Source organism: Corylus avellana, chromosome 7 (assembly GCF_965113065.1).
Source record: "Corylus avellana chromosome 7, dhCorAvel1.hap1.2, whole genome shotgun sequence".
Lineage (NCBI taxonomy): Eukaryota > Viridiplantae > Streptophyta > Magnoliopsida > Fagales > Betulaceae > Corylus > Corylus avellana.
This window is the reverse complement of record NC_142496.1, coordinates 12970499-13100797: the sequence shown is the minus strand read 5'-3', so window position 1 is coordinate 13100797 and position 130299 is coordinate 12970499. Positions and strand designations below refer to the sequence as shown.

The window sequence follows — 130299 nt, the reverse complement described above, 5'->3', positions numbered from 1 at the left end:
ATTTCTGCAATATACATGGCTATATATACACAACGTGTGTGTGACTTTACAAGGGAATGGCAATGAATGATAAATTTCCTTATATAACTGATTGACTATTTTCCTTCAACAACCAAATTGTCTTTACTGCTTGATTATCCTTTCCTTGTATAGTTGTCTTCCAGTATGGTAGGAGTATGGTAAGAATTGATATTTGTGGATCCTTCCTTATTGTAGCTTGATGTCACTGCAGTCATGGGATGATATCCATGATCTTCGGCAGACTTAGTGTTGTCTTGTTCTGGATGGAAAGTTGCATCTTGATGAGGTGTAATCATGTCGACAGGTGGAGATGGGCTAACAGCCCCCCTCAAGCAAATGGGAGGGGTACAGACCATAAGCTTGTCACGTAGGAGCAAGAAACGGGCAGAGGTAAGGCCCTTGGTGAAAATATCAGCCGGTTGGTCACAGGTGGAAATAAAATTGAGAGTGATGTCTTTGTTCAAGACCTTCTCACGGATAAAGTGGTAATCCACCTCAATGTGTTTAGTTCGGGCATGGTAGATAGGATTAGATGCAGGGGCCATAGCACCAAGGTTGTCACACCGAATTACAGGCAGATGAAGAAGAGGAAGGTGGAGGTCCTTCAGTAACATATGCAGCCAATAAAGTTCCGTAGTAACCATAGCCATAGCCCAATATTCGGCTTCAGTGCTGGATTTTGAGACGACGGACTGTTTCTTAGCACACCAAGAAATCAAGCAAGGACCAAGGAATACTCCAAAACCAGTTGTAGACCGCCTATCATCAAGGTCCCCCGCCCAATCGGAATCACAGTAGGCCTGCAAAGAGAGAGTACCCTTAGAGTAAAAGAGACCATAATCCACAAAGCCCTTAAGATAGCGAAGAACACGTTTGAGGGCTGTCCAATGACTGGAGGTTGGAGAGTGTAGGTGCTGGCATAGCTGATTCACGGAGTAGGCTATTTCAAGGCGAGTTAATGTGCAATATTGAAGTCCTCCCACAAGCTGCTGATATTCAGTGACATTATCAAGTGGATTACCATCCAAGGAGGAGAGTTTGGATCCTGAGACACAAGGTGGACGACATGCTTTTGCTCCTACCATTCTGGCTTTGTGCAGTAAGTCCACAATATACTTGGAATGCCGTAGGTGAATGCTTGAAGTGTCACGCTGCACTTGAATGCCCAAAAAATAATTTTAACTCTCCAAGGTCTTTCAAGGCAAAGTCTGTTCGAAGCTTGTCAAGAACGGAAGAAATAACAGAGCCATGAGTCCCTGTAACTAAAATATCATCAATATAAATTAAAATAAATAAGTGAGTTGTGCCTTGATGATATAAAAATAAGGAGCTATCAACCAAAGACTGGACAAACCCAAACTCAAGGAGGGAATCAGACAGTTTGTTAAACCAAGCACGTGGGGCTTGCTTCAAGCCATAGATGGCTTTGTGTAATTTACAAACATGACCAGGGAACTCAGGATGCACGAAACCTTGAGGTTGGGTCATATAAACATCTTCTTGCAGTTTTCTATGAAGGAAGGCATTCAAAATATCCAATTGACGAATGGGCCAATTATAGTGGACAGCAATGGCAAGAACGACCAGGACAGTAGATGGCTTGATGACGGGGCTGAATGTTTCGGTGTAATCAATACCTCTCCTTTGATCAAATCCTTTGGCCACCAAGCGTGCTTTGTAGCGGTCAATGGAACCATCGGGCTTGTGTTTGAGTTTGTAGACCCACTTGGTCCGAACTGGATGACGACCGGGCGGTAGGGGGCATAACGAACATGTATGGTTAGCCAAGAGTGCATCAAATTCTTGGTTCATTGCTTCACGCCAAGATGGTGATTTAAAAGCATCAGAGAAACATGAAGGTTCAGCCACAGTAAGGGAGCTTTGCAACGCCCGTAGGGGGTGTTTGGTGGAGTAAAAAAGCTTGTAATCACCAAAAGGTTTGGGCTTGAGTGACCCGGTCTTGGAACGTGTAACCATCTGATGAGGTTCCTGCAAGGAAGCAATTTCCTGATTTTGAACATTGGGTAAGGTCGCCACCTGCAAGGGAGATACTTGAGCAGTAGGTGCTAAGTCAGAAAATCCAGATTCAAACGTAGGTGTAGGGAAAGATAATGTAGGGGAGAGGGTTGGAGGGTCATGGGGAGTGGACGAGTGGGATGGGAGAGGAGTGGGCTGTGTCGGTGATGGTAGTGTGGTCGTGGAGATGTTGGGAGAAGTAGGGGGCAGTAGGTGTACTAGGGGGTCAGTAAAGGGATGGGTTGGTGATGACACATAAGGGACAGCTGTAACTTGATTGAGGGCTGGTAGGGGTGACGTGGGAGGAGCAGGTAAAGGGAAAGAAATATTAGGCAATTGAATTACAACAGGACTCACAGTGGGCATAGGTATTTGTGGAGACGTGGGGCTGAGAGAACGGTGTTGAGCAGGAAACAAAGTCTCGTCAAAGACTACATGACGAGAGAGATATACACGTTGAGAGACCGGATCAAAACACTTGTAGCCTCTATGGTTAGAACTAAACCCAATAAAAATACATTGCTTGCTTTTAAATGATAATTTGTTGGGGAGATAAGGTCGTAAAGCAGATAACAAGCACATCCAAAAATACGAAGTAACGAGTAATCTGGAGAGCGATGAAATAATTTAAAAAATGGGGAGTCATTGGACAACAGGGGAGTGGGCAACTGGTTGATAATATATGCAGAATGTAAAAAAGCATCAACCCAAAACGTAGTTGGCAAATGAGACTGAGCAAGGAGGGAGAGACCCATCTCCATTAAGTGGCGATGTTTTCTCTCGGCCAAGCCGTTTTGCTGTGCTGTGTGTGGGCAAGAACAGCGATGAACAATTCCATTGAGAGCAAGAAAGTCAGAAAAGGATTTAGAAACAAATTCACCTCCATTATCTGTTTGAAATTGTTTTATTCGACTACAAAGTTGATTCTCAACAAGCGCTTTAAATTTTACAAAGGAAGGAAATACATCAGATTTTTGAGCAAGAGGATAAACCCAAGAGAAGAGACTGAAATCATCAATAAACACGACATAGTAGCGAAAGCCACCGAGGGAGATGGAAGGAGACGTCTAGACATCGGAGTGAACCAACTCCAAAGGTGACAATGATACTCGAAAGGAGGAAGCAAAGGGTAGCTTCTTGGATTTCCCATATTGGCAGAATTCACATACGGAATTTTTATTTGTAGAAGACGAAACTGGAAGATTATTGGAGCTGAGGACACGAGAGACGACTGGAGAGGAAGCATGGCCCAACCGAGCATGCCAGGTATCAAATGATGCACACATGCCAAGAAAGGCAATGCAGGAACGAGCTTTGTTGAGAGAACAATTTTGTAATTTTATTGGGTAGAGGCCGTTGATACTAGGACCATCAAGGAGTGTTTTGCCCGTCAGATTGTCCTTTATAAAAAATTTGGAGCCAGTTAGTATAAAAAAGCAATCATTGTCTATACAAAATCTATTAATAGAGAGGAGGTTGGCTGCAACATTAGGACAATGAAGAACATGGGTTAAGAGAAATTTGGATTGAGGAGTGCGAAGAAGAGTGGAACCTGTGTTTTGAATCTGGAGTCTAGACCCATTACCTACTGCCACCATATCTTTGCCGGTGAATGGGTGCTGTATTGCCAAGTTCTCCAAATTAGCCGTGAGATGAGCATTTGCTCCACTGTCAGCATACCAGTCATCATCCACAAGAGCATTGTTCTGAGCGACCATGGCTGCTAACTGGGGCGGTGGGTGGCGTACCTGATATGTGTAGTCCATACGATGGAAACAATCCAGTGCCTGATGACTGGATTTGCCACATATCTGGCAAGCAGCACATGGAGTAGCGGAGTTCGACTGAGGAGCTCCAGATGGTGGTGATCTAGAGGAAAATGATTTATCATTTGCGGGGCTGCTGCATGTGATGTGGGGGACGAGTATGTCTTCTTGGGGAAGAGGAGAGTGAGCCACGTGATTTTCTGATGAAAAATGGAGGAGATTGCCTTTTGTTAGAAAAAAGAGGAAATGAAGTGTTACTTGTTGGAATAGAACTGTGTTGATTTTCTAAGAAAATCTCATGGGATAGCAGTTCAGCTTGGAATTCTTCAAAGGAGATCTTATCTTTTCGAGTGGCAAATGAGAGAGATATGACAAATGGGCCGTATGAGACATTGAGACCATTAATCACATACGAGATCAGGTCTTGGTCGTCAATAGGCTTGCCTGAAATGGCAAGTTGGTCAGCATACTCCTTGGCAGACTGGAGATATTTAGAGCAGGACTTCGACCCTTGATGAAGGTGTTGAAGTTGCCGTTTGAGTTGAGCAACCCGACATGGGGATTGTAAAGCAAATTTTGTGGCAAGGGAGACCCAAGCTTAGCGGGAGGTATTTACACCATACACAGTCGCCAGAACTTTCTCAGTAAGAGTGGCATTAATCCAACTCAAGAGGCTTTGGTCCTTCTTTGTCCATATGACAAAGGCAGGATTAACAGTAGTTGTATCTTTCCTTGATCATCAGGAAGAAACTGGTTGGGGCACGGTTCAGAACCATCCACGATGCCCAAAAGATCATTGCTTCGTAAAACAGGGAGAAATTGGTTGAGCCACATAAGGTAATTGGGCCCATCAAGTTTGACAGAGACAAACACAGTGATATTGGGAAAGGTAGAGGCAGCAGTGTTTGAGGCCATTGAGAAAAGGGAATGAAGAGGAAAAGAAAAAAAAAAAAAAAAGAGTAAGAAACATGACAGGAAATAGAGACAAGTGTGAACTTGATTCAGGGCTTTGATACCATGATAGAATTGTATTTTCAATGATATATTCCCGCAATATACATGACTATATATACACCAACGTGTGTGTGACTTTACAAGGGAATGGCAATGAATGATAAATTTCCTTATAGAATTTTCCTGGATAGCACGATTGGGAACAAAGGCTGCTTGCAATTTAAAATAAACCAAGTTGTAATTTTTTAATAGATTAAAATAATGGAGGGATTTTCTTTAAACAAATTTAAAGGAAAACATTATTCTTTATTATTTTTTCTAGGTTTTTATGTAAAGATAGTGATGATATAAATACTACATGGTCCAACATGTATGGACCTCTATAGAAAGATTGCTAATTGATGGAACCTCGACCGATGGATACCCCCACCCCGCGCACACTAGGAAGTGGATTGAGTAGCCCCTAAAGGGATGAACTGACCTATAGACCTCTAATTGACTGTTGATCCTCTAGCTGATTCATGAATCGACAGTCTCCTGGTCATCAGTTACTTGCCCAACAGATTTATGATAAAAAGACTATAGAAGGAAAGGTATCCCGACTTAACCTTATAAAGGAAGAATTGACTCTATAAGGAAACGACTCGCTTGATCATTCATGAGAATTTACTACCTTCCATGCCGGATCTTGACATAGCCTTATCACTGACAATCCTATTAAAAGATTGCGAACCTTAGATATGTGTTCTCTTCTCTTCTCATTCTCTTGTTTCATCAAAGATCACCTTACTAGCTTAGACATCGAAGTGCCACTACAGTCCCTGTAAGTCACTTATGTTTATCTTTGTTTTTTCAAGTATTCTTAACTAGACTACTGATACGCGATCAACTGTATCCTGGGATGGAATTAGGAAAAAAGAAAATGAAGGAAATTAAAAAAACAAAAGAGATGGATACATAATGATATGTCTGCTCTCCACCCTTCCTTTCCATCATGTCGTGGAAGGAAAAAGCACTCAACTTTAAGTCATCAGAAAGCAAAGGTGCTCTACCATCCCCATAATGATGATCGGAATATCATGTAAACAGACTCGACTTAACAGCTCGATGAAATTGACACAGTTCTTTTTATTAACTTAAGTTTTTAAGACAAGTGATAATTTAACATGATATCAGAGTTAAATGTCTTGAATTCAACCAAGATAATATAGGGGCAATGAGACATTGTGGACCCAACAAGGAGCTCTATTATATGAGAAGTGTATTGTTTTCATTTTTACCGATCTCTTATCCATCTTCGTATAAGAGATGGACAAATCCATATTTAAGTGTGTGAATTTAAATATGATCATATGAAAACGTTCATACATATAAGTGCATGTGTTGTTAATGCTGTGGAGTAATGTTCAACTGCGTATATATATTTGGACTCATTCAATCATCCATACATATTTAACAATGAAAAGCTGTAACAACCAAAAGCTTGGCAAGACTTGTACTACTAGATATATATCATGCAATTGAAGGGTTTTCACATGCCACATCTTTAGTAATGAAGCAATGCAAATGTTATGGACTTTTGTTGTATTTTCCACACAACAGTCGATATGATTAATTTACAATATGCAAGCTATGACTATAATTTATCGTAGACCATATCATTTATTGTGCATGCATCATCATCAAATGCCTCTTGCACAGTGATGCACACGTCATGGAATTGCCGAACGATTATTAATACGTATAATACTCTTTATTGACATGTACTCTATGATAGTTTTAAGGTGTTACCTTATTGAGGATGAAACTCCACCAAATGCCACTTTCTCTCCCTCTAAGTTTAGGAGTACTTGTTGGAATGCAAAAATGAAAGAATGACTCATATGGCTTAAAAAGAAAAAAAAAAAAAAAAACTCTTTGGGCATGATCAGATGTTCAGGGTATACTTCGAACGTTCCAATGGGATGTCGGACGTTCAATTAGGCAAACATCAAACATTCAAGTGGGATGTCGAACGTTTGGCTAGAGCGACATTAAACGTTCCATTTTTTTTTTTTTTTTTTTTTTTATATATGTCCATAACCAAGGGGAGGGGAAAATAGGATGGTGATTCGAACTAGTGACATTCACAGCTCCATTTCATGAGACATAGTCTCCAACCGATCGAACTACCCATTGGGTATACATTAAACATTCGATCGGGATACTTGAACATTTGGAATTCGGAAGGTGGGTATAATATCAAAGTTATTTATGGGGAAATCAGTTTATTTATTTTATGAGATTACAATATATAATGTTAGTTATAATTTGGTGTTGGTTTATAACACACGATTTATTGAATAAATGTATTTATTTCGGTGCATTATAAAGGAGTAACTCAATCAGTTGGGGACCATGGCTTATAAAGCGAAAGTCACAAGTTTGAATATCCTTTCTCTTGTGCGGACATGTGGCAAAAAAAAAAAAAAAATTCCAAATGTTTGGCCTGTTCAACACGCCTTTCCCCTCATGTACGCCTTTGCATTGATAAGCTCGCTAATAGAAACTGATGAGTCATGAGTTGAAGACAAAATTTCAGTTGAAAATTCATCATTCAATTCAAGTGTCGTTATATAAGCTGTAGTTTGGTCAAAATCATTTTTTATTTTAACAATCAATAGCTCATTTCATCATCAAAATATTAAAGCTCTTACGCAAACATACATTATCTTACAGACATAAATTAGTGTACAAAATTTGATTGTAGGGAGTAAATTTTTTTTTTTTTTTTTTTGGCATATCTCATGGATCTCTAAGTTCATTTTCATATCACAAAGAGCCAATTGTAAATCTTGTAAACTGAAGGGAGTGATTTTGCATTTTTCCTAAAAATTTACTCGGTTTGTAACTTTTAGGCCCCCCAAATAGCCAAGAGGTGCCGTAGACTCAAATATCTTGGATTCGATTATGAACTAAGAGTTTTAATTTCTTAAATATTTTATATTATATTCTTAGTTCTTTCTTGTCATTTTGTATTATCATACTAGCTCTCCATTGGTCTTTCCATATATTTAAGCTTCAATTAATTTAACTTATTAGAATTGTTAGGGTTATAGCTAGTATTGTGCTCCTTGAATCTTATTAGATAAATTAACTACTCATGTGATCCACTTTTAGGGTTGAATACTATCCAAAAGAATGTTGTTAGATGTACTATAACTTTTGCTACAAGTTCCTTACAAACTGACATGATAGTCCATGTGACACTTATCACGTGATCAGCCACCAAATAATTAAATTTTGTTATTTAATTTTTTACCATTAAAATATTGCCACATGAGTTTGTAAGGTCGGAATTGTAATAAAAGTTGTAGTACTTCTTGCATTTTCCTAATCTATATCAATCTTGTATGAAATCAAGATGTGTATGATTGTTTTAATAATTAAGTAGCTAGCTTTTCTTATTATTTGACTATTTTTATAGTTCATGTAATATTAAATTAATTCAGATGCAATCGTTTAATTAGTTAGAGATGATAATACAATAAGTATTTTAAGTGGTTTTTCATGTCAGACACTTATCCACCTAAAATATATCACGTCGTGTAATAAATGAGTATGAATAGTAACATTACTAGCTCTAATACAATACTAGCAATTTGAATGGGGAAAAATAATTTTGTTTTTAGTTTGAAATTTCTTTTATTAGTGACGCTAAGTTCTCTACTTTATATTGGACTTATCAATGCATCATGCCTTTAATAATCAGAAGCTCCTAATTATCATGCAGTAGTATTTGTACGGAATGTGATTTCTTCATTTCATTTGAACTGTAAAGTATCTAATTAATTATATTCTATGAGTATTTTTGTCTTTTTCACTTCTTAAAATGGTAAAAATACTCATCAAATATAACTAACCGAATATCAAAATGATCTAATTTGTACCTCTTGAAGGGAGGAATTAAGATGTTTGAAAGCATTAATTGTAAATCATACAGAAGTTTGGTCTATTGTTCACACAGGAGTTGATATCATTGACAATATTGCGTCACAGTCTAAAGACCCTACTATTTCCTCTCATGCACACCATGGAAGCGTGACGCTAGCCACAGATTCTTAATTCCCGACCCTACAATGGCGGCGATTAATGGAGCAACCAACATTAATCAATCAAATACTTTATTAGCTAGTAAGCAAGTAAATTACTCCAAGAGGGAAAAAAGGGAGGGGGTAAAAGCTAGGAAAGCCTTCTGCCTATATATATATATATAGGCTTGCATTCTCTTCTTAAAACTCCAAGCAACCTATATATGTATAGGCTTGCATTCTTTGCTGAAAACTCCGAGCAATATCTCATTCTCATAGCTATTAGCCTAGAGCAAGCTGCAGAGATGGTGGGTAGATGGTGGGGAAAATGCATTATAGCATTTCTCATCACCTTCCCTTCATTGGCTCGCTCTAATATTGCTTTTGCGGCTATTCTCCCAGTGAAAGCCGAATACTGGTATTGCCACAGTGACTTCCCAATCCCGGTGCCTAGCATACCTTCCTAGCTTTTCACCCATCTTTTTGCTGCCTTTGCGGATGTCAAACCCAACACCTATGAAGTCACCTTTCCTGACGAATATAGGGAGCGGTTCTCAACCTTCACCCAATCCGTGTAAAAAACAAACAAAAACGTCAAAACCCTTTTATCCATCGGTGGATTCTCTAGCCCTACCTTTGCTTTAATGGCTAGCTAGCTCAGTACCTACAAATCATTCATAGATTTCTCAATAAAGCTAGCAAGGTCTAACGACTTCCATGGCCTTAGCCTCCACTGGTTGTACCCCTCAACGGCGGCCGACATGACCAACCTTGGTTCTCTCCTCGATGAATGGCGTGCAGCCGTTCACAAAGAGTCCGAGCTGATCGGAAATGACCGGTTGCTTCTAGCTGCAGCGGCCAATTACATGTCGTCCATGTTGCCCACAGTCACATATCCCGTTAATCAGATTGCAAGGAAGTTGGACTGGATCAACATAGTGGCGTACGACTTCTATAACCCCGCTCTGGCTAGGAATAGAACTGGACCTTTTGCAGCATTGCAAAGTCCACAAATCAATGCAGAAACCCCACCTTGTGGGCATAACGGCATCAGTGCTTGGCTTGCAACAACTATGCCCGCCAATAAAATAGTCCTTGGCCTTCCATTTTATGGCGCCACGTGGCGCCTAGTAAATAAAAATAACTGAGAAATATTTGTGCCGGCTGCTGGACGGGCTCAAAGTGATATAATATATATTAATGACTCAGATGGGACCTTACCTTATAACCAAATCAAGTATTTCATAGAGAAACACCCAGGTCGCAGACAGGATCACAGTGACGAATATGTTGTAGACTATCTCAGTGCTGGGAATACTTGGATTGGTTATAATGACATTCAGAGTATTAGAGCTAAGGTTGAATATACTAGGGGAAAGGGATTGCTCGGTTACTATGCATGGCATGTGGGCAGCGACAGAGATGGGACTCTTTCAGGAGCAGGTTAGAATATTTATATCTTTCCTAAATCATGCATCTACAATTTGCCTTTGAAGCATATATATATATATATATATATATATATATATATAAGGTTTTTTTTTTTTTTTTTTTTTTTTGTCACATACAAGTGTCTCTGTTTTGATTTGTGCATGCATCGTCCATATTAATTCTCACTTGTTATGTATGTGTAATTCTAATTACTTCTAAGGTTTATATGAGTCTGTGATGCAAAGTTAGCTCAATCACCTCCAAAGATCTCTTGACCGAGGGTGGTCGAATCGCCCTAATAACTTTCGGGTAGCTCATCCCCACCCCTTCAATTCTAACCTGTTTATAGTGTGGCGGTAAGTGTTTTAAGATAATTATTAGGTGTGCTAGAGTATATTTGCTACTTGTTAAATGTTGCTAGTACGTGTCAACATGTAATTTGAAGGTATAAATCAAGGGTTTTACTTTTACCTCATTCTTATTGAACTCAAACTCTTCCAATTTGAATTTGTAAGTCTTTATTGATCATTCTAACTTGTAACTTGTAATTCTTATTGCTATTCCAACTTCTGGTGCATGGCGAATTCTTGAACAAGCTGACACTAGCGACGGCACCAGCCCCGGCATTAACAACGGCACCGCAGCCGTCAACGCCACAGGCACCAGCAATGGTACCCACACCAGCACTGGCACCGCTACCTCCACTGCCACCAGCGTCGGCACCATCACCAACACCATCACTAGCACCAACACCAACACCAACACTTTCATCTGTGTCAACACTTGTCTGGCTCCAGCACTAGCTAGCTCGGTGTGAACATTCAGGCTACTTATAATATATGTCGTAATCGTTTGATCAAAAGCTTGTGTTATCAACAATAAGGCCTCTTAATTAAGATACATGTCCATTGTGTTAAGAGGCATGTATTGGTCTCCAAGGAGTAGCTCAATCGGCTGTGAACCACGCCTTGTAAAGTAGAGGTCAATAATTCGAATCCTTCCTCCCCCTCTTATGCAGACATGTCATAAAAAAAAAAAAAAAAGCTTGTATTGTGTACAATAAGGCCAATTATCAAATATGGTGTGTTGTAAGGCCATTAATCAAATATTGTTATGGAAGTAAAATAGGGATAAAGTAGACATTATATTATAGTACATTTATATTTAAAATGAAGTAGATTTCATTTAGATTAGTTTTGTTATCAGTATTTTTAGATTAGAGATAGACATGTGTCTATTTGTATTTCAATTATCAAGTTATTTATTTTAGAGTGAGGATTGCATTAGTTATCTTTCTAGGTTTATTTCCAGTGTAGGAGTTTTACTCCAAGTCTAAGTCATTGTAATCTTCCTATTTAAAGGATGATATTTTAATAAAAAGGGATCGGAAAATTAATTCCAAACCTTGAGTTTAAAAAGGGTTTTTTAGGTTTCCTCAAAATCTAAAAGGTCTAGGTTCCCTCAGAACCTATAATCTATTCCCGTTATGTATTCACGTAACATTTAGTATCAGAGCCAAGATCTTGTCAATGGCGAATCCAAGGCTGGATAGACTTGAGCAACAGCTAGGAAACCTCATGACTATGGTTGAAGGCTTTATGAAGAATATGGAAGAAAATAATGAGATGATTCAAGAAAAATTGTCTGCATTGATTGCCAAATTCGATGATGGCTTAGCTGATAACAACGATGAATTTCATTGCTATGAGCAGCCACAAATGGTGCTACCACCGTATCCCATGCCATCACTGGATTTCCAACCAACCGAAGACATCAACAACCTTGTTAAACCACAGGATCCATTTCACCATGTTGAAATCTCACCACCAACAATAAAGTCCTCATGTCGCAACCACCTAAAACGAGCAGAACGACTTCCATGGATGCAAACAAAGATGATGGATCAAAAAGACAAGACCTGTGTGTTGAGAATCGATACACACCGGTTACAGTTCTGGTTGTGTTTGATGACCACCATGCTTGCAAAAATGGAAGTGCATCAGCCCAGAGAACGACCACCTAGGAAAAGGATGAAAGGCCAAAGACAAAAAAAAATGCAAAAATGCAAAAATGGGGGGCGACATTGGAAGAAAAGAATTTCTAGACCTTGAGGACAAGGTCTCCTTAAGGGGGAAGGATTGTTATGGAAGTAACATAGGGATAAAGTAGACATTATATTACAGTAGATTTATATTTAAAATGAATTAGATTTCATTTAGATTAGTTTTGTTATCAGCATTTTTAGATTAGAGATATGTGTCTATTTATATTTCAATTATCTAGTTATTTATTTTAGAGTCAGGATTGCATTAGTTATCTTTCTAGGTTTATCTCCAGTGTAGGAGTTTTACTCCAAGTCTAAGTCATTGTAATCTTCTTATTTAAATGATGATATTTTAATAAAAATGGATCAAAAAATTAATTCCAAACCTTGAGTTTGAAAAGGGTTTTTTAAGTTTCCTCAAAATCTAAAAGGTCTGGGTTCCCTTTGAATCTAAGGTATAGGTTCCCTCAGAACCTATAATCTATTCTCGTTACGTATTCACGTAACATTTGGTATCAGAGCCAAGATCTTGTCAATGGCGAATCCAGGGCTGGATCGACTTGAGCAGCAGCTAGGAAACGTCATGACTATGGTTGAAGGCTTTATGAAGAAGATGGAAGAAAATAATGAGATGATTCAAGAAAAATTGTCTGCATTGATTGCCAAATTCGATGATGGTTTAGCTGATAACAACGATGAATTTCATTGCTATGAGCAGCCACAAATGGTGCTACCACCGTATCCCATGCCATCACTGGATTTCCAACCAACCGAAGACATCAACAAACTTGTTAAACCACAGGATCCATTTCACCATGTTGAAATCTCACCACCAACAATAAAGTCCTCATACCACAACCACCTGAAACCAGCAGAACGACTTCCATGGATGCAAACAAAGATGATGGATCAAAAAGACAAGACCTGTGTTGAGAATCGATACACACCGGTTACAATTCTGGTTGTGTTTGATGACCACCATGCTTGCAAAAATGGAAGTGCATCAGCCGAGAGAACGACCACCTAGGAAAAGGATGAAAGGCCAAAGACAAAAAAAAAGAAAAAAGAAAAAATGGGGGGCGACATTGGAAGAAAAGAATTTCTAGACCTTGAGGACAAGGTCTCCTTAAGGGAGAAGGATTGTTATGGAAGTAACATAGGGATAAAGTAGACATTATATTACAGTAGATTTATATTTAAAATGAATTAGATTTCATTTAGATTAGTTTTGTTATCAGCATTTTTAGATTAGAGATATGTGTCTATTTATATTTCAATTATCTAGTTATTTATTTTAGAGTCAGGATTGCATTAGTTATCTTTCTAGGTTTATCTCCAGTGTAGGAGTTTTACTCCAAGTCTAAGTCATTGTAATCTTCTTATTTAAATGATGATATTTTAATAAAAATGGATCAAAAAATTAATTCCAAACCTTGAGTTTGAAAAGGGTTTTTTAAGTTTCCTCAAAATCTAAAAGGTCTGGGTTCCCTTTGAATCTAAGGTATAGGTTCCCTCAGAACCTATAATCTATTCTCGTTACGTATTCACGTAACATTTGGTATCAGAGCCAAGATCTTGTCAATGGCGAATCCAGGGCTGGATCGACTTGAGCAGCAGCTAGGAAACGTCATGACTATGGTTGAAGGCTTTATGAAGAAGATGGAAGAAAATAATGAGATGATTCAAGAAAAATTGTCTGCATTGATTGCCAAATTCGATGATGGTTTAGCTGATAACAACGATGAATTTCATTGCTATGAGCAGCCACAAATGGTGCTACCACCGTATCCCATGCCATCACTGGATTTCCAACCAACCGAAGACATCAACAAACTTGTTAAACCACAGGATCCATTTCACCATGTTGAAATCTCACCACCAACAATAAAGTCCTCATACCACAACCACCTGAAACCAGCAGAACGACTTCCATGGATGCAAACAAAGATGATGGATCAAAAAGACAAGACCTGTGTTGAGAATCGATACACATCGGTTACAATTCTGGTTGTGTTTGATGACCACCGTGCTTGCAAAAATGGAAGTGCATCAGCCGAGAGAACGACCACCTAGGAAAAGGATGAAAGGCCAAAGACAAAAAAAAAAAAAAAAAAAAAAAAACAAAAATGGGGGGCGACATTGGAAGAAAAGAATTTCTAGACCTTGAGGACAAGGTCTCCTTAAGGGAGAAGGATTGTTATGGAAGTAACATAGGGATAAAGTAGACATTATATTACAGTAGATTTATATTTAAAATGAATTAGATTTCATTTAGATTAGTTTTGTTATCAGCATTTTTAGATTAGAGATATGTGTCTATTTATATTTCAATTATCTAGTTATTTATTTTAGAGTCAGGATTGCATTAGTTATCTTTCTAGGTTTATCTCCAGTGTAGGAGTTTTACTCTAAGTCTAAGTCATTGTAATCTTCCTATTTAAATGATGATATTTTAATAAAAATGGATCAAAAAATTAATTCCAAACCTTGAGTTTGAAAAGGGTTTTTTAAGTTTCCTCAAAATCTAAAAGGTCTGGGTTCCCTTTGAATCTAAGGTGTAGGTTCCCTCAGAACCTATAATCTATTCTCGTTACGTATTCACGTAACATTTGGTATCAGAGCCAAGATCTTGTCAATGGCGAATCCAGGGCTGGATCGACTTGAGCAGCAACTAGGAAACCTCATGACTATGGTTGAAGGCTTTATGAAGAAGATGGAAGAAAATAATGAGATGATTCAAGAAAAATTGTCTGCATTGATTGCCAAATTCGATGATGGTTTAGCTGATAACAATGATGAATTTCATTACTATGAGCAGCCACAAATGGTGCTACCACCGTATCCCATGCCATCACTGGATTTCCAACCAACCGAAAACATCAACAACCTTGTTAAACCACAGGATCCATTTCACCATGTTGAAATCTCACCACCAACAATAAAGTCCTCATGCCGCAACCACTTGAAACCAGCAGAACGACTTCCATGGATGCAAACAAAGATGATGGATCAAAAAGACAAGACCTGTGTGTTGAGAATCGATACACACCGCTTACAGTTCTGGTTGTGTTTGATGACCACCATGCTTGCAAAAATGGAAGTGCATCAGCCGAGAGAACGACCACCTAGGAAAAGGATGAAAGGCCAAAGACAAAAAAAAAAAAAAAAAAAAAAAAATGGGGGGCGACATTGGAAGAAAAGAATTTCTAGACCTTGAGGAGAAGGTCTCCTTAAGGGGGAAGGGTTGTTATGGAAGTAACATAGGGATAAAGTAGACATTATATTACAGTAGATTTATATTTAAAATGAATTAGATTTCATTTAGATTAGTTTTGTTATCAGCATTTTTAGATTAGAGATATGTGTCTATTTATATTTCAATTATCTAGTTATTTATTTTAGAGTCAGGATTGCATTAGTTATCTTTCTAGGTTTATCTCCAGTGTAGGAGTTTTACTCCAAGTCTAAGTCATTGTAATCTTCCTATTTAAATGATGATATTTTAATAAAAAGGGATCAGAAAATTAATTCCAAACCTTGAGTTTGAAAATAGTTTTTTAAGTTTCCTAAAAATCTAAAAGGTCTGGGTTCCCTTTGAATCTAAGGTATAGGTTCCCTCAGAACCTATAATCTATCCTCGTTACGTATTCATGTAACAAATATGTTGTATTATTTGGAGCATATATATATATATATATATAAAGAAGCTTGTATTATTGATAACTAGCTCATAATCAATGCTTTACACGGGATTCTTCATTATAATTTAATTTTAAAACTTTTTTTTTACTTGGATTTTCTATTATACATTTCATTATAGGTAGTAAAAAAATATATCATTTGTCTGTTAATAAAGAGACATACTTAAGGTTATACATCATTATATTACTCAATATAGTGACACACAATTACAATTTACACACAGAACATTGTATAGATGTATAAATCGGATAAAATTTTACTATCACAAGGCCCTTAATTTTAGTTTAATCCATATAAATTAAAACATGTTAAAATCTTTATTCCTACCCCCCCCCCCCCCCCCCCCAAAAAAAAAAGGAGACAGAAAACTTGGATTGCATGTGATTATAAAAGTATTAATAGAAAGTTAGGAAGGATCTTTAATATTATAGAGGTGATACCTATCCATAAAATTTTGAGCCATTAGAAAATATGCACAAAAAAATAAAAGAAAAAAAAAATCTTTCAATCAATGCAATCAAATAATCCTCCCAGTGACTCGCATCACATTCAATGCTTAATTATCTCTTTAGTGTTTCCAAAGCATTTAGGGAATGTTAGGTGCTCTCCAAGCGTTTATATTCATTTTCTGCATAACAAACAAATATATTTTAATCTTCTTTTCTTTCAAAAGCATAAAAAGCACTTTGAAAAAATACCTGAAAATATGAGTAAATCTTACAAAAGGAAAAAACCCATAAAACGATCAAATGAATTAAAACATAAGACCCTTAATTTTAGTTTAATATACATAAATTAAAACATGTTAAAATTGAGTTATGATATGATTAATTTAAAATCAAAATAAGTATAAAGGGAAAAAAAAATAGTAAGAAAAAAACATTGATTTTGATTATTAAAGCTTTAATATAAGAAAATTAGTATGAATGTCTGATAAATAAATTTTTGGCTTCTTTTTCTTTAAAAAAAACAAAAAAAATCCCTTAAATCATTCGAATGAATAAAAACATAAAACCCTTTATTCTAGTTTAATCCATATAAAGTAAATCATGTTAAAATCTATGTTCCCAGACAAGTAGTTTAAAATGAAAAGAAGTATAAAAAAAGAAAGAAAAAAAATAGCAAGAAAACGTGGATTCTAATTATTAAATCATTAATAGAAAATTAATAGGAATCTCTAATATTGTTGTTGTAATACTTATTTTTAATACAAATAAATCCCACATAATTTTCAATAAGAATATTTTTTATGAATACAAAATTAGAAAAAAATATATATTTTATTTTACACCATTTCTAATAGCTAGTAAAGCCAACGAAGGCATGCTTGATACCAAACAAATTAAAACATTAATTGATGAAAAAAAAAAAAAAAAAAAAAAACGGCAGCCTTTGGCATATTTTATCCGTAGGTGAGGATCGTTCAATCTTCACTGAAATAGCTAGCTACTAACAAAGCAACCTTTCAACAGCGAGAAATGCTAGGCTTCATTTGTCTAACCATATATATATATATATTTTCTTCAAATGGATTCAAATCCACCATTGGATTTTTAGTCCTACATGTGAGCCCTACGTATTCAATGGTGGATTTAAAAAAGATTTCCAAAATACACCTATATTTTTTTTTAAAAAAAAATAATAATTATAATTTAGGAGTAATTTTTTAATTTCATAAAGTTTACATGAACAGTCATTTCACTTTTTAACCGTCAAATTTAACCCCAAACCTTAATGGGAGGAGTGAGCTTGCAGATTTTTTGAAGTTCAATACACTAAATCGACAATATTTAAACTTTTGAGGCAGATTACAAAAGTGATGAAAGTCCTGGAGGATTAATTGAAGTTTTCCTCAAAAAAAAAAAAAAAAAAAAATCGTTTGATTAACTATATAAGAAAAATTCAACATACCCATCTTAAACCTCAATTAACAATGTCTCCTCAAACTACTAAAAACAATTTAATATTCTCCCAATGAAAAAAAAAAAAAAAAAAAAAAAAAAAAAAACCCTTAATAAAAAATTTTTAAAAAAAAATCTAAAAATATTAATTAAAAATAAAAGGGAAAAAACTTAGAGGGTTGCCTTGGGGGACATTGATAAGTACTTTTTGATAATTTAAGTAAACATTGTCCCAAATCTAAAATTTAGGAGTGGTAGCTTGTAAGGGATACAAGAATTTCCCAACTAATTATTTTGATAGGTCCCCAAGAGGTAGCTCAAACAGCTTGTAAGGAATACAAGAACTTTTACCAACTAATTATTTCGATAAGTCCCCAAGAGGTAGCTCAATTAACTAGGGACCACGCCTCATGAAGCAGAGATCACTAGTTTGAATCCCCCTCTCCTCCTCTTGTATGCACATGTCACCAAAAAAAAAAAAAAAAACACACTAATTATTTAGATAGGAACTTGGAATATTTACTGTGAATGCTGATAATAGCTTAAATGTGCTTATTTTTTGTATTAAAATAAGTATTATCATACTATGTTTTGCTTTTAATTAATGCTTGCATTTTATATTTAATTGTGGGATATTGTTTAATTATTAATTTTGAACTTAATTTGATATATTAATGCAAGAAATTACATTTTGTAGGGATTGGCAAAATCGCAGAAATGAAAAAAATAAAAAATAAAAAGAAAAAGAAAATAAAAAGAAAAAGAAAAAGAAAAAAAGCCAAGTTTTCAATGCAATGCAGTTAGAGGAAAATGTTGGAGGACAAGTGAGCAACGTGGGACCAGCCAAAGAAAAATAAAAGAAAAGAAAAACAAATTAAGAATCAAGAGTGTTAGAATAATGGAGAGAAGAGAAGAGTGGAAGAGAGCGGAAACACACTTAAGGACTACATTGTATTGAGTAATAGAAGAGTGTGGAGAGGTGTGTATTACATGAGGTGGTAGAGGCCTCCTTATATAGGAGGCTAGAGAGGGAGCAAGGCTCCCTCTCTTATCAATGTGGGACTAAAGTCCCATATACACTAACCTCCCCCCTCAAACTCAATGTATTTATACATTGAGGTTAGGAAAAATACAGGGAAATAAATACAAGAAAAACAAAATACATGATTTTTTTTTTTTCTTTCGCCGGAAAAGTTGCCGGAGGTGTCCGGAGGCGGTGGACGGCGGCAGGCGGCGGAGCAGAAGGCGGCAGAACCCGGTTCTAATCCGTTGGGCTGAAAATCATAGATCTGGGTGATTTCTCAAGTACTCCAATATCTCCCCTAAAACTCAAGGTTTGGGAAAAAGAAGGGATATATATATATATATATATATATATTTTTTTTTTTTGAGGTCCATCGGAAAAGTCGCCGAAGTTGACTGAACTTGGGCGGCCAGAGGTGGTAGACGTCGGATTGCAGCGGCAGCTAGTGGCTGAGGGTGGCTGCTGGTTGGGCTGAAGCCTTGGATCCATTGGGTTGGATTCCAAAATTTGGGCTTAAAGCCTTGAAGAAATTAGGCCGGTAAAATGGGCCAAAGATGGCCAAAACCCATGGACCATTAAAATGGTTGACCCGAAAATTATATGAACCGAGTCTAACCTGATGGATCGGGTTGACAAATTTGGATCGGATTGAAGAGCTTGACCCGGTAACCCGGTTTAGGAACCCATATTGGACCGAGTTGAAGAGATCCAATTTGAGCCCGATGACCCGGTTGGAACCGGTTTTGGATCGGGTTTGATGCTTGTATGGATCCAGTCCAGGCTGATGGATTGGTCCGAACCAGATTTGAAACCCGCTCGGTTGGGTTGAAGAGTGGGCCGGTTTAATTTTGGCCAAAAATATCCGAAAGCCCATGGACCAATTGTGGATGGTTTGACCCGAAAAGATGATCCGGTTCTAACCCGTTGGATTGGGTCAAAAATCTTGGATCAGATGATAATTTTTTCGGCAACTGACACGTGGCAAAGGGCTAAGGCTGATGTGGGGGCACCTCTGAAGGACACATGGCAGTAGGGAAGGAGAAAGGGATGTCTCGCACGTGTGGTGCACGCCCTAGGGGTGCAGCCGCGTGGGGTGCATGCATCTCACACGCCAGTAGGGTTGCTGGCGCGTGCAGCGTGTGGGTGCGTGAAGCCCACGCGCAGACCCTTTGGACGGAGCGTGGCGGTGTAGCAAAGCTCCAATGGCAGCGATCTAGACAGATTTGAGACCACTGGAGACGAATCTACCAAACAGAGCAAAAACCACGATGATCCAACAAAGGTTGTGGCGCGTGGAGGAGCGGCAGCCGCGTGTGGAGGCGCGTTTAAGAGACGACAGTTTCTGAGGGCGGAGCGTGGAGGCACGTGCAATGCCGAAATAGGCTGAGATTGCACAGATCCACCATTCTGGAGCCGAGACACCACTTTTGGTGGTTATTTGGCCGAGAGGAGTCACGGTGGCGACGCGATTGGCTCGGACAAAAACTGCCGGAGTGTAACATCCCCAGCCTATTAGGGCTAGGTTTGTTAATCATTTTTCTTACTCGCAAAGATCCATAAGGTTTGTCAAACATATGCCTCACAACGATAATAGTGATCCTTATTAAAATAAATTCGTCAATCTCTGAAAGAAAACTGTGCCAATGCACTTATTAACTTGGCTAATATGGAACCACAAGGAATCCTAAATACACCTGCCCCCATTCCGGCCTCCTAATGCGACCTGATCACCACGTGAAACAAGAAATAAAACTGATGAGCCCAAATGGGCTTAGTAAGTAAAATTCACAACCATAAGTAGTTTTACTCCTTGTCCCGTTTTGAAAATTGGAACTCATAACTACATATGTTCTCAGTATATTTTTAAGAAAACAGAAAGCACATAAAATATATTATCATCAATAAAATTGTTGATAGTCTTTGTCTCATACTATGGCCATGTATACTGTTATCCCCATATACTAGGGTTGCGCAGTCCTTGCAACTTGGGATGAGATATTGTGGCCGCAGTCCCGTCCCCTTGGCCAGTCGATTAACTCTGGGTGCACTCAACATGGCAAAAAAACTATGATGGAACCACCTTCTGGCAAAGCTTCTTTCAGCGGTCACGCTTCCATCCTTAGCATCCTTACTGAGCTTCTCTCTTGTTTCTCTTGGGGCAAAAAATACATTCCTCCCTACATGTGCCCTCATTTTAAAACATTCGTTCCTCATTTCTTGTATTTTCTTTGTACATCTCTAGATACATCGTAGGACATCATGCATGAGGGTTTATTATCATTTTTAAAAAATTCTCTTTATAAACATCACTATTTTCACAATGTTTTTTTTTTTTCTCAAACTTGTCATGCATCCAGCATAATTCTAGAATATAAATAAAATAATCATTTACAGTTTGAAACAAAATTGCATAAATAGCATGACATGAAAATTTTTCTAGAAGGGATAGTAAAATCACTTACCTCTTGACTGCAGTAAAAATTTCCTCTGACTGCTAACTAATTTCCTGAAGGAAATACATACACGTCAGAGCAAAGGATTCTATTACTATTATGAGTTGGCTTGCTAATCAATTAAGAATGAACTTACGTAGGCATTTAGGTATGCTTTCCCATAAAATTTGGGGAAATTATTTTATTCCTTGGGATTCATATACATATATTTATATAATATATCTTAATGTACTTTAAATTATTTTGTTTATAAAAATTACTCTCATTTATTCTATATATTTATAAGTATACTTCAAACCTTGTTGTGCCTATATAGAACCTGTTAAAACGACAACCAAGAGGGCTGGTTTTAAAAATGTAAGTTTTGCACATACTCATAACTTTATTTTCTCTAAGGACAAGTAGGTGTGAGATATGGCAATGGCATCATGTGTAGAGTAAAAAGAAAACAATCCCTCTTTCCCACTACAAGACAACACGCTAACCAAGGCTATAATACAAACAATAACTTTGACCCTGCTCTCAAAATAAGTATCTATAAGAAGAAGAGAATGAAAATTGTGAGGCAAGAGAAAGCATACCTGACACGCACACTGAGGAGGAGAGAGCACTAAGAAAATTTTGGTGTGCTGTAAGAGTATGAGAGCGGCTAACTCTTCTAGGGTTTGTCTTATACAGTTAAATAAGGTGGGAAAGAAGAGAAAATGTAAAGGGTTTTCAAAGGATAGGCGACGAGCTTAGGGTTTTCATTCATTTTTTTTTTTCTTTCCTTTTCTTTATTATTATTATTATATTCTTTTTTTATTCGGTGGTCCATTCTCATTGTTAACTTAAGCCAACCCCTTTTAAAACCTATGAGTCAACTAAAAATACCCTAAAGGGACTTAGGATTATCACACAGAGGAGCATAGAGGAGCTCGGAGGGCCGTTGGTGGCGGAGCTTCCACAAATCTGTAGATTTGAAGGAGTGGAAGAGATTTTGAGCTGAACACTGCTTGGCGGCGTGCAGACGACCAGAGTTGGTGGGTCGTCAGAGGGAGCACCGGATTGTGAGCAGAAAACCGCTTAGTAGCGCGCCAATGACCTGATTTGGAGGTTGCCAGATGGAGCGCCAGATTATGAGCAGAAAACCGCTTGGCGGCGAGCCGACAATCAGATTTGGGAGGTCACCAGAAGGAGCGCCTAAAAACGTCAAAGGCGTTTATTGGAGGCCATATGAAAATGGCTCTGATATCATGTTAGAATAATGGAGAGAATAGAAGAGTGGAAGAGAGCGGAAGCACACTTAAAGACTACATTGTATTGAATAGTAGAAGAGTGTGGAGAGGTGTGTATTACAAGAGGTGGTAAAGGCCTCCTTATATAGGAGGCTAGAGGGGAGCAAGGCTCCCTCTCTTATTAATGTGGGACTAAAGTCCCATATACACTAACAAAGAGAAAAGAAAGCCTATGCGTGAAGAGGAGTTGCACAAAAAGACAAACTTCTTGATTCCCTGACTTTTTCTTTTTCTTTTTCTTTTTCATTTATTTATTTATTTATTATTTTTATCTCCGCTACTAGCTATTGCTTTATCAATTGCAATCCTCTTCGATGTCTTTACCATAGAGAAAATTCTTCTTTATGCTTGATAACTCTTCCATCATTGGTCTATGGTTTACTCCCAGAAAAAGAACCATAAGAAAACAAAAGACCGACCGGAAACCAATTTCGTTATTTTTAAGGATTCGTGAAAACAAAATCTAAGAAAACGAATAAAAATTCACCCCATAGATCGCTACTAAAAGCAGATCTAAAGAAAATACATTCTTGTTTAAAAACAACGAAAATACAATAACAAAAACCCAACACACCCTCACGCGTTCCACGCTCTACCGCTGGCCAGCCACACGCAGCTAAAAATTACCTTGAGGACCATGCATTGATACATGCGCTCTGATCGATCTATGATGTTGGCGGGAAAAGTGAGGGGGAAGGGGGGAAAGAGAAAGGGGGTGGGGAGGAGGGATTCGTACGTAACTCCCTTCTCCCACTCTGCAATGCGAGAGGCTAGGGTCTATTTCGTAGTCCAGGTTTTACTTTGACATGTCTAACAGTAATTTTAAATGACGTAGCAATATCATATTGAAATGAAATGGAAATGATCTAGTTCATTGTTAAGATTTTGTTTTAGAGGCTAGTTTAATATTTAAAAGCTATCATGTCTATTGGAATAGAACAAAATTATCATCACTAATTTTGAGTAAGATATCTATTTCATATGTTAGAATATGATATGCCTACCAGTGATGACTATGGAAGTTTATTGATTATTGAAAATGTAAGGAGGGAGAGAGGAAGAAACACTGCGAAATATTAAGGACTACATTTTTCCTTGATGCATTTCATTTCATTGGTGGTTTATTTATACAAGTGATTTACTAGCCGTTATATTGTAGCCGTTGGTTTAATTCCTTTTGTAGCCTTGTTTCCTTTCCCTGCAAATATCAAATACATTAAAAAGTAACCGCAAGACTAGTAAAAATGAAACACATTGCGAGAAAGCACCTCCAACGAATTTTTTTTTTTTTTTTTGGACACCCATCATCACTTCTCACTTTTATTTTCTTCTCTCAATTTTTCACTCCTGCCTCCCCCACCCTTTGTTTTTGTTTTTTTTTTTTTATGGTTTTTTTTGTTTTGTTTTTGTTTTGTTTTTTTTATTTTTCCATTTATTTTTCTTTCTTTTCTCCTTCTCCCAGGCTGCTTGTCAGCCTTGTGACCTTGTCCCCTCCCCCTCACCCTTTTTTTTTTTTTTTTTGGTTGCTGCACAACCTGGTTTGGGCTGTGCTCTTATTTATTTATTTATTTTTTCAGAACTTCAATACTTTAACAATAAATAATCACTTAATCAATACTTTAATAATGACAGTATGATACGCTTAGCTACAAGTGATGACATTATTCTTCGTTAATATAAAGATATTTTGGTATAAAAGGCTTTTTATTTGCCAATATATATTGATCGACCATATTATGTAGATCTTCCACAATTGTGGCCATTTGGTGTTTTTTTGTTTCCGCATGGGGTTCCGGTATTTATTTTATCAATAGAAAAGGCATATGAATTATGTACTTGAGTTCTTTAATTAAATGTATTTTTGTTTCAAATTCGATCAATAAGGATGTGAGGAACTTTGGGTTTATGTATTTTATTCATAAAAAAAAATAAATAAAAAGAAAAGGCAAAAATCTTCCGGTGGGTTGAAGACATTTATTTAAGTTAAGAATTTACTGTCAAAGATCTAAAAATTTTTCTCAAAACTATAGAGTCTTTCTATGGTTTGAAGGAAAATAGAAACAAAGCTCAATTCTGGGACTTCTTATTGTATAAAACTCAAATAATATCAAAAGCTGCTTCTCACATATTAGGTCCCGGGAGAGGCCCATTGGGTCCTACGTAGATTCCAGTGGTGTCCCGGATGGGTCCCGGTCAAGTCTCAGGCCGGTCCCGGGCGGGTCCCGGGTGAGTCTTTACGCAAATCCTAGTCAAGTCGCGGGCGAGTCTCGGTCATGTCCCGGTGGAGTCATGGGCGAGTCTTGGCAGGGTAAGTCAGTTTGAGAATGATATACTTAGTTAGAAAATGGTTTATGATTTTCAAAATCGTAAACATTTTCCAAAAATTAAAAAAGAATTTTTGGTAAAAGAAAAAATATTTTTTGTTAACTATTATTTTATGTCGCACTAAACACCGTAAAATGCGAAAATAATTTCTTGGAAACCACAAAAGAAACCGAACCTTAATTTATTAATTTGGATTCCATCAACTCAATTTATTAATTAATTCGGCTGGTCCATCAAGATGATTACTAAATATGTGACAATATATATAATATTGCAGACCTGACCTTTCATGTACGTGAAAATGCATTCGATCTAAATGAGATTCTTATAAATTTTTCTTTATACCCATATCTACCCATTAAAACAGCAGCCTTTCTCGTCGTTTTTCGGCAAATTAACGTCAAAATTGACATCCATCAAATCTTTAAAAGCAGAGAATACACACTTGTAACACGTTTCATTACATAACTTTTAATTAATGTATATATATGCTTACCAAAACCGTATTTTGTGGCTTTTTCTTCCCATCTTTTGCCAATCTTACGTGTATCATGTGGAATGCGATTGAGCTAAATTTTTCTACGGTCAGTAACTACGCGCGGCTTAATTCTCCTATTGCCAATCATTTCAATTTTGATGGCTCTAGTTTTCAAAAATCATGATGAGTTTCTCAGAACCCCTAGGGAAGGCTTAGAGCGCCCCTGATGACATGTTTGTAGGCGTTGAAGGGTCTAGTTGAGTGTGTGTCCAGATCGGATGATCATATACGTGTGCATTTCACTCATCAACCATCTGATTTAACGTTGAATTTTATAAACTCTCCGTGTCATTACGCATTTTGCATTTTATGTACAAGGCTATTGTAGACACACTTCAAAGTCTCAATATGTGTTCTTCTTGAGCATTTTCCATGTGTAGGCCGTGGGAGGATACCGATTCCTATATTGAATCGTGTTTACACCTAACATGTGCATTTTAAAGGAATTAGTCTATGAATAGAAAAATAATAATAATAATAAAATAAAATAAAAAACAAAAACAAAAAGGTAAATAGTGTATGCATCTTAATTTCTGTTTACAGGTGTACGTACAGATAAATACTTATCTCCAAACCGTTATTTCTATCTATATCTCTACCATATATAATGGGAAAGTTGATTACTAAAATGATATGAGAAGATTATTATTATTTAGCTCTTGTATTTGCTTTGGAAAGTGTTAGATTCTTCAAATTAACCAAAATTTATCCACTTAACTACACTTAACGCTTAACTACATTTGAAAAGTGTTTTGAATAGTGCAATTTTTCCAAGCGCTAAACTACGTTTTTAAAATTGCATTTTTATTATATAACCCCTCTTACCTACCTAAAACCTCATTTAGCCCCATTAAAATTTTATTGGTAGCTCACGTTGCCCACCCTCAAATCTGCATGCTTCCAGAGGCATATTGGGGTTGTTTGTCAAACAACACCTCCCCCCAAATACTATTCACTTTATTTTTTTCAAAAAATAAAAATAAAAACATTCTCACTTTTTTTATCGTATAATTTACTTTTTACTGATTTTCAAAAAAAAAAAAAAAATCAATACAAAACAAAATATTTCAACTTTTAAAGGCTTTTTGCCTAAAAAGTGTGAAGAAAAACGTAAGAATTTTTTTTTTTTTAGAAAAGTAAAAAAGTAAGAATGTGTAGTACGGAAAGTGAAAATTTTTGTTTTGTAGTAATTTTTTTTATTTAAATAGTAATAAAAAATGATTGATATGATATAAAAAGTTAAAACGTTGAGAAAATAAAAAAGCTTGAGGAATAGTTTTGGCCCTTTGCCAAACGTGTACACACTTAGAGCTCGCGTGATGACATGTCATGTCAAATAGTTAGCATAAAGATCTATATCTAACAATATATAGCTTTACCTCTGTGTGTGTACATGCATAATTTAGTAATATACCTCCTGTACGTTGTGCTGCATATGCTTCTGCTTATTTCTTGAAATAATGACATTTACTAAGCATTAAAAAAATATTAGAGGTAGAGAAAGGATTGTGATTGATTGGGTTTGTATATGGTAGGTTTTTTGAATTTGGACTTGTTTTGGTCTTGTTCGGCATTGGCTAGCAATTTAAACATGGACAGTTGCTATTTATTAAAAAAAAAAATTAAATTTTCAACGTTCTGACTTTTTGCTGTTTATTTTTTTTCTGTTCATATTTTTTGGTCAATCCCTTTTCTTCCCTTCCTAACGTGGGATAGGATGGTAAATTTAATTAATACAGTTTTGTTCATGCTGCAGCTCAGCAATGTTTCTAGCTACCTTGTGGTTTCCGTTTGCCCTAATTTAATTTGTATATTTGCAGTACTGCCTATATATAGGCTTGCATTCTCTTCTTAAAACTCCAAGCAACCTATATATATATATAGGCTTGCATTCTCTGCTGAAAACTCCAAGCAATATCTCATTCTCATAGCTATTAGCCTAGAGCAAGCTGCAGAGATGGTGGGCAGATGGTGGGGAAAATGCATTATAGCATTTCTCATCACCTTCCCTTCAATGGCTCGCTTTAATACTGCTATTGCGGCTACTCCCCCAGTGAAAGCCGGATACTGGTATTGCCACAGTGACTTCCCAATCCCGGTGCCTAGCATACCTTCCCAGCTTTTCACCCATCTTTTTGCTGCCTTTGCGGATATCAAACCCAACACCTATGAAGTCACCTTTCCTGACGAATATAGGGAACGGTTCTCAACCTTCACCCAATCCGTGCAAAAAACAAACAAAAAGGTCAAAACCCTTTTATCCATCGGTGGATTCTCTGGCCCTACCTTTGCTTTAATGGCTAGCCAGCTCAATACCCGCAAATCATTCATAGATTCCTCAATAAAGCTAGCAAGGTCTAACGACTTCCATGGCCTTAGCCTCCACTGGCTATACCCCTCAACGGCGGCCGACATGACCAACTTTGGCTCTCTCCTCGATGAATGGCGTGCAGCCGTTGACAAAGAGTCCAAACTAACCGGAAATGACCGATTGCTTCTAGTCGCAGCGGTCAATTACACATTGTCGATGTCGTCCACAGTCACATATCCCGTTAATCTGATTGCAAGGAAGTTGGACTGGATCAACGTAGTAGCGTACGACTTCTATAACCCCACTCTGTCTGGGAATAGAACTGGACCTTTTGCTGCATTGCACAGTCCACAAATCAATGCAAAAACCCCACCTTGTGGGCATAACGGCGTCAGTGCTTGGCTTGCAACAACTATGCCCGCCAATAAAATAGTCCTTGGCTTTCCATTTTATGGCGTCGCATGGCGCCTGGTAAATGAAAATAACCGAGAAATATTTTCAGCGGCTGCTGGACGGGCTCAAAGTGATAAAGTATATATTAATGACTCAGATGGGACCTTACCTTATAACCAAATCAAGTATTTCATAGAGAAACACCCAGGTGGCAGACAGGATCACAGTGACGAATATGTTGTAGACTATTTCAGTGTTGGGAATACTTGGATTGGTTATAATGATATTCAGAGTATCATAGCTAAGGTTGAATATGCTAGGGGAAGGGGATTGCTCGGTTACTATGCCTGGCATGTGGGTGGCGACAGAGATGGGACTCTTTCTGGAGTAGGTTAGGATGTTTATATCTTTCCTAAATCCTGCATCTACATGCAATTTGCCTTAGAAGCATATATATGAGGGTTTTTTTTTCTTTTTTTTGTCACATACACGTGTCTCTGTTTTGATATGTGCATGCATCATCCATATTAATTCTCACTTGTTATGTATGTGTAATTCTAATTACTTGTAAGGTGTATATGAGTGTGATGCAAAGTTAGCTCAATCACCTCCAAAGGTCTCCTGATCGAGGGTGGTCGAATCACCCTAATGACTTTGGGCCGGGTAGCTCCTCCCCACCCCTTCTAACTTGTTTATAGTGTGGCAATAAGTGTTTTAAGATAATTATTAGGTGTGCTAGAGTATATTTCCTATTTGTTAAATGTTGCGTACGTGTCAACATGTAATTTGAAGGTGTAAATCAAGGGTTTTACTTTTACCTCATCCTTATTGAACTCAAACTCTTCCAATTTGAATTTGTAAGTATTCATTGATCATTCTAACTTGTAACTTGTAATTCTTATTGCTATGGCAGCTTTTGGAGCATGGCCAATCCTTGGACTTGAACAAGTCGACACCGGCACCGGCACCGACAACGGCACTGAAACGGGTACTGGCACCGCCACCTCCACTGCCACCGGCGTCGGCACTATCACTAGCACCGTCACCAGTACCATCACCGGCACCAACACCAACACCAACACTTTCACCTACAACAACACTTGTCTTGCACCGGCACCAGCACTGGCTAGCTCGTTGTGAACATTCAAGCCACTTATAATATATGTCATAATCGTTCAATAAGAAGCTTGCATTATCCACAGTAAGGCCAATTATCACATGTGTTATAAGGCCAATAATCAGACCCGCGTGTATTTGTAACATAGAAGATCTTATTATCAACAATAAGGCCTCTTGATTAAGATACATGTCCATTGTGTTAAGAAGCTTGTACTGTGTACAATTTGGTCAATTATCAAATATGGTGTGATGTAAGGCCAGTAATCAGATATGTTATATTATTTGGAGCATAGACATGTATAAAGAAGCTTCTATTATTGATAATTAGCTCATAACCAATGCCTTATATGAAATTCTTCATTATAATTTAATTTCAAAAAAAATTTTGTTTTTACATGGACTTTCAATCATACTTTTCATTATAGGTTGTAAAAAAATATATCATGCATATTTAAATAAAAAGACATACTAAAGGTTATACACCAGTATATTACTTAATATAGTGAAACACAATTACAATTTACACACAGAACATTGCATAGAAGTATAAATCGCATAAAATTTTACTATCACAAGGCCCTTAATTTTAGTTTAATCCATATAAATTAACACATGTTAAAATCTTTGTTCCTACTAGAAAAAAATAGGAGACTGAAAACTTGGATTGCATGTGATTATAAAAGTATTAATAGAAAGTTAGCAAGGATCTCTAATATTATTGATGTGATACGTATCCAAATAATTTTGAGCCATTAGAAAATATACACAACAAAATAAAAGAAAAATAAAATCTTTCAATCAATGCAATCAAATAATGCTCCCAGTGACTCACATCACATTCAATGCTTAATTATCTCTTTGGTGTTTTCAAAGCGTTTAGGGAATGTTAGGTGCTCTCCAAGCATTTATATTCATTTTCTGCATAACAATCAAATATATTTTAATCTTCTTTGCTTTCAAAAGCATAAAAAGCACTTTCAAAAAAATACCTGAAAATACAAGCAAATCTTACAAAAGAAAAAAAACCCCATAAAACGATCAAATGGATTAAAACATATGACCCTTAATTTTAGTTTAATATGTATAAACTAAAACATGTTAAAATTGTGTTCCGATATGATTAATTTAAAATCAAAAGAAGTATAAAGGGAAAAAAATACTAAAATAGTAAGAAGAAAACATTGATTTTGATTATTAAAGCATTGAAATAAGAAAATTAGTATGAATGTCTGATAAATAAATTTTTGGCTTCTTTTTCTTAAAAAAAACAAAATTAAAAAAAAAAAATCACTTCCAAAATATGCCTAAAAGTCATACAAAAAAAAAACCCTTAAATCATTCAAATGAATAAAAACATAAGACCCTTTATTCTAGTTTAATCCCTATAAAGTAAATCATGTTAAAATCTATGTTCCCAGATAAGTAGTTTAAAATGAAAAAAAAAAAAAATAGCAAGAAAATGTGGATTTTGATTATCAAATCATTAATAGAAAATTAATATGAATCTCTAATATTGTTTTTGTAATACTTATTTTCAATACAAATAAATCCCACATAATTTTCAATAAGAATATTTTTTATGAATACAAAATAAAAAAAAAAAAAAAAAATTATTTTACACCATTTCTAATAGCTAGTAAAGCCAACAAAGACATGCTTGATACCAAACAAATTAAAACATTAATTGGCGAAAAAAAAAGGAAGCCTTTGGCATATTTTATCGGTAGGTGAGGTGAGGATCGTTCAATCTTCACTGAAATAGCAAATTAGTAACAAAGCAACTTTTCAACAGCGAGAAATGCTAGGCTTCATTTTTCTAACCAGATATATATATATATATATATATATATATATATATATATATATTTTCTTCAAATAGATTCAAATCCACCATTGGATTTTTAGATCTACATGTGGGTCCTACATATTCAATGGTGGATTTAAAAAAAAATTCCAAAATACACCAATATATATATATATATTTTAAAATTATAATTTAAGAGTAATTTTTTAATTTCATAAAGTTTACATGAACGGTCATTTCACTTTTTAACCGTCAAATTTAACCCCAAACCTTAACGGGAGGGGTGAGCTTGCAGATTTTTTAACGTTCAATACACTAAATCGACAGTTTTGAACTTTTGAGGCAGATTACAAAAGTGATGAAAGTCCTGGATGATTAATTGAAGTTTTCTACCAAAAAAAAAAAAATCGTTTGATTAACTATATAGGAAAAATTCAACATACCCATCTTAAATCTCAATTAACAATGTCCCCTCAAACTACCAAAAACAATTTAATATTCTTCCAATGAAAAAAAAAAAAAAAAAAAACCCTTTAGTAAATTTTTTTTTTTTTTAAATCTAAAAATATTAATTAAAAATAAAATGGAAAAACGTAGAGGGTTGCCTTGGGGGACATTGATAAGTACTTTTTGATAATTTAAGTAAACATTGTCCCAAATCTAAAATTTAGGAGTTGTAGCTTGTAAGGGATACAAGAACTTTTCCCAACTAATTATTTCGATAGGTCCCCAAAAGGTAGCTTAATCGGTTAGAGATCACGTCTCATGAAACAGATGTCACTAGTTCGAATCCCCCTCTCTCCTTCTTGTGTGCACATGTCAAAAAAAAAAAAAAAAAAAACTAATTATTTAGATAGGAACTTAGAATATTTATTGTGAATGTTGATAATGGATTAAATGTGCTTATTTTCTGTATTAAAATAAGAATTATCATACTATGTTTTTGCTTTTAATGCTTGCATTTTATATTTAATTGTGGGATATTGTTTAATTATTAATTATGAACTTTATTTGATATATTAATGCAAGAAATTACATTTTGCAGGGATCGGTAAAATCGCAGCAATGAAAAAAAAAAAAAAAAAATGGGCCCAAATTTTCAATGCAATGCAGTTAAAGGAAAATGTTGGAGGACAAGTGAGCAACGTGGGACCAGCCAAAGAAAAATAAAAGAAAAGAAAAACAAATTAAGAATCAAGAGTGTTAGAATAATGGAGAGAAGAGAAGAGCGGAAGAGATCTCTTCATATTTGATATTTTTTACTGTTGGGTTGAAAGTAATTTATTTGAGTTAAGAATTTACTGTCAAATTGGATGGAATCTTAAAGGGACCGACTGTTTTATTCGGAATACTGATCCTCTCCAAGTGAAATGGAATGAAACCATTTGATGGTCGGCATGACATCATTGAATATATGGTGTGTACGTATATATGTTACCAAATTGCGGATATTGTTGAAATATTTGTTAAATAATAAAAGTTACATCGTCATGCGTATGGGCTTAAGCTTTAATTTGCGATAAGTGTTGATTTAATTAACATGGTGTAAGAGCCGAAGTCTGGAGGTCAAATGGTATGATCTCGGTCATTCACTTCGATCGTCTCATTTTAATTAAATATTTAATGCATATGTACGTTGGGCGGGGTTTGGTTATTTATTAAGGCGGGAAGTGTTAAAAAAATGAATTAAATAGTAAGTGACGATTTATATATATATATATATATTGTCACCCCAGTGAAACTTTAAATGCAACCAAACAAAATATTAACTAACGACAAAAAAATAAAAAAACAGTTCATACATGCATATTAATTGATGGTTTCAACCTTTAAGTACGGAAGAAATGGATTTGAATGACATTTTATTCTAAATAACAGATGGAGAGTACATCTGATAGATTACAGAAATAAACAATAGTAATTAATGAAACTGATGAAACAAATTAATTAAAGATAGAATGCATGCATGGAGGAATTGAAACAAAACAACACAATTAAGTCATGATACTTGGCCTTACAACAACGCGCGTACACAAGAAGTAGTGAGTGATGATTGGCCTTATTTGTGGACAATATATATAGATATAGAAGCTAGATAGCTAGCTTCTAATTAAGCACACACGTAGGACATCTGATCATGATTGACCTCATTCGTTTTTCCATGCTTGGGAAGCTGCGATCGAAAATATATTAAGAGTAAAAATTAGGTTTAATTGAAAGAGTAGAAATCCAAAGAGAAGATAATAAAATAATTACCGAGTGTTGAAAGAGTCCAGTAGTCGTAGTCGTCGCCGTCCACATGCCATGCAAAGTAAACAAGCAATTCCTTTTGCTTGGCATATATAACCTTATCAAAGATGATATCCTTACCATCATAACCAATCCACGTCGTTCCAACATAGCAATACTGCGTGACATAGGAGTGATCGATCACCTCTACGCCACTCTTTTCTTTTACAAAAACCTGGATTTGTCGATAAGGTATGGGGTCACTTACTTCAGTCGCAGCTCCATTAGCCAGTGATAATATTTCATGGTTTCCAGAACCCAGCTGCGTCCATGAAATGGAAGACCGAGGACTAATTTGCTGGGCGACACGCCTGCAGTACTGATCCAAGCATTGACGACATCCTCCACGCAAATAATTTGAGGAGAGAGATTTGGATTGTACCATGGAGCAGGCGGTACAGTGGAATTGGCTGAGGAAAGAGGGAGAGGGGTCTTCAAGTCATAGGCCACTACGTTGATCCAGTCCAAGGAATTTTTGATAGCTTCAATGGGATAATACTCTGGGGAGTAGTACACGGCTGCGGTTAGAAGCAGCTCAGGCGCGTCTTCCTTCACGGCAGTTCGCCACTCTGTGACGAGTGCGTCGAGGTTGGTCCCATCATTGGTCGTGTTGGGATACTGCCAGTTGAGGCTAATGCCATCGTACTTGAATCTCGTGGCTACATCAATGGAGATTGCTATGAATGCATCACGGGTAGTACGTTGGCTAGCGATTGTGGCAAAAACGGAAGGATCAATGTCTCCACCGATGGATAAGATGGCTTTAATATCAGAGTTGTTTTTCTTCACGGCTTCGGCGAAGGTTTGAAACTGAGTCTCATACCCGGAAGGAAAGATGAGTTCGTAGGTACCAGTGGAAGTGTTGATCCCTACATCAGCAAAGGCAGCAAAAAGATGGGTGAAAAGCTTGGAATCTATGTTCTCCGGCTGCAACTCACCCTTCCAGTACTGGTATCCGGCATTCACACCAGTTACTAATTATTAAAAAAAAAAAAAAATTAAATTTCAAATATTCTTATTTTTTACATCACATCACATCAATCTTTTTTTTTATTATTATTATTATTATTCAAATAAAAATATCAATCCGTACAAATTTTTTATTTTTTCATATTAAAGATTTTTATTTGTTTGTTACATCAACCAATTTTTGCGACAATACCAAGCCACTAAACAGTAACAAGCCGATTCCAGATGGGGCCATTGTTTTGGCCTTGTGAGTTTAAAAGACAGCTACGGTTATGTTGCGGAAAATCATGTTTTTAGTTTAATTTTAATCATGCTGTGGCTTTTTCCGTCTTTAATGTCAACAATAATCGTATCTTAAATTGTTGACATATAGCAAAGCTATTATTGAACTGTACTTTCACTACAAGAAAGTTGTTCATTAGGGGCGACTTATTAGGGGCGACTAAAAAGTCGCCCCTAATACTCAACTATTAGGGGCGACTTTGAAAGTCGTCCCTAATAGTTCAGTATTAGCGTCCACCTAATAGCCGACGCTAATAATGGGTCGAAAATTGCACTATTAGCGTCCACTTTATAGTGGACGCTAATAAGTCGACCCTAATACACGCGCGGGAATTATCCGAGGGGCGGGAAAAATTTAAGCGGCAAAAAAAAAACTTTTAGGGTCCATAATAGTCGACCCTAATAATTAACAAATAGCGTCCACTTAAGTGGACGCTATAAGCTGGGAAAAAAAAAAAAAAAACAAAAAAAAATCACAAAAAAGTTCAATAGGGTCGACTCTAAAAGTCGACCCTAATGCTTATGTATTAGGGTCGACAAAAGTCGACCCTAAAGAGTCCGTAGTAAAATAAAAAAAAATTAAAAAAATTAAAATAGATGACTAATAGCGTCCACTCTAAGTGGACGCTGAAGATACATCATTAGGGTCGACTCTAAAAGTCGACCCTAATGCTTATGTATTAGGGTCGACAAAAGTCGACCCTAAAGAGTCCGTAGTAAAATAAAAAAAAATTAAAAAAATTAAAATAGATGACTAATAGCGTCCACTCTAAGTGGACGCTGAAGATACATCATTAGGGTCGACTCTAAAAGTCGACCCTAATGCTTATGTATTAGGGTCGACTTTTGTCGACCCTAAAGAGTCCGTAGTAAAATAAAAAAAAATTAAAAAAATTAAAATAGATGACTAATAGCGTCCACCTTAAGTGGACGCTGAAGATATATCATTAGGGTCGACTTTAAAAGTCGACCCTAATGCTTATGTATTAGGGTCGACAAAAGTCGACCCTAAAGAGTCGGTAGTAAATAAAAAATAAAAAATAAAATTAAAATAGATGACTAATACCGTCCACTCCAAGTGGACGCTGAAGATACCTCATTAGTGTCGACTTTAATAGTCGACCCTAATGTTTATGTATTAGGGTCGACAAAAGTCGACCCTAAAGAGTCCGTAGTAAAATAAAAAAAAATAATCCATCTGTTATTGCGATCGATCGCACACAATGTGCGATCGATCGCAGTAACAGAATGTTGAAATCCAATATTCGATTACTGCGATCGATCGTAACCATGGTGCGACCGATCGCAACAACAGAAAGTTGGAATCAAACTTTCTGTTACTGCGATCGATCGCACATTGTGTGCGATCGATCGCAATAACAGAAAGTTGGAATCTTTCTGTTATTGCAATCGACCGCACCCATGCAGAAAAGCTCAAATATATATATATATTTTATTGCTGCCCAATAACATCTACTAAAATTGTGTATATATATATCACTGCATTATTTAAAATTTTGAAATAAAGTGACACAATATGCACCGTCGATTCCATCCTCCTAAAGAAAGATTTTAAATTGTATATATTTGCCATTTGGTTAGTTGTTACATATGGACTAATTTGAAGAGTTAATTCTCATTTCATAATTCATATTAAATTTTACAGATCTAATAGTGTATATATATTATATGATGAATATATTGATACCTTATGGAAAGATTTTACACTGTTAAATATAACAAAATAAAATCTAAACCGTAAAATAATTCATCTCAGTTTTAAGTGAAAATATATTGATACCTTGCAATTCAAAAACCATCTATGATGTGCAAATACGGGGTCATTCCCATAAGAAAACACAAAAGCAAGTCAAAAGAAACAAAACTAAAGACAAATAAAAAGATTAACTTAAAACATACTAAACAAAATAAAAAGGGTAAACTATGGGGTGCCTCCCATGAGCGCTAAGTTTAATGTCTTCAGCCAGACGATAGTCCCTGCTTACTGTTGTCTAGAAGATGATGCTCCTGCAGATGGTGGTGGCAACCGGTTGACAATGGACTGCATCAATTCTTCTAAGGCGCCTAGGCGTTTGTCCATTGATTCGTAATTTTTCCGAGCCTCCTTTCTTTGGCCAGCCAACTCTCTCCGAAGGCCCGCTATTTCTTCACTAACTGAGCGGTTTCGTGCTTCACGAAAAATTCTCGGGGCCTCCTCCTCAGCTGCCTCTGAATCAACTATTGGTTCATCTTCGGCCATTGGCTCGGCCTCATACTCTTCCGCAGCAGCTGCTGGTGCTGGAGCTACCTGGGGCATGTGGGAGAGGCTCTTGTTCCATTGGCGAATGCCAAATATGGGAGTAGTAGTGACTGGTTCATCAGCTGCGGTACCCTTGACGCCTTTCTTCCGGAGGATGTAGGAGATTAAGTATGGGAAAGGCAACCCCCATGAATGTGTGGACCCCGCTCCTCCAACGTGCACCCCATTCCAAAATTTGTAAATTTGCCTCCAAATTATGTCGGGAATGGAGTACCAAGCACCTTTATGGAAGGCGTAGAGTGCTTGAAGAAATTGATCCCGCCTCTGACTTTTGTGCCCCAAGGGAAACGCATTACGGTGTAATACGGAGTCCACAAACCAAAGCCGTTGAGGTAGCTTTGATCGGCTGGCGGCATTATGGTGGGCATCGGCATACATCCCTTCGCACATGTCGTCAATAATTTCCGCCACGTAGAAGCTGTCCGGTTGGTCAGCAAGTTGTGCGGCTTCTGGAGGTTGCTCATCATTGCATTGAAGGGCAGCAGCAATGTCGGCCCGTGTTATGTCAATAGCTTTGCCTTGCACTTTCGAAGAGAGGGCAGCTATGTTCCTGCAGTCATGATATAGGTGGACATAAAACTCGATCACCAATTTTCTGTAAGCAGTGGGGGTGACCGGCTTGAAAAGCTTCTTTAGCCCCCGTCGCTTGAACTCGGCGACCGCCCATTGAGTCCCCTCAAGATTTTCAAAGTCTTCGCGAATGGCGAAAGTGGTCTCAAATAGCAGCTCCCGTTCCTCAAAAGTGGGCGGGGGAGAAGTGGCTCGGGTATCAGACCCTCGGGAGGACGAAGCTCGAGTTCTTGGCATGATGAGCGTGATTGGGGACTTTTGTCGAACACCTGGCGTGCACTAGAGATAGGCAAAATTGCAAAACAACACAACTTCGCTCAAAACCCCCTGCAAAAACATCCAAACCCAACCACAACAAAGCAATGTGGGTGGATGAACACCCACAATTGCAGAAATATGAGAAAAAAAAAAATCTCGTGAAGGTGCTCGTGGTTGGGGTGTTGATGGGAATGGGGAATGGGGTGTAAAGTACTAGAGGTGGTGAAAAGTACCAGGTATGGTTGCCGGAGAAGACAACCGTGTGGTGGTTGTGTGGTAGAAGTGATTGGCAATGGTGGACGAATCAGTTGTGCCGGAGGTGCGTGGACCAAGCGTTGGAGAGGTGTACGGCGCAGTGGGGAGAAGGAAATTTTTGTGGGGGTGGGGGGAAAGTGACCTAAAATAGGTCACGTGGTGTGCTGTCCGAGTGCGATCGATCGCACACATAGTGCGATCGATCGCACTCGGCCAAGGATCCGCGTGTTGATTCTGTGATTGCGATCGATCGCACCCAATGTGCGATCGATCGCAATCACAGAATCACCATACATACATATATATATATATATATATATATATATATATATATATATATTTATATTTTATGCAATTATTATTTTTTTTAATTTTTATTGCATAATGTACAACAACTTCGATTATGATATGATCAAATGTGAGATCAAACTTGAAACAATTGAAATTGAATGTTTGATTAGACATCCAATTGGTCCAACCTAGTGCATTCGTAAGATCGATCGTGATAACATCAAATAATCGAACAAAATTCAAACAAATTAAATGTTCGATCGAACATTGAATTGAACTCTAAGCATTTTCTATTATATTAGTGCATTACTTAAATTGATCGGGATACAATCAATAAAACTTGACATGATTAAATGATCGATCAAACATCCGGTCGATCCTAATGAATTAGTTCGATTGATCGCGATATGATTAAATGATCGATCAAACATCCGGTCGATCCTAATGAATTAGTTCGATTGATCGCGATATGATTAAATGATCGATCAAACATCCGGTCGATCCTAATGAATTAGTTCGATTGATCGCGATATGATTAAATGATCGATCAAACATCCGGTCGATCCTAATGAATTAGTTCGATTGATCGCACGGATATCCTATTAGTGTTATAATTTATTTACTTCATTTTTGATCTATCAAACATCCGATCCGATCGATCCTAATAAACATACAAATTAGTGTCATATTTATTTACTTCATTTTTTATTCTTTTTCACTTCTCTCATTCTATAATTCTAGTGCAATTTTTTCTTTTCTTTTTGAATTTCCCTTTATTGACAAATCAGGGCATCTGTCTCCAACACTAATCTAATATTCAACTGTCCACGTATCAGGCCATTTTTTTTATTTTTTTTTTAACAAAAATTTAAAAACAATAACAAAATATCTCAATATATAAAATACTAAAACCTTAATTTTATATTATATTACAACCAAAGCAAAAAAATAAAACACACACACACACATTTTAAAAAATATTAAAATTTAGAGCATCTCCAGTAGTATTTTTAAACTAGCTTTTTAGTTAAATTTAGCTATTTTGTTAACTTTTCTTGCTCCAATAGACACTGTAAAATAGAAGATTTTCCTACTACTGCTACAATGAACTTTCAATAGCATCTTCAGCAGTAAGATGTATTCTACCTAGTCAAAGCACAATTCTATATTTTAGCTACTAATTTTTTAATACCAACTCCATATTCTTTATTTTATTAAATATTATTTTTTAATCTTTTTTTTTTTTTTTTTTATTCGGGATTGCTTTTGCATCATCTTGTAAATTGCAATAGAATTGATTCACGTAGGATATCCGTGTGTTATTTTTATTAAATGTTTTTTGGAAGAAATAATAAATAATTAATCATTGTAGTTTACCTAAATTACAAATTTCTTCATATCGTATTAAAGTAAAATTAAAGGTACAAAATTTGACTTCAGGGAATAAACTGTTTATTTTTTTAAAATATCTAAAGAACCGTACATTTGATTTTACTTTGTTAAAAGAATAGGGGTATTATAAAAATATAACAAAATAAGTAGACTTTTTGATACAATTTGATAGTTTGACAGGCTACTGTAGTTATTTATATTTTTCTCTTTTTTTTTTTTGTAAATAAAATACCCCAAATATTTAGTTGCACAAAAAAGTTTACCAATAGCTTTTTTGTGAACTAAATTTTGCAGAACTAAAAGTGGTATCTGTCTAATTGTTCACAAAAGAATTTCAGAACTAAAAGTGGCGGGGGTTCTAAAATTTTGGGCACTGTTTATTTTCACCAATCTGAAGACCTCCCGCCACTTTTAGCTCCCCACTCTCACGCTAGCTGTCTCTCACTCTCACTCTCACTCTCACGCTGTCTCTCAATCTCACTCTCTCACTCTCTCGAGCTCACTCTCACTCTCTCCCTCCCTCTCTCTCGAGCTCTCTCTCTCTCTCACTCACTCCACGCAAGTTTCTCTCTCTCCGGCAGCTGTTTCCGGCGCACCTCTCTCACTGCCAGCTCTCACTCCAGTGTTCATCAACTCTCTTGTAGCTCTCTCAGGTATGAGTTTCTCCTAAACCCTTGCAAACCTTAAATGCCTCTCAATCACTCAATAATATCCATGAATTGTGATTTGAAGAAATGGGTAAAGAAAAGGAGCAAGAATGGGTAAAGAAAGTTATCACAATTCTTATAAATTCACACTCTAATAGCTCAAGAATGGGTTAATAATGAATTAGTTTCACAATATTTCTTTACCCATTCTCAAATGAATTAGTTTCACAATATTGCTTCATTTATCATGAAATTGCTTGTAAATGCAAACTCTAATAGCTCAAGAATGGGTAAATAATGAATTAGTTTCACAATATTGCTTCATTTCTCATGAAATTGCTTGTAAATTCAAACTCTAATAGAGGTTCTAGATGGTACGTTTGATTGTCTACTTGTTGCTTTTTACACCATCTTATATTGCTTCATTTCTCATGAACCTCTATATACATTTAATTGGAAGATAGATAGTGGACTATTGGACTTATAGTGGTTGGTTGGTTGATTGTGATAATTTGCACAAATGTTGTGAGATCTTGGATGTTATTTCGTGCTTAAAATTTGAAATTATTGATATTCATTGATGTAAAAAATTATTGATAATTTACTTCAGAAATACAATTTTCATTTCATTTAGGCTAACTTGGTAGTGTTCATCAACCAATAAATCCTTGGTAACAAAGAAACGAAAATTAAGGATCGATGGAAATGTCATATCAACTTGGTGGGATGAGAGTGTAGTTTTAGTATTTCTTAAGTAAATAATATTAATAAACTTTTACAACTCACAAAGATGAAGCAGAAACTTTAAAGCGGCCAACTTATATCAATGTTAGATGACCTTTCATTTAAAAATTGGATGTTAGATGACCTTTCATTTATTGGGCATATATGTTAGATGACCTTTCATTTAGAAAATTAAAAAAAAAATCACTTAAATGAAGCTTTTTTTTTTTTTTGTATAAGCTCCTCTGCTACCTCCATTGCCTTTTAGAAATTAGGTGGGTTCGTTTATCTCAACTTATAGAATGTTGTGACAAATTGATGTTTCATATCACAAGTAGAAAATAAAGAATAAAATAAGTTCATAAAACATACTAAGATTTACATTATTCGTCTTAACAAACTTATATTCATGGACGAAAATAATAAGAAACTTAAAAGAGTTGTATATCCCTACGAGAATTTTGAAGGCAGTCAAAAGAATCACAAAAGGAAAAAAGCAAAGTTACTACTTGGGTATTAGAGGACCCTTTAATCTTTATGTACCATGAGAGAGTCCAATTCCCCCCTTTTCTCATTACACAAACAGTCTTTATGTGGCTTTGATCCTTATACACTAGACATGCCCCAACATCATCTTTTTCTTATCTTTCCCCAATAGAAAGATTCTATCTCTCTCTCTCTCTCTCTAGGGTTTGAATCACAAGCCAAACAGGGAGCCACCATGGTGTGCATGTGAAGCTATCACTAGGGATCTTGGTCACCCCTCCTGTTACCTGAGCAAATTACAAAAAGGGTTTGCTTTTCCTATTTTGAAAGATTTGAGTTTAAGATATTACTTTCCACCCTTTTATATATTGGGGAAATTAAGAAGAATCATGACAAGCGTTCGATTGAGTTTTGGGATGTAGCTAGTGGCTACAATCTCCTATCCAGATTGCAGTCCATAGCTATTGTGAGAGGCCCCTCCCCTAATACCCAATAAATGAAAGGCAATGGAGGTAGCAGAGGAGCTTAGGGCCAAGGCCAAGCAGGAATTGGATGGCTTTGAGAAGTATGGTGAGAGTGTGGTACCTCTTTACAGCTTTGTGGATTATGCTGCTGGTAGAGGTTTTAGTGTTGGTGGTGCAAGTTAATGGATAGAATTATGGCCAATGATTCTGGTTTAGATGAGGAGTCCAAGAGCTTTGTGGTAGCTCTTGGAGAAACGATACTATCGGAATTGCATAGGAGAGAGAGGCTCAAAAGCGGGATCTACGAAAGCATTCTATTTTAGGCAATTGTTTGCTTGAAGAGGACTCAACAATTCTTAAGAGCACACCATACTCTATGTCCTTAGCTGATGTTGGATTAAGTCCCATGATTTCTTTTTCGTATGAGTATGTTTTTTTTTTTTTTTTCTAAAGTGTTAACTAAACCGGAGGAAATGGAATTGGATGAAATTAATCTTTGCAATTTTTCTCTTCTCAAACACATCTGTTAGATGACCTTTGATTATATATTTATTTTTCTCTTCTCAAACACATCAAATAATTGAACTGGATTTTGATTAATTTTATGAAATTAATCTTTTGTATAAATAAAGGTTATTGCATATATGTTAGATGACCTTTCATTTAGAAATCATGGCCCTAATATGCATTACAACTTCTTCTTCTTCTTGTTTTCTTCCCTAATCAATACGATTAAAATTCAAAAATAAGGTCCTCTATTTGTGTATAAGGTCCTCTATGTCTGGTGTATAAGGTCCTCTATTTGTGTCCACAGAAGCAGGAAGATGTTCTGCAAACGCCTATCTGCGATCGATCGCATCAGGCCTGCGATCGATCGCAGGGTACTCTGATTCTCAGTTTCAGCTTCTGATCCTGCGATCGATCCTGCGATCGATCGCAGTTTGCTCTGATTCCGATTAGTTAAGTTTAATGGATTAAAGTAAAGTTTAATGGATTAATGGATTAAAGTAAAGTAAAGTTTATTGGAACTTTGCTCATGTAATTGCTAATATTAGGCTTTAAAATTAGGGTTAAATACGAAAGTGGCCCATGTGTTTTTGAGTTTTTAAAAATGGTAAAATTAGTCCTTGTATTTTTTGACACTTTAAAATCAATCTTTCTATGTATTTTCGTTAGTGGGCCATTTGTCACGTGTCAAAAAAATCAATTGGTCAAATCACGTTGTGTTATGTGTACTATCTCCGCATAATCATTTCCCGACAATAATCAAATACTTCCAAATCAATTTTTCATCTTGTCCCTAGCTCCACATGGATGGGTTTCTTTCACACCTAACCCATCCTCGTTGCCCTAGCATTGCCATTCTTCCCATATTTAGTCAATTTAATCTTACAAATCAAATATTATATTTGTGGACTTATGTTGACTCCACATAAATCAATGGTGGACTACATAAGTCTAATAGTTGATCTCTTGAGTGTGTAAGAGAATATAAGCCAAATATCAAAAACTTATTGACCGCTAACATTTCTCTAAAAAATGTAAAACTGTCATTGAGCTAAACTAGTAAATAAATTACAAATAGAAATTTGTTCTAAACTAGTAACCCACTTCTAGAATATTTTGTTAGGTAACATCGCATTGAGCTAGCATCATTTCGTATATATTTGTTCTAAACTAGTAACCCACTTCTAGAATATTTTGTTAGGTAACATCGCATTGAGCTAGCATCATTTCGTATATATTTGTTCTAAACTAGTAACCCACTTCTAGAATTCTCTCATTACTCATGCTCCTTTTAAACTTTCCCTCTCTTAATATTTGAGAACAGACCTCCCATTTAATTCTATTAATTCAATTCTTAAGAATCTGATCTTCTAATTCCCTTGTGTGCGTACATGTACGTAACGAATAACCTTTAATAGGGACATCAATATGGATAGGAGTTGGATGTGGGAAAGTACGCGATGTTCAGAGCGATTTCAAAAAGGTGTGGAAGAATTCATGGGAATGGCAGTTAAATCAGTTGATTCACGTGATATGACAAAGTGTCCATGCCGTGATTGTGCAAATCGATATTATTCTCATATTAGCGAGGTGAAGGGTCACTTGTATATGAATGGATTTACTCCGACATACACTAGATGGATATTTCACGGGGAAGATCATTTTAGGGAAAACACTTCTACAAACATGCACACACATACAAGTGAAATGATGGAGGAGGTTGATGCAGTTGAAGAATTGTTAGACGATGTATGTATGGGGACATTTGTTGATGCTAACATCGGAGAATCCTCTACTTCACAGGGCCCCACAACTGATAATCACGAACAAACAAGCTCCTTCTACCAATTTTGGGAAGATGGTTTACGAGAACTTTATCCAGGCTGCAAGAAATTTACACGAATTGCTTTTATACTGAAGATGCTTCATATAAAGGCGTTCTGCAACATGAGTAACAAGGCGTTTGATATGATGATTGACTTGATAAAGACGGCCCTCCCAGATGGAGAGACATTGCCACGCTCGTATAGAGAAGCAATACAGTTTAGGCGACACTTGGGATTCGGTTACGATAAGATACACGCATACAAGAATGGTTGTGTGCTTTTTTGGAAAGAACATGCAGACGAAGTGGTATGCCCAAAGTGCAACAATTCAAGATGGATTGATGGCAAAGGCAGAAAAAGTAATATTCCTCAAAAGGTCTTACGGTATTTCCCAATAAAATCGAGGTTACAACGGTTGTTTATGACAAAAGAAATGGCCAAGGAAATGCGGTGGCACAAAGAAGGTCGAGAAGATGATGGCAATACTCTCAGACACCCCGCCGATTCTATTGTATGGAAAGAGTTTGATAAAAGACATGAGTGGTTTGCAAGTGATTCCCGCAATGTGCGGCTTGGCTTAGCAAGTGATGGTTTCAACCCATATGGTAATATGAGTACAACATATAGCATATGGGCAGTAATGTTAACGGTGTACAATCTCCCTCCGTGGATGTGTATGAAGAGTCCAAATTTGATGTTGCCCCTTATTATCCCAGGGCCTTCAGATCCTGGAAAGAATATTGATGTATATTTGCGGCCATTGGTTGATGACTTGAAAGATTTATGGAATGAAGGCATACGCGTGTACGATGCATCAAAGAAAGAGACATTTCAATTGCATGCGACATTACTATGGACTATAAATGATTTTCCTGCATATGGAAAATTATCTGGGTGGTCTACAATTGGAAAGCTTGCATGTCCCGTATGTAATAAGGATACATCGTTCAGGTATTTGAAGTATGGGCATAAGGTGTGCTTCATGTGTCATCGTCGGTGGCTTCCTCAAGAGCATCCATGGCGCAAAAGAGGAGATTTGTTCGATGGTACAGAGGAGCATAGATTGCAACCTGAAGAATTGTCTGAAAGTCAATTGTTGAAACAGCTAAGAGATGCTGAGGGTTTGTAATTTCGAAAAACAAGCGGGAGAAAGAGAAAGAACACAGATGTTGTGTTGAATTGGAAGAAGAGAAGTATTTTCTTTGAGTTGCCTTACTGGTCAAGCTTGAAACTACGTCATAATTTAGATGTAATGCATATTGAGAAGAACATATGTGAAAGTATCTTAGGTACGTTGATGAATATCGATGGGAAGACCAAGGACACAGTCAAGGCACGAAGAGATTTACAGTTGATGGGTATACGTAAAGAATTGCATGTGCAGCCAAATGGTGAAACTTATAGGATGCCACTTGCGAAGTACACCTTGACAAGAGATGAGAAGAAGAGTTTATGTGAGTGGTTGAAAGGTGTTAAATTTCCTGACGGGTATGCATCTAACATTGGTCGATGTGTGAACAAGCTTCCTGGTAAAATTTCGGGTATGAAAAGCCACGATTGTCATGTCTTCTTACAGCGCTTGCTTCCTGTTGCAATTCGAAATTTCTCTACGTCGGAAATACGAACAACATTGACCGAGTTCAGTACATTTTTTACGCAGTTATGTGCACGGACGTTGAAAGTTGATATCCTAAAACAAATGAAAGTCGACATTGTAACAATTTTATGCAAAATGGAAAAAATATTTCCGCCAGCTTTTTTTGATGTTATGATCCATCTAGCACTTCATTTACCTCGGGAGGCCGAGCTTGCTGGTCCCGTACAAAACCGTTGGATGTATCCGTTCGAAAGAGAACTTGGAAGATATAAGAAGTGGACGCGTAACAAAGCGCGTCCAGAGGGGTCTATTGTCGAGTGTTACTTAGCTGAGGAGAGCTTGACCTTCTGTTCCAGGTACCTTCGGGGGATTGAGACAAGATGGAACCGTGAACGGAGAAATGTTGACGTTGATGTTGTAGAATTGAGCCAGCGCTTGGATGTGTTCTCCCAACGAGTTCGGCCGTTAGGAGCAGCTAAATTAGTAACACTGGATGCTAATGATTTTGCTAGGGCACGATGGTATGTGCTTACCAATTGTAACGAAACGGCCTCATATTTGGAGTAAGTTTAGTAATGGCCTTTGTGTTTTACTTGTTACGACATGTTATAATTGTAGGGTTGATGATCATTTACCAATACGTTTATTTTTCATGCAGTGAACATTATAATATGATCAAAAGAGAAGGCGGCCGTGACATTGATAAAAAGCATGAAGCTAACTTTGAACGTTGGTTCCATAAACGTTTATACAATAGTGGGCGTACTGCAGCCAATGACTCAAAACACTTATATGATCTTGCATGTGGGCCTGATCGTCATGTTCATTCGTATAGAGGTTGCATCGTGAATGGGGTTAGGTATCACACAAAAGAATGTGCAGAAACTCGTACTACTCAGAACAGTGGTGTTTCTGTTTCAGGTGAGGACGAAACCTCAATAACGGAGTATTATGGTGAGTTAAAAAATATTCTAGAGTTACGTTACCCTGGCCAAAATCTCGTGTACTTGTTTGAGTGTGATTGGTGGGACACTGGGAGTGCAACAGGAGTACGAATGGACCAAGGCTTCACGATTGTGAATACTTCTCGTAAATGGTGTGAATCCGACCCGTTCATCTTAGCATGTCAAGCTTCGCAAGTGTTTTACTTGGATGATCCCAAATTGGGTGGTAATTGGAAAGTGGTGCAGAAGTGGATCAATAGAGACATCTATGATATTCCAACAGTACAAAAGGGAGATAATACAGAAGATGACCAAAGACTCAGTGATGACGTATACCAGGAAGGTGAATGTGTTGGGGGTAATATGGTCTTTGTTGATGAAGCGAATGTTGAAGCCTCCACTCAATTACGTAGAGATGATGCGACAATAGCAATTGACGAATTATATATTCAACTTGATGCAAGCATGTTTGCCAACGATAACTTGCCAGACGAGGACCATTATACAAACTTTGATGAGGAAGAGGAGTTATGTAGCGATAACGATATAGACTCTGAACACGAAGAGGACTCTGAACACGAACAATCATCTTCAAGTAACAGTGCTACAGATTCTGAATATGAATCTGATGATGAAATGTGTTGAACACATAAGCTCAAATTTGGTGTAAGTACAAAGTGTATTAGCATATTTAATGAAATTGATGCTCTCTCTCTCTCTCTCTATATATATATATATATATATATATATATATTGTGGTGTTTTTATTTTTATTTTTTACTAGCATGATTATTGTATGTTTGTCAAAAATATTGAACATGCTATATGGTTATAAATTGACTAATATAATTTTGTGGTTTTTGACTTGTTAGCAGATTGATCATAACAATGACAACAACAGGACGCAAACGTGTTCCAGCAGCACGAGGCCGAGGCCGAGGCCAAGGTCAAGGCCGGGGCCTTATTGACGAGCATGAGAGTCCGACTCTCAATTCTGGGTTTGGTGATACAGATATGCATGTGTCGCCCTCGCCCCCCCTCCTCCTCGAGTCAGTGGATGGGCATCCTTCGCATGAGTCTAATAATCCTACTCACTCAGTGGCAGGATTGGATTCACAGGGAGCCGCCCCTACTGCATCTTGTAAGTTCTTGAATTTTATATTTATGAACTGTTATTTTTGTATTATTTTGGTTTGTTATAGACATTTGACAATATACTTTTCCAAATATAACTTACTACGTTACCATGTTTTGCATAACAGCTACCACGTCTGTCAGAAGTGTAAGGGGTAAGGCCAAGTGTAAGAAGTTGAGTGACCACGTACTTAAGCATGGTCCCGTAGTGCTAAACATCCCAAATAGACACCGGGCACCTGTAGGCGAGAATGCATCATGGTTTGCAAGCAAGATTGGGGAGATTATTCGTAACATGTGCGAACTCCATCACAGTGAATGGAAAAAGGTCCCAGCTGAAGAAAAGAGCAAGTTGTTGTTTCATGTTCAGGTATGAATATCAATGTAATGTTTAATAATATGTTTCGTATGGAAAATTAATGTGACACATTTTTTACCATTGTTTTCTTATCTATTATGTATCAGTCAAACTTCGCACTGAATATGGAACGATACGAGCACATCAAAGCTGTTGAAAATAAATTGGGTCGTGCATATGCTAGGCTTCGTTCGAACTTGTATAGGGATCATTACAAGAAATATTTTGACGGCATTGATAAAGACGATGATGAGGGGATTGCCAAGGCTAAGGCTATTGGGAGGGAAAACGTGCCAGCAGGGTATGGTCCTCAACAGTGGAACCTAATATGTGACTCATTTGATGACGGTAAATGGAAGGTAAATATATATTATTATACTGATTAGAATATTCAAATTGATATAATTTGCATGCACTTGAAGACATTTTATGAATAATTGTGTTTTTTTTTCTTTCCAAATTTCATAGAAAAAGTCTGAACGAAATACCCTAAACAGAAGCAAATTGGAAACAAATCACACAGCTGGGACTTGTTCATTTGTCAATGTCATTTACAAAAAGGTAAGTATCTCGTACCATAATTTAATGAAAGTAACGTTATTTAGTGTAAACTTTGATTATATGTATTATGTGTAGGAACAAGAAACAAAAGTGAAGCCTAATCCTGTTGAACTGTATGAGGTTACCCATACAAGAAAAAAGGATAAGCAGTTTGTGAACGACAAATGCAAAAGTCTATATGTAAGTAATTGTTTACGCTCCGATCATTAAGTTGATTAGTGAAGAACATGAATAGTAAACTTGCATGAAGTATATGTTAAACTAAGGCCAACTATGACTTGTGCAGCTTCAAATGCAAGAATTAACAACCAGTGAGGCCTTAGAGGAAGGCGATGTGGAGGGAACAAGTGTGGATGACCGAATGCAAGAAATAGTCACACAAGTACTAGGGGGCCGACGAACTGGGCACGTTAGAGGAATGGGATGCGGTCTTATTCCTACCCCTTTAAGAACTTCATCTCAAGCGTTCACCCACTTCGACAACCACGATGAGTGTAGGAAAAGACAAGAAGATACTCAAAGCGAGCTTCAACAGACTAGAATTGAACTTCACCAGTACAGAGAGAATTTGCAAGCCAACGTTGAGGAAACGAACAAATTAAAAGCCACTGTTGAGTTCTTAATGTCACGTATTGGAGGGTTAGTGAAACTTTACCTATGCATTAATTTTACAAAAACACACATACTAAGTAATCGTTAAAAAGCTTATTGATCATTATATGAAATTTTATTCTATTAGGTCTGGAGGGAGCTTGCTTGGAGGTGCATCAAGTGAAGCCAACAATTAAGGGAGCTTTGGAATAACTTTATTTAGGATGTACTCTTTGATAGCATCTATTTGTGATATATTTTTTGATACTATGTATTTGGATAGTTGTTGGTACTTTCTATTTGCTAATGTGTATTTGACTATTTGTTGATCGTGATCTGTTTGGTAATGTATATCTGTTGGTACTTTTTATTTGGTTTATATTATATTAAGATATTCGCAAAATTTTTGGTTCAACAACTTTTGAGTTAGTAAATCTCCCTTGACATGGTTATCAAGGTTAAAGAACTTTGAGTAAACAATGCAAGGGAGTAATAATATCTTTCTAAATTTTATTTTTAAGTGTATGCAGGATGACAAGAGTACAAGAAAGTTAAACCGCCCAAGCAGGTTCTCGCTTTAATATATTTCATGAAGAAACACATTTTTAGTATCTCTTTCTCTATCATTTTGGGTTTCATTTTCATTGTCTTTGATATTATATATTGGTTCATTGTGGTAGATTACTCAAATTGCTTATGAGGATGAATTGGCAAGGAAGAGAATGCAGATAAGTACTTTATTTTGGGTTTTGGAATTTTGCTGCCCATGAATTGTAAAACATATATTTAATAGTTTTCTCCCTTGGCAGGTTTGGTTAATGGGGCAGTTCTCACATATTTTTTATGATTTTGATGAGGTTAGTCATTTTGAGTTATGTTTCTTGTGGGCATTTAGATTAGTTTGATTATTTCATATATTAATTGATTCATCAAAGAATGTTGTTGTGTACTTAAACATAAATGCAATGTTTCTTATAGAGGTACTCTACGTGCATTTTATTTGCCCATGCATGGAGTTATGTTTCTCCGGATAAGTTTTCCTGCTGAATTCTTTTAGTGTTGGTTTCTTCATAGTGAACTTTTTTTTTTGGCCTCAATCTTGTTAGGCGCACAATGCTTATCATGGTGTTGGCATTGTCAAATTGATGGGCCGTAGCAGTAGATATATAGCTATGCATGCATCCCTAGCTAGTGGACAAATTGACATATGTTTGATTCATGAGGTACTTATTACTAGCAATTAATTTGATAGTTATCTTTGTGAGCTGTTACTGATTCTACTGATATGCACATCTAAGGTATCTTTTAATTTGCACGGGCCTCATGGTGTTTTGAGTCATCTGAAATACCTGATTGAGACAAAGGGTTCGGCTGTTATTTGTGTCGCAGAGGGAGCACGGCAGGTGAGTTACGTAAGGAATTCATATTTTCGCTTTTGGGTTGAATACTATTAATTGATCAGGAGATTTAAATTGTGCAGTTCTTTTTTGGCTTCATGAAATACTGCGAAAAACTGCCTGTGTTCATTTAATTGCATTGCATAGATCTTATAACTTCTTCATTATATTTTTCCCCAAGATGAAGAGTAAAATTCAGTATGTTATTGTTTTTTGATGCAGAATTTTATTCAGAAAACTAATGCTAAAGATGCGTCTGGGAACATTGTATTTGGAGATTTTGGTGTCCACATTCAACAAGAGGTTGGTGGTTGTATTTTGACTAATTTCATGTGGTCTTCATCTCTCCATGACTCTTGAGACAAGTTAAGTGGGTTGATAAATAATGAGCTGACTAAAAGTCTAATTTTTAACATCATTGATATGTGTTGCATGGATAAGAATGGACTGCACTTTGGCGTTTTAGTTGTCATTTGTCAGAGTTACAAATATGATATATTTTAAGCCATCAAGATCTTACTCTATTAGTGACTCTTTTTGCTAAGACTAGTCAGTTGCTTTTTTGATGTTCTTTGTGTGAATTGAGAATCACTTGAACTGGAAATCATTAGAAAACGTACTGATGCTGCGATCGATCGCACTCCCAGGTGCGATCGATCCCAAAATTTCGAAAACCTACTGATGCTGCGATCGATCGCACTTGGAGTGCGATCGATCGCAGCATCAGTAGGTTTTCGGAAAATTGCGATCGATCTCACTCCAAGTGCGATCGATCTTCAAATTTTGAAAACCTACTGATGCTGCGATCGATCGCACTCCAAGTGCGATCGATCGCAGCATCAGTAGGTTTTCGGAAAATTGCGATCGATCTCACTCCAAGTGCGATCGATCTTCAAATTTTGAAAACCTACTGATGCTGCGATCGATCGTACTCCAAGTGCGATCGACCGCAGCATCAGTAAGTTTTCGGAAAATTGCGATCGATCTCACTCCAAGTGCGATCGATCTCCAAATTTTGAAAACCTACTGATGATGCGATCGATCGCACACAAGAGTGCGATCGATCGCAGTTTTTTTTTTTTTTTTTTTTTAAGGACCATTAGGGTCGACAATTGTCGACCCTAATGGTCAACTAATCAGCGTCCACTTCAAAGTGGACGCTGATAGTCAATTTTTTTTTTAATATTTTTGGACCATTAGCGTCAACAGTTGTGGACGCTAATGGTCAACTATTAGCGTCGACTAATTCTTTTGTGTACATCATCGATCTTTATAGTCAAACACATGTATCTTTTAGGGTCGATAAAGTGGACGCTAAAAGTCATCATTAGGGTCGACTCTAAGTGGACGCTGATAGTTAGTTTTTTTTTTTAATTTTTTAGGACCATTAGCGTCCACAAAAGTGGACGCTAATGGTTTAACCATCAGCGTCCACTTTTATTTGGACGCTAATAGTTATTATTATTATTTTTTTAAAAGGGATATTAGGGTCCATAAAGTCGACGCTAATGGTTAACTAAAAGTGGACGCTATTGCTTGACTATTAGGGTCGACTTTCGCTTCCGTTTACATCATCTTTAGGGTCCAAACATTGCGACTTTTAGGGGCGATAAAGTGGACGCTAAAAGTGATCATTAGGGTCGACTTTTAAGTGGACCCTGATGATCAGACATTTGATCATTAGGGTCGTACTATTAGGGTCGACACTTTTAGGGTCGAAAAGTGGACGCTGTTGCCAACAGCGTCCACTTTAGGGTCTTTAGGGGCGACTTTAAGTCGCCCCTAAAGAGCTAATTTCTTGTAGTGTTTGCTGTTCATTGTTTTTTTGTACATATTTTTTGCTCAATCCCTTTTCTTCCCTTCCAAGCGTTGGATAGGATGGTAAGTTTAATTAATAGAGTTTTGTTCATATTTTTGCTCAGCAATGTTTCTAGCTACCTTGTGGTTTCCGTTTGCCCTAATTTAATTTGTATATTTGCAAGAGTTGGGCGGGTGGGGACCAATGGGGAAGACCAATATCATGTCTTTACTTGAAACAACATTAAACCCAACCATTCGAAGCACCATCCGTGCAGCCATGAACCACTTCTTCCATACCAACAGGCGCACACGCAAGCCATCGCTCGCCAAATGACCCTTTCGCAAATCCTCTCTCCTCATGCACCCTCTTTTGTTTCCCTCTTCTTCCTCCTCTCCTATTACTTCCTCACCCCTGGTTTATGCACTACAAGAAATTAGGTCTTTAGGGGCGACTCAAAGTCGCCCCTAAAGGTCCTAAAGTGGACGCTGTTACCAACAGCGTCGACTTTTCGACCCTAAAAGTGTCGACACTAATAGTCCGACCCTAATGATCAAATGTCTGATTATCAGGGTCCACTTAAAAGTCGACCCTAATGATCACTTTTAGCGTCCACTTTATCGCCTCTAAAAGTCGCAATGTTTTGACCCTAAAGATGATGTAAACGGAAGCAAAAGTCAACCCTAATAGTCAAGCATTAGCGTCCACTTTTAGTTAACCATTAGGGTCCACTTTGTCGACCCTAATGGTCCTTTAAAAAAATAATAATAATAACTATCAGCGTCCAAACCAAAGTGGACGCTGATAGTTAACCATTAGGGTCGACTTTTGTCGACCCTAATGGTCCTAAAAAATTCTCAAGCAAATTAACTATCAGCGTCCACTTAGAGTCGACCCTAATGATCACTTTTAGTGTCCACTTTATCGACTCTAAAAGGCGCAATGTTTTGACCCTAAAGATGATGGAAGTAGTCGACGCTGATAGTCAACCATTAGCGTCCACTTTTGTGGACGCTAATGGTCCAAAAAAATTTTAAAAAAAATTTGACTATCAGCGTCCAAATTAAAGTGGACGCTGATAGTTAACCATTAGGGTCCACAAAGTCGACCCTAATGGTCCTAAAAAATCAACAAAAAAAAAATCTGCGATCGATCGCACTTGGAGTGCGATCAATCGCAACGTCAATAGGTTTTCGATCTCAAAATGTAAAAAACCTACTGACGTTGCGATCGATCGCACTTCAAGTGCGATCGATCGAAGTGCGATCGATCGCAACGTCAGTAGGTTTTCTACATTTTGAGATCGATCGCACAATCATGTGCGATTGATCGCAGTACCAGTAGGTTTTCAAGTAGGTTTTTTATATTTTGCGATCGATCACACTCCAAGTGCGATCGATCGCAAAACCAGGAAACAAATTCATATATTCGTGGAACTTAGATTTATCTTGGCTGCCTTAGAATCCATTTTGGGCTCTATTTTATAATCATTATATGCTGGTTTAAGAGATCCATTAAACTGAAAAATGATGTGCATGTTTGGCGGTAAGGATATCTTTTCCAACTTTCATCCTTGTTCAATTCGGTAGCTTACTTGAGAAAAGACAATATAAAGAATATGGAGAGTTAATCATAGATTATGGTTATCTCATTCTGTTTAGGTAATACGTTTTTATTCCAATAACCTAAGCTAAGTGTTTTGGGTTAGGCAATTCTCCCACAGCTTCCCTGTATGCGTAAAAGAAATTGTAGCCGAATGAACTAACTTTCAGTTGCTTAGCATTTCCTTGGTCTAGGCAAAAATTAATAAATATGGATTTTGGCTGTGGAAAAATATGAAGATTGAGAGGAGAATATTAGCATTTCCTTGGCATTCAGTTTGCTGGAATTTTGACAGAATATTGATAGCTAGTGCAGCCAAGTGCAGGATTTACTCATGAATTTAAGGCTGGAAATTTCGAAACTCTATAAATGTTCCCCTAAAAATATTTATAAAAAGGAAATCTTACCAAGCTTAAAATACATACACAAACATATTTAGGCTTTCATAACACTAACCTTTTTATAGGGATATCCAAGTCAGCAATATAATGGAGTGTAAAACTGATAAATTCCTGCACATTTTCAATCCATCAGGACAAGGAATTGATAAATATAGTATGCTAGAAAATGTTTTGTACAAAGTTTTAGTCTACCATACAACTCTATAACCTACACCCATAGCCATTCTCACTATCCATTATTACTATAGGCTCGCAGAAGAACAACTAATAAGATGCTTTATGAGCCACAAGACCATTCTCAGAAAATACATAATCGTAGTCATCAATAACTGCAAAGAGAAAAGAGACACTTAATAGTATAGTCATGTACATATGAAAAATTGTGAAGTAGACAACTGCACTTGGCCCTGATTTTGAGAACTATTGAAAACCAATCAGATAATGCTTATAAAGGTTAGACTTGAAACTCATTTATAATCCATAGAAAACATAATGCTTGATTGTCAAGGTTCATGACGAATATTCACATGAAAAATACATTTGAAAGTTAATAACCAAAGTATATTTTTAGATCATGTTGAAACAAATGGAATAATCAAACAGATTTTGGGTTCCTAGCTCTTATAGCTAAGCAATTACCTTTCGAAGTTCCCGCATGAATTCTAACAGCATTGGAGTGACCACCTAGCATTTGAGTGGAAAAAGTTGCATCAAAGACAATTTCAAGCGGATACATGGAAATGTTACTTCCATGCAATAAATCTAAGAAATAACAACTTGCTTACCTATATCCTATGCTGCTGTGACCATAATAATATAAACAATACAATGGAACAAAATTAGCAAGCAAAATGAATCAGAGAAGAAAATTGGTACCTTTCTTGGAGCAGTAAGGGTCCCATCCACATCAAATAAAGCAATTAAACCAGGATTCCTAATGGCCATTTCGCTCAACATATTTTTCTGCAACACCAAATCCACAATATCACAACATCAAAATTATGTAAGACACCACCATTATACCACTAAAACTTTAATAACTAGACAACTAACCGTATCCACAATAGATGACCAAAACACATAAGACCCAACTTATTCTAAAGCCAACGCACCATCCCAAATAAAAAAAATTAAAAATTAAAAATTAAAAATGCATCTTCTCCACTGTCACACCACCAAAGCAAGCTTTAGCCAAAAAGCTAAAAAAATTCAACACAATCACTCAAAAAACCATAGCCTCATGTATGTTTAGTGTACATACACTACAAAAAAATATGTGTTTTTTGACGTGGCAAACAGTAACTTATGTTTGCCACGTCAAAATCTTTTGACGTGTGAAATTGCGCACGTCAAAAAAATTTTTATTGACGTGTCTTTTTTTACACGTCAAAAGTTTTTTGACGTGTCAATTCCACACGTCAAAAAACTTTTTTTAATAAAAAAAAAAATTAACAATTATTTTGATATAAACAAATATGCATTAACAAACAATAACTTGCTTAATTGGCATAAATAATTAATTTTTATTGTCATTAGTATAAATTATAGTTTATTATCATTAGTATATATGTATGCATGCGTAAATTGATCAGTCTAGTAATATTAATATGGTAGCTACCCATATTATTTTTATAAAAAATATATAAAACATACTTGTTACATTTATTTTATAAGACCTGCAAACCTCATACGAACTCGACAAACACAACATATGCGGCCGGTTAGTTGATACATTTAATTATATATCTATACATCTAGAATATTAATTTGTTTATTTATTTATTATCTAATTAATTTTAATTGGAGAGAATAAATATATATTTATATATATGATAGAGTAAATACTATTTTAATAACATTTAAATAAATACAATTTTATGAAAATAGTTTAAATAAGAATATATATATATATATATATATATATCATAAGTTTTTGACGTGTCAAGCATGACACGTCAAAAAACCATATTAATTTTCATTTTAATTATATATATATATATATGTATATGTATATATATATCGAAAATAATCTTAATTATGATATAAACAAATATGTAATAAACAACACTTGAATGTTAATTGGCATAGAAAATTAATTTTGATTGGGTAGGAAAATTATATATAGTTTATCATATTAGTATAAATGAAGTTGGTATATATATATATATATATATATATATATATATATATATATGATGCATGCTTAAATTGATCAGTCTAGTAATATTAATATGGTAGCTACCCATATTATTTTTATAAAAATATATGGGTCATACTCGATACATTTATTTTATAAGACCTGCAAACCTCATACGAACTCGACAAACACAACATATGCGGCCGGTTAGTTGATACATTTAATTATATATCTATACATCTAGAATATTAATTTGTTTATTTATTTATTCTCTAATTAATTTTAATTGGAGAGAATGGATAATATGTTATATAAGATGAAAAAATTATATAATAAAAGAAATAAAATGTTAGTAGAAATAAGATTTTATTATATAATTATAATTAAATTTATTAAAAATTAAAAAAACGGATAGATGGGCTTGACGTGCCAAGTGGCACGTCAAAAAGCTCCTCGGGAAGGCGCGCATTTTTTCTGCTGCGCCTTCCCCTGCACGTCGCCCCTACCGCCTAGTTTTTCATCTTTTTTCCTTTCTTCTTTTTTTTCCCTCCTGCCACGTCATCTCCTGCATCTTCTTCTCTCCCATTTCTTTCTCTCACAGCGCCCAAGTCCTCCGCCTGAAACCTTCAACACCCCTTTTGGTTTTTCTCCTTCAACCCAGCCAACCTCAACGCGCCTCTGCAGCATTTGTCCCTGGCCATTTCTCGCTTTTTCACGTGGTTTTCTCCCCCTCGGTGGCTCTCTCTCTCTCGCCGGCGCACGTCACCGCCGTTACTCCCTCCGGCGACCACGACCTCGAGTTCGGAAGGCTCTCTCACGCTCTCACTCGTCCTCCTACTCGAAAATCAGGTATATATATATATATATATATATATATATATATATATATATATATATATATATATATATATGGGTTTATATACATATATATATACACAGATATTTATATATGGGTTTATATATGTGATTATATATTTCGTAATATCTATATATATATATATATATAATCTGCAAATATATATATACAGATTATATATTTATAGATTAATTATATACATATTAATTAAATTATTTAATAGATAATTAATTAAATTATATAAAAAAAATGTAATTTACAATGTAAATTAATTTTATAGGTTAAGTAAGTAATTTATTTGCTTAAGATATATGTTTTGTAATATATTTGAATAGTTTGACATGTTTGGTTTGTATATGGTGAGAATATTGTTTAATGTATTTGCATGCATGCATGTACAATTACGTACCTTGGTAGTTTGAAATTATGTTTTTCTGGAGAATTTTGCATTTAGATGTAGACCCATATTTTGTGTAGGTTTTGATTAACAACGGCATATCTATATATATGATTCGTATGTGAATGTTTACATTTACAAAACTTAGAATAATTAAGTATGTCATTCCTAATATGCGTACGTATAAAGTAAAAAACAACGAACATTTGAATTGAAGCTGGATATTGGATTTTATCTACACTTTCCATACAAATGCATAAATGGTTTATTAAACGAAAAAAAGAAAACCAACATTTAACCTAACTAGCTATATGTAGTTTATTTAGGGTGCCCATATGTAATTTACTTAGGTTTTGCACATTAAGATTATGTAGATGTTATAATTAAAAGTCAATTTATGTGTTTGTTTATTAAAAGTGAAAATAAAAAAATTATAACGATGTAGTTAAAGAACCACAAAAAATAAAAGAACATCTAAGTAACTAACTTAGATTTATTTAATTTATTCAGTTAGGGTCCCAGTACTTAAAGCTATGGACAAGAGTTGGATGACACAGTCTAGGGGTACAAGGGAATACAGAGACGGGTGTAGATCATTCGTGGACTTTGCAGTTAGGAACTGCACAATCCCTGATGGAAAAATTCACTGCCCCTGTAAGGTGTGTCGTAATAAGCAGCGCCACCCGCCAGATTTGGTATTTGACCATTTGACAGGGGGTAAGGGAATAATGATTGCATACAGAACCTGGTATTATCACGGGGAGAGGCCTGTTCGGGATCCTGTTGCAGTCTCTACGTCGTCTACCACGAACACGGATCAGGGTTTAGGCGCAGCACAGGGTGAAAACATGCGGTCAATGTTGCGTGATCTATTCGGCATGCACGATGTCATGGAAGACAATTGTGAGCCTGAAGTTGCGGTGCAGGGGAATGAAGAAACTATGAATGAAGAAGCCGATGACAGTGACAGAGTAAAGTACAGTAACTTGCTTAAGAAGGCAGAGAAGCCACTTCATGATGGGACCAAACATAGCAAGCTTAGTGCTACTGTACATCTGTACAACTTAAAGTGTGTTGGCGGACTTAGTAACACAATATTTTCATCTTTTCTTGAGTTCATCAATCAGTTGTTGCCTCCTAGTGATGAAGCTTTGCCGGTTAATACATATGAGGCAAAAAAGTTTCTAAGGGACATGGGCCTCGGGTATGAGAAGATACCGGCGTGTCCTAATAATTGTATGATATTTTGGAAGAACAATAAGGATTTGGATACATGTGCTGTTTGTGGAGTATCTAAGTGGAAGGATGAAATTCAGTTGGATGAGGATGGGCAACCCATATCATCGAGTAAGAAACGCCCGGTGAAGGTGTTGCGGTGGTTTCCACTTATACCACGACTACAGAGATTGTTTATGTCAGAGCATACTGCTCCTTACATGAGGTGGCATGCAGAAGGCCGGACTAAGGACGGTGTATTGAGGCATCCGACCGATGGTGAAGCGTGGAGGGCATTTGATAATTTGCATCCAGACTTCTCGGCGGACAGCAGGAACGTCAGGCTTGGACTAACCTCGGATGGATTTAATCCATTCGGAAACATGAGCACATCCCATAGCACTTGGCCTGTAATGCTTGTACCGTACAACTTGCCTCCTTGGACGTGCATGAAACAAACTTCATTTATACTATCGCTGATAATCCTGGGCCCAAAGTCACCTGGAATGGATCTAGATGTCTACCTACAACCCTTAATTGAGGAGTTACAAGAATTATGGACTGTAGGTATTCGCACATTTGACGTGTCCAAAAAAAAGAATTTTGTGCTACGAGCCCAGTTGATGTGGACAATTAATGACTTCCCAGCATACGCAGATTTGTCTGGGTGGCCTAACAAGGGTGAGAAGGCATGTCCCTGCTGTATGTACTCGACGAGGTCCAGGCGGTTAAAACACGGCAGGAAATTTTGTTATATAGAGCACAGACGATACTTGCCTATTGATCATCCGTGGAGGAGAAATAGAATAACATTTGACGGCAAACAAGAATTTGAATGTGCCCCAGATGTGCCAAGTGGAGATGAAATTCTAAGACAATTGCAAGATATGGCATATGGAGATGAGAATGCCGGTAAGGCAAGGGCGGATAAGAAGAAAAAAGACAAGAAACGAAAGAAGAGTGGGGCGACAGAAAGAGAAGATGATACTGCTAACGTGTTGTGGAAGAAGAAAAGTGTTTTCTTTAGGTTGCCGTATTGGAAAGATAATCTATTGCGGCACAATCTTGATGTCATGCACATTGAGAAAAATGTGATGGACAACATTCTTGGTACAATACTAGACATTCCAAAGAAAACAAAGGACAACATCCAAGCCCGCACAGACTTGCAAGAAATGGGGTTGAGACATTCACTTCATCCGTACACAGGCGAGGATGGTAAAACATATATGCCCGCAGCTTGTCACACGATGTCTAAGGAAGAGAAAACTCAGTTTTTGAAAGTGCTTCGAAATGTAAGGGTGCCAGACGGATATACCTCTAATATTTCTCGATGTGTACGACTTAGTGATTGTACGATATTCGGGTTGAAGAGCCATGATAGTCACGTAATTATGCAACAACTTCTCCCTATTGCATTGCGTGGATCATTGCCAGGAAACGTGGTAAGACCACTTGTCGGGATTTCTGCATTCTTCAGGGGCATATGTTCAACGTCATTGACACGAGATGATATGGACCGATTAGAGGGTGACATTTATATTACTTTGTGCCAGATGGAAAGGGTCTTTCCCCCGAGCTTTTTTACTGTGATGGTTCACTTGGTCGTGCATCTTGTCCTTGAATGCCGACTTGGTGGACCGGTACAATATAGGTGGATGTATCCGGCAGAGAGGTAAAATAGCTTTACTAATATTCATATTTATGAATTTTTATTTTATATGAAATCGTCACTAATTATAATGAATGAATTATGATCATATGTAGAAGCCTTGGGGTGTTCAAATCTAATGTCCGCAATAAAGCGGCTCCTGAGGGATGCATTGTGGAGGGCTACATAGCAACAGAGTTGGTTGCGTTCTGCTCAAGGTATCTAGACCACGCACCAACATTTCACAATAGGACTGTAAGAAACCCAGATGGTTCAAAGGGGGCGGGAACACGAGTTATCCTCGACCGTGTCACATTGACACAAATTCACCGATACATTATTTTTAACTCGGATGAGTTCCTTCAACTACGGACGTAAGTCGTGTTAGTAGTGCATACAAGTTCAATATCACCTTGAACCCTTAGTTGTGAATTAAAATATAATTGAAACGTTGTATTATAGGGTGCACATGGATACACTTAGGCGTTCATGCAGTAGGGGGCGAACGACAGAGGATCAGTTTGAAACCCAACATCATGCGCTATTCTCCGATTGGTACCGTGACTACGTAAGACTACCGTAACGTTTAATTGTTACCTGCTCCTTATATTTAGTTATTGATTCATAACAACTAAAAAAACTTTCTTATGGTCAAATTTTATGTATGTGTTTACAGGTCGATCGATTGGACGATCGACAAAGGAAGGAATTAGGTGACAAACTGGTAATGCATTGTAGAGGGCCGAAGGCCACAGCGACTAGATATAACAGATATGTGATTAATGGAAAGCTGTTTCGCACTATTGCATGCGATGCTGGAAAAAGGACCCAGAATAGCGGGGTGTGCGTGCCAACAGTTGATGGTGAAACGTACTATGGGAAGTTGACGGAAATAATTGAGGTGGAGTACTTCGACAGGACTAGATATGTTTTGTTCAAGTGCGATTGGGCGGATAACACGAGGGACAGGGGGTACAAAGTTGACGAGTATGGCATACTGCTTGTCAGCTTCAAAAACCTTGTCCACCGGGGCCAGGAAATTACTGATGAGTCGTATGTGCTAACGTCACAAGTTGACCAAGTCTTTTACGTCCAAGATGAAAGGGACCCTGATTGGGCTTGTGTTGTAAGAACTAAACCTAGGAACGTATACGACGTTGGACAAGGTGAAGGTTCTGATGATGAAAGTGTCAGCTACCACGAGTGTGAGCCGCTTCTATTGACCAGCAGTAATGAAGTGGATCCCCAGGATGACATTGACTACATCCGACAAGACTTAGATCCGTATGTGATTTAAAAAAATTTAAAACTTTAATAATATATATCGTTCACATTTATTTTGACGTATTTAATGTTATTTCTTTCTACATTGATTGGTTATATTGGTGACTTTTTTATCTATTATATACATAATTAATTGAGTATATTATGTGTTTTGCAGGTTGACATGAGTACGCGGGGGAAGAGTAGACGACGACGGTCCCCACAGATAGACGACCAGGGGTACAGACCCTTGCTCCCTGAGCATGGGGAAGGGTCTCAGCCGGTTCCCTATGATCTTGGCACTCCATATCCTACCATGAGCGAGTTAGGTGTATGTGGACATGGTGAGGTAGAGATGATGTTTCCCCATGAGTTGAACACGGGTATACCAGACAGTGAGCCATCGCAGCCAGATGATAGCGAGACACAATACTATGGGGAGCATGCGGATGATGGCTCAGGTGACTTGGAGTCCGAAGATCCTCCAGATGTGTTGGGCGTTCGACAACTCCGGACAATAAGTAAGTATATATGTTTAAAAAACTCAGTTTGAATATGTATAAAATTTATGTAGTTAGTATTAAATTTGAAATAAATAAAAATTTTCAATTATTAATGTGTTAGGTACCAGGGGAGACGGGAGCACCCAATTTCAGGTGGTGGACATCCCACCATCAAACAAGAAGTGGGAGGTCCCCCTTGGCCAAAAAATCGTCTGCGAGTACAATAAAGCATGGCAGCCCGTAGGATTTAGCGGGATGAAATTCAGAAGGGAGGCCGGGAACATCATAAGGGCAGGGACTTATGTTAAGCTCCGGGATGAATGGGAGCATGTACATCCTCGTGCGAAGGACGATATATGGGACACCCTTATGGTATGGTTACATTTTTCTTCATATTTTAGCATATGTATTTCAATATTTTAAACATTAAAGTGTGCAATTATACGCCTAATTTGTTCGATTTATATATGCAGACTCAGTTCTACATGCCGCCTGAGTACAATATTGAGGCGATTAAAAGGGATGCCTTCAAAGATATGGGCACAAAGCTTAAGAGTTGGAGACACTCTGTAAAACGAGCATTAAAAATTCAAGCGGGCGATACTCCAGACTCAGTGAAGGCGAGAATGGGTGAAGATGCCGTTAGGAGATACGACCCAGTGGACTTGAATGTCTTGTTGGCGAGATGGTGCGACCCGAAAAATCAAGTACGTCAGGAGTGTTTTCAGCAATTACGAGCTTCAAAACATTTTATGAATGACATATATAGAAGTTAATTTTAAAAGAAAAACTAGGAAGAAAAAGAAAAATATTCATGCTTCTTAATTTTAAGTTATTATTTTCTAAAAAACAACTTTTTTACAAACTAAAAACAAAACATGGAAAAAATAGGGAATAAAAAAACTATTCCGAGTAAGGAAGATGAATTTGAGCCATGAACCATCACAATGATTAATGTTAAGTTGTGTTTTGAAACAACATGAATATATTTGAATAAGAAGACAAAATGAGCAATTGGCTAGTGGAATTAATTGTAAATGTTTAGTTTCATTAATTCTAATTGGGTTAGACCTGACATTTTAAGACTTATATACATGTAGGAGTATGCTGCCAAGATGAAAGAATTGCGAGCAAAAAACAACATGCCTCACTGCACTGGGTCGATGAGCTATGCTAGAGTGGCACATCAAGAGGTACTTATATATATATATATATAATCGGTTGTTTAAGTCAAAAACATGTCTTATTTTTTTTTTGTATGCAGACCGTAGACGCGGGGGGCACTCCTCCAACTCGAGCGGAAAGTTACATCAAGACTCACACATACAAGGAATGTGGCTATCCGAATGACGTGGTCAGAGAAAGATGTGTAAGTACTCAAGCATATATATTTTGATAAATTATTTATGATTAACGTTCCTTATACGAGATACTAACTTGTTTTTTAATGTACAGGAGAGGATGCAGGAATTGGCGGCCACTGACCCGGCAAATACTGATACCGTGACGGAAGGGACGGTACGGTGGACACCTAATGACGCGTATGCTCAGGCGCATGGAAATAAGCCGGAGTATGCTGGTAGGGTCCGCCAGCTGGGTCCGAATGTGCTGCCGGTGCGGGGCAGCATACATTCATACTATACACCGTCCCAGACACGGTCTCAAAATTCTTGGAGCTCCTCGTTCTCACAGATGACAGATAGAATCAGAGAACTTGAAGAGGAGCGGGCAGCACAAAAAAGTGCAATGGATGAGATGGCGAGGCAGATTGAAGCACAAAAAGCCCAGATAGCAAAGAAAGATGACATTTTTTAGGCTCGTTTCCGCCAGCTCGAGGCAATGTTCGGGTCGACGTCTGGGTCTGCGCCCCCGAGAGGTAATTCTATATTTTATTTTGTTTTTCTAACAATTGTTCACTGTTAGAATAACTGTTACAAACCCCTAGTTACAGCGGTCCATTTTAAAACTTACGTATATTTGCATCGTATTATAAAATAATTTCTAATTTTTGTATTGATTATTATTGGTTCACAATTAATTCGCAGGTAATGCAAATTAGGAGTTGGAGGATGATTGTGTTGAGTAGAGCGCCATAGGGCTGGTCAACACTGTTTGTTGTTTTGTATATTGTTAGATCTCACTATATGCTTGTTGAGACTAATTGAAACTAATTTCTAGTAGATACTCCAGAAATGTTTTATTGTATATTTGTTTTGCCTTGTGTTAGAACGTTTTTTTCATTTATATATATGTTTTGTTATGTGTTGTGTTGAAATGTAGTATGTGTGTTGAAATTTTGTTTGTTGGATATTGGATACATATTATTAATGAAGTTGTGTTGTGTTGGATATATATATTGGATATAGAATTTTGTTTAATGAAATTGTGTTGTCTTGGATATATATATTGGATATTGAATTTTGTTTAATGAAGTTGTGTTGTGTTGTGTTGGATATAAATATATTGGAAATAGAATTTTGTTTAATTAAGTTGTGTTGTGTTGGATATATATATTGGAAATAGAATTTGGTTTAATGAAGTTGTGTTGTATTGTGTTGGATATATATATTGGAAATTGAATTTTGTCTAATGAGGTTGTGTTGTGTTGGATATATATATTGGATATATTATCTTGTTTAATGAAGTTGTGTTGGATATATATATTATTGGAAATTGATTATGGATTGGATTAGATTGGATTATGGATGGTAGATTATATATGTCGATTATATATATGGTAGATTATGGATTATGTAGATGGATTGTGGATTATGGATTATGTAGGTGGATTGTATTATGAATGTGTATTATGTATTGGATTGTGGATTATGTAGGTGGATTATATTATGGATGTGTATTATAGATTGGATTGTGGATTATGTAAGTGGATTGGATATTGAATTTTGTTTAATGATATATACGTTGGATGTTGGATATATATTGGATGTTGGATATATATTGGTTGTGTTGTGTTGGATATTGGACGTTGGATATATATTGGTTGTGTTGTGTTTGATATATATTGGATGTTGGATATATATTGGTTGTGTTGTGTTGTATATATATTGGTTGTGTTGTGTTGGATATTGGATGTTGTATATATATTGGTTGTGTTGTGTTGGATATTGGACGTTGGATATATATTGGTTGTGTTGTGTTGTGTTGGATATATATTGGATGTTGGATATATATTGGTTGTGTTGTGTTGTATATATATTGGATGTTGTATATATATTGGTTGTGTTGTGTTGGATATTGGACGTTGGATATATATTGGTTGTGTTGTGTTGGATATATATTGGATGTTGGATATTGGTTATATATTGGTTATATATTGGTTGTGTTGTGTTGGATATATATTGGATGTTGGATATTGGTTATATATTGGTTGTGTTGTGTTGGATATATATTGGATGTTGGATATATGTTGGATGTTGGATATTGGATATATATTGGTTGTTGGATATTGGATACGGATTATATAGGTGGATTATTGGATACGGATTATATATTGGATATTGGATGTTGGATGTAGATTATATATCGGATTACAAATATTTGAATATTGAAATTATTGTAACTGGAATTGAAATATCAGGAATTATTGTAATATCAGGAATTATCAGGAATTGTAATTGGATTATTGGAATTATTTAAAAAAAAAAAAAAAAAAAAAAAAAAAATTTGACGTGTCAAACTGTCTAACACGTCAAAAACCTCACGTACAATTTTTTGACGTGTCAAAATGGCACGTCAAAAATTTTTTGACGTGTCATTTTGACACGTCAAAAACGTTTCTGACGTGTCATTTTGACACGTCAAAAATATTTGTGACGTGTCATTTTGACATGTCAAAAAATTTTTGACGTGTCATTTCGGCACGTCAAAAATATTTTTTTGACGTGCCATTTTCGACGCGTCAAAAATATTTTTGACGTGTCACTGTAGACACATCAAAAACCCCAGTTTTTTGACACCTACCCTTTTGACGGTCGATGAACGTCAAAAACGACGCGTCAAGAGAGGTTTTTGACGTGTCAATACCATTGACACGTCAAAAACCCCCAGTCAAAAAAAAAATTAATTTTTGTAGTGATAGTTTTTATTAGATGCATTCTCTTGCTAGCGGCAGCTGAAATTAGCTCACAGTACAATTTCCAAATGGGAATTTCAAGAAATGGGCATTGTGCTGAAAACAGAGGAGCAAATTCTCAAAGGGACTGATTGGGAAATCAGGACTCGAGTAATGCGTGCAGGGAAATTCAAGAAATCTAAAATAAATAGGAATTTGTGTTGCAGATCGGGGCTTCAAGATAGAATTCTATGTAAATAAAGCTGTTAATCAGTTTGATTTGAAGGAGTCTCTAATGTCTTTGTAGTTTGTTGTTTGTCTGTAGAAGGTGGTCTCAGTTTGTAGCAGTAGTAAATTTGTGCGCAGTAGCAGTAGGTAGTTGTGTCTCACAGGTGGTAAGTTTGTTTTAGTAAAATGATGCTCATTCATCCAAAAACAAATTTCTACAAATGGGGTTTATACAAGAACAAAGAGAACATGGCAGACGACAAGAAAAGGCAGAAATTTGAAGATGAAAAATCTCATAGAACAAGAACCCAAAAACTTAAATACAAAAACAGAGAAAAATAAAAATAACAAAGAGTGAGAGAGAGACTTGATGACCAGAAGACTGATGAACGGCAGTGCGGCAGATATCGCCAGCCTTCTTACCGGGGCACACGGCATCAACAGAGACTCCAAATGCCTGCAACGCTTGAAAAGGAACCATCGCCTGCAATCAAAAATCACACTGCAAGACATTAATCACATACATCAATTCAAAGGTGCGCCGGAGAGAGAGTTGTCGGAGACAGCTTAGTGCGCCGGAGAGAGAGAGAGAGACGAGCGCCGGAGTGAGAGAGAGAGAGAGAGAGATCGAGAGTGAGAGTGATGAGGGAGGTAAGTGAGAGGGAGAGAGAGGCAGAAATTTCAGAAATTTGAGGGATTTTGGTGTTTTTGAGGTTTGGGGGAAAAAACACAGTGTCTGAAATTTTTGGTTCGAAAATTTCAGACACCGCGCGCGCCACTTGTTGGCGCAAAAATTGAGCATAATCAGCGGCAACAAAATTGGTCGCCGCTATTTAGGATTTTTTTTTTTTTTTAATTATACTTACAATATTTTTAGAATAATTAAGCACCTTTTATATATATATATATATATATATATATATATATATATATATATATTAACTGATTTAATGAGCCATTCGCAGTTTCACAGTCTGAATTAGTTCATACTTACACATGTATGGCTTAATCTTTAAGACAAGCATATGACTACTAGCAGGATCAACCAGGTACGAACCCTAATTCTCCATCACCCGTCACCACCATAGTAGGCCTCTATCCTACCATCGAAAGTTGATAGGGCAGAAATTTGAATGATGTGTCGCCGGCACGATGGCCGTGCGATCCGTCGAGTTATCATGAATCATCAGAGGAACGGGCAGAGCCCTATATATATATATATAGTTACAATTTTTTTTTAAAAAAAAATTATACTTACAATTTTTTTAATTTTTGTTTTTCTTTATTTTCTCTTGTAATATGTTTTTTATTATTATTATAATATTAACTAATAATTTCCGTTTAATAAATTTTTATGATAAAGATCATTAAGTTGATATTTATCTTATAATTAATTATAAGATCAATACAAAATCCAAAGATAATATAAGATTAATATAACTAATGCACTAAGATAATATAAAAAGCTTATAGTTCAATTGAATGTTCGATTGAACCTTCAATTGTATCCAGTTTGATCAATCAATTGATCTTATCGTAATCAATATAATTAATTCACTAGAATCTATCGGATGTTTGATCGATCAATTGATTCTATTACAATCAATCGAACTAATTCACTAGGATCGATTGGATTTTCGATCGGATGTTTGATCTTATCACGATCAATTGAACTAACTTACTAGGATCGATTGGATGTTTGATTGATCGGATTTTCGATCCAACATTTGATTGATCATTTGATTCTATCACGATCAATCGAACTAATTCATTAGGATCGATCGGATGTTTGATCGATCATTTAATCCTATTACGATCAATCGAACTAATTCATTAAGATCGATCTCAATCGAACTAATTAATTAGGATCGATCGAATGTTTGATCAATCACTTGATCCTATCACGATCAATCAAATTAATTCAGTAAGATCGATCGGATGTTTGATCGATCATTTGATCCTATCACGATCAATCGAATTAATTCAGTAGGATCCATCGGATGTTCGATCGATCATTTGATCAATTAATTATATATATGAATATATATTATATACATACTTGTTAGTTACTATATACTAACTTAGTATTACTATTAAGTTAAGTGGTAGATCACATGATCTAAAGATGATGTGAATTGTAATTAGAAAAAAAAAAAAAAAAAAAGATTATGTGAATTATTATATCATATGATCATATATATCACAAATTAAGTGATTAATATTAGAATCAACAATGTGTTTGTTTAGAGATATATGTTGTTGTTATGTTTAGAGTATTATGCTGTAGATATCATTATAAGTTAGATGTTTCGTCATATAGTCTACCATTATAATTTATATGATTATATAAAATGATCAATTGATGATTAAATCATGTGATTATATAATAACAAAATATACATATATAATATGACGTAAGTCAGAAGTATTTACAAACTTATACAAATACAACAATTAAGTACCCAGAGACTTAATAACTAGTTACTTAATAAACTAACATATTAACTAAGTTAATATATTAAATTACTAACCTAGTATAATTTACTATAGGTTAATATATATAATTTACTTAATATATATATATATATATATATATATATATATTATACATACTTGTCCGTTAATATATACTAACTTAGTATTACTAAGTAAGTTAACTATTTTCAAAAAACAATGACATGATGATGTGTATTATCATTCTAATTACATTAGATCATAGTTAATTAGTTAATTAAGTATGCTCTAGTGTAATTAGAATGATAATACATATGAACTTGATCTAATAATGTTTTTTTTTTTTTTAGAAAACTTTGTCCTATTCTTCATGAATTAAGTTTCATAATATTTAAGTATAATGTATTATCACTATAATTTATATGATTATATGACATGATCAACTGATTATTAAATCAACTGATTATATAATAACAAATTATACATATATAATATGATATAAATATACAAATATATACTAATACAATAATTAAGTATCTTGAGACTTAATACAATAATTAAGTATCTAGAGACTTAGTTTCAATGTATGTTATAAATCCATCTATGTTATACATTACGTTTCAAAAAGCTTTAGTGGACGCTATTGAGCTTGTAGTTTAATTTTATTCTTTTTTTAAAAAAAAATTTTAGAAGAGCTTTAGCGTCCACTATTGTGCATCAATTTTTTTTTTTTTTTTTTAAATTTTTCCTACCTACTCTTTAGGGTCGACAAAGTCGACCCTAATACTTGGCATCAATTTTTTTTTTTTTTTTAATTTTTCTACCTACTCTTTAGGGTCGACTCTCAAAGTCGACCCTAATAATAGGTCAATAGTGTCCACTCTTAGTGGACGCTATTGGTCATCAAATTTATTTTTTAATTCTTCTAGGCACTCTTTAGGGTCGACTTTTGTCGACCCTAATGCCTAACTATTAGGGTCGACCCTAATAATAGGTCAATAGCGTCCACTCTTAGTGGACGCTATTGGTCATCAAATTTATTTTTTTAATTTTTTTTTAATTCTTCTAGGCACTCTTTAGGGTCGACTTTTGTCGACCCTAATGCCTAACTATTAGGGTCGACTCTCAAAGTTGACCCTAATAATAGGTCAATAGCGTCCACTCTTAGTGGACGCTATTGGTCATCAAATTTATTTTTTTAATTTTTTTTTTAATTCTTCTTTAGGGTCGACTTTTGTCGACCCTAATGCCTAACTATTAGGGTCGACTCTCAAAGTCGACCCTAATAATAGGTCAATAGCGTCCACTCTTAGTGGACGCTATTGGTCATCAAATTTATTTTTTTAATGTTTTTTTTTAATTCTTCTTTAGGGTCGACTTTTGTCGACCCTAATGCCTAACTATTAGGGTCGACTCTCAAAGTCGACCCTAATAATAGGTCAATAGCGTCCACTCTTAGTGGACGCTATTGGTCATCAAATTTATTTTTTTAATTTTTTTTTAATTCTTCTACGTACTCTTTAGGGTCGACTTTTGTCGACCCTAATGCCTAACTATTAGGGTCGACTCTCAAAGTCGACCCTATTGAGCTTTTATGTGATTTTTTTTTCTTTTTTTATTTTTTTTCCATCTTTCAGCGTCCACTTAAGTGGACGCTATTGGTTAAGTATAATAGTTGACCCTAAAAGTTTTTTTTTCGCCGCTTAAATTTTTCCCGCCCCTAGGATAATTCCCGCGCGTATATTAGGGTCGACTTATTAGCGTCCACTGTAAAGTGGACGCTAATAGTCAACTTTTCGACCCATTATTAGCGTCTACTTCGAGGTGGACGCTAATACGGAACTATTAGGGGCGACTTTCAAAGTCGCCCCTAATAGTTGAGTATTAGGGGCGACTTTTGAGTCGCCCCTGATGAGTATCTTTCTTGTAGTGATGGTTAATTAGTGTTTAGGGTTTAGAGTTTTGTAAGAATAAACATCTTGTAATTTATAATTCTTTTATGGTAGATTGATTTTCATTTTTATGTATTGTTCAACAAAAATGGTCAACAAGTTTGGTGAGCATGATAGTGGCTAATTTTTTTTTTTTTTTAGCTAGAATGGAGCTAGCCAAATGATGGGGCTACTTTTTTGCTGAATTTTTGCTACAAGCTAGGCTAGCCAAAATAACAAGTGGTTAACGCAATGAGAATGCTTTTATTGTATATGCCAAAATCTATCGGATGGGGATCATCTTTATTTCAAGTCAAATTGAGAGGCTAGGGTCTTTTTTTGAAGGAATTATTTCTTCATTGAAGCAAAATGCTCTGCACAATGCAAAAGATATAATTTGGAGTCTTCACAACTCAAACATTATCTATGACATACACAATATATAGCCTCTCGGGTTATAATAAGATAACATTTATGAAAAGTCATCATCTCGACCAGTTTCAGATCTACAGCAAATTCTGGTGAATCACGTCTCCATCCACTGCCAGGTCCTTGATTCCCAAACTTTTTCTTTTTCTTTTTTATTTTTTTTATTTTATTTTTATCTCCACTACTAGCAGTGCTTTATCAATCACAATCCCCTTCAATGTCTTTACCATAGAGACAATTCTTCTATATGCTTAATAACTCTTCCATCATCAGTCTATGATTTACTTCCAAAAAAAGAACCATAAGAAAACAAAAGACAGACCGAAAACCAATTCCGTTATTCTTAAGGATTCGTGAAAACAAAATCTAAGAAAACAAATAAAACTTCACCCCATAGATCGCTACTAAAAGCAGATTTAAAGAAAATACATTCTTATTCAAAAACAACGAAAATACAATAACAAAAACCTAACACACCCTCACGCGTTCCACGTGCTACTGCCGGCCAGCCACACGCCGCTAAAAATTACCCTGAGGACCATGCATTGACACACACGCTCCAATCGATCTATGATGGAGGCGGGAAAAGTGAGGGGGAAGGGGGGAAAGAGAAAGGGGGTGGGGAGGAGGGATTCGTACGTAACTCCCTTATCCCACTCTACTATGCCAGAGGCTAGGGTCTATTTCGTAGTCCAAGTTTTTCTTTGACGTATCTAACAGTTAATTTTAAATGACGTAGCAATATCATATTGAAATGAAATAGAAATGATCTATTTCATTGTTAAGATTTTGTTTTAGAGGATAGTTTAATATTTAAAATCTATCATGTCTATAGGAATAGAACAAAATAATCATCACTAATTTTGAGTAAGGTATCTATTTTATATGTTACAATATGATATATCTACGAGTGATGACTATGGAAGTTTATTGATTATTGAAAATGTAAGGAGGGAGAGAGGAAGAAACACTGAGAAATATATATTAGGGACTATATTTTTCCTTTGATGCATTTCATTTCATTGATGGTTTATTTATATAAGTGATTTACTAGCTATTATATTGTAGCCATTGCTTTGTTTCCTTTTGTTGCCTTGTTTCCTTTCCCTGCAAATATCAAATACATTAAAAAGTAACGGCAAGACTAGTAAAAATGAAACACATTGCCAGACAGAACCTCCAACGATTTTTTATTTTTATTTTTTTTCTACACCCATCACTTCTCACTTTTATTTTTCTTGAGCTACAAAATTGTACGTATTGCAGCAATTTGCCACCCTTGGGCAGCTAGAGTCTTTGCAGAACCTCTATATTGTTGGGTTTGATGAAGTTGTTACAGTGGGTCGTGAATTTTTTGGTAGCTGTTCTTCTTCATCTAAGCCATTTGGTGCCCTCAAAGTTCTTAGGTTTGAGAATATGAAGAAGTGGGGGGAATGGAATTATTTTGGTGACGAAAATGAGGGTGTAAGTTTTCCTCAACTTGGAGAGCTTTATATTATAAACTGCCATAAACTAACCGGAGGGTTGCCTATCCATCTTCCTTCTTTAGCCATACTTGGTAATACTAATTGTCAGCAATTGGTGGCTCCACTCCCAAGGACTCCTGCTATACGTAATTTGTGGTTGTATGATTGTAATGGGGTTTTGTTAAATGAATGGCCACCTGGAAATTCTGGAATGCAGAAGCTCCAAATTGAAGGATTTGATGCACTAGAGTTCCTACCCAAGGGAATGATAGACTCCAATGGCAGTCTTCAAGAGTTGGTGATCAGAAGATGTTCCTCACTTGTGTCCCTTCCTAAAGATGGTCTTCCATCTACATTAAAAACCCTTGTGATTGATTATTGTAAGAAGTTAGAGCTCCCAACAAACCTGGACTATTCATCCCTGCGAAAACTGTCGTTGTGGAATTGTGATTCTGTGAAGTCCTTTTCATTAGATTTATTCCCAAATCTTGATCACATCGGAATCGCTTCGTGTAGCAACCCGGTTTGGGCTTTGTTCTTAATTATTTATTTATTTTTTCAGAACTTATTTTTAACAATAAATAATCACTTAATTAATACTTTAACAATGATAGTATGATACGCCTAAGCTACAAGTTACAAGTGAGGACATTATTCTTGGTTAATATAAAGATATTTTGATATAAAAGGCTTTTTATTTGCCAATATATATTGACCATATTATGTAGATCTTCCACAATTATGGCCATTTAGTGTTTTTTTGTTTCCGCATGGGTTCTGGTATTTATTTTATCAATTGAAAAGGCATATGGCTTATGTACTTGAGTTCTTTAATTAAATGTATTTTTGTTTCAAATTCGATCAATAAGGATGTGAGGAACTTTGGGTTTATGTATTTTAATCATAAAAAATAATTAAAAAAAAAAGGCAAAAATCTTCTGGTGGGTTGAAAGTCATTTATTTAAGTTAAGATTTTACTGTTAAATTGGATGAAAACTGATGCAGCCTGACTTGGTACAATGCAAAGAAAACATCAACAAGAAGAACGGATAAATAATTCTAGACATTGAGTCTATCAAAGATCTAAGAATTTTTTTCAAAACTATAGAGTCTATCTATGGTTTGAAGGAAAATAGAAACAAAGCTCAACTCTGGGACTTCTTATTGCATAAAACTCAAATAATATCAAAAACTACTTCTCACAAATTAGGTCCCGGGTGAGTCCCATCAAGTCCCGGCAAGGTCCCGAGTGGTGTCCCGGGCGGGTCCTAGTCAAGTCCCAGGCCGGTCCTGGGCAGGTCCAGGTTAAATCCCGGGCGAGTCTCGGACAGGTCCCAGGCGAGTCTCGACGCGGCTCCTGGTCAAGTCCCGGGCGGGTCTCGGTCAAGTCCAGATGGAGTCCTGGGCGAGTCTTGGCATGGTAAGTCGGTTTGAGAATGATATGCTTAAAGTCAGAAAATGATTTACGGTTTTCAAAACCTAAAACATTTTCCGAAAATTAAAAAAGAGTTTTTGGTAAAAGGAAAAATATTTTTCGTTGACTATTATTTTACATCGCACTAAACACTGTAAAATGCAAAAATTATTTTCTGGAAACCACGAAAGAAACCAAACCTTAATTTATCAATTTGGATTCCATCAACTTAATTTATTAATTAATTCGGCTCATCCATCAAGATGATTACTAAATATGTGAAAATATATACAATATTGCAGACCTGACCTTTCATATGTACGTGAAAATGCATTCGATCTAAATGAGATTCTTATAAATTTTTCTTTAAAATTAACCATATCTTCCCATAAAAACTGCAGCCTTTCTCGTCATTTTTCGACAAATTAACGACAAAATTGTCATCCAACAAATCTTTAAAAGCAGACAATACACACTTGTAACACGTTTCATTACATAACTTTTAATTAATGTATTATATGCTTACCAAAACCGTATTTTGTGGCTTTTTTCTTCCCATCTTTTGCCAATCTGTACGTGTATCATGTGGAATGCGATTGAGCTAAATTTTTCTACAGTCAGTAACTACGGCTTAATTCTCCTACAGCCAATAATTTCAATTTTGATTGCTCTAGTTTTCGAAAATCATGATGAGATTCTCAGAACCCTTAGGGAAGGCTTAGAGCGCGCGTGATGGCATGTCTGTAGGAGTTGAAGGGTCTAGTTGAGTGTGTGTCCAGATCGGCCGATCATAAACCTAGCGTCTAGAAAAGAGTCAGTAGCAGTAACCAGGGGGAGACAAATACTTGTTTATATGACTAAGGGAAAATTTCAGTAATTACTATATATATCCACGATCTTTCATTAACTACTTTTGTAATTATACTCTTAAACTTTTACAAATTGTAAATTTAATTAAAATTACCATCTTTCAGAAGTTTGTAATGTCAACTCGATCTCCCGTTTAAAATTCATAGTATTTTTGTAATTTTTTAAACATATTATGAATACTTTGAAATTTTCACTTTTCAACCATATGATTTAACGTTGAATTTTATAAACTCTCCGTGTCATTATGCATTTTGCATTTTATGTACAAGGCTACTGTGGACACAGTTCAAAGTCTCAATATGTGTTCTTCTTGAGCAATTTCCATGTGTAGGCCGTGGGAGGATACCGATTACTATATCGAATTGTGTTTACACCTAACATGTGCATTTTAAAGGAATTAGTCTATGAATAAAAATAAAAAATAAAAAAAAAACCGTGTGCATTTCCCTCATCAACCATCTGATTTAACGTTGAATTTTATATACTCTCCGTCTCATTACGCATTTTGCATTTTATGTAGAAGGCTACTATAGACACTTCTTTTTTTTTTTTTCTAAGCAAATAAGGAAAGGGTACATAACTCAAAAAACCGAAAAGGGGTTGGGCTCCCCAACAACAAACCCAAAACAGCAAAACAATGCAGAAAATACAAACAAATAGGAAATGGGCCAAAAAATGGCCCGGTCCTCTGGATCTTGGTCAACAGACCAAGAAATGGCACCATCAAAGTGGTGTTTTAAGCAAGCCAAAGATCTGACTAGCTTTGAAGCAACAACACCCTCCAAAAGGAGGCCGTTGAAGGAGAGGCACTGAATTCCCATCTGAATCTGCAGCAGGGGAGAACCGATCTCCGGTTGATGAAGCAATCTCCACAAAAATATCAAACAAGAGTAGCTCAAGGAGATAAATACCCAGAAAAAAACAACAAAACACAACAAACATAAATACAAAACACAAAGCAAAGCAAAATACAAGAAAGAAAGCAAAAACCCCTCAGCAGCAGCGCCAAGGGAGCAAAAAACCACCAAACACCGGAACGAGTGGAGGTAGGCGGGCGAAGGGCAGACCGGAGGAGCCACGCTTCGGAGCGTGTGTACCACGCGTCCGCGAGTAAGATCTACTCTCGGGCGCGTGTGGCTCACGCTCCGGCGAGTGTTGGCCGGACGGAGGTGCAGATGGTTGCGTTGGGAAGCTGAGAGGCTGTAGAGCATGGTGGGGAGGCACGTGTGATGGAGGAGCGACCTGATGTTGATAGATCGGGTTTTTTTGAAAAAACCAAATCTAGAAACACCAGTTTGGGGGCTGCGGAGGCTGATGGATGGCAGGTGGAGGTTGGGCTCGGCCGATCTGTGGCGGAGATGGAACTGTGATGAACGGTGATGGTGGAGGAGTGATGGGAGCTGCTGTGAAGGGGAAAAAGAGACTGGAAACAAAAGAGAGAACAAAAGGGGAAAACAAGAGAAAAAGAGAAGAAAATGAAGGAGAACAAGGGTGGGAGGGAGGAGGAAGGGAGAAAATTCCATCCCTCCTCCCTCAGGCAGCCACACAAGGTGGAAGGTGAACCTCACAAGGAGGTGGAAAGCTTCTTTTAGAGAGAAGGAGGAGCTTCTCTCTCTAAAAGGGCCGGTCAGTATATTTTACTATAGACACTTCAAAGTCTCAATATGTGTTCTTCTTAAGGATTTTCCATGTGTAGGCCGTGGGAGGATACCGATTCCTATATCAAATCGTGTTTATACCTAACATGTGCATTTTAAAGGAATTAGTCTATGAATAGAAGAAAAAAAAATACGTGTGCATTTCACTCATCAACCATCTGATTTAACGTTGAATTTTATAAACTCTCCATGTCATTATGCGTTTTGCATTTTATGTACAAGGCTATTGCAGACACACTTCGAAGTCTCAATGTGTTCTTCTTGAGCATTTTCCATGTGTAGGCCGTGGGAGGATACCAATTCCTATATCGAATCGTGTTTACACCTAACATGTGCATTTTAAAGGAATTAATCTTTGAATAGAAAAAAATAATAATAATAATAAAATAAAATAAAAAACAAAAACAAAAAGGTAATTAGTGTATGCATCTTAATTTCTGTCTACAGGTATACGTACGGATAAATACTTATCTCCAAACCGTTATTTCTATCTATATCTCTACCATATTGTAAATCATCTATATAATTGGAAAGTTGATTACTAAAATGATATGAGAAGATTATTATTATTTAGCTCTTGTATTGGTTTTGGAAAGTGTTAGATTCTGCAAATTAACCTAAATTTATCCACTTAACTACGCTTAACGCTTAACTACAATTGAAAAGTGTTTTGAATAGTGCAAATTTACCAAACGCTAAACTACGTTGATTTTTAAAATTGCATTTTTATTATATAAACCTTCTCACCTACCTAAAACCTCCTTTAGCCCCATTAAAATTTTATTGGTTCCTAACCACCAAGGTGGTAGTTGAGTTGGTAGAAGAACTCATTTCATTCTAGTGGTCGCGTGTTCGAATCCGCTTGCGGTAGTAGATACGTGAACCAGATGCTACTATGAAGGGGCTCTACCAGCTCACACTTTGGTGGAGTTGTGGTGACGGGCTCGCCTTCCCAAGCAGTAGCTATGGCTCAAACCGGACATTCCACAGCGGATGGTAACCCCGATAGTCACGCCCAAGGGGGAAAACTACACTGGTCGCCCCTTCCCATCCTTTAAATTTAAAAAATAAAATAAAATAAAATAAAATTTATTGCTTCCTCACGTTACCCACCCTCAAATCTGCAAGCTTCTGGAGGCTTATTGGGGTTGTTTGTCAAACAACACCTTTACCCCCAAATACTATTCACTTTAGTTTTTTTCAAAAAAAAAAAAAACAAAATAATTCAAAACATTCGCGCTCTTTTAATCGCATCATTTATTTTTTACTGATATTCAAAAAAAAAAAAAAAATCACTACAAAACAAAATATTTCCATTTTTAAAGGCTTTTGGCCTAAAAAGTGTGAAGAAAAACGTAAGAATGTTTTTTTTTTTTTTTAAGAAAAGTAAAAAAGTAAGAATGTGTAGTATGGAAAAGTGAAAATTTTTGTTTTGTAATAATTTTTTTATTTAAATAGTAATAAAAAATGATTGATATGATACAAAAAGTAAGAATGTTGAGAAAATAAAAAAGTTTGAGGAATAATTTGGGGCCTTTGCCAAATGCGTACAAACTTAGAGCTCGCATGATGACATGTCGTGTCGAAATAGTTAGCATAAAGATCTATATCTAACAATATATAGCTTTACCTCTGTGTGTGTACATGCATAATTTAGTAATATACCTCCTGTACGTTGTGCTGCATATGCTTCTGCTTATTTCTTGAAATAATGACATTTACTAAGCATTAAAAAAATATTATAGGTAGAGAAAGGATTGTGATTGATTGGGTTTGTATATGGTAGGTTTTTTGAATTTGGACTTGTTTTGGTCTTGTTTGGCATTGGCTAGCAATTTAAACATGGACAGTTACTATTTATTAAAAAAAAATTAAATTTTCAACGTTCTGACTTTTTGCTGTTTATTGTTTTTCTGTTCATATTTTTTGGTCAATCCCTTTTCTTCCCTTCCTAACGTGGGATAGGCTGGTAAATTTAATTAATAGAGTTTTGTTCATATTGCAGCTCAGCAATGTTTCTATCTACCTTGTGGTTTCCGTTTGCCCTAATTTAATTTGTATATTTGCAATACTGCCTATATATAGGCTTGCATTCTCTTCTTAAAACTCCAAGCAACCTATATATATATATAGGCTTGCATTCTCTGCTGAAAACTCCAAGCAATATCTCACTCTCATAGCTATTAGCCTAGAGCAAGCTGCAGAGATGGTGGGCAGATGGTGGGGAAAATGCATTATAGCATTTCTCATCACCTTCCCTTCAATGGCTCGCTCTAATACTGCTATTGCGGCTATTCCCCCAGTGAAAGCCGGATACTGGTATTGTCAAAGTGACTTCCCAATCTCGGTGCCTAGCATACCTTCCCAGCTTTTCACCCATCTTTTTGCTGCCTTTGCGGATGTCAAACCCAACACCTATGAAGTCACCTTTCCTGACGAATATAGGGAGCGGTTCTCAACCTTCACCCAATCCGTGCAAAAAACAAACAAAAAGGTCAAAACCCTTTTATCCATCGGTGGATTCTCTGGCCCTACGTTTGCTTTAATGGCTAGCCAGCTCAGTACCCGCAAATCATTCATAGATTCCTCAATAAAGCTAGCAAGGTCTAACGACTTCCATGGCCTTTGCCTCCACTGGCTGTACCCCTCAACGGCGGCCGACATGACCAACTTTGGCTCTCTCCTCGATGAATGGCGTGCAGCCGTTGACAAAGAGTCCCAGCTGACCGGAAATGACCGGTTGCTTCTAGTCGCAGCGGTCAATTACACGTCGTCGACGTCGCCCACAGTCACATATCCCGTTAATCAGATTGCAAGGAAGTTGGATTGGATCAACGTAGTGGCGTACGACTTCTATAACCCCGCTCTTGCAGGGAATAGAACTGGACCTTTTGCTGCATTGCACAGTCCACAAATCAATGCAGAAACCCCACCTTGTGGGCATAACGGCGTCAGTGCTTGGCTTGCAACAACTATGCCCGCCAATAAAATAGTCCTTGGCCTTCCATTTTATGGCGCCGCATGGCGCCTAGTAAATGAAAATAACCGAGAAATATTTGCGGCGGCTGCTGGACGGGCTCAAAGTGATAAAGTATATATTAATGACTCAGATGGGACCTTACCTTATAACCAAATCAAGTATTTCATAGAGAAACACCCAGGTGGCAGACATGATCACAGTGACGAATATGTTGTAGACTATTTCAGTACTGGGAATACTTGGATTGGTTATAATGATATTCAGAGTATCAGAGCTAAGGTTGACTATGCTAGGGGAAAGGGATTGCTCGGTTACTATGCATGGCATGTGGGCGGCGACAGAGATGGGACTCTTTCAGGAGCAGGTTAGTATGTTTTTATCTTTCCTAAATCATGCATCTACAATTTGCTTTTGAAGCATATATATGAGGTTTTTTTTTTTTTTTTTTTTCACATACACGTGTCTCTGTTTTGATATGTGCATGCATCGTCCATAATAATTCTCACTTGTTATGTATGTGTAATTCTAATTACTTGTAAGGTATATATGAGTCTGTGATGCAAAGTTAGCTCAATCACCTCTAAAGGTCTCCTGACCGAGGGTGGTCGAATCACCCTAATGACTTTAGGCCGGGTAGCTCATCCCCATCCCTTCTAACCTGTTTATAGTGTGGCGGTAAGTGTTTTAAGATAATTATTAGGTGTGCTAGAGTATATTTGCTATTTGTTAAATGTTGCCGTACGTGTCAACATGTAATTTGAAGGTGTAATCAAGGATTTTACTTTTACCGCATCCTTATTGAACTCAAACTCTTCCAATTTGAATTTGTAAGTATTCATTGATCATTCTAACTTGTAACTTGTAATTCTTATTGCTATCGCAGCTTCTAGCGCATGGCCAATCCCTAGACTTGAACAGGCCGACACCGGCACCGACAATGGCACCGAAACCGGTACCGGCACCGCCACCTCCACTGCAACTGGCGTCGGTACCGTCACTGGCACCGTCACGAGCACCATCACTGACGCCAACACCAACACCAACACTTTTACTTGCATCAACACTTGTCTTGCACCGGCACCAGCACTGGCTAGCTCGTTGTGAACATTCAGGCCACTTATAATATATGTCATAATCGTTCAATAAGAAGCTTGCATTATCCACAATAAGGCCAATTATCACATGTGTTATAAGGCCAATAATCAGACCCGCGTGTATTTGTAACATAGAAGCTTGTATTATGAACAATAAGTCATCTTAATTAAGATACATGTCCATTGTGTTAAGAAGCTTGTATTGTGAACAATAAGGTCAATTGTCAAATATGGTGTGTTGTAAGGCCAGTAATAAGATATGTTATATTATTTGGAGCATATACATATATAAAGAAGCTAGCTTGTATTACTGATAAGTAGCTCATAACCAATGCTTTACATGCAATTCTTCATTATAATTTAATTTCAATTTTTTTTTTTTTTTTTTTACTTGGATTTTCTATCGTACTTTTTATTATAGGTTGTAAAAAAATATATCATGCATATTTAATTATAATGACATACTAAAGGTTATACACCAGTATATTACTCAATATTGTACACACAATTACAATTTACACACAGAAGAGCGCATAGATGTATAAATCGCATAAAATTTTACTATCACAAGGCCCTTAATTTTAGTTTAATCCATATAAATTAATATATGTTAAAATTTTTGTTCCTAGCGGAAAAAAATAGGAGACAGAAAACTTGGATTGCATGTGATTATAAAAGTATTAATAGAAAGTTAGCAAGGATCTCTAATATTATTGATGTGATACCTATCCAAATAATTTTGAGCCATTAGAAAATATACATAACAAAATAAAAGGAAAAAAAAAAAAATCTTTCAATCAATGCAATCAAATAATCCTCCTAGTGACTCACATCATATTCAATGCTTAATTATCTCTTTGGTGTTTCCAAAGCGTTTAGGGAATGTTAGGTGCTCTCAAAGTGTTTATATTCATCTTCAGCATAACAATGAAATATATTTTAATCTTCTTTGCTTTCAAAAGCATAAAAAGCACTTTGAAAAAATACCTAAATACGAGTAAATCTTACAAAAGAAAAAAACTCTTAAAACGATGAAATGAATTAAAACATAAGACCCTTAATTTTAGCTTAATATATATAAATTAAAACATGTTAAAATTATGTTCTGATATGATTAATTTAAAATAAAAAGAAGTATAAAGGGAAAAAAAAATAGTAAGAAAAAAACATTGATTTTGATTATTAAAGCATTAATATAAGAAAATTAGTATGAATGTCTGATAAATAAATTTTTGGCTTCTTTTCCTTAAAAAAAAGATAAAAAGATAAAAAAATTAAAAAAAAAAAAAAAAACCCCCTTAACACTACAAAAAAACGAATATCTTACTGACATGGGTTTTCTGACATGTTAGGGGGTCTGACACGTCAGAAAATTTTCTTGAGGGGGCTTTTTTGACGTGTGTCAGACGTTAAAATTTTGAGTGTCAGAAACGAAAAATTTTTGACATGTCCGATGTAACACGTTAGAATTTTCTGACATGTCAAAATTGGCACGTTAGTAATTTAAAATTATTAAAAAATAATAATTTTTCTTTTTTAAAATTTTTTATGGATTTTTTTTTCAATTAAAAAATTTATTAATTTAAATTATTTTTCAATTAAAATAATATATATATATATATATATATATATATATATATATATATGTTATTTATTTTCACTACCGTGTTTCTCTCCCAGCTCTCTCCATAATCTCTTCTTTTCTCCATTTTCTCACTCTCTCTCTCTCCCTTCTTTCCTCCATTTTCAAAACCCAAACCCAAAAAATCTTCAAAAAATCAAAAACCCAAATCAAAAAATCAACCTAAAAAATCAAAAACCCAAACGTCAAACCCAACAAATCTTCAAAAACCTAAAAAATCTTTTTTTTTTTTTTTGCTTCTCTTCTTCTTCTCTTCTCCTTTTCTTTTTCTTCTTCTTCTTCTACTTTTCTTCTAGCTCTGCTGCAGTGCAGAGAGATTGAGAGAGAAGAGCTTTTGCTGCGTCTAGAGAGAAGGAGATTGAGAGAGGGAAAGAAGATCGGGCGGAAAGAAGAAATAATAAAAGAGGGAAAGAAGAGGGAAAATTAATGTTGAATGTCCCGCAATTTTTTTTTTTTTTCTCACGTGCTAAAACTAGCACGTCAGAAATATATATAATATATATATAATATAAATAAACCTGATATAAAATAATAATAATAATAATAATAATAATAAAATTAGGAAATACTGACGTGCTAAACTAGCACATCATAAATATATATAATATAAATAAACCTGATATTAAAAAAAATAATAAGAAATAAGAAATATTGATGTGTCAAAGTGACATGTCAATATTTATTGACGTGTCAAAATGACACGTCAATATTTTTTGACATGTTTAATTTTAGCAACGTCAATAAATATTTAAATATTAAATTTTTAAAAAATTAAATTGAATTTAAATTTCCTGACATGTCAAATATTGACACGTTAGGAAATCCTGATGTGTTGAATACACGTCAATAAATATTGACATATTCAACACGTCAAAAAAAAATTTGTTGACGTGCCACTTTTGGCTCGTCAATAATTGCTAACGTGACAAAATTTGGTTACTGTTTGTCATGTCAGTAACCATCCTGTTTTTTGTAGTGTAAATCATTCAAATGAATAAAAGCACAAGACCCTTTATTCTAGTTTAATCCATATAAAGTAAATCATGTTAAAATCTATGTTCCCAGATAAGTAGTTTAAAATGAGAAGAAGTATAAAAAAAAAAAAAAAAAATAGCAAGAAAACGTGGATTCTGATTATCAAATCATTAATAGGAATCTCTAATATTGTTGTTGTATTACTTATTTTCAATACAAATAAATCCCACATAATTTTCAAAATGAATATTTTTTATGAATACAAAATTAAAATATATATATATATATATATATATATATATTATTTTACATCATTTCTAATAGCTAGTAAAGCCGACAAAGACCGGCCTGCTTGATACCAAACAAATTAAAACATTAATTGGCGAAAAAAAGGAAGCCTTTGGCATATTTTATCAGTATAGGTGAGGATCGTTCGTGACAAAGCAACCTTTCAACGGCGAGAAATGCTAGGCTTTATTTTTCTAACCATATATATTTTTTTCTTCAAATAGATTCAAATCCACCATTAGATTTTTAGATCTACATGTGGTCCTATGTATTCAATGGTGGATTTAAAAAAGATTTCCAAAATCACCTATATATTTTTTTTAACGTATTCAATGGTGGATTTAAAAAAGATTTCCAAAATCACCTAGATATTTTTTTTTTAAAAAAAATAATTATAATTTAAGAGTAATTTTTTAATTTCATAAGTTTACATGAACGGTAGTTTCACTTTTTAACCGTCAAATTCAACCCCAAACCTTAACGGGAGGGGTGAGCTTGCAGATTTTTTTAAGTTCAATACACTAAATCTACAGTTTTTAAACTTTTGAGGTAGATTACAAAAGTGATGAAAGTCCTGGAGGATTAATTGAAGTTTTCCACGAAAAAAAAAATCGTTTGATTAACTATATAGGAAAAATTCAACATACCCATCCCAAATCTCAATTAACAATGTCCACTCAAACTACCAAAAACAATTTAATATTCTCCCAATGAAAAAAAGAAAAACCCTTAATAATTTTTTTTTTTTAAAAAAAAAATCTAAAAATATTAGTTAAAAATAAAAGGGAAAAACTTAGAGGGTTGCCTTGGGGGACATTGATAAGTACTTTTTGATAATTTAAGTAAACATTGTCCCAAATCTAAAATTTTGGAGTGGTAGCTTGTAAGGGAAACAAGAACTTTTCCCAACTAATTATTTCGATAGGTCCCCAAGAGGTAGCTCAATCGGTTAGAAACCACGCCTTATGAAGCAGATGTTACGAGTTCGAATCCCCCTTTAGATCTCCCTCTCTTGTATGCACATGTCAAAAAAAAAAAAAAAAAAAAAGTAATTATTTAGATGGGAACTTAGAATATTTTTTGTGAATGTTGATAATAGCTTAAATGTGCTTATTTTCTGTATTAAAATAAGTATTATCATACTATGTTTTGCTTTTAATGCTTGCATTTTATATTTAATTGTGGGATATTGTTTAATTATTAATTTTGAACTTAATTTGATATATTAATGCAAGAAATTACATTTTGCAGGGATTGGCAAAATCGCAGCAATTGAAAAAAAATAAAAAAATAAAAAAATAAAAAAGCCAAATTTTCAATGCAATGCAGTTAAAGGAAAATGTTGGAGGACAAGTGAGCAACGCGGAACCAGCCAAAGAAAAATAAAAGAAAAGAAAAACAAATTAAGAATCAAGAGTGTTAGAATAATGGAGAGAAGAGAAGAGCGGAAGAGAGCGGAAGCACACTTAAGGATTACATTGTATTGAGTAGTAGAAGAGTGTGGAGAGGTGTGTATTACAAGAGGTGGTAGAGGCCTCCTTATATAGGAGGCTAGAGGGGAGCATGGCTCCCTCTCTTATCAATGTGGGACTAAAGTCCCATATACACTAACGTCCCCCCTCAAACTCAATGTATTTATACATTGAGGTTGGGAAAAATACAGGCAAATAAATAGAAGGTTTTTGTTCCCCGGAAAAGTCGCCGGAGGTGGCCGGAGTTGGGCGGCCGGAGGCGGTGGACGGTGGCAGGCGGCAGAACATGCATTCTTCTTCCCACTTATGATGTGTAGGAGTAGAACTCCAAAGCTACCCTCGTTTAACGTATTTAGGAGGAACGTAAGCACTGCATGCAATATTAATTATTAATTATACATATAACTATTAATTATTTGATTAGAATGCTTAAATTACTAAACTTCAATCATTACTTGATTAGAATGCTTAAATTACTAAGCTTCATGTTCATCTTTCATGAAAATTTTAGCCATACCAAAGTTTAATATCTTAGGTTTCATTTTGTTGTCAAGTAAAATGTTGCTTGCTTTGAGGTCTCAATGAATTATTGTAAATCGTGAGTATTCTTGAAGATATAAAGGTTATTAAGTAATCCCTTCGATGATATCAATGAGTTTTCTTCAATCCAAAAGAGATTGTCTAGCAAGATTTGCATCAATGAGATTATGAAGACAAAGTTGTGAGCTGTGGATTGCATACTGCTAACAGTTACATGTGTTCCAAAATATGATGCTTCAATTAAGTTCAACTTGGTTTTCTTCTCTTTAAAGCTTAAACTAATTTCCAAACCCAATTTTGGCTTATGCCTTTTATACTAGAAATTTGTAAAAAGTAGGCGGGTAGAAGATAATTCTGCAAAAATATTTATTGACAATAAGTTAGCGCTTGCATTAATCGAAAGCCCATAGATAAATGACTTGTTGTTCAGAGGCCTTACTTGTTGTTTCAAGACACTGCAACTTGATACTCTGTATTGGTAACAATAAAATTAGAAATTCTTCCTTGGGGAGCAGGGGAAGTTTATAAGGAATAAGGAGACTTCGCTTATTCGCCGTAACTGGATCGAGTATCAAAGAGGAGTTGCTTTTTTTACTAGTAGTTGGGTTTGAGTTTGTTTTGTAGCTGGTGTGGTCTTTTCGTAGTTTCTTTGGGTTCTGCAGAATTTCTGTTTACTTGGAGCATCTCCCAGTGTATAGGCAAATGGGTGAAAATAGCTATGTCTGGCTATTGTAAGTGATTTTTCACCTCCGGAAGAGTAGGCAATTTAATTTTTTGTTTTTTTCTTTTAAAGTAAACAGTAAATAGACTCTTTAGCCTATCTACTGTTTACAACTACAAATTGCCTTCAAAATAACCCCCCAATCAACTAGTTATACAAATCATAGCATTAGATTCTACCAGCCATAAATCAATTGGGAGTATACAGTTAATTTAAGAGTTACAATTGTAAAAGTTGTAATTTTTTTTCACTCCCTAAATGTCATTGGTTTGTCAGAATTGGTGTTCCAGCGACAAGTCATAGAGCCCAAAGTCATCAGTTCATAAGGTATATTCTTATCTCGGATCTCATTCTTATGACTCTGCTCTGTCTGCACTAAATATGTGAAGGGGGGACGAATATATATATATAACTTTGGTGCCCTAATGTGTATAATAGCGGCCTTATCATTTACCTCTTTTTTCAATTAAATATTTTTTGCATGTTTAAAGCTTTACTTATTAAGAGAAAATGTTGAAATATTAATTAAATAATAAATGGCGAATACTTTAACATAAGATGTGATGCATGAATTAATGTCGTTTGAGAAACGTGTTATATGTTAAATTACCAATTATCCTAAAACTTAAGCTAATACGAATAAGTAAATCTAATTATTTAATCAATGCTTTATCAATATATACAAGAAAAAAAAATATATCTTATTAATGACTTTTTATTCTAAATAACAGATGGAGCACATCCAATCGGATTACAAAAACAAGGATACTGGCTGCAGACAGTATCAAGGAAACAAAACAACACAACTGATAATAAATTGGCCTTGCAACGCGTACACTAGTACTGATAATTGGCCTTATTTGATATGGATAATAGAATTGCTAGCGAGCTTCTAATTAAACACGTGCCACATCTTCATCGTTCCATGCTCGGAAAGCTGCGAGAATATATTAAAGAGTAAAAATGATTTAATACAAGAAGTTAGGTTTATATGATGGACAATGATGGATTGAAGAGTAGAAATTGAAAGAGAAATGTATGCTAAATATAATACTAGCTAGTTAATAAATTACCTTGGTTGCCCACATGCCATGCAAAGTAACCAAGCAATCCCTTTTCCATGGCATATCTAGACTTATCAAAGATGCTATACTTACCATCATAACCAACCCAAGTCGTCCCGGCATAGCAATAGTGTGTGACATACGAGGGATCGACCACTTCTACGCCGCAGTTGTCTATTATATCCTGAATTTGGGAATAAAGTATGGGGTCATCAGTCGCAGCTCCATTAGCCGCCTAGAATATTTCATGGTTTTCAGCCTTTTCCAAAAGCCAACTGCGGCCAAGAAATGGAAGGCCAAGGACTAAGTTCTTGGCCGGTACACCTACAGCGATCCAAGCACGTACGCCGGCGTCCACGCTAGTAATTTGATAGCTTGTTGGATTGTGCAATGGAGCAGGCGGAACAACAACATCGTGTGAGGAATCGGAGGAAGGGGTATTCAAGTCATAGACCACTACGTTGATCCAGTCCAAGTAACCTACGACATCGTCAATGGGATAATACTCTGGGGAGTAATAAACGGATGCGATTAGAGCAGCTTGGCATTGCCAGTGCGCTCAGCTTCATTGTCCACTTCAGTTCGCCATTCTTGGAGGAGTGTGGCAAGGTTGGTCATCTGATCGCTGGCGGGATACTGCCATTTGAGGCTAAGGCCATCGTAGTTGAATTCTCTGGCTACATCAATGGCTCATCCATCAAGATGATAACTGAATGTAATATATATTATTCCAACCACATGCACACCGGCCCAGAAATTGTTAGCTCGATCCGAATTATATCATACAAAGTCCCGGCCGGTTTGGATCAGGATCAGTTCAATTGAATGAGATAAGATCATTATCTAAGCTGCAGGGAGTTACAAAATACAATCCTAGAAAATACCCAACTATATATATATATATATATATATATATATATATATATTGACCAACCTATTTTTAAAACATCTAATCTTAATCCTAATTCACAACTAATTATCCCTATTAAATACAATTCTATTTATTGGCTCCAGTTTAATTTATATACTTCTTACTTCTATCTCCTATATATGATCACTACGTACGTACCATTTGAATTGTTAGTTATAATGAACCTTTAATTTGGACAATCCATCGCGTTCTCCTACAAACAGGTTGAGTTTTAGTCTACCATGTCTCTAGCAAATTCAAGGAAAATGCTAATTGTACATTTAAAAGCAAATAGCCCAAAAGAGCATTTTTCGTTTTAACTTCATTCAATCAAACACATACGTACGTACATTAAGGACTACTACATGATGCAGTGTTTCAACAAGGAGAAGCTCACGGTGGATGACCCCCAGGACACCATGTAATGCCCCGACAAATTTCCAACTTTTATGGGCATGACTTACATAAAACAAACGTACGTTTTTAAATAAAACACGTCCCTCAAATGATTTGCCATCTTCAAATCTAACCTCTTGTCCATTCACGTAGCCTTTATGTTATTCATGTGATTTTTTATGCTCATTTCAAGTTTTAAAGATGTCTTGATAAGCTTATATACATATTTCCTTAAAGTGAGAGAGACAAAAGATTTTCAAAATGCATTAAACACTCCCTTTGATTTCTTAAGCTTGCATGTTTTCATGATTTGTTACGTTGCATGTGCCTATTAGGATCCTAGGATGAGGTTTACCACGCCATGGTTTATAGATAGAAGTCCATTTTGCATTTTGGTCTCTGGACGACAAGTTGTCCATTCTCTGGCCGAACGTTCGCCAATGACCGTAATGTGTAAGATTAGGGTTTTTGATGACCTCTTAGCTAGTTGCTCCCAATTAGGAACTTATGCGTCACTCAAAGAGTTCTCTAGCTAGTACTGCATATAACGATGCATCATGTTTTGTTATAGCAGAAATTCACAATGTCGGAGGACTCGAGCGAGCGAATGAGATAAGTGATGCATCTTGACTTAGTGGGATGCAAAGAAAAAATAAAAAAATAAAAAATGATAAATAATTTTAGATCTTGAGTCTATTAAAGATCTAAGAATTATTCGCAAAACGCTAGACTCTATCTAGGGTTTGAAGAAAAAAGATGAGGAAACTCAACTCTAAGTATTCTTATCGATGAAAACTGAAAAAATATCAAAAGCAACATTATAGGGTCTATAAAACATGTATTTATATGCCCTCAAACCCTAAACCTAGAACAAATTCGAATTAAAATCGGCATGAATTTCAATGTGGCCGCCAGTCACCCCAATACAACTCTGAAAATGGCCAAAATGAGGTGGTCAGCCACCCCATAAATTTAAACCCTAATAACAAAAATGAGGTGACCTCAGGGTTTAAAGCTCAATACAACTCTGAAAATAATTATAATAAAACCCTGCTAATAACAAAAACCATAAAAATACCACAATCTGGAAAAGAACTCATCATCCTCCGTATGTTTTGTTCAAGCCCTTAACTCCGTATGAATTTTACCCTCATTGGTCAAAATAGGGTGGCTTTTCAAATTTTTGTGTTTTTTAAGGTTTACTTTTTTTATTATTTTTTTTAGGACACGTGAAATTTGAATGTGGTGACACATGGCATTCCGTTAGTTTAGGCTAATGAAACCAATAAGAGATACTAAGTTAACCTTTTCCCGTAAGTCAAGTACCATTTCTATTCCACTTTAAAATTAACACAACCGGCCAAGATTGCCTTGATTATTTGCAAACCGCAAGCACCAAACACATCCCGGCCGCCAGGAAATGGCGATCAAACAAAAGCCGCAAGTTGGCCTGCTTTCTTCCAGAGAGAAACAATTAACATGTAACATATTTTATTTTATAAATTTAAAATTTAAAATCAATCATGTGTGTCAGATTGGCTGAAGATGATTAACTAATTATAATACTCCAACCGGCCAACCACGTGCACATGCATACATGCATACAGCCAGAAAGTGGTGTACGTCATTGTGTCTTCTTTTGGTTAGATCCAATTATCATAAAAAGACCCGATTTGGATAGTTCGATCAATTGAATGAGGATAGATCGACCGGCCAATTAAATAAGCAGGCTAGGGAGACAAAAAATACAATAAAATCAGAAATAAAATATATACCCAACTACGTACCGATAAACCAAATATATGAGGGGTAAGTAGTAGGTAGTTGAGAGATTGAGATCCCTTTCAATTACTTAAAATTTGAGAATCTTATGTTACAAAATCATGGCTGTTTATTTTAAATTCAATGGTGTATAAAATGTCAACTGTTTTTGTATAACCGAGACATTAAATTTTGATTTTAAGCTAATTTTTGTTTTACCGAGGTTTGAATGATTTTATAAACCATTAGATTTAAAATGAAGGGCCACGATTTCGTAATATGAAATTCTTCAATTTTGAGTAATTGGAGGAGATCTTAATCCGTATTTAAGGGAGAAGAAGAAATTGGCTCGCACCTTCATGCTATTTATACTAATATTTTTATGTGCATGTGGGCTATCTCGATCTAATTAACTCTCAAAAAGGCTTTATTTCATAGAAGAAACTCATTCATGATTCCCACGTTTCTTAATTTATTAATTTGGATTAATCCATCAACTTAATTTATTTACTAATTCGGCTCATCCATCAAGATGATTGCAGAATATTAATTTATTTTTATGTAATTAATTAATGAATATTGACACGTGGATTCCGTCAAGTTTAATTAATTTTCTCATCAGGATGATGATTAACTAATTATAATATTACTCCAACCACATGCATATGCATACACCCAGAAATTAACTAATTAATTATAATATATATTAACTATTTTCAATTGAATGAGATAAGATCCACCGGGCAGTACTTAATTAATTTTAAAACATCTAATCTTAATCCTCCTAATTCACAACTAATAATCCCTATTAAATACAATTCTACTTTGACTCATTCTAATCTCCTCTTTTAACTCCCGGCCATCCATATCACTATTTCATGGACCTTAATTTATTTTACCTACATATTCAAGTTTTAAGTAATTAATGAATGGATTCCATGACAAGTGTTGCTGATATCAACATGACTAATTAATTGATTATGTATAATACTCCAACCACATGCACATTTACATACTGCCACAAATAAATTTATTAAGTGTTACATCCAAATTATATCTATCATACAAAATTTCGGTTTGGATCAGTTCAATTTATTATTATTATTATTATTATTATTATTATTATTTTGTAAGTTCAATTTGTTAATTCATGCTCAGGAAATTAGATCCACTGCCCAATAATTAAGCTGCACAGAGAATCCTTTTAGTGGGGGTTCAAACCTCTACGTACGTACCGCTTAATTGGATCCTCCAATTGAGTGGTTTTGAGTTTTCTTCAAATTACACACTTTGTTAGGAAGGGGAAGGGAGAATCATATTGATTTTTAAATTCATTTTTGAGCCATGCTCATGAAATTTGACGAGTAGGGTTGCATCTAGCAATTTCTTTTAGCTAAAATGAGGCTAGCAGCCATATGATGGGGTACGTACTGTTTTGCCCATTTTTGCAACAAGGCTAGGCTAGCTAATGAAAATGGTCTTAATTAAATTGACAAAATCTATCATATGGGGGTACTTCCTCTCTTTTTCAAGTGGAATAGATCGAGAAGATCTATATATTCCATACTCCTGTTTTTATTTTGATACATCTTTCTTCTTTATTTTATTATTATTTTTTTTTTTTTTACATGTCCACACAAGAGGGGGGAGGGAGATTCGAACTACTGACTTCCGCTTCATTATTAGGGGTGGTCCTAGCCGATTGAGATACTTCTTGGAAACTATTTTGATACATCTAATAGTGTGCATGGTGCCGCATCATTTAAAATTTTCAATGATATGGCACTATACTATATTTAAATGAAATGAAGAGTATTTATTTTATTGTTCAAATTTAAATATTATATAGATTTAAAGTTTAGAATCTATCATGTTTATAGGAATAATAGACAAATAATCATCAATAACTTTGAGTCAGGCCTATTTTATATGTTACAATATGATAGGCACATTAGCGATGACATTAGACGTTGTTGGCATGAAGTAATTTTGACATAAAAGGCTCTTTATAATCTGCCAATTTCGACCATATTGTGTAGTGTAGACCCTCCAAAATTGAGGCCATTTGGTTCTTTTTTGATCATGTGTTTCTGGTATTTATTTTCTTAATTGAAATAACATATGAATTATATACTTCAGTTCTTTAATTAAAGGTTTTCTTTGGAATTCATTAAGGATGCAAGGAACTCCGGGTTCAATATTTTTTTATTCAGAAAAAAAATAATAATAAAATAAAATTTTCTTGTCCGTTGGAAGTCCTATCTTTGAGTTAAGAATTTACTGTCAAATCATATCAAAAACTACAGGGACCAATTGTTTTCTATAGAATTGGATCATCTCCATTATTTCAAGCTATTGAAATGGAAATAAACCATTTTACTGTCAATATTAGATTTGAGTGGTGTATATGTGTTACACACATCTTCCTATCTGCTTAAGGTTTTTATGTTGAAATACGTGACAATTTAATTAACATGGTATCAGAGCCGAGATCAAGTACTTCGAAAGTTATCTCCATCATTCACCTTCCTTTTTAATTAAATATTTCATACATGTCTTGAGCTTTATTTATTACGGCGCCGAGAGTGTCAACATATTAATTTTATAATAATTAATATGTTGTCACATCATTTAAATTTTGAATGATGCACCCCTATCTACACTGTTAGCACCACTATCTACATCGTTCAAAATGGTTCATATTCATTTCTAGGGAAATTGATTTTTTGAAATCTCTTTTTTGCATTTATTTAGAAAATTCACATTCGCTTAGACATTTCTTACTTTTAACTAAAATAGATAAGCACAATACTAAAAAACCATACGAATCGGATTATGCATTTTAAATGCAAAGTACATTTTTTTTGCATTTGTGAACAGTGCACCGTTACATGTAGCAGCACTGTTCACATATCCATCCCATTAATATATTATTTCTCTCTCTCTCTCTCCATCTCTCTTTTCCCAAAATATTCTCCTACTGTTTCTCGATCTCTTCACATCTCTTTTTTCTTAAAAGTTGAAAAAAATGATCTTTAAGAAAAATAAAGAAATAATATTTAAATAATATAGATAAAAAAAATATATTATATCTTTTAAAACTCATTAGCTAAACTAGATAAAGTGACTTTTAATTAACCATGTTCCATAAAAATATGCATAAACCAATGTGAATTAATGCTCTTGGGGAATCCATTCCATGTGTTAGCCCAACATATGGTCGAGCCCAACCAACGTTGGGCAAGTTTTGAGTGTGGAATTTTATAGCCTTGGATTGGGTCTCGATATTGCAATCCTTGATTAGCCTTTGTTAAAAAACAAAAATTAAAAATTGGTTAGGATTGTCACATTAGCATTGTAGGATAGTTGTGAGATAAAAATGTGTTGACGTGGGTGACTTTTCACCTATCAATTGAGTGTGTGGGCACTATGAGAACTTTGTCTCTTATCTATCTTCGAATCCCCTTCTCAAAGTAGGAGAGGAAATATTGTTTTGCATCGACCACCCACATATAAAGAGAGACTTTTGTTCTTACGTAAGTGTGTTGTGGTAAGGAGTGAAATAGAGAAATAGAAGGCGTCGCACAGCTTCTTTTTTCTTCAAAATTTTGAGTTTGGCTAAATTTGATGTTCAAAATATGTAGCGCAATATGATTTGTATTCTTGACAAATTCTTGAAATTCTGGAAACTTTGAAGATAGTGAGGCTGCCTTGTCTGTGGTGCATGGTATGGATGAGGAGTGTTGTGAGTCACCAAAAAGCTCCTCCGGCCGCTATCTCATCTGAAGTGTGTACAGACAAGTAATGGTATGGAGTCCCACTAGGAAGCTTGTCTACTAGCGCGTACCGACGAGGAGAATTAGTGTGAATTCCCACCAAGAAGCTTGTCCGATAGTGCGTACGGACTAGAAGTTCTAAGAAGACCCACTGAGTAGCTCATCCATAGTAGATACAAATGAGGTATGTTTTAGTAGACCCCAAACCTCGTTTGCTAGACCTGACGTACCGACGCGGTGCTCTAAGAAAATGAAAGTGTATCATCCAGAGATGGATCCATAAACTCCATGCCTTTGCCTGATTGGACGAACGTACATAACCACTACATGCAATATTAATTATTGATTGTAGATATAACTATTAATTATTTGATTAGAATGATTAAATTACTAAACTTCAATCTTTAAATTACTTACTATGGGCACCCCAACAATTTGGTTTGCATTTGCTTCACTTTTAACCATACCAAAATCACTAGGCCGGGCTCAATTGGGAATTCTTGATAAACTGAAACAAACTAACATATTTTCTTTTAAAATGTGAGAGGCACATGCTATTTTTAATATGATTGATATATAGAGTCCTTATACCATTGACTCTTTGTCTCCTATTAATATTCATTTTCTCTCAAACACGGAGATACAATTAGGTCCAAAATTTTTTCTCTCTTCATTGCTTTCAAGGATGTGGCACCATTACACTGTCCATATATATATGCACAACATTAATTGACAATGAGAGGATTATATCTCCTTTGTCCTCCTCCATATATTTTATATTTATTGGCTCCAGGTTTATAGTTCTTACTTCTCTCCAATGACTAACTACTGCCATTAGAATTGTTAGTTGCAAATTAATTAAGAACCATTAATTTGGATAATCCATCTCTTTCAATATATATATATATATTTATTTTCTCTCTCTTTCTCTTTCTTAAGCGTAATATTATTAAGTGTATATTAGGCATAAATTAAAAAGGTTCATAATAATTTATTGACTGTTTCAAGTACGAAAATGGATTTTAATTAAGAAAAAACAACAAATGTGATGGAATAATGGCATTTTATTATAAAAGAAGGGATGCACAGATTACAGAAAGAAACAGTACAAATTAATTAATTAAGGATACCGCCAATGCCAAACAGTATGTATGAGGCCAGGAAAGAAAACAACACAACTGATAATTGGCCTCACAACGCCGGTACACAAGTACTGATGATGATTGGCCTTATTTGTGGAAAATATAGATAGAGAAGCTAGCTTGTAATTAAACACGTACGTTGGACATCGATCTGATGATTGGCCTCATTAATTTGTTCCATTCCATGCTTGGAAAGCTGTGACAATATATACATATTAAGAGTAAAAATTAGCTTTATATATATATAGGCTGCAGGATATATATGGAAGAGTAGAAATCCAAAGAGAAGTATATATATATATATATATATATAGTAATAATATAATTACCTTGCTTTGAAAGAGCCCAGTCAGAGTCGTCGCTGTCCACATGCCATGCAAAGTAACCAAGCAATTCATTTTGCTTGGCATGTGTAACCTTAGAACAGATGATAGCCTTACCATCATAACCAATCCACGTTGTTCCAACATACCAATACTGTGCGACATAGTTGTGATCGATCACTTCTACGCCACGTTTGTCTTTAATAAGTTCCTGGATTTGTCGATAAGATACGGGGTCACTTACGACTTCAGTCGCAGCTCCATTAGCCGGTGATAATATTTCATGGTTAGCAGCATTTTGCAGAAGCCAACTGCGGCCATGAAATGGAAGGCCGAGGACTAATTTGTTGGCCGGCACGCCTTCATAGATCCAAACATTGACAACGACGTCGACGCTAAGAACTAGATTAGAGCCTCTTGGATTGAAAAATGGAGCAGGCGGTACAGTGAAATTGGGTGAGGAAAGAGGGAGAGGGGTCTTCAAGTCATAGGCCACTACGTTGATCCAGTCCAAGGAATTTACGATAGCCTGAATGGGATAATGCTGTGGGGACTCAGAGACGGCTGCGGTTAGAAGCAGCTTGGCATTGCTAGTCATCTGAGCTGCAGCCTCTTTGTCCACGGCAGCTCGCCACTCTGTGAGGAGTGTGGCAAGGTTGGTCGTTTGATCAGGATACTGCCAGTTGAGGCTAAGGCCATCGTAATTGAAATCCCTGGCTACATCAATGGAGGAATCTATGAATGTTTTACGGTAATTAGAATCGCTAGCGATTGTGGCAAAAATGGAAGGAGCAGTGTCTCCACCGATGGATAAAATGGCTTTAACATCAGAGTTGATGCTCTTCACAGTTTTTGCGAAGGATTGAAACTGAGTCTCATACCCGGGAGGAAACCTGGGGTTGAAGGTGCCAGGGTCGACATCGGCAAAGGCAGCAAAAAGATGGGTGAAAATGCTGGAATCTATGTTCTCCGGCTGCAAGTCACCCTTGCAGTACCAGTATCCGGCATTCACAGCAGTGCTGCTAGTCATCTTGATCTTGATGAATGATGGGCAAATAGGTATTTGAGAGAGAAGATGAAATTGGCTTGCTCCAGTGATTTTTGTCCATTGCACCTTCATGCTATTTATACTAATATTTTTATGCAAAAAGGCTTTTTTTAATAGAAGAAGTCCATGCATGATTCCCACGTTTCTTAATTATTTATTAATTTGGATTCCATCAACTTAATTTGGATTTATTTATTAATTCGGCTCATCCATCAAGATGATTACTGAATATTAGTTTATTTAATTAATTTTCTCATCAACATCATTAACTTATTATAATTTTACTCTAACCATGCACGTGCAGATATATGCATACACCTAGAAATTATCTAATTATAATATATATTAACTATTCTCAATTGAATGAGATAAGATCGACCGGCGGGGCACTACTACTTAAGCTGCAGGCCTGCAAGGAGATAGAAAATACCCACCGAATTAATGACCAACGTAATTCATTTTAAAACATCTAATTAATCTTAATCTTAATCTCCCACAACTCTCCCACACACACACACACAAAAAAACTATATTCTATTAAGTCATTCAATATACCAAAGATCATTAAGTCAAGATATCTCTATATTAATTCCAATAAGTTTATACGGATTCCATTAATTGGGTTCAATTGGGAATTCTTGATTTTTTTTTTTTTTTTTTAAGTAATTATTAATGGATACTGTCACGATGTTATTATTAATTTGGATTCCTTCAAGTTTTGCTGATCAAGATGATTAATTGTAATACTCCAACCACGCGCATATACAGCCAAAACGTGGTCCCGTACGTTGTGAATTTCGACCTCTCACACACACACACACACACAAAATATATATATATATATATATTCCAATAATTAAGTCCATCTCTATATGCAACATGGCAATCAAAGATAAATAAGTCCATCTCTATATTGATTCCAATGAGTTTATACGGATTCAAATTAATTTGGCTCATTGTATAATTAAGTCAGCTAGCTAGCTCAGTACTAACGCTTCCATTTACCTCTCTCTTTTCAATTAAATATTTGATTCATGTCTTGAACCTTATTTATTAAGAAAAAATGTTAAAATATTATTTAAATTTTAAGTGCCGTACCACCATCAAAACCGTTACATGAAGAAAAACGAAATATTGATGATAATATGATCCATATTGATTTGAAGTGAAATGAATTTTTTGAAATCTCCATCCAACCACATGCACTGATGACATGTGTACACGCAGCCAAATATATATAATACATATATTGAATATTGACACGTTCTTGATTATTTTGGATAACATCAACTTATTTGGGCTGGGTGATCAAGATGATTGATTAATTAATTGTAAATAAATAATACTCCATCCATCCAACAACATGCACATATAGCCACAAAGTAGTATGATGATCGATGCATGTTGGGTATTTTTAACTAACTACTTAATCAATTTTGACACGTATACATATACTTTATTAATTAATTTGGGTTGACTATAAAAATTAATAGTTCTGGTACCAACACCATCTTAGTTTTAAGTAATTAATGAATTATGACGCGCGTTTTTCATTTTGAATTCCATCAGGTTTTGCTGATATCAAGCTGACTAATTAACTATATATATAAATAGATATAATACTCCAACCACATGCACATATACATACAGCCAAAAATTGGTACCATATTTTAAGTCATTATTATTATTTTGGGTTCCATTATGATTTGCTGATCAAGATGCTTTTCATTATAATATAATTACTCCATCCTCGTATAACCCAAAACTGGGACCATAGATGTTGGTTTATTTATTTATTTATTTTTGAAGTTACTAATGAATATTGACACGTTTTGTTAATTAGTTTGGATTAGATCAAGTTAATTGGGCAGCATGAAGATGATTAACTAATTATAATACTCCAACCACGTGCACATGCATACAGCTTAAGTACGCAGTACAATGATCGATGCATGCAATGCATGCTGGGTACTTTTAATTAACTACTTAATCAATTTTGACAAGTACTTTATCAATTAATTTGGATTAGGATTCCATATATCAAGTAATTATTAATTTGGCTGAAGATGGTTGACTATAAATAAAGCTCCATCCACCCACATGCATATATGCACATCCACCAAAAAAAAAAAAAAATGAAGAGTAATTAATGAATTTTGACACGCGCGTTATTCGTTTGGATTCCATCAGGTTTTGCTGATCAGGATGACTAACTAATTAATTAACTAACTATAATTAATACTCCTACCACACGCACATGCACATGCATATTGCCGGAAATTAAGTGGTGTACGTAGTCTCTTCCCTTTGTTAGATCAAAATTATATCATTCAAAATCCCGGTTTAGATCAGTTCAATTTAATTAATGAGAAGAAATATCCACCGCCCAAGTAAGTGGGGGTGTCAATAAGGTTAGAATTAGCGGTTATTGACAAAAATCACTAACCGTAACCGCCTTAGCGGTTAATAAATTTTATTAACCGCAACCTTAACGGCCTAGTGGTTAGCTACTAACTGTCAGTAAGGAGTTAGTAAAACATGTAACTACCCGCGATAACCGTTTTTTTTAAATTAGGTTTTTTGGGATTTTTTTTGGGCTTTCTCAAGATAAACATTTAAATAGGGGTGTTCAAATGGTTATAACCGTCGGTTGTTGGTTATAACCAATAACTGCAACCGACTTGAGCGGTTATTGGTTTTTAATAACCGCAACCGCCTAGGCGGTTATTAGTTATTTTATAGATGGTAATTTATTTTGTTGCATCTAATGGTTTACGTACATGGTGTCTCACGTCATTTAAGATTTTAAATCAAAATTAAATATGTCTGATTTGATTTTATCAATCATACCATTTTGTCCCTATAAATAGGGACCATTTGTATTGTAGAATGATTCATTGAAGAAAAGTATAATGTAACTCTTAGAGCTTTATCTGTAGATGTAAATCATAAACCAAACCACCTAAAAATTTTGTATCTTATTTTATTATTCCACAATTTATTATTTCATTATGAATTTCTTCATCTTCATCAATATTATCAGCATAACTAATTAAAGACTTGAAGATCAGGTACATTGCTATTGAAGTTTCCTGTAGCTGCTTTGTTGTTGACTTTGCCATCTGCTTCTTGATCCGCCTCCGCCATCCATGTGAAGACCAACAAGGGAGAAAGAAAAGACAGAAAAAGTTTTTTATTATTATTATTTGTAAAATAAGCAGTAAATAATAACAAATTCTACTTAATTATAACAGGCAAAAAAAAGAAATTACCTTTTGATTTTAGCTTTCTCTTCCTTAAATAACTGACACAAGGAGAAGAAAAACGGCAGCAGTACTTAATTATAACCAAAATGATGATTATCAATCTCCAATTTTTTTGCTGATTGTCGTTCTGATTCCCGTTAATTACAACTACCCTATTATCCGCCCCTTGAACTGAACCTAAAATCATCATATATGAGATAGAAACATGTCATAAGTATCCCGCTACATGCTACTGGGAAAATAATAGAATCATCATATATGAGATAGGTCATTTTTTTTAAAAAAAAAATTTTGCATTTTTTTTTTAAAGTTTTAATAATATATATTACTATATACTGAATATGCTATATATTAAAGAATTTTGTATTGTGAGCACACATGCTATTAAAATATTTAACGGCTCAGATGTTCTAAAAATTTTTAATGGCCCAGATTACCTAATGTGTACAACAATAGCTATCGTTTACCTTTCTTTTTAATTAAATATTTCATTCATGCCTTGAGCCTTACTTATTAAAGACAAGTGTTAAAATATTAATTAAATAATACGTGATGAATTAGCACATATGTTGTCACATAATTTAAATTTTAAGTGATGTACCACTATATATAACATAAGCTGTAATGCATGAATGCCATATGAGAAATGATAGAGTTTTCCTCCAAACTGAAAATAATAATAATAATAATAATAATAATAGATAGATAGATAGATATGTTATTAATGACTTTTTATTCCAAATAACATAAAATTACAAAAACAACATGCTAGCTGGGATACTGGCAAACAGTATCAAGGAAACAAAACAACACAACTGATAATAAATTGGCCTTGCAATGCGCACACAAGTACCGATGACTGGCCCTTATTTGATCTGGATAATATATAGAAGCTAGCTTCTAATTAAACACGTGCGACATCTTCATCGTTCCATGCAAGGGAAGCTGCGAGAATATATAAAGAGTAAAAATGAATTAATACACGTACGTACATATATAGCTAGATTACAAGAAGTTAGGTTTATAGGATGGTTAATTAATGATAGATTGAAGAGTAGAAATCGAAAGAGAAATATGCATATTGAAAAAATTATAAAGTAGGTAATTAATAAATTACCTTGGTTTGAAAGAGTCCAAGCATTCACTACAAGAAATTAGGTCTTTAGGGGCGACTCAAAGTCGCCCCTAAAGATCCTACAGTGGACGCTGTTGCCAACAGCGTCGACTTTTCGACCCTAAAGGTGTCGACGCTAATAGTCCGACCCTAATGATCAAATGTCTGATTATCAGGGTCCACTTAAAAGTCGACCCTAATGATCACTTTTAGCGTCCACTTTATCGCCCCTAAAAGTCGCAATGTTTTGACCCTAAAGATGATGTAAACGGAAGCGAAAGTCGACCCTAATAGTCAAGCATTAGCGTCCACTTTTAGTTAACCATTAGGGTCCACTTTGTCGACCCTAATGGTCCTTTAAAAAAAAAAATAATAATAACTATCAGCGTCCAAACCAAAGTGGACGCTGATAGTTAACCATTAGGGTCGACTTTTGTCGACCCTAATGGTCCTAAAAAATTCTCAAGCAAATTAACTATCAGCGTCCACTTAGAGTTGACCCTAATGATCACTTTTAGCGTCCACTTTATCGACTCTAAAAGGCGCAATGTTTTGACCCTAAAGATGATGGAAGTAGTCGACGCTGATAGTCAACCATTAGCGTCCACTTTTGTGGACGCTAATGGTCCAAAAAAATTGAAAAAAAAAATTGACTATCAGCGTCCAAATTAAAGTGGACGCTGATAGTTAACCATTAGGGTCCACAAAGTCGACCCTAATGGTCCTAAAAAATCAAAAAAAAAAAAAAAAAAAAAAAAAAAATCTGCGATCGATCGCACTTGGAGTGCGATCGATCGCAACGTCAGTAGGTTATCGATCTCAAAATGTAGAAAACCTACTGACGTTGCGATCGATCGCACTTGAAGTGCGATCGATCGTAACGTCAGTAAGTTTTCTACATTTTGAGATCGATCGCACTGGAGATCGCACAATCGTGTGCGATGGATCGCAGTACCAGTAGGTTTTCAAGTAGGTTTTTTATATTTTGCGATCGATCACACTCCAAGTGCGATCGATCGCAAAACCAGGAAACAAATTCATATATTCGTGGAACTTAGATTTATCTTGGCTGCCTTAGAATCCATTTTGGGCTCTATTTTATAATCATTATATGGTGGTTTAAGAGATCCATTAAACCGAAAAATGATGTGCATGTTTGGCGGTAAGGATATCTTTTCCAACTTTCATCCTTGTTCAATTCGGTAGCTTACTTGAGAAAAGACAATAAAAAGAATATGGAGAGTTAATCATAGATTATGGTTATCTCATTCTGTTTAGGTAATACGTTTTTATTCCAATAACCTAAGCTAAGTGTTTTGGGTTAGGCAATTCTCCCACAGCTGCCCTGTATGCGTAAAAGAAATTGTAGCCGAATGAACTAACTTTCAGTTCATTCGGAAAAAAAATGACAAAACACTCTAAATGTCGGACAATGAATTCAATGCTCAGATGATCAAAGAACTCACAAGCCAGGATATAGTCATTACCTCCACGACATCCCCATTATTTGTACAAGAAAATCCAGAACCGTGTCTTTCAATAGAAGATGGTAAAAATAGCACTCCCAGCTGAAATAAGAACACACAGAAAATGGTAGAAATACAATGTCAATCCTTCAGTTGGAGCAATAAGGAAAAGACTCAATAATGTCAAAGGGGCAAATTATATAACCATTAATCCAAAGAAAAACAGTCTACGGATCTGAGGTTAGTTTTTAAACTATGTTCTTCAAACTTCATTATCTAACTTGCATTTTGTAACTTAATTCTCATCTTTCAGTTGGTGCAAATATTGATATACATACCTCATAAGAACGGATCATCAACTGAGAATTATTTTTCTGGAGGGCTCCCCAGGCAGCTTTGCTAAGATTTGATGAGGTCAGCAAGAACCAACTGTTGGGGAAGAGTAAAGTTCAAGGTCCATGCTTAAACTATGAAAATTTAATGACCCAACCAACAGGCATAATATGAACTCTTACGAGAATTTCTGATCATTATACCGTGCGAATGTCTTTATATGTGGCATTGCACAACTGGAATATTGAAAAGAATTACTGTTAAGTATAATTAATAAAAATAATTAAAGAAACAAAAAATAGAAAGTAGGAACACTAAATACTGTGAATTTCTGAGTCAGAAGGTACAACACATCTAAGATAACAAATACCAAAAAAAATTATTAGTTTCTCTGGTTACCATTTTTTCACTAAATGCCTAAATGGTTATGAAATAACAAGAAGCCAACAAGTTCGTTCAGCAACTGACTAAATTTGATATTAGACTTCCAATCGAAATATACAACCTTAATTAGCATTTAAGGTACAAACTCTCTCTAGTGATGAGATATACATACGAGCGACCAGTGTGGCTTGCCTTCCACTTTGCCCAGTACTTCTTCAAGAATTCTTTCTCCACATTCTTTAGTGGACTTGGAATGGCATTTCCAGCTGCATAACCCTGGGGAAGAAAGAAAGAACAAAAACAGAATTCACTCAGAATGTATAGAAATGGACAAATAGAAGAATCTAATATGGTATGCGTACTCTAAAATTTACATGAAAAAATTTGGAGTTAATCAATTTCTACATTGTAATTATTTTCTTGAGAAGAAATTGTCAACTTAAGTCAACTTGACACATCTTTCGTGAGTTCAAAATTACTTGATTAGTCCCAACTCATTGGAAAATGGGCATGATTAATAGGCTTTTTATGCATTTCAAAAATTCTTACTCGCCTTTGAAGTAAGAACTGTACAGTTGGCTTTAAGACATCTGGAAAATTTTAACAAATCATAGAACAAATTTATGTGTCAGCATCCAAGATGCTTCTATTATTTTTTTGGTAAGTCAAAGATGCTTCTATTATAATATTACAAAAACTTCAATGACCAGTTATTCTTAGAATTCATCTACAGTCAAGCCTTATGTTCATAAGGTGTTGAGTCTGTTGGCTATTGGCTTTACAATGGCTGTTCATAAGGTGTTTGAGTCTGTTGGCTATTGGCTTTACAATAAAATTCAAGAAACCAATCAGCACTTTCATTTCATAACATTATGGAAAGATCCATTACAAAACTTATGCACATAAAAAGTTAAGCAGAAAAGTATTAATGAAAAGACTAGGTCCAGAACAGCATAAAACAGAGAGAAACCAAATAAAAGAAAAGTTTATTAATTAGAAGAATCTGTTATTTGATTTCTTCACCTACTAACAGAAAACCCTAGCATCAAAATCCATCAACTGCCACATGATCATTATGCCCATCAAGAAGAATTTTAACTATACCTGATAAACAAGTGGGGATTTTTTGAACTCTTTATCAAAATTTCACTCCTGGAGAACAGTTCGTAGCTTCATATGTCCCCACTTTTTGATATTGGTACCCGTATGATATCCAGGGACAGAAGCAATCAATCTGACCTGAAAAATACGCAAGTAGTTTCATGTCCTCATGTAATGGCATGCTACACACAGACAGATACTGCTTTAACAGTATATCCTCCCAACAGAAATGAAATGTCATTTTAGAAAGAAAAAGTAAAAAAAGAAAATTAAGGGAATGGAAAATGTACCGCCGCCTCACTATAATCAAACTTCTTAAAGAAAGCTGGATTGATATTGAAGTTTCCAAGGGCCGGCAATTTAACAGAAAATTCAGGCCACTGTAAAAAGAAAAAAATACACAAGGTTAATATGCTTAATCTGGACAACAGCACTACAAAGAGAACATAAAATTTGAAGCAACAAAATCAATGTCAAGTTCCATCCATCCACAATCTCTTTCACAGGCAAGCTTACGTTCCAAATCTATGGGTTAGACAAGGGCTTTGTTGGGCAACAATTTTTTGAAAGAGAATAAACTAAAGATCAGAAACAAATAAAATGCCCCGAAGCAACAAAGCATGAAAGTTAAAGAAATAAAGAAGAAAAATCGAGACTTATCAAAAATTAGATTAAAAATGCCGATGATATAGGCATCAGTTTCTTTGCAGGGAACAAATTAAGAAAATAAGGAATAAAAAGAGATTCATGATATCACTTCTAGGAAAATATCATCTCAATCGACTGAAGAAATATTACATGTGCTCGAGAAAGCCAAATAATATCTTCAGGCCTCAATCTTCCACATAAGATGTTATATGTAATACCTTCAAGGCACTCAGATAATCAATCAAGTCATTTTCAAATGCACATCCTTTGCTTGGACTATTTTGATCTTTCCAGGGGAAATCTTGCATCCACAATCCTTGGCTTTTATTGTTCCAATCTACATATATTAGATTTGCAGTATGTATAATAATCCTCACTCCCCGAGGATAGACAAGAAGCATGGCCTTCGAATGGTGTGTCCCAAATGAAATAGGCAGGGGCGGTTTGTGCAGAATCCAGTTTGCAGGCTTATTTCTCTAGAAAATATCAGAGTTACTAAGTAAGCATCTGTTTCCCCCAATCTAAACCTTTATGTATAGCAGAGGTTAGCATTTAATTGGAAGAAAAAAAAAAAAGGGCAAACCTTCATATGATCCAATGTTCCATCACCTTCCCCATGAACGACCAACACATGAGGGATTTTTGCAAGTGTTGGACATGCTACAACAGGAAAAAGAAAAAGAAAGCATTACTTATAAAGGAATGTATGCATTGGATTCAAGAAAAATGCAATCATCAAATAGCTGATGAGATTAGCCCATAACTGCATCTAGATACAAAATAATACACAAACAGCAAATGAGAGTAAAAAATGCAGTGGAAGCGTAACAATAACAGGAACAAATTATGTAAGTGCAAATATTACTTGTAATATAGGCAACACATGTAGCAAACCTATCTGAGGAGCAGTGAAAAACCACCCAAAGAAGCAGAACAAATACCCATTTACAAAAAAAAAAAAACCACAAACAGCATTAGCAAAAAGACCACTTGCTCATGAATAAAACTACCAGGTATTATCCCTGTAACCAAGGGCCAAAAAAAAATAACTATAGCAATCTGTATGCCTAACTCAAGAGTAATATAAACAAACAATAACAATGTGCAGATAAGTTTATCTTCAGCTCTTTCAAATTGCAACCTAGACATGGGAATTGGAAAATGATTTCAGATATTATAGGTGAAGTGCTTGTGTGTGCACACATGCACGCATTATTTACATTGATTTTACGGATTCAAAATAACTACTTCTCAACAGGATTTGTTAGTCTAAGATGTTGACAGTCTATCTCAAACAGAGGAAACAAAAGTAAACCAAGGATGAACCAAAGTGAACAGGACTCACCAGGTAACAACCAATCAATAGCTACCATGTAATTTGAAAGGATAGCAATGAGAACATCCCCCTACCAAAGAAATAGCTGATTCAATAATCAAAACAAAAAAAAATAACCAATTTAACAATCAGCCAACTCTGTGGCTCCATATCTCCTACAATTTGTATGATAGTGTTATAGGCAATCCTTTATTTCTTTGAAAGTGATACAAACACCATCAATTTACATCAGAAAACTCTCGACTGAAAAAAAACTACATACTAAGTTTACAGATTAAAGCAGGCAGAAAACGCCTTTGCAGATTTTACAATATTGTTACCTGAATCACATCCCTTATAGAAACACAAGAGGTGTTCGCCCAAGCCGGCAGCCCTTTCACTTGCAAAAGGCGAAAGGTCCAAGGTAACTTATCATTAGGGACCTGAAAACGTTGGATAGCCTTCTCACTACTCTCTCCTTTTCCCAGGCTCTTCTTTTCCACCCCATCCTGTACAATTCAGACACAAAATGATGCCCCGGAATTAGCTCTATGATAGTACCGTCAACAATGGAAGCGCTTTTTCGAGAGCAAAGCTTCCTTCTTTTATTCCCGGAATTAACCACAATGGGATTCGTACCCTCCTACAATTCCCACTCTAAGAAATCAGTCAAACAATTGAAACAAAACCCCATATATAATTCTCTACAAGCAAAACGTAAATGGATTAGTGAGTCACCACAAACAAGTTGACCGAGCCATCGGCGGAAGCGGTTAGAGTGAGGTGCTTGCGGCTGAGCCTCTTGTCGGTCGCAGGGACACTGTTGCGGCCGATGACATTTGGGCCTTCTCTCTCTCGCGGTCTCATCTGTCAATCTTCATTGTGCAGAATTGCAGAAGGCAGGGGATAACATGAGAAGAATGGGTTAGAAAAAAATTTCCAAAAATTTCATCGCCGCGCCAATGGATCCCGCCTTCTAATTTGTACGAAACTGACATATTTTTTTATCAGCGTCGACTTAGTCGACGCTGATAACCATACTATTAGCGTCAACCTATAATGTTGACGCTGATTGTCCACTTTTTAATTTTTTTTATTTGAATTTATTAAAACAATTATATTAGTTTTTTTTTTTTTAAAGTCAAAATTGATTGAAAAAAAAAAAATTAATTTTTTGGGTCATAATTAGTAAAGTTTCCTATTTTTCTATTTTTTATTTGTTAATATATATACATCATTTTGTAGTTTTCTCACACACACACATATATATATATATATATGGACAAAGTTTTTCTTCAAACTGGGTTAAATTTTTTTTTTTTTTTAACCTAATCTATAAAAATTACATGTATTTATTGAACATGTAAGATGCACATGTTCGATTGAACCTTCAATTGTATCCAGTCTGATCAATCAATTGATCTTATCATGGTCAATATAATTAATTCACTATGATCTATCGGATATTTGATCGATCAATTGATTATATTACGATCAATCGAACTAATTCACTAGAATCGATTGGATTTTCGATCAGATGTTTGATCTTATCACAATCAATCGAACTAACTCACTAGGATCGATTAGATGTTTGATCGATCGGATTTTCAATCCAACATTTGATTGATCATTTGATCCTATCACGATCAATTGAACTAATTCATTATGATCGATCGGATGTTTGATCGATCATTTAATCAAATTACGATCAATCGAACTAATTCATTAAGATCAATCTCAATCAAACTAATTAATTAGGATCGATCGAATGTTTGATCGATCACTTGATCCTATCACGATCAATCGAACTACTTCATTAAGATCGATCGGATGTTTGATCGAACATTTGATTCTATCACGATCAATCGAACTAATTCATTAGGTTCGATCGGATGTTTGATCGAACATTTGATGCTATCACGATCAATCGAACTAATTCATTAGGATCGATCGGATGTTTGATCCAACATTTGATCCTATCACGATCAATCGAACTAATTCATTAGGATCGATCGGATGTTTGATCCAACATTTGATCCTATCACGATCAATCGAACTAATTCATTAGGTTCGATCGGATGTTTGATCGAACATTTGATGCTATCACGATCAATCGAACTAATTCATTAGGATCGATCGGATGTTTGATCCAACATTTGATCTTATCACGATCAATCGAACTAATTCATTAGGTTCGATCGGATGTTTGATCGAACATTTGATGCTATCACGATCAATCGAACTAATTCATTAGGATCGATCGGATGTTTAATCCCACATTTGATCCTATCACGATCAATCGAATTAATTCATTAGGTTCGATCGGATGTTTGATCAAACATTTGATCCTATCATGATCAATCGAACTAATTCATTAGGGTCGATCGGATGTTTGATCAAACATTTGATCTTATCACGATCAATCGAACTAATTCATTAGGTTCGATCGGATGTTTGATCGAACATTTGATCCTATCACGATCAATCGAACTAATTAATTATGATTGATCGGATATTCGATCAATCTTTCAATTTCAATTGTTTCACTTACAACTGAGAGGAATTATTTTACGGTTTAGATTTTATTTTGTTATATTTAACAGTGTAAAATCTTTCCATAAGGTATCAATATATTCATCATATAATATATATACACTATTATTTTGCTATTGCTCATCAATTTTAATTTTAAATTTTTTTTTAAATTTTTTTTACCTACTCTTTAGGGGCGATAAAGTCGCCCCTAATAGTTAAGCATTAGGGTCGACTTTCAAAGTCGACCCTAATGATGGATCTTCAGCGTCCACTTTTAGTGGACGCTATTGCTCATCAATTTTAATTTTTAATTTTTTTTAATTGTTTTTTACCTACTCTTTAGGGGCGATAAAGTCGCCCCTAATAGTTACCCATTAGGGTCGACTTTCAAAGTCGACCCTAATGATGCATAAACAATTTTAGTACTCGAATATTGGGTTTGAACGTTCTGTTACTACGATCGATCGCACCTTGGGTGCGATCGATCGCAGCAACAGAAGATTCAAGCACATCTCATCAATTTTAATTTTTTTTTTTTTTTAATTTTATTTTATTATTTTTTTTTTTTTACCTACTCTTTAGGGGCGATAAAGTCGCCCCTAATAGTTACGCATTAGGGTCGACTTTGAAAGTCGACCCTAATGATGCATCTTTAGCGTCCACTTTTAGTGGACGCTATTGCTCATCAATTTTAATTTTTTATTTTTTTTAATTGTTTTTTACCTACTCTTTAGGGGCGATAAAGTCGCCCCTAATAGTTACCCATTAGGGTCGACTTTGAAAGTCGACCCTAATGATGCATCTTTAGCGTCCACTTTTAGTGGACGCTATTGCTCATCAATTTTAATTTTTTATTTTTTTTAATTGTTTTTTACCTACTCTTTAGGGGCGATAAAGTCGCCCCTAATAGTTACCCATTAGGGTCGACTTTCAAAGTCGACCCTAATGATGCATCTTTAGCGTCCACTTTTAGTGGACGCTATTGCTCATCAATTTTAATTTTTTATTTTTTTTAATTGTTTTTTACCTACTCTTTAGGGGCGATAAAGTCGCCCCTAATAGTTACCCATTAGGGTCGACTTTCAAAGTCGACCCTAATGATGCATCTTTAGCGGCCACTTTTAGTGGACGCTATTGCTCATCAATTTTAATTTTTTATTTTTTTTAATTGTTTTTTACCTACTCTTTAGGGGCGATAAAGTCGCCCCTAATAGTTACCCATTAGGGTCGACTTTGAAAGTCGACCCTAATGATGCATCTTTAGCGTCCACTTTTAGTGGACGCTATTGCTCATCAATTTTAATTTTTTATTTTTTTTAATTGTTTTTTACCTACTCTTTAGGGGCGATAAAGTCGCCCCTAATAGTTACCCATTAGGGTCGACTTTCAAAGTCGACCCTAATGATGCATCTTTAGCGTCCACTTTTAGTGGACGCTATTGCTCATCAATTTTAATTTTTTATTTTTTTTAATTGTTTTTTACCTACTCTTTAGGGGCGATAAAGTCGCCCCTAATAGTTACCCATTAGGGTCGACTTTCAAAGTCGACCCTAATGATGCATCTTTAGCGTCCACTTTTAGTGGACGCTATTGCTCATCAATTTTAATTTTTTATTTTTTTTAATTGTTTTTTACCTACTCTTTAGGGGCGATAAAGTCGCCCCTAATAGTTACCCATTAGGGTCGACTTTCAAAGTCGACCCTAATGATGCATCTTTAGCGTCCACTTTTAGTGGACGCTATTGCTCATCAATTTTAATTTTTTATTTTTTTTAATTGTTTTTTACCTACTCTTTAGGGGCGATAAAGTCGCCCCTAATAGTTACCCATTAGGGTCGACTTTCAAAGTCGACCCTAATGATGCATCTTTAGCGTCCACTTTTAGTGGACGCTATTGCTCATCAATTTTAATTTTTTATTTTTTTTAATTGTTTTTTACCTACTCTTTAGGGGCGATAAAGTCGCCCCTAATAGTTACCCATTAGGGTCGACTTTCAAAGTCGACCCTAATGATGCATCTTTAGCGTCCACTTTTAGTGGACGCTATTGCTCATCAATTTTAATTTTTTATTTTTTTTAATTGTTTTTTACCTACTCTTTAGGGGCGATAAAGTCGCCCCTAATAGTTACCCATTAGGGTCGACTTTCAAAGTCGACCCTAATGATGCATCTTTAGCGTCCACTTTTAGTGGACGCTATTGCTCATCAATTTTAATTTTTTATTTTTTTTAATTGTTTTTTACCTACTCTTTAGGGGCGATAAAGTCGCCCCTAATAGTTACCCATTAGGGTCGACTTTCAAAGTCGACCCTAATGATGCATCTTTAGCGTCCACTTTTAGTGGACGCTATTGCTCATCAATTTTAATTTTTTATTTTTTTTAATTGTTTTTTACCTACTCTTTAGGGGCGATAAAGTCGCCCCTAATAGTTACCCATTAGGGTCGACTTTCAAAGTCGACCCTAATGATGCATCTTTAGCGTCCACTTTTAGTGGACGCTATTGCTCATCAATTTTAATTTTTTATTTTTTTTAATTGTTTTTTACCTACTCTTTAGGGGCGATAAAGTCGCCCCTAATAGTTACCCATTAGGGTCGACTTTCAAAGTCGACCCTAATGATGCATCTTTAGCGGCCACTTTTAGTGGACGCTATTGCTCATCAATTTTAATTTTTTATTTTTTTTAATTGTTTTTTACCTACTCTTTAGGGGCGATAAAGTCGCCCCTAATAGTTACCCATTAGGGTCGACTTTCAAAGTCGACCCTAATGATGCATCTTTAGCGTCCACTTTTAGTGGACGCTATTGCTCATCAATTTTAATTTTTTTTTTTTTTTTAATTTTTTCTACGTACCCTTTAGGGTCGACTGTGTCAACCCTAATACTTAAGTATTAGGGTCGACTTTGAGAGTCGACCCTATTGATCTTTTATTTGTTTTTTTTTTTTTTTTTGTTTTTTTTTTTTAAGCTTTTAGCGTCCACTGAAGTGGACGCTATTGGTGTACTATCAGGGTCGACTATTGTGGACGCTAAAAGTTTTTTCTTGGCCCCTTAAATTTTTTGCGCCCCTTTAATAATTCCCGCGTGTATATTAGGGTCGACTTATTAGCGTCCACTGTAAAGTGGACGCTAATAGTCAACCTTTCGACCCATTATTAGCGTCCACTTTTATGTGGACGCTAATAATTGACTATTAGGGGCGACTTTTAAAAGTCGCCCCTAATAGTTGAGTATTAGGGGCGACTATAAAGTCGCCCCTAATAAGTCGCCCCTAATGAATCAGTTTCTTGTAGTGATTATTGTCGTCGTTGGCCACATGATGCCATGCAAAGTAACCAAGCAATCTATTTTCCATGCCATATCTAGACTTATCAAAGATGCTATTCTTACCATCATAGCCAATCCAATCCTTCTCGACATAGCAATAGTGTGTGACATAGGAGGGATCGATCACTTCTACGGCACCGATGTTTATTATAAAATCCTGCAGGATTGTGCGATAATTTTCAAATCATTTCAAAATTATGATCTTTGTTAGTATTTTCTCATTTTCTTCCTGTTATTTTTATAAAATCTTTGTTAGTATTTTCTCCTTTTCTCCTTTTCTTCCTGTTATTTTTATTTTTATAAAATTCGTTTTTTGTTGTAGTGGAATGTTATATCTTTTCTTTTTCTTTTCCTTTTTTTATTTCTTTGGGAGGGGGGAGGGGGGGGTGTGACCGTGTGAGGGTTTTGCTCTCATGGCCAGAAAAATAAAAGTTGAGAATATGGGCTACTTATGTATTAGATTAAGACTTTCTGGAGCAGGTCTGTTCCGTAACTGAAGTTTGGACATAGGTTAGCGGATGTTGAAGTCATAGATATGACTTGATTGTATGATTTTTATGTTTGTCTCTGTAGCGTTGTAACCTCATAGTTTTGGCTATGATTTATCAGGGCTTTATGCTCTTTGATTTAAGAGCTTATTCTCTTGATCCTTTTTTAATAAATGAATATGAAATATTCAACTAAAAAAAGAGTAGTTAATGTATTATGTTTTTTAATTTTTAGATGTTGTCTTTCTATAGATTTGGAGAGTTGTAAATTCAAAAAATAATATTGTATATTAAATTTTTGAACTTAATGAAATCGAAAATTAGTGAAATATAATTAAATGCCCTTAATTAAGTTAATTTAATGCTCAGTTTTTACTTAAAAAATTGGTTCAATCTTTAGAACTGATGGGTTTAGTGTTTAAAATTATGTCTTGAAAAACCGGTTTAGCCTTTAAAAGAAAAAAAAAATGTTAGGTGCTTTTATAGTATTATTATATTGTCCTCCCAACTATAATGTAGATTTTAAAATCACCCTTAAATTTGAGATTATTATTATTGACTTTTAAAAAAAATCGTCTAACAAGATATGCATCAACGAGATTATGACGAGAAAGTCGTCGGCAGTGGATTGCATATTGTTGACATGCAGTTACATGTTAGGGTATTTTTAATTAGTAATTCATGAATATTGACACGTTTTATTAATTCATTTGGAGATTCCATCAACTTAATTCGGCTGACTTTCATTATAATTATAATACTCCAACCACATGACATTCATACAGCCAAAAATTGGTAACAAATTTTAAGTCATTATTATTATTTTGGGTTCCATCATGTTTTGCTGATCAAGATGCTTTTCATTATAATATAATTACTCCAATCTCGTGTAGCCCAAAACTGGGACGATCGATCGATGTTGGGTTTTGTTTTTTTTTTAAAAAAAAAGTTATTAATGAATATTGACACGTTTTGTTAATTAATTAGTTTGGATTACATCAAGTTAATTAGGCTGAAGATGATTAACTAATTATAATACTCCAACCAAGCACGTGCACATGGATACATACAGCCAGAAAGTGGTGTACGTTATTGTCTCTTCTTTTGGTTAGATCCAAATATCATAAAAAGTCCCAGTTTGGATAAGTTTGAGGATAGATCGACCGGCCAATTAATATGCAGGGAGACAAAAAAATACAATAAAATCATATATAAAATATATACCCAACTACCGATAAACCTAGCTGAAAATTCTAAAACGATTCCAAACAACACCTATTCAAATGTCTAGGTGATTCATAAATATTAAGCAGAATAAGATCTGACCTAACAATTAATAATCAACCTAATTCAGATATGTAATGAAAAACAAAAACACAGATATTTGATTACGAAGAAGAAACCATTTAGAGAACTCTCTAAATGAAAAACCTCTCCGGGGCAGCCAAACCTAGGAAATCAATCCATTATAAGAAGAATAAGGAATACAAGAAGAATTACAAAACCTTTGCAATCTACTCTTCCTTGTACACGACAAGCGACCCACTTGACTTCTACCGCAGTAGCCATTTCCAGAACATCTGGCACAATTCTTCTATACGATTTCCTTTCACCGGAACTCTGATTGGCTTCAGGTATTTAATCCCTTCTCAAATAAGCTAAAACAATATCTCTCTCTAAGCTCTTTGATTTTGCTCACCAAAATACGTACGTATAAATGTAGCAAAATCGTGTTTAAATAGAAAATAAAACAAAATAAAACAGCCATGTCCTGACAGGACTAATCTGGGGTCCGAACATGGCTAGGGTTACATATGCGTAACCTAGTGATGTCCGGACCTCCAACACTTGTGTCCGGACATCTCATAAAGATTGAGGCTTTCTGGAAATGGGGTCCGGACCCAGCTTCTGGCGGTCCGGACCTCCCCATCAAATAATAGTTTCTGGAAATCAGGTCCGGACCCTGCTTCTGGCGGTCCAAACCTGCTCTTTAGAATAGCCTTGCTGGTTTCTGTGTCCGAACCCTTCTTCTGGCGGTCCGGATAGGTCCTTCAACAGGAATTCTCTTGAAACTGGGTTCGGACCTGACTTCTGGGGGTCCGGACATGGCCTTCTAGAGTCTGTTTCTGAACACTTTGAGATGCTTCATTTTCACCAACTTTACATGCAAACCGAATGAGCCAAAACATAACCCAACACTAGCTAATATGAAAATAAAACTAGCTAGTCTTAATCCTAATTGATAACTAACTATCCTTATTAAACAAAATTCTATTTTAAAACACATTCTAATGCTCCCTTGACTCCATCCATAACGCTGTTTATGGACTGTAATTTATTTTGTTGCATCTAATTAATGGTATACTTACATGGACTCGCGTCATTTAAAATTTTAAATTAAGTGGCATCATGTTTAAATGAAATGGAAATGATCTATTTCGTTGTCTATATTTTATTTTATAAATTTAAAATTTAAAATCAATCATGTATGTCAGATTGGTACACAAATTACTAATAATCACTGAATTTGAGTTGGCAAATTTAGCAATATGCATACACACAAGGCGAGCCTATACATATATGTCTACATGCTTGTGAATAACAAAACTAATAGGTCAAGAAATTAACCTTAGCCATTGGTTATAACCCGACATAATTCTAGTAAAATATATTTATTAAAGTTATCTTAACTATCACAATTTTACTAAATATGACTTTGTGAGAGAAAATTGAGAACTGAGCAAATTAAGGGATTAGGTCAAAATTCACATATTGAATAGAAGTGGGCTTCTTTATTTATTTATTTCTTAATTAAAATGTCAGGAGGAATGCGATCAACTGTGGATCTCTACCAGTGTATTACAATCAAACTACCTGCTGGAAATTGCTTGCTTAGGAGAGGCTTAGAGGGCTGAAACTGCATGCATTTCCTCAAGAACAATTGAGCTATAGGCTAACTCAACCTTATCAAGACATTAGTGGATTTCGAATGCGGCTAATACTAATCAGGCTTGTGTATGTGCAATTTTTTATTGCGAAGATTCGAACCCACGCCAGCTAGTACATGTATAGACCTCATGGATATATCAATCATATTAAAAATAACAATAGCATATGAGAGGCAGATGTTATTTTTAATATGATTGATATATAGAGTGTTTATCTGTCCTATTAATATATATTCCTTTTCTCTCAAACACCGAGACGTACAAAAGGTCCAAAATTTTTTCTCTCTTCATTGTTTTCAAGAATGTGGCACCATTACTGTCCATAATATGCACAATATTAATTGAAAATCAGAGGATTATATCGATCTCCTTAATTTGTCCTCCATATATTTTATATTTATTGGCTCCGGCCAGCGCAGGTTTATAGTTCTTACTACTTCTCGATCTTCTATCATGACTAGGTAGCTAGTGCCACTAGAATTGTTAGTTACAAATTAAGAACCATTAATTTGGATAATCCATCACTTTCAAATATATATATTTTGTCACTTTCTTAAGTGTAATTAATATTATGAAGTGTATATTATTAGCCATAAAAAAAGGTTCCTATTAATTTATTGACGGTTTCAAGTACTGAAATGGATTTAAATTAAGAAAAAACAACAAATGTGATCGAACAATGGCATTTTATTATTAAAAAAAAAAAAAAAAAAACAGATCGATGGAGCGTACATCCGATCAAGTAACAGAAAGAAACATGCAGTACAAATTAATTAAGGATACCGCCAACGCCAAACAGTACGCATGGAGGCCAAGAAACAAAACAACACAACTGAAAATTGGTCTTACAACGCGCGTACACAAGTACTGACTGATGATTGACCTTATTAATTTGTGGACAACATACATATCTGAATTCTGATGATTGGCCTCACGATTTCTTCCATGCTTCGAAAGCTGTGACAATATATATATTAAGAGTAAAAATTAGGTTTGAAAGAGTAGAAATCCAAAGAACGAGAAGTATATATATATATATATTGTTATTTACTTCTTTAGGTATTATTAGTCTACTAGGTTTACATTTCCTTAATCTATTAGGTTACTTGCATCTCTATAAATAGAGGCATCTGTATTCATTATTATTATTAGAGTCAATACAATGTAGTCCATTGTGTGCTTTTGTTCTCTCTCTCTCTCTTCTCTCTCTTTCTTCTGCTTCTAATATATTATCCAATATATTTAACATGGTATCAGAGCCACTTTTCTGTGGCCTTCAATAATTGTCTTTTATGGTGTTTTCTTTTTGATGAATTTCAGTCTTGTTGCCCTACATCACGTGCCGCTCAAAATTTCTGTTGTCCATAGTGTCAAAATCGCCGCAGCCCTTGCAGGAGCTCAACGCTTTTGCCACCGACGATAGTTCAGACGCCGCCAAGTATAGATCCAAAGAGATCTGAAGCGTCCAAGCTTCCGAGCGCTCACACGCGCCACTAGAAGGTTCTATCCGTCAGTAAACGCGCCTCCACGCACATCCTAAGGGTTCCTCGGCACGCCGGCAAGACTCCCCTAAGAAATTGTTTGTTCCTTTTCGGGCCTCTACAAAGCTCTGATCACAACAACAGTACCCCCAATCGACAGATCAGGGCCAGAAGAGTCTAGATCTGTCGAGATCTCCGCCAAAGATACTTTGACGCGCCCACACACGCCGCCATGAGGTGCTGCTCTCAATCCACGTGCCGCTGCAGTGCCTCCACGCGCCTCCAGGTGAGGTGGATCAGCCCGGTTTTCGCACCGCTTCATAGATCAGGTGCCAACGATCACATCGCCACCAAGAACGCTGCCATACCACATTGGACGCGCCTCCACGCGCTGGAAGAAGCCTCTGTGCGTGAATCCCACGAGCCACAGTGCCGCCGCCACTGAGGCGCGTGCACCACACACGCCAGCGCATCTCTCATATTTTCTGCAGCCACGTGTCATCCTCTCAGAGAGCCACGTCAGCCCTAGCGCTCCACTGCCACGTCAGCAATGATTCATTAGTGCCAATGCAGCACTACCGCCACGTCATGCATATGCCATGTCATCTGTCGGCCATGTCATCACACCTGACACGTCAGCACCTCTTCCAACGTCATCATCTCTTCCACGTCAACTTCACCACCATGTCAACACATCGGCCACGTTAGCGATCCTGGACGTCAGCACTTGTCAGATTTGACTTTTTTGTGTTGACTTTGACTTTGACCATTGAAAAGTTGACCAAGTGTTTTCTACCCAATTTTTCGTCCTGATTTCAAATTTGTGGTCTATTTTTGCTTTTGACATCTTTATATGACAGAAAACAAGATTCTTCTCCAAATTTAAGCGTTTGTTTTATGCGGTTCAAGTTGGTTCATGCTTGTTCAATTCGATTCCATAGCCTTTTCTTTGGCGCAGTTCAATCCGGTTCATTCTTCTTGCGGTAGGCACTCTCAGGTCAGACCAATCTTTCCTCAGGTCCATGGGTTTTCGGGCCAGAGAAGCCCTTTCAACCGGCCCACTTATGCCTTGTCAAATGCCGCCATCACCGGTCACTGCAGCCTCTCCTAGGCCATTGATCCATTACTAATGAGAATTTTTTGGGTCAGACCTTTCAACGGTCCAAGGGTTTCAGACACAATTAGCCTCTTCAACCGGCCATTTTTCTCCCTACTTAGCTCAGCCAGCCAGGCGAGACGGTCTACTAGTTAGATGGGTCAGACTTTAGTTCAGCCGACAAGGCGAGACGGTCCAAGGGTTTCAGGCATGATTAGTCTCTTCAACCGGCCCTGCTTATCTCAGCTGACCAGGCGAGACGGTCTACTAGTTAGAATTTTTTGGGACAGACTTTAGCTCAGGCGAGACGGTCCAAGGGTTACGGGCTAAACAAGCCCCTTTTAATCGAACCTACTTTTCTCAGCCGACCAAGCGAGCTACTTCATTACTAGTATATGGTCTTCAAGTCAAAATTACAACCAAGTGGACCAAGCTCCAGCTTAAATGCATTGCTCAAATTAAGGCAGAATCCACCGGTCTCTAACAATTTTTATGGCGTTACTTCGGCAATTGTTTCGGCACAAGCAGCTTTTTCGGCGAATTCCTTTTTCTTTCCCTTTTTGTTTATCCAAACTCAAGTTTACACATTGAGTTTGAGGGGGGATGTTAAGAATATTACTTGTTATTTACTTCTTTAGGTATTATTAGTCTACTAGGTTTACCTTTCCTTAATCTATTAGGTTACTTGCATTTCTATAAATAGAGGCCTCTGTATTCATTATTATTATTAGAGTCAATACAATGTAATCCATTGTGTGCTTTTGCTCTCTCTCTCTCTTCTCTCTCTTTGTTCCGCTTCTAATATATTATCCAATATATATATATATATATATATATATATATATATATAGTAATAAAATTAATAATTACCTTGGTTTGAAAGAGCCCAGTCAGAGTCGTCGCCGTCCACATGCCATGCAAAATAACCAAGCAATTTATTTTGCTTGACATATGTAACCTTATCAGAGATGATATCCTTACCATCATAACCACTCCACGTTGTCCCAAAATACCAATACTGTGCGACATAGTTGTGATCGATCACTTCTACGCCACGTTCTGTTTTAATATGTTCCTGGATTTGTCGATAAAGTATGGGGTCACTTACTTCAGTCGCAGCTCCACTAGCATCTGAGAATATTTCGTGGTTATGAGCATTTTGCAGAAGCCAACTGCGGCCATGAAATGGAAGGCCGATGACTAATTTGTTGACCGGCACGCCTTTAGAGATCCAAAAATCGATGACTTGGGCCACGCTAAGAATTAGAGCAGAGGGTAATGGATTGAGAAATGGAGCAAGCGGTAAAATGGAATTGGGTGAGGTAACAGGGGCCTTCAAGTCATAGGCCACTACGTTGAACCAGTCCAAGGAATTTACGATATCCTCGATATCCTGAATGGGATAATCCTCTGGGTTGTCAGATACGGCAACGGTTAGAAGCAGCTTAGGCGCCTTATCGTTCAGGGTAGCTCGCCACTCTTTGAGGAGTGTGACAAGGTTGGTCGTTTGATCGGGATACAGCCAGTTCAGGCTAAGGCCATCGTAGTTGAAATCCCTGGCTACATCAATGGAGGAACCTATGAATGTTTTACGGTAATTAGAATCGCTAGCGATTGTGGCAAAAATGGAAGGATCAGTGTCTCCACCGATGGATAAAATGGCTTTAACATCAGAGTTGATGCTCTTCACGGTTTTTGCGAAGGATTGAAATTGAGTCTCATACCCGGGAGGAAACCTGAGGTTGTAGGTGCCAGGGTTGACATCGGCAAAGGCAGTAAAAAGATGGGTGAAAAGGCTGGAATCTATGCTGTCCGGCTGCAACTCACCCTTCCAGTACCAGTATCCAGCATTCACACCAGTGCTGCTAGTCATCTTGATCTTGATGAATGATGGGTAAGTTATGTAGGTATTTGAGAGTTGAGAGAGAAGAAGAAATTGGCTCGCTCCACTGATTTTTGTCCATTGCACCTTCATGCTATTTATACTCATATTTTTATGCAAAAAGGCTTTTTTTAATAGAAGAAATCCATGCATGATTCCCACGATTCTTAATTATTTATTAATTTGGATTCCATCAACTTAATTTGGATTTATTTATTAATTCGGCTCATCCATCAAGATGATTACTGAATATTAATTTATTTAATTATTTTTCTCATCAACATCATTAACTAATTATAATTTTACTCCAACCACGTGCACATATATGCATACACCTAGAAAATTAACTAATTATAATATACATTTACATACTGCCACAAATTAATTAAGTGTTACATTCAAATTATATCTATCATACAAAGTCCCGGTTTAGATCACTTCATTATTTTTTTTTAAACGATCTTAAATTGAAAGAATCTATCATATGGGGTAATTCCTCTCTTTTTCAAGTGGAATAGAGAAGATATATTTCATACTCCACTTAGGGTTTAGACCTCTCCCACAACTCTCCCACAAACAAAAAAAAAAGAAAAAACTATATTTTATAATCATTAAATTTGTAGACTTAATGGTGAATTCATCTATTAACTATGGAGATAGTTAAAAGATAGTTAAAAATATAATTAAGAGAGGTTAAGAGCTTGACACGTGGCATTTAAAACTGGGCAATTAAAATGAAACGTGGCATTGAAAACTGGCTTGGCAATTAAAATGAAACTGTGCGTCCCTCCCTCACGATCAACCACCCAAAAAAAAAAAAAAAAAAAAGTTAATAACAGTTCGTACAAACGTCAAGACAAAGACAAACCAAAGTCAAACCACTACATCATTCTACCCAAAAACAAACCACTACCGGCCTTTCTGGGGTTGAGCGTCATTGTACTTCGAGTAAGTTTTAAATATTCCTTTAAAAAATTTATTTAGTTCGAATTGTGTTAATTATGTTTATATATGATATATTTTCCTTCAATTATGCCTTACAAAATTTCATTTATTATGTTGTTAAGAGTTACTTTCTATTCTAGCTTGCTGCTTTGTTCTTAGAATACTCATATTGTTTAAACACATAAAATTATGAATGCAAAGATGTCCTTTTGTGTTAATGAGAATTTTCCAGACTTTTGTTCTCATTTTTAATAAAAACGTTGTGTTTTCATTTGTAAAAATTATTCCCTACAAACACAAAATTATTTTTAAAACTGTCATTCACAATTTCCTAAAGGTTGCCTTTACGTCTGATTATAGTTAAAAAAATAAATAAATTATATGATTTCTCTTTCTTTTTTACTCAAAAGCGTAAATTTACTCAAAAGTATAAATAAAAACCTAATCAATGAAATTCATAAGGTATAGGAAGAAGTCCAGTCAAATATAGCTTTTTTTTTTTTTTTTTTTTTTTCTCCTTCCAACCATACTTTTGCATTATAAAGTTAAAATATATATATTTATATAGAACATAAGTAATAAGTAATAAATAGAGGAATGATTCACGTTAATATTTTTCTCATCTCATACTACAAATTCAATATATCAATCATTAGATTTGTAGATTTATGTAGACTCCACACAAATTTAATGGTGAATTCATCTATTCACTATGGAGATAGTTAAAAATATAATTAATTATATCATATCTCTTTATAAAAATTATAACAATTAAGGACCAAAAATTGAATATGAAGCACAAAATTACATAAAAATAATAATAATAATAATAATAATAATAATAATAATAATAATAAAAAGACAAATAAATTGACTATTTAGCATTCTCTGCTACATTATTTACCATTATCCTTGAATACGACCATGCAAACACAATTTCCAAAACCAAATCAAAATTAATACTAATATAATAAAATATAATTGACTTTTCCATATACTTTTATCAATTCCAATGAAATTCATAGGTCTTGAAAGCAGTCATGTCAATTAGATATTTATTCTTTCGACCATCCTCCATATATATAACATTTAAAAAAATAATAAAAAAATAAACTACTTTTACAATAAAAGTAAAAGATATTATAAAAATTAAAACAGAAAATAGAGTCAAAAGAATGGAATCGAAAGCACAGAACAAAATAAAAATATGATTTTTGAAATAGTTCGAACATGAGTGTTGAGAATAAAGTTGTATATTGAATTACACAGAATAATGTATAGAAGAGACCTATATATAGGCTAATAATACATACATTGTATGTACATAACTATTGTGGGACAACACTACATATAATCTAATAGTCCCCTCAAGCTCAAGGTAGAGTGCTGATAAGTGCCAAATGTTGCATATTTTGACCCCTTTATTTACATTAGTTAATCCTTTAGTTGTGTAGTTATTTAATATTTTGCGTTAGTTTTGTGTTTTTAGTGTTTTGTAGGTCATTAAAGAAAAACTACAGCTTTAAAGGGAAAAATGAAAAGTTTGGAAGAAAGCATACTTTGAGAAGACCTAGATGATGTGGTTAAGATCAACCGAATCCAAGAAAAAGGTTAAATGGGATTAAAGATCAGATTAGATTAAAGATAGATTGGATAAGATTTCGGATTGGATTCAAATTCAGATTCTGTACACATTTCAGTATTTTGACTATAACTTTCCGTTCAAATATCGGATTAAAGTGATTCAAACTGCATTGGAAAGCTAACTCAAAAAAATACAATTCATTGTGAAATAGGATTTTCCTAATTCGGACGGTTACTATTCTAAAATTGCCCCGCAATAAAAGGTCACAAATTTGGACGAATCCTATTCCAATTTCAAACTTCTATTTTGACTGGGAGACAGACCTCCGAATTATCTAGGTTTAATAAGGTTTTTAGGACTTTCCTAAGCCTATAAATAGACTTCTTTGCATTCAAGAAAAGATACACAATCCAAGAGAGCAAAATTCTTTTGTTTAGTTTTTCTTTAGGTTTAGGTTTAGGTTTAGGTTTAGATTTTATTTTTATGTGGAGCTAAATTCCCAACTAAGGTTGGGGATGAAGCCTCACCGATGAAAAACATCAATACTTTTATGTAAGTCTTTATTTATCTGATTTTATTGAGTTTAATATTTCAATTGTTTTACTTCTTTTCAATGTGTGGAGTGATTCTTTGATATCTTTTGTGATTCAAAGATACACTTGATGATTTAAGATAATTTCACATAATTGATTGCTTGATTTTATTTGCCTAAATAATCGGATATCCCTTGTGATTTGTTCTACGAATACATTTGGTGTTTCAATTAAGATTTGATATCTTTTGTAATTTACGGATACATTTAATGATTTAATTGATATTGGATTCCTTTTGTGATTTGTGCAATTAACGGATACATGAGATGATTTTGATTAACTGTTGAAGCATAGTGAAACATATCTAAGATTTTAATTGTGAGAACTTCAGATTAATATTGATAAACATGAAAGTATGTTGTTATGATTCGATGAGTGAAAATTTTCAAACCTTAGTATTTTATCTCTTAGTTTATTTTAATTAGTTTATGTTTGTCTTTTAATTTCAAAACCAAATTCAAAATCAAAAACCTTTTGGAATTAGATTAGGATTTAATTAGTTTAGATTTTAATTGCTCTTTCAAAAATACAATTCCATGTGGGTTCGACCTCGCACTTGCAATCCATTAACTACAATTGATTCGTGCACTTGCGAGTTAAATAAATTTGCACAACAAGTTTTTGGCGCCGTTGCCGGGGAATTGTTCAATTTTTAAAATGAATTTATTTCTAAATTAGTTTTATTTTTCTACTAGTTATAATTAGGATTTTATTTTTCTGCAATTTGTTTTGTTTTATTCGTGTTACTAATTAAAAAAAAAAAAAAAAAAAAAAAAAAAAAAAAAAAGAAGAGATTTTTCTTGTTGTTTTGTTTTTGTTTTTTTTTTTTTTTTTTTGGCTTGTTTTACAGTTCTGCCACAACACCTTCCACATGCCCCTGTTAGTGCGATCGATCGCAGTCACAGCAAAAGCAGTAGTTCCATAGATCTTTGCCAAAAATTTATTTTTGGTCCTTTTTGTGAGTTTTTAAATTTTAGTTTTATTTTATTTTTTGTTAGTTAGTTGTTTTTTATTTTATTTAAAATAAAAAAAAAAAAAAATTGTTAATGTTTTATGTGGGAAATCTGCATGCTAAAAAGTGAGGGGGAAGCATGAATTTTCATTTTAATGATTTTAATGTCTCTCCTAATTATATGACACCAGCTCCTACTAACTACCCTCAAAATTTTTACCCACATGAGACATGTTCATACTGCTCCAATCCTTATCATCATTATAGTGATTGTCCATCCTAGGGACAAGTTTCTAATTTTCCATATGAAGAAATGAACACCAGTTTCTCCAGTCTATGGTTTGATTCAAATTTCAATTTTTATAAACCGGACTGGAGCAACCAATCTGATTTCTCAGGATCAGCTTAGGCTACAGGAAATTATGCTCACCAATTTGATGAATTGCACCATTTAAAATATCCGCAGTTCGTTCATCAAGCTCAACCTCCTGTTTATCAGTCTACCACTCAAGTGTCACAGCTTGCACCACAATCATCATTGGAAGACATGATCAAAACATTAATAAAAAAAGTCGACCAGTCCAACTCCCGAGCTAATTCCAATTCACAAGTTATACAAGAGCTCAAGAATTCCAACTCCCAAACTATACAAGAGCTAAAAGGTTTTACCAATCAAGCTGTACAGGAGTTGAGGAATTCCAACATGGCTAATGGCAGAGACATACGAGAATAGAGGAAGAAGAGCTTCAAAGTCAGCTGATGGCTGAAAGGCACTACATGATTGATGAGGATGATTCCGAAAATTCTTATCATGAGCATGCCCAAGTCACCATCACACTAGAGAGTGAGGAAATTGTGGATAACAAAGAGGAGGAAAAGAAAGAGGAGCAAGTTGAACACCTTGAGCAAGTTGAGCGCCATGAGAACAGTGAGCCACCAACGGATCCTAATCTGCACAGTGACATAGAAGTGAGTACTGAAGCTCCTGCCTACATCACTGTCCCTCTTGAGACATATCCAGTGCTCAAAGCTTCATCGCCTGAATGTCTCAAAGAGCCATCTTATGTCAAGATACTCAAAGACTTGTGCACACAAGCACACAAATCTAGGAACCACTTTCCTAAGAAGATCCTTCGAAATAAGAGATTCTACAAAACATGGCGAAATATCCTTCCAGATGGGTATGAAGTTTTGAAGAAGAAAGGGTGGAAGGGATTGGTTGGACATCTGCATGATAGGGGGAAGCGCTATAAAGTTTTCTTCTCTAGTTTATTTTCTGCACTTCACTCCATAAATTCTTTCTTTCCTTTTTCATTACATGTTATTTTTATTTGTTTTTGTTTCTAACAGCAATTAATCTTTTGATTTTTATTTCCATAAAAAAAAAAAAAAAAAAATTGCTGTTAGTTTTTGTTGACAGGTGTTTTGGTGTTTGAGTTTGGAGGATGTCCTGTCCCTTTTTCACACCTTGAGATTTCCTTACTTCTGGTAATGTATTTTTATACTACACATTGAGGGCAATGTGTAATTCAAGTTTGGGGGTATGGAAAAACACTTTGTCTGTATATTTTTGTTCTTATTTCTTTATTTTTATTTGTCATTTTGTGTTAAAAATTTTGAAAAAATAAAAATAAAATTGTGCTATGTTGTTGTTAAGTTTGAGTTAAACTGTAACTGTGATTTACATTGCATTAGCTTGCTTAAAGGGTTGAACAAATTATTATGTCATTAGGAGTCTGAGTCCCTTGACTTATTTTTTGGTAAAAGATATTTCACTTGTTTTGAAATAAATTTTTATGAGCACATTAGCATGTTTTCTGTGAGGTATGATGTTTGAGCTTAGGCTTGTTTTCTTTGAGATTTGTTGGATAACCTATTGATGAATAACCATTGGCTTGCAAGATATATGTATGTATATATATATATATATATATATATATATATATATATATATATATATATATATATATATATAAAGAAGAAAAAAATAAATAAAAAGAGAAGGAAAAAGAAAATAAAGATCATGTTGAGTTTTTCACTGAGTAACCGGACCTCTTGCCTCATTAAGCATTGAGTGTTCGTGTCAAAAGGTGTGAAGTTCAGTGTTGATTTATGATATGGCTAATCTGACTTCGTAGCCTTTTTGACTTAAGTTAATAAGCCCTTAAGGATGTTCTATATCTAGTGCCCTAAAGCCACCTGGCTTGGGAGTCATTGGCCTAACACTTGTTATAGGGGTCAATTAGAAAGCTTAAAGGAGTTAGACATTGCAGAGCCTGTATAAAAAAAAAAAAAAAAAAAAAAAAAAAATTTTAAAAAAAGGAAAAAAAAAATGCATATCTTGCCTTGGTTGTTTCATTTGATAGAGATTTTTACAAATTTTATGGAACTTGTTTTGAGTTTAAGCTGAAAGCTTCATGATTGTATGCTAATTACACTTTACACATTTCTAAACATATGAAATTTCAATTGTCCATTTATGAGTGATTTGATTTTGGATCTCCTTTTGACTGTTATGATGGTGTTTGTCTTTTTAAATTTGCTCATGAATAATAACCATGGTTTATGTGAAACTTCTTTCTTGTTAACAACATAGTGCTACAATGTTTGTGGGTATCGTTCCTGTTAAGCCCTCATGAGACTTCACTCGTCCACTAGGGATGCCTAGGGGTTTAAAAGGCTTGTTGCATATGCTAAATGCAATCGTCTCTCCCACGAAAGAGGATTTATGTTTCTTGCTTTCATTTTATTTTTTCGTTTTGTTTTGTTAAGGGACTAACAAAATGTAAGTTTGGGCGTGTTTGATAAGTGCCAAATGTTGCATATTTTGACCCATTTATTTACATTAATTAATCCTTTAGTTGTGTCGTTATTTAATATTTTGTGTTAGTTTTGTGTTTTTAGTGTTTTGTAGGTCATTAAAGAAAAACTACAACTTTAAAGGGAAAAATGAAAAGTTTAGAAGAAAGCATACTTTGAGAAGACCTAGATGATGTGGTTAAGATCAACCGAATCCAAGAAAAAGGTTAAATGGGATTAAAGATCAGATTGGATTAAAGATAGATTGGATAAGATTTCGGATCGGATTCAAATTCAGATTTTGTATATGTTTTAGTATTTTGACTATAACTTTCCGCTTAAATATCGAATTGAAGTGATTCAAGCAGCATTGGAAAGCTAACTCAAAACAATACAATTTATTGTGAAATAGAATTTTCCTAATTCGGACGGTTACTATGCCAAAATTGCCCCGTAATAAAAGGTCACAAATTTGGACGAATCCTATTCCAATTTCAGACTTCTATTTTGACTGGGAGACAGACCTCCGAATTATCTAGGTTTAATAAGGTTTTTAGGACTTTTCTAAGCCTATAAAGATACTTATTTGCATTCAAGAAAAGATACACAATCCAAGAGAGCAAAATTCTTTTGTTTAGTTTTTCTTTAGGTTTAGGTTTAGGTTTAGATTTTATTTTTATGTGGAGCTAAATTCTCAACTAAGGTTGGGGATGAAGCCTCACCGATGAAGAACATCAATACTTTCATGTAAGTCTTTATTTATCTGATTTTATTGGGTTTAATATTTCAATTGTTTTACTTATTTTCAATGTGTGGAGTGATTCTTGGATATCTTTTGTGATTCAATGATACACTTGATGATTTAAGATAATTTCACATAATTGATTGCTTGATTTTATTTGCCTAAATAATTGAATATCCCTTGTAATTTGTTCTACGGATACATTTGGTGTTTTAATTAAGATTAGATATCTTTTATGATTTACGGATACATTTGATGATTTAATTGATATTGGATTCCTTTTGTGATTTGTGCAATGAATGGATACATCAGATGGTTTTGATTAACTGTTGAAGCATAGTGAAACATATTTAAGATTTTAATTGTGACAACTTCAGATTAATATTGATAAACATGGAAATATGTTGTTATGATTCGATGAGTGAGAATTTTCAAACCTTAGTATTTTATCTCTTAGTTTATTTTAATTAGTTTATGTTTGTCTTTTAATTTCAAAACCAAATTCAAAATCAAAAACCTTTTGGAATTAGATTAGGATTTAATTAGTTTAGATTTTAATTGCTCTTTCAAAAATACAATTCCCTGTAGGTTCGACGTCACACTTGCAATCCATTAACTACAATTGATTCGTGTACTTGCGAGTTAAATAAATTTGCACAACAAGTGCGAGAGACCAACTTGAGTTTGGATACAAGATCACGGAAACGCCCTAGAGGATGTGACTTTGTAAAGATGTCCGCGAGCTGATCACAGGACGTGACAGAATGAAGCTATAATGAGCCCTGAAGAAGGTGATGACAAACAAAATGACAATCAATCTCAATATGTTTGGTCCGTTCATGAAAAATATCATTATGAGCAATCTGAATAGCACTCATGTTGTCAAAGTATACAGGAGTAGTAGATGAAAGAGAGACACCCATATCTTGTAACATCCATCGCAACCAAAGAAGCTCCGAGGTAGTGTCAGCTAAAGCACGATATTCTTCCTCGGTGTTAGATCGAGCAATAACAGTTTGTTTCTTACTTCGTCAAGAGATAAGAGAGGTGCCAAGTAGGAAACAGTAACCAGTGGTAGAGCAACGATTTGTTGGATCACCCGCCCAATCAGCATTAGTATAAGCACGCAGTTGAAGAGGAGACTAAGAGGAGAAATAGAGCCCATGAAATAATGTCCTCTTCACGTAGCGAAGGATGCAGAGGACAGCTGAGAAATGAGTGGAGAGAGGAGCAGCCATAAACTGACTCACCTGATGGACAGCATACGAGATATCAGGCCGAGTGACAATAAGTTAAACAAGATTGCCAACTAAATGCCAATATAAGGTAAAATCACGAAGAAGCTCGCCATCATAAGGAGTAAGACGAGTATTAAACTCAGTTGGAGTGTCGACAATCTTACTATCTGTGAGATTGGCCCGGGGAAGGAGATCAGAGATATACTTGGCCTCTGTCAAATAATAACCATCAGAAGAAAAGGAAATCACAAGACCAAGAAAATAGCTGAGAGGGCCAAGATCTTTCATCTCAAAATGCTGACTGAGGAATTGTTTAAGTTCCTGAATACCAGTGGTATCATCTCCAATGATGATCATGTCATCAACATATAGTATAAGAAGTATGGTGCCCCGGTTTGTGATGCGAATAAACAAGGCTGAATCATAAGAGCTGATGGAGTATCCAAGGCTAGAGACAGTGGAGGTAAACTTAGCAAACCATGCTCGAAGAGCCTGCTTAAGTCCATATAGAGCTCGACGGAGACGATAAACCTTGTTTGTAGGATGAGATAATCCAGGAGGTGGCTGCATATA

The 130299-nt window shown here is 35.5% G+C and overlaps 4 protein-coding genes, 1 non-coding gene and 4 pseudogenes across 7 annotated transcripts; 5 read left to right on the top strand and 4 right to left on the bottom strand.

The window, feature by feature from the left end:
- Positions 1-9051: 9051 nt before the first annotated feature.
- Positions 9052-11075, top strand: LOC132185236 (class V chitinase pseudogene; annotated as a pseudogene).
- Positions 11076-14937: 3862 nt separating this feature from the next.
- On the top strand, positions 14938-29366 carry LOC132185237 (class V chitinase pseudogene; annotated as a pseudogene).
- A 4276-nt stretch (positions 29367-33642) lies between these two features.
- On the bottom strand, positions 33643-34642 carry LOC132185238 (class V chitinase-like). Its single transcript, XM_088518475.1, has 2 exons — positions 34601-34642; positions 33643-34386 (listed from the first exon to the last, which is right to left on the bottom strand). The coding sequence occupies exons 1-2, from the start codon at positions 34640-34642 to the stop codon at positions 33643-33645; spliced, it is 786 nt and encodes a 261-aa protein (XP_088374601.1).
- Positions 34643-55020: 20378 nt separating this feature from the next.
- Positions 55021-103834, bottom strand: LOC148584480 (phosphomannomutase-like). Its single transcript, XM_088518181.1, has 5 exons — positions 103672-103834; positions 103355-103435; positions 67557-67617; positions 55451-55495; positions 55021-55140 (listed from the first exon to the last, which is right to left on the bottom strand). The coding sequence occupies exons 1-5, from the start codon at positions 103687-103689 to the stop codon at positions 55076-55078; spliced, it is 270 nt and encodes an 89-aa protein (XP_088374307.1). The 5' UTR covers positions 103690-103834; the 3' UTR covers positions 55021-55075.
- On the top strand, positions 62647-64882 carry LOC148584481 (uncharacterized). Its single transcript, XM_088518113.1, has 7 exons — positions 62647-62851; positions 62955-63205; positions 63307-63540; positions 63934-64026; positions 64098-64202; positions 64289-64491; positions 64879-64882. The coding sequence occupies exons 1-7, from the start codon at positions 62647-62649 to the stop codon at positions 64880-64882; spliced, it is 1095 nt and encodes a 364-aa protein (XP_088374239.1).
- LOC132183508 (small nucleolar RNA SNORD90) lies at positions 66556-66660 on the top strand. The gene has a single exon (XR_009440469.1). It is a non-coding gene; the product is annotated as a small nucleolar RNA SNORD90 (small nucleolar RNA).
- On the top strand, positions 79619-81439 carry LOC132185239 (class V chitinase pseudogene; annotated as a pseudogene).
- A 16-nt stretch (positions 103835-103850) lies between the features above and the next one.
- LOC132174164 (tyrosyl-DNA phosphodiesterase 1-like) lies at positions 103851-107996 on the bottom strand. 3 transcript variants are annotated; one of them, XM_088518179.1, is made up of 9 exons: positions 107853-107996; positions 107456-107623; positions 107145-107205; positions 106383-106459; positions 106018-106275; positions 105442-105531; positions 105155-105289; positions 104223-104326; positions 103851-103902 (listed from the first exon to the last, which is right to left on the bottom strand). In XM_088518179.1, exons 1-7 carry the CDS (start codon positions 107979-107981, stop codon positions 105197-105199), a joined length of 876 nt encoding a protein of 291 aa, XP_088374305.1. In that variant the 5' UTR covers positions 107982-107996; the 3' UTR covers positions 103851-103902; positions 104223-104326; positions 105155-105196. The 3 variants fall into 3 exon arrangements, with proteins under 3 accessions (XP_088374305.1, XP_088374304.1, XP_088374306.1); XM_088518178.1 differs by having other exon boundaries at positions 105155-105284; XM_088518180.1 differs by lacking the exons at positions 103851-103902; positions 104223-104326; positions 105155-105289 and having other exon boundaries at positions 105950-106275.
- Positions 107997-117322: 9326 nt separating this feature from the next.
- LOC132185241 (class V chitinase pseudogene) lies at positions 117323-120863 on the bottom strand (annotated as a pseudogene).
- Between the last annotated feature and the right edge of the window lie 9436 nt (positions 120864-130299).

Bases quoted from the DNA above. Each gene is read 5' to 3' on its own strand.
- LOC148584480 (XM_088518181.1), bottom strand. The intron at 55,496-67,556 runs GTAAGAAGGCTG...CTCAAATGCTAG, and splicing joins TGTTGATGCCGTGTGCCCCG to GTGGTCACTCCAATGCTGTT. The intron at 55,141-55,450 runs GTAATTGCTTAG...TTCTCTTTGCAG, and splicing joins TCATGCGGGAACTTCGAAAG to TTATTGATGACTACGATTAT.
- LOC148584481 (XM_088518113.1), top strand. From the start codon at position 62,647: ATGAGCGAGTTAGGTGTATGTGGACATGGTGAGGTAGAGATGATGTTT. The intron at 62,852-62,954 runs GTAAGTATATAT...TTAATGTGTTAG, and splicing joins TCGACAACTCCGGACAATAA to GTACCAGGGGAGACGGGAGC. The intron at 63,206-63,306 runs GTATGGTTACAT...TTATATATGCAG, and splicing joins ATATATGGGACACCCTTATG to ACTCAGTTCTACATGCCGCC.
- LOC132185238 (XM_088518475.1), bottom strand. From the start codon at position 34,642: ATGGCCCCATCTGGAATCGGCTTGTTACTGTTTAGTGGCTTG. The intron at 34,387-34,600 runs GTATTGTCGCAA...GCCGGATACCAG, and splicing joins TGTTACTGTTTAGTGGCTTG to TACTGGAAGGGTGAGTTGCA.
- LOC132174164 (XM_088518178.1), bottom strand. From the start codon at position 107,981: ATGAGACCGCGAGAGAGAGAAGGCCCAAATGTCATCGGCCGCAACAGT. The intron at 107,624-107,852 runs GTGACTCACTAA...TGAATTGTACAG, and splicing joins GCTCGGTCAACTTGTTTGTG to GATGGGGTGGAAAAGAAGAG. The intron at 106,276-106,382 runs GTTTGCCCTTTT...GATATTTTCTAG, and splicing joins GAACATTGGATCATATGAAG to AGAAATAAGCCTGCAAACTG.